This window comes from Fringilla coelebs (genome assembly GCF_963513975.1).
Source record: "Fringilla coelebs genome assembly, chromosome: Z".
Classification (NCBI taxonomy): Eukaryota; Metazoa; Chordata; class Aves; order Passeriformes; family Fringillidae; genus Fringilla; species Fringilla coelebs.
The window spans coordinates 27,905,183-28,047,699 of NC_140031.1; the positions used below are offsets into that span (position 1 = coordinate 27,905,183).

General features: G+C 41.7%; 6 protein-coding genes across 6 annotated transcripts; 4 read left to right on the forward strand and 2 right to left on the reverse strand.

Moving 5' to 3' along the window:
- Positions 1 to 16,686: 16,686 nt before the first annotated feature.
- SLC1A1 (solute carrier family 1 member 1) lies at positions 16,687 to 65,569 on the forward strand (the record flags this gene model as incomplete). Its single annotated transcript, XM_084224808.1, has 12 exons — positions 16,687 to 16,777; positions 30,376 to 30,516; positions 47,447 to 47,539; positions 49,151 to 49,265; positions 50,909 to 50,951; positions 52,633 to 52,740; positions 54,029 to 54,213; positions 56,192 to 56,299; positions 60,964 to 61,086; positions 61,599 to 61,793; positions 62,296 to 62,430; positions 65,323 to 65,569. The coding sequence occupies 12 exons, from the start codon at positions 16,687 to 16,689 to the stop codon at positions 65,567 to 65,569; spliced, it is 1,584 nt and encodes a 527-aa protein (XP_084080934.1).
- Positions 65,570 to 86,631: 21,062 nt separating this feature from the next.
- Positions 86,632 to 89,405, forward strand: LOC311165187 (butyrophilin subfamily 1 member A1-like). Its single transcript, XM_084224990.1, has 3 exons — positions 86,632 to 86,754; positions 87,781 to 87,883; positions 88,205 to 89,405. Exons 2-3 carry the CDS (start codon positions 87,808 to 87,810, stop codon positions 88,714 to 88,716), a joined length of 588 nt encoding a protein of 195 aa, XP_084081116.1. The 5' UTR covers positions 86,632 to 86,754; positions 87,781 to 87,807; the 3' UTR covers positions 88,717 to 89,405.
- Positions 89,406 to 89,473: 68 nt separating this feature from the next.
- On the reverse strand, positions 89,474 to 92,524 carry LOC311165111 (C-type lectin domain family 2 member B-like; the record flags this gene model as incomplete). The annotated part of the gene is made up of 5 exons (XM_084224858.1): positions 89,474 to 89,687; positions 90,134 to 90,240; positions 90,592 to 90,764; positions 91,442 to 91,540; positions 92,467 to 92,524. 5 exons carry the CDS (start codon positions 92,522 to 92,524, stop codon positions 89,474 to 89,476), a joined length of 651 nt encoding a protein of 216 aa, XP_084080984.1.
- A 2,446-nt stretch (positions 92,525 to 94,970) lies between these two features.
- On the forward strand, positions 94,971 to 97,711 carry LOC311164999 (killer cell lectin-like receptor subfamily G member 1; the record flags this gene model as incomplete). Its single annotated transcript, XM_084224706.1, is given in 7 exon segments — positions 94,971 to 95,040; positions 95,704 to 95,802; positions 96,119 to 96,139; positions 96,142 to 96,234; positions 96,665 to 96,819; positions 97,047 to 97,153; positions 97,543 to 97,711. Coding segments are annotated over 7 exon segments (714 nt in total).
- A 13,046-nt stretch (positions 97,712 to 110,757) lies between these two features.
- CDC37L1 (cell division cycle 37 like 1, HSP90 cochaperone) lies at positions 110,758 to 119,523 on the forward strand. Its single transcript, XM_084224981.1, has 7 exons — positions 110,758 to 110,927; positions 112,225 to 112,506; positions 114,879 to 114,969; positions 116,882 to 116,997; positions 117,282 to 117,404; positions 118,177 to 118,332; positions 119,274 to 119,523. Exons 1-7 carry the CDS (start codon positions 110,823 to 110,825, stop codon positions 119,373 to 119,375), a joined length of 975 nt encoding a protein of 324 aa, XP_084081107.1. The 5' UTR covers positions 110,758 to 110,822; the 3' UTR covers positions 119,376 to 119,523.
- A 3,610-nt stretch (positions 119,524 to 123,133) lies between these two features.
- On the reverse strand, positions 123,134 to 133,874 carry AK3 (adenylate kinase 3). The gene is made up of 5 exons (XM_084224637.1): positions 133,598 to 133,874; positions 129,260 to 129,379; positions 126,171 to 126,343; positions 124,415 to 124,533; positions 123,134 to 123,482 (listed from the first exon to the last, which is right to left on the reverse strand). The coding sequence occupies exons 1-5, from the start codon at positions 133,743 to 133,745 to the stop codon at positions 123,359 to 123,361; spliced, it is 684 nt and encodes a 227-aa protein (XP_084080763.1). The 5' UTR covers positions 133,746 to 133,874; the 3' UTR covers positions 123,134 to 123,358.
- Between the last annotated feature and the right edge of the window lie 8,643 nt (positions 133,875 to 142,517).

Sequence of the window (142,517 nt, forward strand, 5' to 3'; positions counted from 1 at the left end):
TGTTTCAATTGTCATTCCTTTGCCTTATATGCTCAGAGCCTGAATTCGTCCCTGGATAAGCTTGCTGCATTTTATCTTGTTTGTAAGGTATCCAATCCATGATACCAGCTGTTTAATGGTGTCCTATGAGAGGATTTGGATTAATGGATTTCTGTCTGCATCCTAGTTACTTGTTAAACACTGCTTATAAGTACATTTCTTCCATAGCACAAGAATTCCTCACTAGATCGCAGCATTCAAAAAAAAAAAAAAAAAAAGAGGTTAATTGTAATTTTCTCATAGTTAATTGAGAGTTTAAATATTTTGGTTCCTTCAGTAGCATGTGACCAGAAATGTATTTATTGTTTCCTTCCATTATCTTTCTTTTAAAATACCTCATGCTTTTGCTTCATGCAGTTATGCTTTTACTGTCACTCTTCACTGAGTAAAAAGCCATCTGGATGCCCAGAGAGTGGTGGTAAATGAAGTTAAGTTCTCTTGATGTCCAGTAGGATTCTCCAGGGCTCAGTACTGGGGCCAGTTCTGTTTTATGCTCTTCATAGATGAAGGATTGAGTGCACCCTCAGTCAGTTTGCAGATGACACCAAGCTGGGTGGGAGTCCTGGTCTGCTGGGGGGCAGGAAGGCTCCATGGAGGGATCTGGGCAGGCTGGATCATGGGCCAAGGCCAGTGGTGTGAGGTTCAGCAAAGCCCAGTACCAGGTCCTGCCCTTGGGTCACAGCAACCCCAGGCAGTGCCACAGGCTGGGGCAGAGTGGCTGCAAAGCTGCCCACAGGGAAAGGAGCTGGGGGTGCTGGTGACAGCAGCTGAACATGAGCCAGCAGTGCCCAGGTGGCCAAGAGGGCCAATGGCAATCTTCCTTTTCAATAAAAAGTTCCCTTTCTCCACAGCAAGCATTTGATATAATCAGAAAATGGCGCATATTACAGTTCATTTATATTAAGAGGATGCATGAGGAAAACTCTCAAAATCTTCTTTCGTGATTGCTCCTTTCCCTTTCTTTTCCCAACATCTCCACCAAATAATGCTGTCCACTTTCTATAAAATCTCTCGGTGTTATTCTGTATTCTATGTCCAAGAGAAAACATAATACACTTTGATTAAAGACAGCTCTGGTAATCATAACCTACTATGGTAATCATTACACCTCTTTCACCCTTGTTTGGAGTGTTGTTGACTTCTCTAAGTAATGAATAGCAAGTCTTTGATTTTTTTTCAAACAAATAAAACTGTTCAGTAGAAGTGTACTCAGGAGCTCATGATACCTTTTCTTCTTATCTACTGACAAAAAAGAGACACAGTAATATAAAAACGTAGATGTGGAGTCTTTTCACAGAATTACAGAACCACACAATGAACTAGGTTCATTTTGAGATAATCAAGTCCTACCTGTAACATAACACCTCCTCATCAACTAAACCATAGCACTGAGTGCCACATCCAGTCTTTATAGTTGTTATAGTCTTTTGAATAAACCATGAGAGGGAATTGGTGAGTAAGCTGGAAAAAAACAACAAAGTCCTTTTCACTGCTTTTCTAAGGTTGTGCTTACTCATGCTGATTGCAAGCACATAAAATTTGCCCTTTTTTTAGGAACATCATCTAGAATCCATGGAAGTTTGAAGCACAATAGCTTCCCACCTGCTCATAATGTACACCTTACCCTGTGCATATTGATCATGGCCTCTGGGCACATCTTCAGTACCACCCTTCCCTAACAGAATTTCAAGCAAAAATTCAGGGCAGTATACGATAACTTGCACTTACCTGAAAAATAGCCAGTTTAGACTGAACCTGATGTTTACTCACTGTGTGGAGGAATGTGGGAAGGAAAATCTGAATGAGTCAGAAGGGTTTTTTTCTTTTAGGTGTGCACTGTATATTTCTACAAAGAGATCTATTTCTGAAATCTGGGAACATTCCTATACATGGAAAATATGGAAGAATGTTTCTTACTAATGGTATATAGATTGTGTAATGAGTTCATTTGAAATATCTACAGATTATAGACACAGTAATGACTTCACAGTTAATGTCAGCCTGATTGCCAAGTCTTGTAAGAAGGTTGACAGTTCATATATCTGATAAGAGTAAGATGACTGACTCATTAGTCACAACATAATTTCCTCTCACTTGTCCACCTTTTCCAAGTCTGGAGCAAAATCAGATGCCATTTTCAAGTACTTGTAAATTAAACCACAGATAATTCATGGTCAGATTATCTCTCTTTCCAAAACAATGTGGATCAAAAATGAATTAGAAGGGGCAAGAAAGCACCATTTTGTGAAAATAAACTCCTCCGTAACTCAATTTGTAATGTTTGTCTGTAATGTTCCTGCCTTGCCAAATGCAAGATATCCAATATCACCTTAAATAAATTTAGACATAGCTTATAATATAGATGAATGTTCAAGATCTCTCCTGTGTCTCCCTGAATAAAGAATTTTGCACTGTGTTATTGAAGCTTTCTAGACCTTTGGAAAGTGTCTCACTCAGGCACAAAAGGAGAGCAGAACAACAGTAATAGTACAGCATAATCCAACTTGCTGAAGTCAGAGACTTCAAAGGTCCTTGACATAATTAAGAGTAGGGCTACCTTGTCTCTAAAACATTTGGATGAAAATATCTCCTTTTAAAGGTGAATGCTTCAGCAATTAATTCTTAGAACAGCATTAGTATTACAACTGCTTGTGTAAGCTCTGTTGCAATGCAGCGAGGTGAAGCGAGTGCTTGATGATAAAAGGACACTTCCACTGGGCACAAAGAGAGAGTATGACAGACAAATACATCATGCTTAGCCTGCAGATCCAAGTGCAAAAAGTAAAGCATGCTGGAAAACTACCCCACATGCAAATAAAAACAACAAATAAAAGCACAATTGATAGGCATGGGTGGATGAAATGAGAAAAATACAGCATTAAAGATGATCCTCACTGCTTTCAGAAATGGATCAAGACATCATAATCAGGCTAACATTTCCAAAGTTTGATGTGGAGCATCCATCTGATACTTAAGCTGAGTTTTCAAAGTGCTGAAGATAAGGAAGTCAAAGGCAAACATAGCTTGACAAAAACCAAATCAATCTACTTACTGCTGAGAGCACAAAACTGAAGGAATTTTGAACTATTTCCAGTTGGGTGCCTATTTTCCAACTACTTACAATTCCAAGAAACTGAATTATTAGAGTCCCATTCAGCAATAAGGTGTCTGTTAAATGATATGGAGTAAGCAATCAGAAGTCACCTTATTTTAACATGACAGCTCCTAAAAAAGGATGATACAAATCTCATGCTTGCACAAAAGCATTGAAATTATTTTACTAACTATTGGATTATTTTTATTCAGCAAAATAGATTATATAAGCGAAGTGATTTTAGGGAGATAGCAAGAAATAAATTAATGTATCAAAACCTAACTATTTAAGGACTATTTTTGCTGTTGTTATAGTGATTTTTTGTCCAGACTTAAATTTGAACAAAAAAAAAAAAGGCCTAATGTACACATACATTATTCTATTCTATTCTATTCTAGTCTAGTCTAGTCTAGTCTAGTCTAGTCTAGTCTAGTCTATTCTGTAGGATTCAGGAAAACTTCAAACAACAGACTTTCAGCATCAAGTCACAGCTAAAGTGACATACAGTGGTCATTGGAAAAACTCTTCAAACTATGAATTGTAAACCACATTACCAAAAAATTGCTTCTAGAGGATAATTTACTTGTTGGCTTGGTTGTTTGTTTGGGGTTTTGTTCAAACTGAGAAAAAAAATGCAAAAAAGAAAAAGAAACTAAAAGAAAAATAACAAAGAAGAAAAGTGTGACTGCTTACTCTGTTCAGTACATGTTACATTAGAAAAAGTTCTTGCAAACAGCAAAGTTAGGGTAATTTCACTATAGAGATATTCAGAATTTAACTGATCCCTTCAGTTAAGCATATGCAATCTCATCACTAGTGGTGTTCCCTAGAAAACAGTGTTGGGCCTGGTCCTGTTTACTAACTTTATCAGTGATCTGGATGAGAGGCTCTAGTCTACCATTAGCAAATTCATGGATGGTACCAAGCTGGGTGGGAGTGCTGATCTGCTGGGGGGCAGGAAGGCTCCATGGAGGGATCTGGGCAGGCTGGATCATGGGCCAAGGCCAGTGGTGTGAGGTTCAGCAAAGCCCAGTACCAGGTCCTGCCCTTGGGTCACAGCAACCCCAGGCAGTGCCACAGGCTGGGGCAGAGTGGCTGCAAAGCTGCCCACAGGGAAAGGAGCTGGGGGTGCTGGTGACAGCAGCTGAACATGAGCCAGCAGTGCCCAGGTGGGCAAGAAGGGCAATGGCATCCTGGTCTGTACCAGCAACAGTGTGGCCAGCAGGAGCAGGGCAGGGATTTTTCCTCAGTATTTGGCACTGGTGAAGCCACACCTTGAATCCTATGTTCACTTCTGGGCCCCTCAATTTGGGAAGGACATTGGAATGGTGAAAAAAGTCCATAGAAGAGCAGTGAAATTGGTGAGGAGTCTCAAATCCTTGTTCTGTAAGGAGTGCCTGAGGGAGCTGAGATCACTTAGCTTGGAGAGGAGGAGTATCAGGGGTGACTTTATTACTCTCTACAACTCCGTGAAAGGAGGTTGTAGCCAGGTGGAAGGCAGCCTTTTCTCCTAGGCAGATATGAATATTAGAACAGGACATAGTCTTAAGCTTCTGAAAGGGACATTAGGAGGCATTTCTTCACATAAAGGGTGATAGACATTGGAATGGGCTACCCAGGGACACGGAGGTTTCACTGTCCCTGGGGATGGTTAAGGAAAGAAATGTGGCACTCAGTGACATGGTCTGGTTGACAAGGTAGTATTTAGCCATAGGCTGGACTGGATGATCTCAAATATTTTTTGCCAAATTAGCTGATTCTGTGATGCTGTATTTCTCAGCACATACACTCAGAAATCACATGTTCTGAGATTTTGTGCCTTGATCTGTCCAGGTTGAATTCTTTGCTTTTCCTGCAACTCATGAAGACATGCCATGCTATTAGAGCTGAAAACTGAGTGACAAACACACAATTTTACTGGGCAAATATCTCCCTGTATGTATCATCTTACCTTCCTGTAAAGGCACCATAACAAGCTGGTAGAAAGGATTGTCAGCCCCAAATTATCCACATACTCTTTCACCTCAAAGGAAGAAATTTTTAGTTGGTTATTTTCAACACACAGACTCTACATAAAAAAAAATCTTACATTAGTCATTGGCTTGGGATGGTGTCACATTAAAGTTAACTACTGCTGACTTTTACATTCACAAAATTTGAGACTAGGAAAATCAGCACTACAACAGACTCTATCTCTGCTATTATATTTTCGTTTTCAATGTAGAATGTACTTTCATTTTCAAGAAAGCATATGGTCGTAATTTGAAAGCAACAGAATTTAAATATAACCAGAATTTCTTTAGACTACAGATGACACAAATGGAATACCCCACAGACACATTAGATGAAAAGAAGTAACCCACTGTCAATTGACACTGTGAAGATTATACAACATGATTTCTGTGTTGTGACTTCTGCTTTGACAAAGAACATGTTTGACTCCTTCCTACTGGTTGATTGCATGAGAACAACCATATTCATCTCTTTGTATGGTCTCCAGATAGAGAGAACCTGGGGAGCTAGAGACATCTCTGGAAATTCAAAAGTGGACCTACAACTGAATCTACTACCTTGAAATACAATATTCTGCTACACATTTGACCCCAGGTCCTCTCTGTTCCTTAGCAGGTGAAAAGAGGACACAAGCAAGGGGATGAGTATACACAGGCACTCATCCATCTGAATTTATGTCCAGATTGCTTCTTGAATACTTTCTGCTGCTGCCATAGCAGAAAGTATTCAAGAAGCTTCTGCAGGCTCCTGATACTGACCAGCAGTGTGGGGTCATTTCCATGAAGTCCTTTTGCTAGCACAGCACAAAGTAACCTGCCCACTTGTTAAAATACTTTCATATTTCATCAGTCAAAAACCTTACCATGCAAATCTGCTGTACTGCAGTTAAGTCCTGATGCATAGAGGGACTTTATGTCCTTTTGGATGACAAAGAGTTTCCACAGCTACTTCTCAGGAGATTTTGCCTCTCCAAAGGCAATTTTCAGAAAGATTTGTTTGTTCTTATCCGACATTTCCATCAGAACAGTGAAATTATGCTTAAACTGCCCTGCAGAAACTTAATTATAAAACTTGCTAGAAGCATAGGTTGAAGTTCTGCTTACCGCTGGTGACCACAAGTTTCTAAAAATACATTTTAAAACCTAAAAAAAAAAAAAAGAAAAAAAATTTTAAAAATAAAGTTTAAAAAAGGGCGCTTTCTCATGGTTTTAATTCTATTTCCTACCATGCAGTTTACTGATCTCCAGCTAAACAATTTCTAAGAAACTAATTACCATGAAGACTGAAGCAAAGCCTCAAGTCTTCTCCTTTGGCTACTGCAGTTAATTAACTAGAAGTGCTTATCTCCTCTAACTGTTGCCTTACCAGTAACAGTCACACCCCTGGTGATAAGTAAGAATCCTAAGGCCTAAGAACTCTGTCATGGGTACAGGGACAAGAGGATGGAGCTTTCAGTGCTATGTATTCCATTTCACCCACATCACCGCTGGAGAGGTGCGGCCTCGACAGGAAAACACTACGGACACAAACAGAAGTGGCACCATCTTTAGCTAGGGCACATGGAAGGGTGTGTGCCAGACCAGAGCTCGGACTGCACTGCCACTCGGCACCAGGATAGAGCTGGCATCACAACTGTTGTAGCCATGGGAGCCAGCATGCTGGAGCTGCTAGCTGCCACTCTGCAGCTGCCACCGCTGTTGTGGAGAGAGAGCGCCTGCACCTGCACCACTGCTGCTGCTGGGGTGGCACAGAGAGAGAAAGAGCCTGCACCCCTACTGCTGCCACCACCAGGGCGAGTGTCTCTGCACCACAGCTCCTTATCTGGAAAAAGTAGCTTTCCAGATTTTGTTTTGTCCCCGTTTTCCATTGTTTCTGGGCTGGGGAGAAGGAGGTTGAGCCACAGGAGCCTCCCTGGCATGCTGCCTCTGTTTTGCTGGGTGCCAGGTGGTGATGGTCTCTCTTTTGCCTGTGTTTAGAGATTGTGCTGATTGGTGCCCAGGCAGATGTTCAGTGAATACCCTTTTGTGGGTAAAACTCCTCTCTCCCCCTTTTGTACGCTCTTTGTTAGTAATATTTTTGTGATTATTGTGACTGTTTCAGTAAGTTGTGATTCCAGTTTATAATCTCCCCATTATCAGAAGGGGCAGGGAGAAAAGGGGGCAGCTACAATGGGTTTAAAACTTCTCACCTGGGTTTTAAACCAGCACAAACTGAGGCACTGAAAGGCATAAATAGGACTAAATTAGTCAACAGTTAGAAAAGATGACACTAAGAATGACAGTAAGTGCTGTGTCTCCTATGAACTACTATCAGCAATATCCTTCACATGATATATTGAAATAATGACCATATTACTGTTTAAACTGCTTGCATAATTTGCACTAAAATATTGTTTCTTGTATACTAACAGCTGTTTATGAGATTTACTTACCACACTGGCTGAGCATGCACCTGGCTCCTCTGCACTACACTGCTTTCATTTCCCCTCCTTGTTCCCAGCAAGCTTTTTCTACAGTTAATGCACTGAGACAGATGCTTGGCTGTCTAAGGCTTTCCTACAACCATGAAAATTTGGCCTATGACTTCCCATGCAGTTTGAACTAAAGCTCAAAGGCTAAGCTTCAAGTCGCAAAATAAGATTGTCTCCAAATCACGGGCATTTTTATAACATCAGCTTTTTTCTTGCAGCTAAAAATTTTGGCATACATTTCATTGCAGTTCAGGAAGGGCTGTAATTTATCAGCCAGCACTTCATCTATGTTTGTGGAGACATGGTAACCATGGTGTTTTCCCTATTCCTCCTGGGTTAATATACCCTTTGACAACTTTCATTCCCCAGCCCTTGCAGAAATTCCCCCTCAGAAGAAATTTAAAAGCATGCAGAAAGGATACACAGAATGAAAGCTCCAAGGGTCAGGTGGATTTTGAGATAAACCTGATGAGATACAGCTGCAGATCCTCAGGAAATTGATGGAGGAAGTGGCTAAGCTCTGTATCATATTTGAGAAGCTGTGGCAATCCACAGATTGGTAAAGCAGAAATATAATCCCCATTTTTTAAAAGGGAAATAAGGTACACCCAGGGAACTATAAGCCTATCAATCTCATCTCAGTGCCTGACAAGGTCATGTAGCATATCCTTCTGGAATGGAGGTACAGGGAGGTGCACATGGTGACAGCCAGCATGGCTTCACTAAGGACAAATTTTGCCTAACAAATTTGGAGGTCTTCTATGAAGGATTATAGCATTGATGGATGAGGGAGGAACAATTGACATAATTTACCTGGACTTTTACAAAACATTTGACACGGTCACACATGACATCCTTGTCTCTAAACTGGAGAGACACAAATTTGGTGGGTGGAACACTATGTGGATAAGGAATTGGTTGGGTAGTAGCCCTCAGAGAGTTGTGGGAACAGCTTGATGTCCAAGTGGAAACCGTGATGAGTGGTGTTCCTCAGGGTACCAGTGCTATATAGTGTCCATGGCAGTGGCACAGACAGTGGAAGCACCCTCAGCAAGTTTGCTGATGACACCAGTCTGTGGGTGGCCAATGCGCTGGAGGGTAGGGATGCTATCCAGAGGGACCCGGACAGGCTGGAGAGGTGGGCCTGTGCAAAACTCTGGAAGTTCAACAAGGTGAAATACAAGTGCCTGCCTTGGTGCTGGGTCATCCCAAACATGGATACAGGCTGAGTAATGAATGGATGGAGAGCTGCCCTGAGGACAAGGGCTGTTGTTTGATAAGAAGCTTGACATGACCTCGCAAAGTGAGCTTGCAGCCCAGAAAGCTAACCATGCATGTCCTGGGCTGCAGCACAAGAAGTGTGACAAGTAGGTTAAGGCAGGTAATCTTGCCCCTCTATTCCACTCTTGTGAGACCCAGCCTATAGTACTGCATCCAGCTCTGGGGTTCCCAACATAAGGACATGGACCTGTTGAAGTGAGTGGGCACAATGGTGACGAGGGGACTGGAGCACCTCTTTTATGAAGACATGCTGAGACATGCTGAGACAGTTTGAATTTTCCAGCCTGGAAAAGGCTCAAGGAAAACCTTCTAGCAGCCTAACAGCATCTACAAGGGATCTACAAAAAAGCCAGAGAAGGAGTTTTTACAAGGGAATGTGGTGAAAGAACAAGGGCAAATGGTTGAAGAGACTAGATTTAGAATCATAGAAGGGTTTTGCTTGGCAGGAAGCTTAAAGATCATCGAATTCCAATTCCCCTGTCATGGACAGGAAAATCTTCCAGTGGACTGGGTCATTCAGAACTTCATCAGCCTGGAGCTGAACAGCTCAAGGCATGGTGCATCAAGTGTTTCTCTAGACAACCTGTTCCAGTGTCTTCCCACCCTCACAGTAAAGAACCCTAATGTCTAATATAAACCTACTCTCTTGAGGTTTGAAGCCATTCGCCTTGTCCTGCCACTACATGCTCTTGTAAAATGTCTGTCTGCATCTTTCTTGTAGGGTCCCCTCAAGTACTGGAAAGAAGGCTAAGTATCAGATAAAATGAGATTTTAAAATATTTTAAAAGATGAGTTCTTTCCTTGAGCCATTTACAGTGCATTACAATTGTATTTTTCCTTTTTTTTTTTTCACATTCTTTTGAAGTAGAATCCTGGTTCACAATTAGATGTTTTTATTCTAATGTGCGCAGGCAACTAAAAAAGCTGAGGCTTAGACACTGACCATGCTGAAGCACCAAATCTTGTGATAAAACACCTCAGAACAAATTGAGAATACAATGATTGTTTAGTTCTGCCTAGAAAAGATGCCAAGGGCACTGAGCATTTTCAAGCTCTTGAAATGTCCCAGAAGGTCAAATCGTATGCCTATAATTCATTTTTGAGTTGCATAGCAAATAATTCTGAATGCCTTTCTCAACATTGCTCTTCAGATCTTTGGCTATCTAAGTTAACATATTACCTCAAACTTGCTGAACATTTTCTAAATTAGTGTTCACCCACTCATCCATTTCAATGCGCTACCAAGAGATTTGAGTCCCAAAATAATTTTGTCATTTGCTATCATTATCTTCTATCCAGAAAACGTTCTGCTTCATTACATCTTCATTAAAATAAATCTCCAAATGCAGTGTGGGTGAACAGTGTCCTTCAATTTCATTTATGTCATTTGTGAAGACTGGTAAAAAGCAACTGCCTGCTAGAATCAATAATTTTATAATTACATATGTATTAGTGTGGCTACTTGTAACATATATCACATAATGAGGCATCCTGCAGAGTTGGTGGAGCAGCAGTAGATTATAATTTTTGCTTTGTTCACCATCACCTTGTATTAATACATACGTACTTTATGTAGCATGGAGGTTAAATGATGTTACTCCAATATGGCAAGAAAATATCATCATCTTCATTTTGGGAACAAATTATTGTTATGCCAATAAAGTGGTATTTGTTCAACATAGTCTTATCTCTTAATTTTTCAAGATGAAGAATTTTTCAAGATCTCTTAATTTTTCAAGATGATTGCCACTACAGTAAAGATCCAGCCTTTTCACATGGGCCTAGAGGTCAGATACTGGTGCTGTTGTGAGATAACTCTTCTTCTGAGATGGAATTGCCTTGTACATCTTGGTGTGCCAAAGAACAATATATCCTGTGCAACACCCAATATCAAGTCACACCTGAAAACAATAATGCCTGGTCCACAGCTCAAAAATCTTGGAAATATATATCAGGTCTAGTTCAAATTCCTTTTAGTCATTTGCCTTAAGGAGAGTTCATTTCTGAGTCAGCAGGTGAAAAGGTATTACAGAAATCAGAAGTGAAAAGGTAAGCCTCCACTCCAGATAGTAGATCTATTTGTCTTCTCTACAAAGATTTAAAAGTTGGTTACTAAATAATTTTGCCCATGAAGACATCATCCTTCAACACATACCTCATCCCTACCATGCTGATATTCTCTGACAGACATTTTTAAATGCTTTGCAGAAACTCAGACTTTTTTACTCTTTGTGCAAATTTAATTAGTTTTTTATTACTACCAGGACTCCTTCGTACATGAGGCTAAAGAAGGGTGTTGTGAGAAATATGTGTTCTTCATACTTATCCTTGTTTATACTTACCCATTTCATTTAATTAGGAAGGAAAACTATTTGCAGTCATATTGGTCTAGCATTTTTCATGGACTCTTAAGTGGCTGAATCTTTAAGAAAATGAAGAACCATTTTAAAAATCATTACCACAGTATGCACCTGGATTTACACAGCTGCTGGTTCATGATCACTTCACAGATATGCCATCATTCTTTCTAGGCAAATAAGAAAGTTGGGACTTTGTAAAACGCGTCTGCCTGTAATGATTTTCAGAGCTTGGCTTTCCTTCAGCCTTCTGTTAATAGTACATAACTACCAGTTAAATCTCAATCTGTGAAACACATTTGATGCCACCTTCCCACTCTGCTTGCCTACTTTCTTACAACATAAAATGCCTGCAGCCAGGAGAACGTATAAGCACAGTATGAAATATTTACACTACTTGAAACAAGAAAAAAATAATCACACTTTCTCACTGATAGAAATTCTTCCAAGAAAGACATGGACACAACATCTTCTAAATTTCATTAAAATAAGTGACAATATACACAGTATTTTTACTGAGGCAAGGAATGAATTTGCTAAAAAACCCAGAAGTGATCTAGAATATAGACTTCCACATCCAAGGTTTTAAAAGCTTAACAGGTAAACCATTATCAAGGAATTCTAATACTTTTTCATCATTATTCTTTTCTGTTAGTTTGACACACATGAATTTTGCTACCAACAGTGAAAAATAGCTAATAAAAGAACATTTAGTTACCAAAACTGGGGTTTGGTAGCAAAAAAAAGGTATTAGAGAGCTATAAAATAGCAAACAAAAATCCCTTCTGCAGCTTTTGTCTTCTTCCCAGTTGTGGTCCCACTGACTCCAACAATAAAAATCCCATTGATCTAGCACAGTATTTCATTTAATAAAGGGAAAAAAAAAAAAAAAAACAAAAAAACCCCGACACCCACGAACACCGTCCCAAAACAAGCAAAGAAAAATAAAACCCAAACAAACAAAAACCCCTCCCAGTGTTGTCTCTTTGTTAATTTTAGCTCAAATCCAGACCTTTTTATCTACTGTTAATGTATTTTAACACATAATTCAACAATTCTGAAAAAGCTCATTAAGAACTTGAAGAAAGAATGAAGGATGACTAATTTGATAAGGTTTAAGGTGTCTTTGGTAAGAGTAGAAAAACAGGCATAAACAGAAGATAAAGCACCTACTGGTAATATCCTGGAAGTTCTAAGTGGTTAGGTGGATCCCTCTGTGCATTCAGAATCAGCTACTGAAATAGAAATACATAGGACTTTAAAATTACAAGAATGGGCTGGATTAATGAAATATACCAATAAAGGTTAAAACTGATAGTTTAAAACTACACTGGATTAGACAGCAACTGTGAAAGAAAAGACATTGCTGCAATTAAACCAGTATCATGGCCCCAGATATAAAATCAGCACCCCATGAGCTCTGCCCTTGAGGATGATCAGTGCATCTGTCAAGTAAAGCTCAGTGGAGGAATTTCTTTCCTATAATATATTTTTTCTTATCACATATGCTACATTATATAGCATATATGATAAGAAACTTTCTGACATCTGACCTCAAATTTTGTGATAGTATAAACTTTGAGGTCAGATGTCAGGAGGCACATGTTCCAGGCTACAAGGAAAAAACTGCGATTTTGGATGCTTGGTAACACTAAAGTATTTACAGAGATAAGACACATAAGATCTTTGAGCATTTTGTTCCACATGAGTTGGCACTTCACTGAACTTAGAAATGCTACAATTTTTATTGCATTTATTTCTCATTAAGACAAGAGATATTAGACAGGAACTGATCAGTTTGTGTTTTCAAATTTTGCATATACTCGTGGCTTTATGTTATTAAAAAACTATTGCAAAGTTCCTATCTGGTGGACTGGCCTCACATTAAAAAAGCAAATTTAAAACCATCATGTACTCTACCCATATTTTATGTAGATTATTAACACACTTTTTTTGAAATCTTTTTAATCCTGTTGTTTTATCAAAGCATTTTAAAAAACACAATACTCAAAATTTCCTTAATTCCCTCTTGATGCAGTCTCTTTTATACGCTCACCATAAACTACAAGAAAAAGGCACTTCATTAGTTTTCTATGGAACAAATCAACTCTCTCCAAAACCTATACAAATCATTAATAAGCTAACCAATGCAGAAAAAGTTGAACAACTAAATAAGTAAAACTGAAATGATTTTTTTTTTCCTTTCTCAACAAGAATCACTGAAGAACTTTTTTAAGATGTATGAAAGAGCGAGCTTCCACTTGCTGCACTCTGCTCTGCACTGCACTGAACTGTACATGCTCTAGTAGGACTTCTCTGCATCTCCCAGCACTGAAACACTTATATGCCTCAAAATCTTGAAAATATTCCTACTCTGGTCTTAAGGAATTCACTTAAAATGTAGTTGAGACAGTTCAACAGATTGGAAGTTATTGTTGAGACATGGCTGTGTAAGTATTAGATCACCATGTGGTAATAATTTGTCAATAGAATGGTTATTTTATGTCTTAATGTACGTGTCTAATTCTACAACAAAATAATCTGAATTATTTTAGCCTTCAGGGAAAAAAAAAACCAAACATGGTCAATGTATGTCATTGTTTCCCAGGACAGTGTTCACATTTTCAAGACTGATCCCTCTGTATGTTTCATTAACATTATAAAAAACTAATCACAAAAAATTAAAGCATTTTTTCATGCATACAATCTTAACCATGATCTACTCTGACAACTTTGTAACAGTGATCAATATAGCTCCAAAATATATTCTTATAATCTTTACAGACAGAGTGTATTGACATTTTTTTCACAAATGCATTCTATTCATTTCATAATGATTCCACGAGGTCTCAAAATCAGACAAAAAGAAAAAAATGTTTTAAATAGAATGTAGATTAATGTTTGCTCAGTAATTGCACTTAGTAGGTGTATAAGCAGGCAGTCTCGCAAAGTGTTATGTCTTTTAGTCTTTTCGTATACGTTAACTAATTTTTAGAATAATTTCAACATTTCAAGGGTGATCCATGGGCTTGGGCTACATTTCTTTTCCATTTTATTAGGATACTTTTTTTGTGACATTGGGTTTTTTAATTTACAGAAACTGCCAGCTTGACTCTACATCCGGGATCAAAGCCAATGTCCATCATTCTGTAATAGGAAAATTAAATTTAGAACAGCTTGCTCATCAGGATGTTTAAAACATCCCTATTTCACAGGCTTAATTTTTTTAACACCCTTCTTTAATTTTCAGTGGGTGTTGTGTTATCAACTTTGCGGGTTTGGGTGGGGTTTTTTTTGTTTTTGGTTTTTTGAGGGTTTTTTTGAGGTCAAGGCTGTGGAATTACTTTTAATGAAATTTAAAAAATAAAAAAAATTATTAAGAAAAAAAGCCTAGAATTTTGGCATGCTTTTTTCCTTAAATATTTTTAGGGACAAAACACTAGCAGAAAATAATAGAACATTGTACTGTAACAGGAAACAAAAGGAATACAGAGGTCCTCAATATTATTCAATATATATTGTCTTGCTGTTGCAGAACACAAAAATAGTATCTGTCTCTAGCCTTCACAAGTTGTAAAGCATAATTGTATTATGCTTTTTCTAAGGTTGTGCAACTCCTTTAAGGTATTTCAAGCTTGAGGAAGAAATATATCAGCTAAAATCACATTGTTTTGTACCTGTAGAAGGGCATTTTTATTTATTTATTTAAGAATGCTGTGGGTAGTTCTAGGTCTACCAAGAAGGTACTATGAAATCATTAATGAAAAAAGGATACTTAATGTTTTAGTATTAAGAGAAATACAAAACCTTAATAGAGAAAAAAGCAAATTCTAACCTTATTTTAGCTGGTCTTCAGGAACTGAATTGGAATCATTTCCCCTTGCTCACCAAAACAGCTCAAAAGAGAAGTAGAGTAAGTTGTAAGAAGGGGTATGTGAGAAGGTGAGTAGAGAGAAAATTAAAGGAAGGCCCAAATTCTGAAGATGTCTTGCAAATCATTTTGTTCTACTATCATACTATCTAGAGAGGCACCAATTCACCACCTGCTAAGGCAGATCAGACATTTGACTTACTGAAAGCAACATCTGAGCCTCCAAGTATATATGAGAGGAAATAATAATTTTTAAAAATTATACGCTGTGGCAATGAGATCCAAAGTCAGAGCTCTTCTGCACAAGGTATGCCTGATCTTGCCCATCCTGAAACCCAGTGTGCCTTTTTCTTCTTTCATTCCACTCATACTTCGTGACATTTCCGTACCAAAGTTTAGGCATAGTCATTTGTTTCTTACCATAGTCATTTGTTTCTTACCATTCTTTGCATTAATTATTTTTGTTTTGCTTTATTGTAGCTTGTAATGTAGTAGTGTGCCAGCCTTCCTTTTAAGGGGTCTGACAACTTTTATGACTTAATTAAACTAATATATTTATTCATCTGTTTCCTTTCCACCACTGGGCTACCTCTCATTTTTTTAAATTAAATTCTCCTGATGACAGATTGCAAACAAATTACTGCAGTTGTTCTAACATCTAAAAAATATGGACAATTTTAGGTATGTCTATATGAATTTTTGCATCTAGGTCCGGGTTTTAATACTTGAGATTGATGACAGCTCTTGCTTCTCATCCAGGTGGATTTCAGTACTCTTACCTGATTTAAGGTACATACTTGTCTCCTTCTCCAGGCTGTCACACAGCAGAGCGATTCATGTGAGGAGCAGACATGACAAGCTTTCAATTGCAGTTTTTGCTGATCTCCTTCAGGCCTTAGTTACACAGTTATTATAGATAGAAATAGGTAAACCTCAGTAGTGTATGATTAGAAATGGAAGATATCAAGTGCAATTAAATAAGATAAAATAAACTTTCATTCTGCTCTCTCCTTCATGTCCTTCAGCAAGACAATGGCAGATTTTGGCGGGGCTTGGCTGTTTTTTGCATTTGCCATTGAGCTACAGGTTTGTCAACCAAAATTAGCACGTTTATAGACATATTGAAAACCATACACCAACAGGGAACTGGGTCCAAATAATATATATGCTTTAATCATCCTTATGGTGGGGAGGGAGACGAGACCATCGCCAGTGAGATGTACAAGCAATAAACGCTTCTTGGCTATTTCGGTATGTAAGCCTACCAGGGTCAAATCCCGGGGGGGAAATCTGACAAGACAATTGTGTACCCGCAGTCCCCAGTATTCTCAGCAGGAGCTGGGTGTGCTGGCCGGCAGGTGGGCCGGCCGAGCGAGGGGCGGCCGGGGGGCCGGGCTCTCCGGTTGCCAGGTGAAGCGCAACGTCTCCGCCTCCCCGCGGTAAGCGCGCAGCCCCGCGGAGCGCACGCAGGCGGCTCGGCTCCGCTCGGCTCGGCCCGGCCCGGCTCGGCTCGGCTCGGCTCCGCGCAACACGCACCGCACCAGCTCCACCGACCTCCGCCATGGCGAAGGCTGTCAAGAAGGGATTTTTCTGCCCGACCTTCGTGAGGAAGAACTGGCTGCTGCTGAGCACGGTGGCCGCCGTGCTGGCGGGTGAGCGCGGGGGCAGGCAGGGAGCGGGGCGCCGCCGCCCCCCGCCCGGCCTTGCCGGCACGGTACGGCCTTGCCGGGCGCAGGGGTGGCGCGGCGCCCGACCGGGGACCGCGGCGGGGCGAGGGGTGCTGCGCGACGGCAGGGCAGGGCCGGGCGGCGCGGGGCCGTGCTAACGACCCACCCGAAAGGCAGGCGAGGGCGGCCGGCTGCTCTTCCCCGGCATCGCCGCGGCCGTGGGGAACATCCCCGCAGTGTCGACGTGCCGCGGCGGTCGGGCGAGAGCGGGGCTGGCCGCGGGGGGACGCGGCGTTCTCAGCCCCGGGTCGGCAGCGGGGGCCCGGGGCCCTCCTGGCCGGGCCGGCTCCTGCGCGCGTCCCGCCGGCCCGTGTGGCAAAGGTCGGTGATCGGCGGGGTGAGACCGCCGTGTGGAGAAGCGCACGGGCGCCGGGGGCTGTGAGCCCTCCGTGCTGCGGGTCCCCACGGCGGGCTGTGCCCCGGGTGGCCTCTGCAGCTCTTGGGGGGGACGCGGCCCCTGCCTAGTGCTGGTCTGCAGGTGGTAGCCCCGCCGAGGGAGGCTGTTGGGCCGGAGAGCGGTGGAGGTGGCTTTGTGGAGCTTCTGGTGGCCCAAGCGAGCGGTGCGTCTGGAAGAGTTAGGCAATGCCGCCCAGCTTTTGGGGAGGTTTTCGGGGGTAAAGTGTCTGGCAATGCCATTCGGCTTTCTGAGAGGTTTTCAGGGCCATCATTGTAAAGACAGCAGGAGTTATTGCCTTTACGTTACCAAGTTTCTGAAGGAAAAACGAGTTGAACGCCATCTTATTAAGGATAAGTGGGCAAAGAGGGCAAAGAAAATGCATCATGTTACTTAGATGAAGAGGGTTTTCCATAGGGCATAATTTTGGCCCTATTTATTTCATTTTCTCCTTGTTATTATTTGGAAAGCCTTGTTCACATTTTTCTCCTGTAGAGAAGTGGTGCTATAAATACTTCCTTAACTTGCTGTCTGAGTCTCTTTCAGATGACTTTTCTGCTAATTTGAATTTTGGCTCGACCACGCCTATTTCAGTGCAAATTTGTTGAGAAGAGAATTATTATTTTGGAATTCCTCCCAGTTATTTATAAGCTGTAATCAGAACAGTGCTTACATATACGTGCGTGTTTTCCACAGTACATTCAGTGTTTGAAAGATCTCTGGATTTTTCTCACGTTGTTCAAAAATATATTTGTGAGTTTTGCATACCAAGTGCTAAGGGCCTTGCTTTGAAAATCTGACTGTACAACTGGAGGAGTGCATTTATGTGTCTGTGTTTGCATGTGTACAATTGCTTTTTCATATAGTCCTGTTAGGTGTTCTTCCAGGAGTTGGCGTACTTACTTCCGATTTACAGAAGTGGTTAAGAAATACTCCCCTCTTATTATCTTCAGTGTCTGTAGTTAGAATTGAAGATTTTGATGTGATTCTACAGGTGCAACATTCTGAAATTAAATTTCTCTGAGAGCCACAGTGTGTGACAATGCAGGAGCTGTGGGAACAATTGACCCCAATTCCCCTAATACCCAATAGGAATTCCCAGTAAGAAGACAGGCTCCCAACACCTGCTATGTCCTTCAACTTCTCTGCCTGCTACACTGTAATTAACAGTCCATAACTCAGGGGAGCTCTGTAATACTGTCAAAGAGAATCTTCATAGTAATTCTGTGAGCCTTGGACCAAATTACCTTTCCAAGGAACTGTGTATCTGCAGCATTTCCAGTATTTCTCAAAGGTGAAGGTACACAAGAAGAACAGTGAAACCCGTGTAAAGATGGAGTTAAATGATATATCATCACTTTACTATAGCATGAGTAAAGTTTGTAATTTACCTAGAGTCCACAAACCCTTCATAATTAAATTTACATATTCATTCTTTTTAATACATCCTGGGAAATTGGTCTGAGGTTTGTTAATCTAGTTTGTTTGGAAGAACAATTTAGCATTTATGAGCAGAAGAGTGGCATATCATTTTGAAAGAAGAAAAAAGACTTTTCAGAAGTGTATGGAAATAATAAATGCATCAAGCTGTGAAAATATGCTGTGAAAGCTGTCCAACTGTCTTGCAAAGTACCTGATATTCCTATACTATCATAAGGAATCATGATTTTTGCTCATCATCCTCAGAGCCATGTTCAGCATCTAACTGAAGTATGGCTATCTTTGCTAGTACCCTTACTCAGTTGAAAATTTTTCCTGATTACTTGTGTGAAACTCTGAAAAGAGACAGAAACGCCTCAGATTTCCAAACAGTACTTCCTTCAGGTACTGGAAAAGACCTCCAGACCTCCAGAGTATTATTATCTTAAGCATTCAACCTTTTTCCTGTCCTTTCCCTTTTCAAAAATATCAGAATTTCTTTCGTAGAATTTCTTTCGTAGCAGTGGGGGAGGGGGGGGGGGTGTAATTTAAAATCTGTACACAAAATATCTGGAGTGTCATGTCTTTTGGGTGAAAACACCTGAATGCATATTCAAAGAAAACAAAATTTGAGGCTCAAGTGGTTATTTTCCTTGCCTTAGTAGAGAGTCAGCTTTAGGTCACCAAGCTGAAGTGAAGAGATGTGTAACCAGGAGAGCAGCGGCCTCGCACAAATACCTGCAAAAGCAGGTGTTTCTTGCATCTTTTGTTCTACTGGCCTTACTGAGCCCAAAGCAACTGAGCTAACAAAAGTAGTTTACAAGTCAATTTGCTTCAAATGCTTCTTCAGCCCATTTTATAGAAAGTTACATTGTTTCCAGATTATACAAGCAAGACAAAATAAACTGGAAATATCCCTGAAAATTACTCACCCTGAAACAGGTGTCCAAAGGGCGATTACATACGGAGAGTTTAAGTCACACTTCACAGGTTTCTCATAGACTATTTCTTATTTGTCATCACTTTGTCTCCAAAAGGTCACTGCTGCAACGCAGACAAACCAGTCATGAAAGTAAAAGGCTGATTATGTGTAAATACTTGCTCATTAGTCTGTATGTCATAGCCTGATAGCCTGTAATATTGTGCAGTTCTTCATCAGAACAGCTTTTTTCTTACCATGGAAATTAAAGTGTGAGTGATTTGTGTACTTATGATCCAAGGCACTAAGTTGCAGAAGTATGCTATACTAGAGCCAAGATCATTTTACGTTCTCAGAAATTATACGCAAGTTACAATTTTTTTATATACTGGTAATTTTGAAATCTATTAGCTTTTTTTTTTTTTTTTTCGGTAGCAGCTTTGTATCTGGGAAAGATTATTCTGAGGGATTCAATTCACCTAAATTTGCAAATACTTTTGTTTTTTTAAATCACTGTATGGGGTGTCTGTCACTTCCTAAACATATTCAGAACTTAAGATACCTCTGAGCCTGTCTGTGACTTGGGATTGGGCTTTTCTCAACAGCACACGTTGGGGACACTGAAATTGTTCAGGTTTCCATGTGGACATGTGAGAAATGCAATATTGAGATTGATAAAGAAGGAGGAAGCTAATGGCACCAGAGACTGTGAATGTCAGGTGTCCTTTCTTCAGCCCTTTGTTCAACAGGGGTGTGCCAGTGCAGTCTCAGTGAGAGGCAGCAATAAACCCTTTTTTGTTCTGCCATTACCTTCCTCCATCGTTCTCCTCTTCACATGTGTACATGGTCCTTGCGCTGTACACCTCAAAACACCACGAAAAAGGAACCTTCGTGCCTTGCCGGAAGCCGGGTGGGCGGCGCAGGGGCGGCGGGAGCTGTCCGAGGTGGCTAAGGGAGAGCCGGGACCGGGCGGCCAGAGAACGCGCAAAAACGCGAGCTGCAGCAAGCAGTGATGTAAGGCAGGGATGGGGTAAAAGGGAGAGCGGGGATCAGGTATTGAGGCTGGAGCATGCCTAAACACCTGACTTTTCCACCTCTGGAGTGAATTTATTCAGTCTCTGCAGGATCAGATGCTTTGCTTGTGCAGTTGCATTGTTGAAAGATTCAGGCGGGTATCAGACCTCCTTTTCTTCCTGCATTTGAGAATGAGATTAAAATATGCATGGTTCCTGTTGTAACACCAGCATTGCAGAAACTTTGAGTGTTGTGACTAAAATGATTTACCAGGATTTGGTAAGTGCACTAGCCACTGAATCTTCTCGTTTGTGTTTTATGATACCCCCTAGCAGTTTTATGCCTTTATTCTCTATAATGTTAATGGAAGTTATTATTTTATATTATAATATTAAGTAGTAATATCTCACTTTAAGAGTATTTCTTTGTTTCTAGACAAGTCAGGTCCATTCACACCTGCCAAATGAAGGGCTGTGCTCCCTCTGTAATCAGACACAAGGGGACTTGACAGCTGATTTTCATAGCAGTAATTCTGCATTACTGGAAGCCCACCAGTGCATTCATACAAGAATGAATGTCTCATAGGGTGAAGACAACAACAGAACATTTAGTAACCTATCACTCTGTTGATGACCTTTCCCTATGCAGAAGGCCACCTGAATCCAGGGAGCTCACCCTGTTCCTGAGGGTTTTTTGCAGATGTTGGCTACAGCATCTAAACCCCAAAAACCTATTAATTCTCTGACACTTAAGTTGCTTCTGTCTCTAGCAAATGCAATTTAAATAGCAAAAGCCAGTCTTGATATGAAGTAAAGTTTCACCATTTTCCATTTCACCCTCCTTGTACCCATATCAAAAAGTGGCTTCTTAGCTTAGTTTAGGCTGTCTTCAGTACTGTTTCTTGCTTATACAATACAGTGGTAAGGTTCCAAACAATGAAGCAGATTTATAGTCTCTTGAAATACACTAGCAAAATTGCAAGAAAGAAGTTCTTAGGGAATAAGTGGAATATAATAAAACAAAAGAATTATTGCTTTGTTTCTGACAAGTATAGATGTTAGACAAGCATTCAATTTCTTTCCTGAATTCTGAAGCATAGCATTTTATTAATTTGGAATTTATAAAAAATGAAAACCAGATATCTTGAATCAACTGTGGAAATCAGTCAACTGATCATCAATATGAATCTACATGGAAATTTAACAGAAAACTGTTTTCTTCTTGCTGTGCCTCCAAACAGCATAGATGATACTTGTGACTTTCTATGCCTCTCTAGACAGTGATGATTCTTATATCTGCGTTTCTCTGTAACACTTGCGAACAGTTTAATAGAGGATGGGATCTCTTCAGAAATGTATGAAACACAGCCATTCTGAGAAAATGTCTGAATTTAATTTTAACTATGGAAAGTAAAATGCAGAATGACAAATAATTTCATCTGGGAGTTTCACATGCCATGAGGATCAAAAATGCTCTAAGTCAGGAAGTCAGACAATGAAAGAATTCAAGCATAATTGAAGTTAAGCATGATGCCTCTTTTGAACTGTTTTGAAACCCATCTTTTATTTCTTCCTCTGGCATGTAAATTTTCCAATTTTATTGTTTGTTTTAACACAGTCTGTGGGTTTTACTTTATGCAAGTGAAGTGAAACTATCACTAGAGCTGAATTTTTAAATCTTTGGAAAGGGTGAGCCTAATGTCAATTTACAGTCTGCAACGTCCCCAAACTACCAAAGTCTACAGGTATTATTTTTACATTTGAACCAAGAACACCAATATTAGTATCAAAAAAATATTTACTATGTCCAATTTCCCAATATTATTTAAGGGAAGATGTAATTGCAAAAATTGCAATGTAATTGCAAAAATTTCTTTTCTTTTATATTTACATTTTAAAAACAAAGCATAAAGACACTTTCCTTTTATATACCCCACCAAAAAAGATAATGTTCAGGTTGAGACTACTCACAAACAACAGTTGCGCTGCTTGGAAGTTTAGGGGTTTTTTTCTACAAATGCTCCATAGGAGTTGTGCTTATAGTCCCACAATATTGTCTTGTGCAGTGAAAACACATCTGTATCACATCTGAAGATCAGGGTATTGGAGTTTGCGTTTCAAATTTTGTGTCCCTTTCATGCTTTTGGAATGGCGAACAACCTGGCCTTGCTTAATCTGAGCTAATTTTCTGGGTCATATATCTGTTTTCTCAATGCTTTGAAGTCTTCATTAGTTTCAGAATAACAATGTTACTGCATGTTGCTATCTCTCTGTCTTTAGTGTCCATGAAATTGCCTTTCTATCTGCTTATCTCGGTCACAATCATTCCATTGCTCTTCCAGCAAGGGGAGAGAACTAGAACAGAATGTCCTGTTTACTGTCCTTTTCTCTCATGAAAGAAGCAATAACAATGGTTAGAATTTGGCAGATATTTCCAGTTAATAGCCTTTCACCTTTCTTATACCGCTTCCAACCATTTCGTTTCTTGTGTGAAAATGCATTTCTCCTGATGTGCTCTACTGAGCTAATATCTCTAAGGCTATCCATGTACAAAAGTGCTTATAGAGCTTTGGGATAGCAAGCAAAACATTGTGGAAAGAGAACAGAAAATCAGTGCGGTTTTACAAGGAAGGGTGAGAAATTATTGGTTTTTTGTTTGTGGCATTGTAATGGTGCCTATGGTACTGTGTATCAGGCGATATAAGCAAAACATTAGATGCTACAACTGGGAGACATGAGTTTCTGAAATGATTGAGAAAAGAGGTCTAAACAAAAGCACTGCTTTATAAATTGTAATGCATTGGGAGACATTGTGGAAGCACTAAGACCTATACATGTCTGGATGACTGCGTAATTAAAGAAGGCTCACATATCATAGATGGATGAGATGAAGTAGGGTAATGGTTTTAGAAGTGATATATGAAAGGGATCAGAAGGAAAGTCTGCAAAAGAAGAAAGATGAGTTCCTGTTGTCGGGTTACCTTTCAATTTTACTGTAAAGTACAGGAATAGAGAGATAGAAGGATACCCCCTGGGTTATTGTATCTAGCCTCTGCTGCTTTGGGTTGCACCATTGTAGATAAAATTCTGTTACATGCCATGCTTCATCTTAAAGCTGGATAGGATGTTTGATGATGTACATGCTCCTAGGAAGCTGTATTCTTCAATCTGATGGTTCAAAGCCTTACAATTTCCACTATAAATGTATTGTTTCACTGTGCATCCAATAATTAAAATATTACTCCATCACCAGTATTCAACCATTTATCTATATTCCTACCTCACTCATCCATGGTGGACAAACTAAACTCTTTCATCTTGTCTCAAAAGGTAGGCTCTTCATTTTTTAAATTATCATATAGTGCTCTTTCATATGTGTTTGACACTGATTTTGCTTTTCCCGAAACCTTAATGAGTTTCACAGAGTATTTCCCAACAGAACAAGTACTTTCACCAGGACACATCCTAATTCATGAAGAAATGCTGGTTGCATAGCTGCTGGGACAGAACTGTAATTTTTCCCAGATTGTTTAGTTTGTTACATGGCCTTGCCTATAAAATAAATAAATTTGTTATGTTAAGGTTGTAATCACACTACTTCACAAACATAGTAAGTCAAGTTATGGAAAACTGTGAAAGAAAAAAAATCTTATCTCTGGTACAACTTAGTTTATTTTTTAGCGGTAGATTCTGTACAAGAGTTCTAGCCAGATGAGTCACAGTCAAAAGGTTTTTTTTTCTTCCTTCACCTGCATATTTTTTTCTTGGCTTTCTCTGAAGGAATTTTCATCCACACATGGAAAATATTTGAAAGATATGTACAGGTGGAATTCATCTACACTCTGTTTGGATAAAGGAGAGAAAATCCAGAGACATTTTTAAATAATTGAGCTGGTTAGCCCTCTGCATGTTTGGAGGGAGTACTGGTTCAGATTCAGCAGCACTGTGATCGCACAGTCACTGGAAAATAGCCACTATTTCCTTTTTCCTGGCTGAGTGAACTAACTGCTCTTAGTTTGACTAAGGATGAGGTGTGCCATGTGCAGGGCTGCATAGCAGAGAGGCTGCTCTGTGTTAGTGGTGACTGCTACAGGCTGCCCTATGTTATCAGCCCTGTTCCAGTCTCCTGCAGCACAGAAAGTAGCAGGAGTTATGTGGGTTTGCTGTTTGCGGTAGCCTTCAAACCTGCTGTGAGTAAAGGCAGTACAACCACACTGGAGAAGCTGATATTTCCCCCCCTGGCCAGCATTCCACCTTGCCTTCATTCCTGAAGGTCCATCACAGGGAGTCACTGTCCTGAACTTTTCTCACTCTGCAGTCAGATGACAATATGTTACTTGTGTGAAGGAGTTTACAACCACTGCACCCCCAACAGGATAATGAGAGAGCATCAGGGGGTCTCACCAGAGGACAAGCCATTCTCTTATGCATTGCAACTAAATATTCTTCAGTAAACCAAGAACTGATATGGAAACTCTCTTCTAGATTTCTAAGAGAACTTTTCTTATGTTTTTGTAAGCAAGCTGGTAGTCTGGCTACCACAAGCAACCATAGAGTTAAGATTAGTTACCATGTAATTATACCCCTGAAACTTTTATACCTTAGTGGTTGCCTGCAGTTTTTCCAAGAATCCTCTTATTTCAATCAACATCAGTGTGTTTATTGGAAGGTAGAGTGTAAAACAGTAAAATATGTAACATTAGAAAGTATTAAAAATAATGCAAAAAGAGCTGAAATATTATGTTTATAAGCCTTTGTAATATGTTCTTCCACACTCTCTCCTTTACTGTTCTGTAGTTGGCACTGTATTTCTTTGCATTAAGAGACAGCAGTGATAAGAGAAACTCTATGGAGAGAGCAGACAAAATTGGTTTATAAAATATTACTAAAGGACTGAGAATGTATCATACTGTAAAACTCCTTCCTGCCTATGCTGCAGTTTGATATGTTTATATTGAATATTTTGTATTGTGTTTGAAATCAAATCAGTGAACTTTGTTTGCTAGCCTTTTCAGTTCCATGAATCATCTGCTGTGAGGTTAATCCAGTTAAGACTCACTAAAATGATAGAAGTAATTGTTTTAGTCTGTCACGTCTGTGCAGCATATAATGTGAAATTATGAAAAGGTTAATCACTTAGTTAATAGCACAATAGATATTGCTACAGTACAATTAAATAATACCAGGTTTGAACAATGTGACTTTTTTTGTTCTTTCAGTGCTGAGTCAAAGCAAAATTCCTGTAATTCCCACACTGTCTATCAGCATCAGCCAGGGTCACTAATTCTGCTTCAGTGAGACGTTTCCATATTATGAAATTTTAAGAAAACAGGAAAAATAAATACCACAGCTTTTTTTTCAGAGCGCTACATGTGCTACAGAACAGATAATTTTACAAAACAGAATATTAGTTTTACAAAAAATATATGCTGGATTCCTTTTCTCATTGCCTTTATGGTTCACTCCTAAGGATCATTCACATGATAAAGTCAGTGGGAAGCGAAGGTGATATGCTGTTTCTTCAGTGTCATGCTCACTGATGGAGAACTCCCTGTCAATAGAAACTGTGCATCCCAAACCAGTGTTCTCATCCATGAATGTAAATAGCATGAGGGAGTCCCACCTGTTAGAGAACTTTTTTTTTTTCCTGTTTTATATTCTCTTTCAGTGAGAAAAAGAAGCAGGCATGTTTATATGTAGACTCAGGTTATCTGTTTCTAAATTGTGAGTTGTTCTACCTCTTTACCCTCTACCTTGTGAGGGTAAAGAAAGTCAAGGGGCATGCTATCTTACCATATTCTTACCAGGGATGTAATCAGGTTCTGAAGAGCAACTAACCCACAATAGTAATGATGTAAAGCAAATAAGTACAGTTATGTCATATTGCATATCCTGAACAGATTCAGATACTCAGGGTTTCTGAGTTTTCAAATTCAAAGTCTGTATTTTGTTGACCTCACAAAAAAGGGCTCAGGGTTTAGCTATTGCTTTCTGAAAAATTGTAAATGGTCTCCATGTTGAGCTGCCTGGGGGCTTCTGAATTGCCAGCACATTTTTACAAGTTTACAATAGCTGTAGGACAATCTATGACACACCCCATGTGTGCTAATATAACTGAGCATGGAGATTATGCCAATGTTTTGAACAGAGTGTGTGTAGGTTTTTTACTCATTTCTAAATCTGTGTCGTGAACTGCAGGAAGGTACTTAAAGAAAAATGTAGTAGCCCTATAATCGTTCCCATACAAAGATAGATAACATATCAGAACAAGCAATATGCAAAAAAACACTCCAGATGAAGATCAGATTGCAATAAGTTACTGTTCACCAGATACCCAGATGTCACAGAAAATATTTTGCAGTTAGACAGAAACCTCAACATAATGGTCTACCAAGACACATTTTACCTAATTTCAGTGGTGGGCTCACTGAACATACATACACAGGCAGGACTGGTTCTGCCACCTTGTTACACACAGCCATCGTCTCCTAGGTTCTGTAAAGCCTCAGGCTTGGCAGATGTAATGGATCTAGTGCTACATAAAGTAGAGCCAGTTGCAGGTGCTAGATAACCCCTTGCAGCACTTTCTGCTGCCTTTTTTCTGGGCAACACAATGAAAAATGGCTCATCCTATAGAGAGGAAACATGCATTCCCTCTGGCTTTTTAAGCTAGGACTCCCTGAAAGTTGGGTGCCAATGGGTTTCATTTGGTGTGCTTATATTCAGTGATTTTGTTCTGCTTTGTTTTTCTTGTTCTTCTCATCCTCATCCCTCACTTGCTTTGTCTGTATTTGCACCTTTTCTTTCAAGGATTTTCTGTCTCTTACCAAGCCTATAAAAAGCCTTATGTGCTACCTGGGAGAATTGTAGCAAGGAGTTAGGGCTTGTGAGAATTGTCATGTCCCCTTCATTATGCTTGTAATCTCAGGGACCCAGACTGCACCTTTCACTTGCTGCTTGGGAGAGGAAATGTAGACGCCATGCTATACAGCATGTGCTGTACTATGCACAGTTACAAGGATATATTTTCCTTAAAAATTTAAATTAAAGATATGGGATTGTACCATTTATTCCACCATCATTCTTCACATCTGCCCAATACTGCAGAAATGTGGAGCTTGAGCAGAATGTGTCATTGAGCTGAAAGCAAAGGATTGGTCTTGTGGTAAAAATTGTGACCTAACTTAGCTATGTGGACAAGAAAGAAAAACAAAAAGAAGAGATGGAAAAGAAATAAAACCAATTTATCATGGATGAGAAGAAAGATGGAGTAGTTGAAACTCCTTCAGGAAAGATGAAGAGGGCGAGTAGGAAAAAAGATGTTGTGCTCTTCAAAAAGTAGAAGCAAATTATTCCATAAATTAAAAAACAATAAAAAATTAAAATAAGAATAAAAATAAAAAATAAGAAGGAAGGACTCCTATTATATAGAAGCAGCTTTGAAGACTATAGTGTATTTTAAGGTTGTTAAAAGTAATTGTTGATTTTAATTTTAGAAATAATGGAGTTATCAGTAGCATTCATCTAGAGAAATTGAGATTTTTATAACATTTTGTCTCTACTTAGGGCTGCTATAATCAAAGTGATGTTAAAAGCAGTGGTTACCCTGTGAAATGTGTTTATGCTGAACCACACTTCTTTTTGTCTGTTACAATTCCCAGAAGAAATTTCCAAGTTAAACTTGGTTATTGAGATAAGGATCAAAAAGTTCTACACATGTTGATTTCCTGTACAACAGCAAGTTTATTCTGTTGAATTTCTAATCTTCTCTTGTTACTGTTACAAAATAAAATTTCTTAATTTTCCATTATATATATTCAAGCAGCATATGAGAGATGCTAACTGCAGTTAAAAAGTAGCTGCATTTTGCTGTAGTTTGGCATACTACACAAGTTAATATGGGTATAAGTGTGCTGTCTGGTAAAGAAATTGCATGAATAAGGAATTGAGAGCAATAATGTAATGTCAAGAGATTGTTGAAACCCTGTTCTCGGCTATTGTCATTAGATAAATAATATCCTCAATTAAAAAAAAAAAAATCAAACAGAACTGGTATAAGTATATAGATGGAACATCTTAAGGAAACCGTGCTATAATTTTGAGAGCATGTGGGAAGTTTTTGTAGTGAAATCTAAAGAAGTGGAAAACAGAACCCTCAAGAATTAAAACAAGGGTGAATCTTTCTACCTGTTAGCAATCCTGCTGAATATACAATGATCAGAATTCCATCTAGTCAAATATGACAGTCATATAGAATGAAAGCCAGATGGTTAGAACATGTCCTCGTCATACCTGCTGAAAGTAAAGTGGCATTACAAGACTGAATGCGGTTCAGTCTTGCTGCAATTTTAGCAAATGTCTACCCTAAGTTACATGACTTGTCTGAAGACATGGAAATTACCTGTATGGTTAGATTCAGCTATTTACTCTAGTGCTTTCAGGATCAAAGCCTTAGCAACTAACTTCAATTCATGTAACCATTTTACAAATGGAATCTTATCTTGCGTGGGCTTATCTAAAAGTGCAGAGTAAATATTTTCAACCCATCTAATTCAGTCCCTAGATGAGAAATAGATATCGTTGTGTCTTATCATTCTTTAATCAAGGTTATTTGCATAATACTGCAAATATCTTCAAGGCTGTTAAGATTGAAGATTGCTCCAAGGAATTCAAACTGTCTGTATTCACTGGCAGAGATTACACCTTGATCAGAAATCTTAATAGTTGACTAGAGCAGCTCATTTTCTTGGAAGGTAATCTGGTTAATTTTCCATCTTTATTAACAGGAAAGACTTGGTTTTTAATCTGTTTTAATTTTCATTTAGCTTGATTTTGATGATGAAGAGTTCTGACTTGTTCTTTCATTGGATCTAGTTAGAAATTGGATCTCTTGATCTCTTTTCATTCAGGACTGAAGCATTACCAAGCTTCTATATGAAACAACACTTCTAGACAGTTCTAGTGCTTTTTAGACACTGATCAACACATTTCCTGTAACAGTAATTTTAATTTGAAAATCGTGTTGGAATGGAAAATAAAGCTATTGCCTGTCAAACTGAAGAATTTTGGCCCATGATTTTTTTTCTTTTGGTAGATCTCTTATCTGTGGTTTGTCTCAGAAGTGGGAACTATCTGATAATTCATATAATCCAAAGATAAGAGAATGTGTAAAGGTTCCTTGGCTCAATCACTGATTGAATTTAAAGTCTGGTATTTGTGGGCTGGTTGTGTTGTGAAATGATTGGGAAGTGAGCAGAGTGTATTTTTGTTGTTCTGTTTCCTGGAAGTTATTAAATTAATTTAGTGATTACAGTCACACTCTTTCCTAATTATGTAGAGCAGCAATTACTGAAAGTATTGCTGCTGGGTAGGCTTATTTTCACCAAAAGAAATCATCTGAAGTATTTATATCACCATCTCTCTTTAGTGTTTGGTAGTGTTTATATAGTCTATTGATTTTTTTAATGCCATTTATGAGTCTTCTAGAACTAGTGAAAGTGGGTAAAAAGTCAGTCCTGGACCAGACTGATAATCAGAGTACCTAATCAGGTTTTTCCCAAGACATACCTAAAGACATCCAGCTTCAGAATTATGTGTTATTACTTTGCTTATCATTAGAAAAGGAAATATCTGACCTTACCTGATTTAGAAGTTGTACCATAGTTGTGAAAATGTGTTTATTTCTTGCTCTTTTTATTCTGCTATTTTTTCTCGTTGTCTCACATGTTTCTATTATAAACTACATCTAATTTGTGTAACATTTTTATGTCCCTTTTAGGTGTTGGGATTGGTGTGCTGGTACGGGAATATGGCAATCTGTCTAAGTTGGATAAAGTCTACATTGCATTTCCTGGGGAATTGCTGATGAGAATGCTCAAACTCATCATTCTGCCATTAATCATATCAAGTATGATCACAGGTATGATTGAAAATGTACTGTTAGCTCGTGGGACTATCATTATGGGTTAGCTTTCTTTCTAAAGGAAATAACCCCTAAAAACAACTTGATGGAACTCTATACTGAGAAACAGAGATTTCATACCTTTAGATTAAATTATTTCTTTATATAATGAGAATGAGAAAAGATTTTGAATAATTAGCACTATTATCTATGACATTATATAGACCTGTGAGCTGATACCTTTGCAAATCTATAGATTCTTTTATCTCTCTCTCCCTATTTTCAGAAGTGGGTCAAGCACATTGCAAGCCGAAAGCTGAAACTGCATATTTTGAAGTAGAGTTAACTGTTATAAGCAGTCTCATGATGCCATTTCACAAGCAAGGGAGAGCTGATCTCATTGCCTTTTGTCACAAAAAGAGTATACTTCCTTGGTCTCAGCAAACTTCCCTGAGCTACCTTGCATGAGCTCTAGCATTCACTGAACCCTTCTGCGAGTCCACTTGTACTTCCCCAAAACTGAAAATGCCTTTGAACCAAGTGAGTGCTTGGGAGACTGTGTGGCCAGGAAGACAAGAGGGAAGCAAAGCTTCCTTCTTCTGGGAAAAGCAAGCAAGCTGTTGGCTGGAACCCTTCCCTAAATGCTAGAATTTGCTAACAGTTCAGCCACAGAGAAAACTTTGGAAAGATTTGGTGGAGAAAGCCCAAAGCAAGGAGACAGAACTGAACATCAAATAGCCTTTCCTTAGAAATAACTTCCTTCAAAAAAGGGAAAGCCAAGTAAACTTCTCTTTAAGTCTTTACTGAGTATGCAAGGATTGTGACTATTTTCTTTTAGCTTCTTGCAGTGAATCAAGACACATTGGTCCCTTTTCATCTCCACAAAACCTCTGTTTTGACAACATATTCACATCTAGATATTCATATCTGTAATGCAGAGTGAGAGGAACCCAGTGTTAGAATTGAAATGGAGAATTTCAAGAGCTGCAAAATCCAGAATGGAAAGCTGCCAGAGGTAGAGTGAGAAATGATGTCACAAAATAGTCAAGGGATAGGTCCAAAGGAATGAAGGAAGGTTAAACAATTGTTAGTGTGTAAAGGTGAGGAGAACCTTAGTCTGTGTCAGGCAATCCAGGAAAAGCTGCCAAGATAAGACTAAGACATTTCTTTTTTTGAGCAAGGTTTTATTTATGAGGGAAGTTGGGCTCATGTTTTCAGAAATAAATTGGATCATTAGAATAATCATGAAATTAATTATTTTTTAAATCTATCTGTCCAGCACTTACAGGTAAAACAAGAATCATTCTGTTAAAAAACATTGTGCTTATTTAATGTATAATGTTCCAATATGAGTAAACTGCACTTGTAACTACTAACACAAGCTTGGATTTTACAGATTGCAGATTACAGACAAATACAGAAATGACTGTATAATTGGATATGCCAAGGTCAGAATCAGAGCATCTCATGGTAAGAATGAGATGCGCTGATTCTGACCTTGGCATATCCAATTTCCTTAGCATGTAAGGGCGTATTTTTTCTACACTTCTATATTAGAATTTTAGACAAGGGAAAGGAAACAAGATAGATAAAAGCAGAAGCTACTTCGATAGAGTATATAGGGCTTTGCAAATGAGCCACAAATGTCTGCGCATGATGCTATTCCCCCTTATCCATCCTCAGGATGTTGATGAGATATTGCCTCTTTTAAAATAGGTATGTTAACCTTCCAAGCATCAGAAATGCACATTTGAATTGAACAAGTAAACCTGTGAATGATTACAAAGCATACTAGTAATTTTTCTTCTTTTACACAGAGTCATATATAATGATTGAGGTTGGAAGGGATCTCTTGAAACTATCTAATACAATGCCCATGCAGGGTGTCATGGTTTGATACTGGCTAAACACCAGACAGCCAGAAAAGTCATTCACTCACCTTCTTCTATTGCAGTTGGGCAGAGGAGAGGGAAAAAAATAAATAATGAAGGGCTCATGAGTTAAGGACTGGGAGAAAAATACTCTAAGGGCAAACCAAGTTCAAATTTTAAGGTATAAGATAAATTTATTATTAACAGAGTCAGAGGAGGATAACAAGAAGTAAAATAAGCCTTTTAAACACCTTTTTTCCTTCTCAGCCCCTCCCTCCTTCCCACTGACAGTGCAGGAAGACAGGGCGTGGGGGTTCTGGTCAGTTCATCACCTGAGATTTTCTGTTCGCTCAGGGAGAGGAGCCTTTTCTCTGCCTTGCCGTGGGATCCCTCCCACGGGCAAACAGTCTTACCAAAACTGCTGTGGCGTGGGTCACTCGTCCGCAGGCTGCAGTCCTCTAAGGACAGGCTGCTCTCGTTGGAAGCGAGGGCCCTCTCTCTCTGTCTCTGGAAGCGGGGCCCTCCCTCTCTATTCGGGTCTCCCATGGATCACAGCCCCTTCCAGCATCCACCCACTCCAGCGGGAGCCCCTTTTCCATGGGCTGCGAGGGAATCTCTGCATCTCCCATGGACTTCATGCATTACAGGGGGACAGTTTGTTTCACCACAGTCCTCATCTCACATCTGACACTTGGAGCACCTCCTTCCCCTCAAGGCATCACTGACCTTGATGCCACCGTATTGTTTTCTCTCACGTGTCCTCACTTCCTCCTCTTCTCTGATTAGAAGAAAAACTGCTCTGTGTAGGTACAGTCGGCAACAAGTGCTACCAAACCAGAGATTCCTGCGGGATCCCACAGTGCTGAGAGGCTGAGGTCTGGGTTCCGCTCGTTGTGTTTCCGCTGCCGGCCAGGTGACCCCCCCACCATGGCACGGGCGGTGACGGCTGCCACGGCGCTGGCACTGTTTAACGTCTCCCTTCAGGAGGGGTCTGGGAAGGGAAAGCCACCACGCCCTCTGTCCTTCTGCCCACGGCGTGGCTGGCTGGGGGTGGCCAGGCAGGCAAGGCCCGCCGTGGGCCACGTCGAGATGGCGGCGGCTACGGCTCATCGCCACCGCTGGAAAAAACCGCGCACGTGCTGGTTTGCTTTTCTTCTTAAATGTGTCATCACAGAGGTGTTACCAGCCTCTCTAATTGTGCCAGCAGCATGTCCATCTTCAGAGCCATCAGAGATTGTCACTGTCGGGCATGGTGGAAGCTTTAGCAGCTTCTCACAGAAGCCACTTCTGTGGCCCTCCCCTGTTACCTAAAAATCCAGGCTGTGTCAAGCAGTGTCTTCATGTTCAGATTAAATCTCATGGTATTGTCTCAAGTCTTGTTTCTGGGCACCACTGCTAAGAGCCTGGCTCTGTACTCACTCCCACCCATCAGCAATTTATACACATGACTAAGGTCACTCTGAGCATTCTCCTCTCCAGACTGAACAGTCCCTGCTCTCCCAGCTGTCCTCATGTGTGAGATGCTCCAAAACCCTCATCATAGTTGTGGCCCTTTGCTGGACTAAGTCCAGTAAGTCCATCCCCTTCTTTTGCTGGGGAACCCAGAACTAGACCCAGTACTCCAGGTGCGGCCTCACAGGTGTTGTGTTTAGAGAGGTCACCTCCCTCCACATGCTGAAAGTGCTTGTCATAGTATTGCCCAGGAGTCTGTTGGCCAGCTTTGCTGTGGGATCTTACTGTCTCGTGGTCAGCTTGTTGTCTGCCAGGACTCCCACATCCTTCTCTGCAGAGCTGTTCCAGTCAGCCTCCAGCATGCACTGGTTCCCTGCAATATTCCTGCCCAAATGTAGAGCTCTGCATTTTTGTTTGGTTGAACTCCACAAGATTTCTCTCTAGACAAATCGCCAGCCCATGCAGGTACCTTTGAGTGACCATATAACCATCTCATACATCAGCCACTGCTCCCAATTTTGTCTTGGTGATTCATGCACAAAACTGTTACCTGTAACCAAAATCTAGTATTTTGGCATGACATAAATTTACAAAAAGCATCAAAACTTCCTAGACGCCTTTGGACTCAGCATCACAGTCTAGTTAGAGTTATGTACCAAATGAGCTATTGTAATTGTCTCTGATGCACACACTTAACCTTCAGCAAAGGCACAATAACATGACAATGTTTTTGTCTCACAGTGAGCTATTTGCATCCCCTTAACTTGTAAACTAAAAAGACATTAATTCTGAACCAGCTGAAGTATTGTTGCTGCTTTAACTACAGTAGCTTTGAATATATTGTAGCCCCAAGTGCTGTAGCATCCCATGAACTCTCCCCTTGGTCAATCCCCAAGCCCTCAGCCCTGGAAACATGAACTACTTACCATAGAGTCATCACTCCAAAAGGGAAAAAACGGTCTCCCCCAAGGACTTGGTGTCATGACTTCCTCTGGTTTCTCCTCCCCCTGTCACTGGTTTGGTACCCCTGGTGGCCATCCCCCTACCCCTGGTGGTCAGGCCCCCCTGCCTACCCCTTAGCTCCACCCCCCACCCCTTCCCCTAGATAAGCTGCCTGCTCCACGTGGCTCGTGCACTTTCTTCGGGTTTGTCCTTCGGCGTGGTGTTACTCTGCTGGATTAAAACCTTGCAAATGAGCCTTTCTTGCCTCCATCACTGAGCCAGTTGTGGTGAGTGTTGAGTGGAGGTTTGACTGCATTGCCTGAATGTTAACTCAGCCTGCATTTTGACAGGAGAGGCTTGCTGGGGACAAGAGATAGGCAACAGCACCTACCACTTTAACACATGCATTTTTAAAGTGCCACTGAGGATGTGAACAGATACACAGGTCCAACAGCTGTGATCGTCAGATACAGGCCCTATAGGCGTCTGTGTAATAACACATATTCCAAGGACATGGACATCCTCAGAACACGTCTGGTCCCACCAAAGACAACCAGCCAGCATGCAGATTGTGGTGCTTTCCTTGCATATACTACATTTAATCAAGAATTATGAGGTTTCTTTGGAGGAAAATGCTTTTGGGTCTCATTCTAGAAAAGGCACCGCCAAATGCAGAAATACGTGGCCTTGCCACTAACAGTAAGGCGAACAGTGAGCTGTCTTGTTTACAGTCATAGCTAAAGACAAATCCTGGATCTTCCATAAATTTTTAATTCCCCTCTTTGTTTGCTTCTTTACAGTAATTTTTGGAAGTGTGAATTTTGCTTTTGATCTGAAAATTCAGAATTTCAAAGAGGTCATGTGGTCTAACTTGACTTTAGTAATAAGGTTTTTGACAATCTCCTATAACATCCCCACAGAACAACTGAAAAAATACTGGTTAAAGAATTACACAGTGAGGCAAATTGAAACCTGTCTGAATGGACAGACCCAGAAGGTTGCAATCACAGCACAAGTCCGGTTAGAGACAAGTCAGTAGTGATGTACCCCAGGATTCAATATTGGGGCCAATCCTGTTTAACATTTTATCAATGACTGATGATGGAGCTGAGTGCTTCTTCAGCAAGCTCACAGGCTTGTTCAGTGTGCAGAAGAGAAGGTTACAGGGTGGCCTTGTTCTAGCTTTCCAACACTTGATGTAACCTACAAGAGAGCTGGAAGGGGTCTTTTTACAAGGGCATCTAGTGCTGAGACAAAAGTCAATGGCTTTAAACTGAAAACAAGTAGGTTTAGATTAGATTAGATTAGATAGTGAAAAGAAATTCTTTACTCTGAGGTTTGTGAGGCACTTTTCAGGAACAGATTAACCCATGAAAGATGTGTTTGCCCCATCCCCAGAATTGTCTAAAGTCATGTTGGATGGAGCTCTTAGCAACCTGTCTAGTGAAAGGTGTCGCTGCCCTTGGGAGATGTGTTGGAACTAGAGGATCTTTAAGGTCCCTTCCAACCCAAACCATTCTATGATACAAAATATGTCACCAAGAAATTTTTGAAAATGCAGTCTGTGGTTTTCTTTTTTAGGATTATAATGTCTTTAAAGGTAATGTTACGTCCTGAAAAGAATCAGCTTATGCTTTAGAGATGGGGACAAATCCCATGATCAGATCCCAGTCCATTTGTACATAATGATATAAATCTAGCCACAGCAAAGAGAGTGGACACTGGAATCACTCCTTGAGATTTCATGATTTTCTGCAAAATTTGAAGTAATTTTATTATGTTGGAATAAATTCCATCTTAGTAAAAAAAACCCTCACTGATTTCCTCAGTTAAATCAGGAACATGCGTCTTTCTTCTCCTTGGAGCTTTAATTAGAGCAGAAAACCCCTTACCTCTATTTTCAGATTCAAAAGGTAAAATCCTCCCTCTGAAGAGATAGAAGGCTTTGTAAAATGTGGTTTTCATTCACAAACGCAGCTTCTCTTAGCATAAGAGATGAAAAGCATTGTTTACGTATTATTTAGCATACAAGTTGCAATTTGTGGAATTTTTCCACTAACCTGCCTAGAAGCATAACTGTAGCCTAGTAGAAAACTGACATAAGCGCTAAGCATCTATTTGTTTTGAAAATCCTGGTTAGTAGAACCTTGCTTTGGGGGTGGAATAGTCTGAGTAGTACTCCAAGTCAGAGCCAAATTTTAATTTTTCTCTTCTTCTCATAATAATTTTAATGGATTCAAGTATAAACTTATTTACTCTTACCCAAAAGTCTACCCCTGATAATTTGGTTCAATATATAGGCTCTTTTGTCTACCCATGAGATTTCTATACTTCAAATTAGTCAATAGCATACTAATGCATCATTCATGTCAAGAAATTATTTGTATTTTCTGTCTCCTGATGTAGTGACATGGGAAAATTGAAAATGAAAATCAAAAGCCTAGGGTGTTACTCAAGATCATGGCTATGATGTCAGAACTACAGCTGTACTGAGTGTAATGCTCCACACCCCAAATATACTTTTTTTGAAGTAATTCTCTAAAAGAAGAAATATTAGACAAATACAAAAATGTGTTATTTTTAGGTGTCCTGTAGAGAGAAAGAATTGAGAGAAATCTCTTGTGCGCTTCATGGGAGTTTTGACACTTAAATTGTTTTGGGAGTACTTATGACATATAAAGTATCTTTGAAAGTCTTAGAAATTCACAGCTGTAATTTCATTCTGAGAATGAAAATCCCCTGGAGTTGTGCAGTGTATTTCATTAAGCGTGCATGCTGAACAGATTAGTCCTCTTTAATCACTTTAGCTTTCTTTTTCATGAAGTGAGATTCACACATTATGCAACAGCAGGAAATGTTTGCAATCTGTTTTCTGTCAGGATCGCAGTAGAACTTAGGTTGGAGACAATTGTCAAGTTTCCTGAACAGTTGTTCCCTTGTACTTGGGTACAAGCTGACACTTACGTGCCTAGTCTGAAGTTTACCAATCCACATGAAGTGTCTGGCCTTATTTCCTACACCTAAGTTCCGTGTTAGTAGCTAGTGTCAGCAGATCTGGATCTTAATGCAACATCCCCAGACATCCAGATACTATGAGAATACCATGGGTCTGCTTCCCATCTCTTTTCAATTGGCCCTTCTCAGATGGGGTTATATCATGCTGCCTGCCACATTGATTTTCAAACTGTAAGCTGTGGATCTTGATGTGGAGGTCTTTCTTAAGGGCTAGAAAGTGTTCTGTCAAAAAAATTCACATCACATATGTCATAAATGACCTTTTCTTTGTGATGTTTCTAGAGTTATCCATAAATGCCAGAAATTTTAGCTTTGTGTTAAAAGATGTGGCATATAGCACAGCAGGTCCATGTCTCAGATATCAATATTAATGACATGATTTTATCAGCTGTTCAACATCTGTTTCAACTTCGGCAATAATCTGTGCCTCATTTCTTATCTTTCCTCCCTGACAAAATATTAATAAAGCTTTTTTGTATGTTTCTGACCTCCCCTGCACTTTTAGCCTTCACAGACAACTTCAAAGAGACTAGAACAGATGCATGGGAGTTTCCTGAATTGTGAATTTTTGCAAGCTCAGCTATGGGGAACACCAAAATTTCTTAAAGCCATTGGTGAGGCATTTGCAGATACATGGCGTACTTCAGGAACAATGGAAAAAAAGACAGTATCAATTACCTCTCTCAGGGCAGCTGTAAGTTAGCTATAAATACAATGTCTCCTGAGCTGTGGATCTGGCAAAACTATAAAGCTTCTATGGCTATAGAAATAAACTTCTGCTTTACTCCAGGGCCTGCTTTGACTACTGGTCCACTGCAGTCTGAAGCATCATGCCAGTTCCATTTTTCCCAACACTAAATATACACTCTTACTTGCACTTACTACTAATAGTACTAAGGCAGTGATTTCACCACAAATCTGCCTCAGCAGTTTCTATTTCTACAAGTCCAAGAAGCACAGCTATTGGGAGATGCTCCATTACTTACATCCTTAGGCATCCTTAACAGGCCCTGTACATCACCATCACAGTCCTTGGGAAATTACTGGTCCAGCTCAACATACTCAGGGACTGTTTTCTGAAATACCTGCATGTTCTTTATATGCTTTGCTGTTTCTGAAGCCAAAAGAGCTGTCAAGAAAATCAGATCCATTGTATAGTGTTAGTAAATCAGTTAACTGGGCTCAGACAGGAGACTCCCTCTTCCTTTTTTATCATTTATTGTGTGAAGGTCAGAAAACATTACAGTACTGTTAATGAGTTCTGCCTTCAGCTGTATTGAGGGATGTTGGAACTTCTGTACCTTCTGTCTATGTGCAGTCATTGAAGCAGGCAGGATGGCAGAGTCAAGGGTTATAAATGGACAGGACTTTGTGCCCCTCTTCTTCAGATTACTTCTGTCAGGTCATCTGCTCCTTTCCCATCTGTATCAGTTGACCTTATACAAGTGACACAGCCCCTACATTATTTAAAGTTTTAAATTAAAGTAATAAAACTTTGAAGTGCACTTCTGGTTCATGGAGCATGATTACCACCAGCTCTCAAGGGCAAACAGCTCCAACAGAACAGCCATTTTGTGGCACCAGCTGTCATTGCTTCCTGTCCTAGTCGTATCACTGTGGGTACTGCAGGTGGTATCACTGTGGATGGATCTAAAGTCAGTTGATGTCTTCTGCTGTTCTCATGTGGAGCTCAGGACATACACAACTGTTCCACTAGATAAACCAGATTTCATTCACCTTTTTCACTCCATTTCCCTGTGAGCAGATATCACAATTGATTAAAAATGTATCCTGTTAAAGGGCTTTTTTAATAGCATGGAGTTAAACCTTGTCCACCTATACATTTTGCCACCAATAATTTTGAGGGAATTCAAGTACTTTCAATACTACAGTTTTCTGTACACACTCCATACATGTATCACCAGCAACAGTGCAGGGACCATATTTCTGCTGCACCCTTGAACTGAATCTGATTTCTGTAATGAATCTTGTTAGCCTGTCCACCTGTCCATCTTGGCACATAGATGTGTCATCTTCCTTCTTTTCCAGTTCTTATATTCCAACCAAGGAACATCATCTCTCCTGAAAAGGCTTTAACTTCAGATTATATAACCTCTAAGAGCTTTCTAGAGAAAATATTAAAATGTTCCTAGAAGTGATGAATAGGAGGCAGTACTAATACCCTCTTTCTCCACATGTCTCCAATAAGCTCTGTAGGGAAAGATCATAATACCACAATTATGCCAACTGCCAAGAAGACAGCACAACAGTCCTTAGCAAACTGATATTTGGGTCAGAAATTCCCTCTGTTTTATAATTATTTTAATCCTTTCATTGCTGTAAACTGTTCATCTCCCATTCTACCCTATCTGGCATTTAGAAAGGTTCATTACAATTACTTTTTCAACCTCGTCCTAAATGATCCAAGACATCTCTCAGTATTTGGACTGTTGTGACTATTGTTATATTCCACATTTTAGTCTCTTTGTTGGGGTTTTTTCAATGCCTCTCCAAAGTTAAGAGACCAATATTTGGCATGTTAATCCAAGTATCAATAGATCAAGTAATTAGAAATTGAGAATTTTCTGACTTGAATTTTTTGGTGATATTTAAATAGCACAGATGCTTAGGCATTAACTGCATACATCTATCTCTCTTTCCCACTCTCTCCCTAACACTGCCCCCCTGTCATGTGCTAGTTTTTCTCATTTCATTTGTAAGACGTTCTTTTGTTGCACTGATACAACATACTAGTGGAATAACAATCAATTGTTCTAAAGAAGAGCAATTAATGAAATTTCTATCAAGTCAATTGAAAAGGTAATTGCTACAAGCTGCCATAGAAATCCTTTTCCTTTACAGTAAGTAGCAATGACATTTAATAGACAGGATCACTTCTGTTATAGAAGAATTGACAAATAGGAATGGAAGACTTCTAGTAAAAACACTAAAGACAGTAGATCATGAAAAATCTCATCTGAGAGACTGCAAATCACTGTGTGTTTGGGTTTTCCATTTGCCATAGCTTTTTCATTACCTGATCTTCTCAGCCAACATCTGATTTGGAACTGTCCTCCTAATGAGACATAGCTAAAAAGGTCATTCAGTTATCTGGGGAAAGACTAGTTGCAAAAGATCCTTCCAAGCCCCACGACACAGTAAACATGAGGAAAAAATAAAATTATGAGGTGCATGTCAAGCGAAAGATGTTTGAGAATGATCTACCGGCAATAATAATCTGAGTCCTTTGTCTCAGATGAACAGTAGATAGTACATCGTGCTGTCTGAAGTCCTGTGTGTGGGTGGTATTTCAGTAGACAGTTGTGAATTACTTACTTGGTCCTAAAAGTCTTGTTCAAACACAAGTAACATGGTATTACATTTCCCAGAGTGTTCCACAGAGCATCAGAAAAAAAAAGGAAAAGATTCACCATTCAGTTCTTGGAAAAGCAACAGAAAATGCTGTTAAACTTGTCCGGAAACTGAAATTTCAGGGAGAATATGAAGAAAATTACATTTCAGGAGATTATTGACAGTCAGGGCAAACTTGACAGTCAGGGCTTAACTACAACATCATGCAAATTAAAGGGCAAAATGGGAGAGAAAGGGCTCAGAGTCTGAAATGGGAAGAGGGAAAAATCATAGTTGACTCAAAAATGTCTTCAGTAAAGTATAGGCTCTGAATTCACCACAGTGATTCCCTCACTGCACTTTTTTTCCAAATTCTATACAGAAGGATTTTCCCTTCAAAAAGTGAGCATAGACCAAGGACAAAAGGAAATACTAGGTCAAGAACAAAGGACAGAGAACAACTGGCTTTGGAATCCTTTCTTTCCAGAAGCCCTGAGAAAAACATCCTTCTGAATTTATGTTTGAACTGTCCCAGGTTTATAGGACAGCAGAAAGTGAAAAAGAGTGGAGTGAAAAAGAAATTTTTTCCTGGAGTGAAAAAGAAATTTTCTTGTTTGTGTCTATAACCCAACTATTAAATAATGACAAAATTTACATAGAAATACTATGAAATCTAGTCTTACATCTGTGAGATGCCTTCCTTTCCGGGCAGGAGCTGATTAAAGTGGTATAGCTCATGGAACAAGAATGCAAATTTGAATTCTCTTAGATACTTAGAAGAATAAGAAAATAAGCAATAAGTTTGCTATACGCTGCTTGTGCAAGCAATAATCTTGCTCAGCACTGGAGCTAGAATTTGGTGTTCACTCTTCAGATTAAAAGCATGTCAGTCTTCTGAAGGTAAAGGCCAAACACTGTTTTAGTATTGATAGTGTTTCCTATTGCAAGTAGATGGCAACTAATTCAAAACTTTCACTTGCGTCTGAGAAAGATTATTTTTATGGCCTGACCACCAGCCTTGTGATGACCAGTGAATTAAATGAGAACTCTCAGTAGAGAGTGTCAGCACTCTTTTAGGTTTTTTTTTCCTTAGTACTTTAAAAGAATAAATATTATCTTTTTGCAACAACTAATAACATAGTTCACCCCAGCAATAAAATGGCATTACTTCTTTTATATACAACATTGTGGTCCCCTTAGAAGGATTGCCTATTGAGATTCTCTGTATGCATTTTAAGAGTTGCCTATGGTTTTCTATTTTTTTATGTCTTATGCAACATTCTGTAAAAACTTTTTGCTCTCCTGGATGCTCACCAATCATATCATTTCTATGATGTAGTGACTACATATTGCAGCCAGAAGAGCCAAAATGGACATGAGGAAATAAAGTGTGAACACCTGGAAGAAGTTGAGAATTATTCTGTGATTTTTCTAGTAACCTCAGAAGTTCCTCAATTAGTCAGTAAGGCTGCTGGCAGTTTGGAGCAGTTTCAGAACTGTTGTGCCTTTGAGTCAGCACCATGATCATAGCTGAGAAGGTATAAAAGCCATACAGTTCTATTCTTCAGGAACTTTTGTTGCTATATTTTTGTTACAATTGGGAATTAGTTAGGGAATTAGATATCAGAACCCTGAGAAAATTGTGTGCAGTTTATATGCACCATATTTGAGTCGGTTTTCGACAGAATTGAATTAGCTTCTAAAACTAATAGAGAAACATACCAGTAGTGTGAACTTGGAAGGATCTTGAGCCAGACTCTTCCTTCAGGCCCTGGGCCACTTAAGGAGAACAGTTGTCAGTGCTAGAAGCTGGCTAAGTGGCGTTGAGAAAACTCACATCTTGATCCTCAAGTGTAGCTGTGCTGCAAAAGAAGTTAAACAGCCTAGCCTTTTATGGATTACACATCATGATCAATGTGTTGTGCAGAGAAAGTGATGACCCTGTCAGCTTACACCATTCTTTGGAAGTTTGAGAGCAGCTAAGAACTACTGCAAGAGATTAACTTGATGATGGCACTGAAATTTGTAGAGCAGCAATAAAAAATGCCAGGGGGTTTAGGTATGATTATTTCTGTTGAACAGAGTCAACCACTGCACCAAATTTATGATTAAATCACTTATAATGTACTGAAAAAGAGCACCTGGAAGCATAAATCTGTGTGTACAGTTGCATGTATTCCAATCTGTAGAATGTTATGACAAATTCTAAGGATGTAGGTGTTATCCCCTAGGGAACTATGAGGATGATACCTACTGGAAGTCAGAAGATCCCTGTGATTGTTTCCAGTACTTCACAGAACCCATTTTACTCCCAGATCTCACAGGACCACAGCCCTGGTCTCACAAGAGCATTGTGAACAACTCTGAAATTACAGTGCTATGCGTCAAACCAAAGCCATTTGGCCATTTGTACATATGCATTTTTACAGGCCTCTAAAGTTCAGTGGCTACTGGTAAAAAATTCTGGAACATCATGTTTCATATTTAAACTTAGTTTTATTTAAATGAGACTATTCCCTTAGGTAGCTTTATCCAGTAGTATTTCAGGGAAGTAGTTTAAAACATGTACAATTTTTAAAAATTGTTGCAGTGCAGCATTTCACTTTGGAAGGGTTTTGAGGTCCTTGCAGAAGAAACAATAGAAGGGAGAGACTTGATTTCACTGATATTTTTTGCATTGTATTCTTTTGCAAGTATATGTGATACAAAATAGAGAAAACTGGGCAAAAAAAAAGAAGAGTACTAAGAGCTTCAAGTTGGAGACTGTAACATCAAAAACATGGGAGGTGAATTGCAGAAGACTAGACAATTGATTCCAAAATTTGACTTCAGTCATTAAAACCTTAACTCTGTTCTGCTAAAATCATAGGGACAGAGAGGTAGATAGATTTACAGATTTTAACATCAGTTGGTGTATTTCATGATGGTCTCAATTAAGCCTTTTTGTATCATAGCCACAGAATTGTATTTTGTGCTTCAGTGGCTACAGCTGAATTAGGAAATGTTTTATAGGAAAATTTAAGGGACTAATCAACAATAACTGCAGTTTTGAAATGCCATGGGATGGAGGAGAATCTATCATGCCAGTTCAAACTCTATACAGTATTACGAGTTTATTTGTTCAAACATCTTTAAACTTGAGGGTAGATTGAGGGAAGAAAGAACAAATCCATTCGTTCTAAAAGTTTAGTGGTAATCCAAAGTAGATAACCAAACCTAATTACACTGCTTTTGTGATCTAATTTAGAATGCCACTGAAGACTTTCTTTTTGAAGCAGTGTATGTGCCATCTTAGTTTGAGGAATTAGTGTTCTTCTGAACTGAAATTGGTGTTGTGTAGTAGTTTAGTACTACTGACTTTGTAGTTAGTAGAGTTTTAGTGCTTTGTTCACTGCATCTTCTATTAACTCTTTCAGTTCCAAAGAAACTGTAAAGCCATGATGTAACTACAAAGAGAATCTTAATTTTCAGTTATCTTGAGAAAAAGGCTAATACCTATCAATTATGTTATCAATTGCTCAATCATGACACTAGGGCATGTCTGGATAGAAGTTCAGATTATATAGCATGTTTTCTTATGTGTAACAAGGTAACATCAAAAAAAAAGGAGTTTAGCAGTATACATCACCCAATGCAAACCTGTGTCTGTGGCACTTGTAGCAAATGCTATTTCAGTTTGTAAATGGAAGTATCATTCTGAATGCAGGTTTCAGAGTACAGCAGCTTTCAAAAAATACAAACCCCACACCTATCATCCCCAGACCATAGTTGTACTTAATCAGCCATGTCTGTCTGAATAGTTTGTGTGGTTTCATGGTTACCAGCAAAGCAGCATCAACATGACAATGGAAGGATAGGCTGGATCCTAGCACAGCTTGCTCACTAACAGGATCATTACCCAGTTTAAAAAGGCAGGGGCAAAGTTTACCCTTTATTATACCTCTGTAACTCTACTGAGCATAACAGTTTGCAAAGGGATTTCATTTGGAGCCAGAAGAATTCCTGTCGCAGGAATCTCCTTTCATATTTACTGTAGGATATTTACAACTGACTACTCCAGGGAAATACCCTTGCATGATTATTAGGCTCTTAACTAAGTCAACAAGACTGTCATGCAAAAAAAAAAAAAAAAAAAAAAAAGCACAAGTTTTAGACTAAAATTCTAAAATTCCATTATTTCCAAGTTTTGGAACTTTTCGTTAAAAGTTACAGAACAAGGGCAACACCTGTTTGCTCTCTTTAAAAAAAAAAAAGGTGAATTCTTCCAAGTTAATTTATCAGGTGCAGAAGTTTCAACATTGACAGCCTTTGAAAATAGGCTTGTCCCCAGAAAGCATTTGTTATTATTGGTGTGAATTGACTCATTCAGGTAACCAGGGGAAGCACCAAGTGACAGCTGAAACACAAAGAGTAGATTTATTTCATTACCTCACCAACAATGCCAGTTGGCTGAGGCACATGGAGACAGAGATCCATTAGGCTTGGCTCATCCTAGCAGCCAGTGCGGGGGAAGTGCTTGTGGCCTCCTCACTGTAACAGAAGGCTTCCTGCATATCTGTGAGAGTGTCTTATCTCTCCATAGGAATTCCACTTCTCAAAACAGGCACAGGCTGAACAACACTAGGCATAATAAACGGAGTTTTTCCACACTGACATTTTTAGCATTCCCAGCTGCAAGGTCACTTTGGTCTAAACTATTTCCCTCCTCCTCCCCAGATTTTCCAGTTTTAACCTTTTCCTCCCAAAACTACCCATTCTCAAGAGTTCTTGCTGCCATGATTTCCACAGCTGAGCCCACAGCAATGGATAAGTCCTCCCTTCTACCTTTTTTCCCCCCAGTTCCCAAGGTGAGAAATAGAAATCAAGGCCCAGATTCTGTGTTCATTCTGTTATTCATCCCTCAAACAATATCCTTACTGCTAACAGTTTCCTGTAATAGCTGTGACATTGCTTTCCTCTGCATTAATCTGTATTCCTTTGCCATATGAATAGTTCATTGATTATCCTTATTTGCTTTACAAGTGAGAGAATCTTTGCATTATGATTTCTGTATATATGTGTAGTTCTTGTGCACTCAGTCTTATGATACACTATGCCATGGAAGACCCCAAGATAATCAGATTATGAAATAAAATAACCTTCATTCTTCCCTCTGAGTATTGTTTGCACTTTGAATAACAATTAACAGAACTAGTAAGACATTATATGAGTATTCTAGGCACAAGTTGTCAGTGCTGTTAATATACCTTCTGTATGAGACATCAACACATGGTTAAACTGTGCTTGCTAAGATCCTTTTTGAGCTCAAAGATCAGTAAGTTACATGTATGTCAGATCTCTTGATTTTTCTTCCTTCAATTTGAAACTATTTTTCCCTACAAAATCACACTTCTCTGAGGCTAAATATCCTCCTCGTAGTTTAGCTTTTGTATGCAATGGAATCCAGCCAGTCTTTGATAAACTAACTCAATAAACATACAAGTATTAATGGATCACAAATGTATAATGAAGAGATAGCAGTGAATTATTAACTAATGTTGTTATAAACAGACAAGTTTTGGAGTCAAAATGCTCACTTTGCCCTAGTTACTGATTTTACACATACAACTTTTAAAAATCTTTTAAACAATTAATAAATACTTCATGAGAAGTTTCATCTAGTATTGTTGCCAGAAGCTAAGTTGACCTGAGTATAATACCTGTCTCAGCACTTTCTCTACCTTCATTAGTAAATCCGCTACCTGTTTTTGACAATGACATATACAGGTGGAGAAGTGTGGACCACCCAAACTTGAGAAAAAGCTTTAGTCAAAAATTTAAAAACAGTAAACCTGTTAATGAAGACAAACTGACCAGAAATCATCCTTACTTGTCTGATGAGCCTTTGAGCCTGGGATAACAGGCCTGAGCAACTGCCTGCACATGGCTTTTAGCTTTAAAGCCAAAATGTTACAGATCTGGAAAAAGTGAAGCTATGAGTTAAGTGAATAAAGAAATAAATTGTCACATACTCTTATAAACCAAAGAAATCTAATTAATCTCCAACATCAAGGAATCAAGAAAGCTCAATTGTCTTTGTCCTAGAAAAAAAAGGGGGGGCAGGGGGAAACAGATTTCTGCAAAGAAGCAGAAGCAAATCTGTTGGTCAGCTACAGATATTTTTCAGAAGTACAAATGTCAAGTATTTAGAAACATTTTGAATAAGGAAAAATTTTCTGCATAGAAGTAAGAGACAATAATTACTTCTCTCTACAAAAATGACAACATTCTTATAAGATTGGCTTTTATTGGTTTGTTTCTGTGTCTGTTTTTTGCAGGTGTTGCTGCCTTGGATTCCAACATTTCTGGGAAGATTGGTTTGCGAGCAGTTGTATATTATTTCTGCACAACAGTCATTGCTGTAATATTAGGTAATCTGAGATTTTGTAACTTTTTAAATCATCAGCATTGCCTAATTACAAATGTACTGCACTGTGGCATTACTAATTTCCCAAGACAGCATGTGGAGATGAGATGGGTAATCATACCAGACAACCTAACATTACCTGTAGTCAGATACAGAGGAGCTAGTCCTGCTGTCCATGGTTGAGCTGTGTTCATATCCAGTGTGAAGCCACAGGCAATTTCACCATATATTTCAGCTCAGGGAAGATTAGGAGCTGTCTGCTGAGGTAAAAAATGACCAGCAGTGAGAAAGTTGAATGACTGTCAAAGGCCAACCTTAAATACAAAGTGAATTTTCTCCATAGCAAAACTGATAGACTGTTCCTGATTCTCAGATTGGAAAATATGTGGTGTGTCACACCTGAAAGAATGACAGAAAATACTGGTTCCCTTGTCATCTTGTTTATTTCCTTAAAGGTTTTTTTCCCCTCTGTCACTGCCAGGCTCCAATCCTACATCTCCGATATTCTCATCTCCTCTTACAGGAAGTTCATTCCTGACAAGCAACATTGACATGTTCTGTGTTTGCTTAAAGAAACATCCTCATCCCGCCTTCTTAAATAAGAAACAAAATAAAACAATCTATCTTATATGTCTGGGTAATTTCTGTGAATACATAAGAAGGAATATTATGAAAAGACTAATATTAGTATGTATCTAACTTTGAAATTTTCCCAACTTTGGGTGACATGTTAAACCAGATAATCTCCTTGCTATTTTAACTTGTTCCATGGCATTATGGCATTACTTGTTTCACAATGCAGACCTATGCAAGTACAGTACTGCTTTTATTCATTAGAAAGACTTGTTCCTGCCAGAAAGACTTGATCCTGCCGGTTGAAGGGTCATCTAAATAGCTCTTCTCCTTTCTCCTTTCTTTCTCCTTTTACTGAAATTTAGTAGTTGCATTTGCTTTGGCTTTCTTTGGACTTGTATAAGAAAAAAAAAAAAAGAGAAAAAATATTGGAAATATTTGGAGAATTTGGAGAATAACAGTAGTAAAAATGCTTAAAATGGAGCCATTAAAGTAAATGAAAAATTTGTCATTGATTTCAGTATTTACAAGATCAAATCTAGTATTTCTTAATCTACAATTTTTTCATTTCTTTCTTTTTCTGAAGCCTTCTCTTACATAACTATATTGCTACCTAACTTTGATGAAACACCCTGTGACTCTGGGGTGCACCCTTCTATTCATATCTGAAAGCTAGTAACAAGAAGAGGTACGTAAAGGAAATGGGAAATAGCAATTAAATATATTCACTCTGCAAAAGTTGCCGCATACTCATCTGAAGCCCAGCTAAAGTAATTTACCTTCTTGGTGAGCAGTAGTGATGTAGTATGATACATACGAAAACAAAGCTAAAGTGATGAAGTCTAGGGGCGAAGCTGCAACTAGCTCCTGTACTAGGGGAACCCACACACCTGCAGACTTTTCTGCACATATCAGAAGAAGCACCCAGGGAAAGTGTTTATTGAGTTGAGTTCACAAAGAGTTTGGCTACACAGGATATACTGAGGAAGAATGCACCAATGCCTCTGCTTGCACTGTGAGCTCTTTGCTTTTCCTTCTGCAGGGATTATCCTTGTTGTGACCATTAAACCTGGAGTGACTCAAAAAGCAAGTGATATTGACAGAATGGGCAGTTCCCCAGAAGTCAATACTGTTGATGCCTTGATGGATCTGATCAGGTGAGATTTTAATTTTTAGTTTCCATATCCCCTTTGCAGAAGTTCAAACAAACACAAAGTTGTGATACATAATACAATAAAATGCCTTATGATACTGTTTGGGTGAATAAGGGTAGTATTTCAACAAATTAGACATTTTAAAATTTACTCAAAGCAGTTTGTTTAAAAAATTTTCTTTACACCATAGACTTGAGCTAATAAATCAGTGATGAAAAATCCCTCCTTTACAGAAATTGACATGTAAGATTCATCTATTATGAGGAAATTATCCATAAAGGATTGGTGGATTACTGGTGATTACTGATTGGCACCTTCTGTGTCATCCAGCATAGACAACTGGCTGAAATTGCAGAGCTGTGGTTCCTCTCCTCAAGGCAGCATGCAGAGTAACAGATGCAGTATGCAAAGATTTCCAGGGGTTCCACAATCAAGAAGTTTGCTGCATAGCCAGTATCTAAGGCAACTGTATAATGTGTCTTTTCCCATTAGCATCGTGGACAATGATAGATATTTTAAAGTGGTTAGAAGAAGGAAACCTGTAGAAAAGACTGCAGAAGACAGGTGCATGTTTTCAGAGCTACTTGTGTATAAGGGATTTGAAGAAAAATAACACAAATAAAGGCTGCATTTCAAATAGAGGCTAGAGGCTAAATGGTATCTTCAAAAATATTTCTGTTGTTTTTTTTTTCTTCTGGTGTCTTTAGTTTCTATTCTGGGTCACTATTCCTGCCCACTATTTTGTCTTTGTAGAATTTTTACTTAATCTGTCATGTAAGAATCAGCTGCCACATATCTAGTAGTTTAGAGGTTTGCTATAGATTATAGCTCAACTTCTTGCAAAGAAGTTGAAGACTGTAAATTAGCAGTTAAAAGATCTGAAATTATCTTTGAAACGAATTAAAATTGCTTACATATTTGTATTCAAAAATATGGATAAAAATAATAGATGTAAGATTCAAAACCAGACAGTCTTGTAAAGATGAAGTAAAAACCCACACTTGCAGAAACTGATTTTGCTTTTGAATAGATTTTGCTTTTAAAACTTGAAAACCAAAGGCAGGAGTTTGTGAAAGATCATTAGGGGAAGATTGATTAATTTCTGAATTCAAAACTACAATAGAGTAACAATAGAGTTACCAAATAATCTTATTCTTACAGTTCAGCCTTTGTAAGAGGTTTTTTATTTTTCTTTTCTGCCTATATTTGACATACTTTATAAAGATGGTGTGTCCTGTATTCCTTATACAAGTCAAGAAGATAATGTAGCAGGGATAAAATGCACTGCATTTAGTAGCTTACCAAAAGAAATGTCAAATACTAAAAAATAAGCCCAAAAGTTCAACAAGTGCAAGCAGGAAAACAGTAATTGGGACTCTTAAACCCTAAATTTCTTTGGAAAAAAAATCCATCTATCTATCTATCTATCTATCTATCTATCTATCTATCTATCTATCTATCTATCTATCTATTTATCTATCTATCTATCTACCTGTCTATATCTGGTGATGCTAAATACACTTCTTTCTGACAAAATAAACAAAACATGATCTCTTTTTAAGCATCAAATTTTATAATTTTGTTTATAGCAAGCAACTTTTCCTTAGTATGCTGTAGTATTGAAATGCTTCTATGCTTGTTAACAGGAATATGTTCCCAGAGAACCTTGTTCAGGCCTGTTTCCAACAGGTAAGTTTGAACATCCCTCTTTAGTTTTCACTGTTAACCACAAATTATTTTCTTAATTCTTTTAATTCTTAAAAAAAAAGTAGTCAGGCAAGACTTATTTCTGAGAAGTCCGTGAATATCTTCATCTCCTATAAAAAGGTAGGGGTTTAAGGCATCTTGGTTCCATTTCCATTATGATAAACACTCTGCTATCAGCTATAAAGTCCCGATGCAGAAACCAAGAGCGTGTAAGATAAGATGTTTCCTTTTGGGACAACAAGAGTTAGAAGAACCATCTTATGAGGATTAGTTTCCTTGTTCTTAAGATCCCTCTGTATCTGATAAAGTCTATGTAAATTAGCCCTCACCCTGAAGTGTCTCACATCTACTATCCAGTGCCAGACCAAATCCTTTGAAGGAAAAGGATAACTAATAGTCTATTTGAGACATCTTTCAGGAAAAGTGAGTGTTGCAAGATGAAAGAGGAAACTTCTGTCTGTATATTAGACTTATCAGTTAACCTTCCCCAGAAATTTATATCAGAAATTTTTATGCTGCTGTGCACAACTCACTTTATAAAACTTCTCAATGTAGTTTTTGTCATCATTACTGGCCACCCCGGTAAGGGGACAGGCAGGCTCTTTTAGAAATCCTTGACAAAATGCTGGTGGCATTAAACTGTAGTTAGTATTAAAGTCTTGTTTTCTTAATAGATTATGATTAGTATAGCACAGAATTTACAATCAGAATAACACAGGATTTCTATGAGCAGAATCAGTGAAGAACAGTTTTATAATAACACCATTTAACTTGTTTTCTAATCACCTGGAGCCACTGCATATTTTGTCAAATCTTAATACTTCATTTGCTGTATCAATATAACAACCAAAATCTAGGCTTGAAAAACATATTAAAGAATGCAGGTTGGTCACTCAGTCCTCAGAGGAAGCAGACAATGATGGAGGCATCCCTGACCACCAGGTCTCACTGTCCTGCAGCAATTGTGGTCCAAGTTACTCACTAGGACTTGTACCTGCTTGGTTTTACCAACCGTGTACTTGCTGCTGTTACAGTTGCCTGTTCTGTGACTGCATCATCAACACCACTCATCTGGCTGGGTGCCTGGAACATTTAAGACAAATAAGGAGAGGAGTAGCCAGCCTAGTGCCAGGAATCTGTAGGCTAGTAGGGAGTGGAAAAGTCTGTTCGGTTTGTCTGCTTGGTGCACAGAACCTTGAAGAACAACGGGAAAGGGAAATATGTAACCCATTTGACCACTAAGAATGGCTGTTTGCCTAGTATAGTGGCATTAGTTTTGCCAACCATATCACCAAGTGCCTCTCCTGGCATGGCTGTCAGCAATTCTCTCCAGACTGTTTGTTCCAGCAAAAAAATTCTTGCCATTGTCAGGAGCTCTAGCTCATGCCCCACAAGACTGCAGCACATCCATGGGGTATCCAAGATCCTGGGGAGCAGAATTCATAGCATATTATTTGTGAGCCTCTTGTTTCATCTACAGCTTCTGAGGTACAGAGGCCTGATGGCTCACATGAATTGGGAAATAAAGTCTTTGTCTATGTTTGCTACCTTCAGCTTCAATTTGATAATTTTTCTCTTATTTTTACTGGACCTTTGTCTATTCTTCAGTTTTCTCATTTTCCTAAGTAAGTTCTTCTGGATTTTTTTTTTTAAACTTTTCCAGTATAAAACCAAACGTGAAAAAGTTAAACCTACAATTCCTGCGGCTAAAAGTAGCTCCATGTTTCGAGAGGAGCCCACTACAACGGCTACAACAGCAAAGGCTTCAGAGGTACGACCTTTTATCCTTTCATTCCTTCATAATATATGAAGTAGGATGAAAGAACATAGACTAAATTTAGTTTATTTCATGTGGTTAGTGATGAAGAAATGATTGGAAATAGCGCATAGATGGATTTTAGCAAGAGCACAGAAGTAAATTGATAAATTCTTAGAGGTCCTTCCAGTAGGTTTAAGAATATCAGAGGATCCCATGGGTAATTGACCAGTCCAAAGAAAATAGATGAAGATTGATTACATTTATCTGCTTATGAATTATCAATTTTCTGAGAAATTCAACACTCACTGTGAAAAGACTAGATGTATATCACCTTGAGATGTTTGAGTAGAAATGGCTGTAATTTTAAGCACTAAAAAATAAAATTAGTTGAAAATAATAATAAATATTTTTTAATGGAAAACAAAACAATATAAAGCATTTGTTAATTAATAGTTTTTATTCTGAAAAAAAATCTACAGAGACAAAAGTGAAGAAGAGATTTAAGAAGCCCTTCATTAGAGGTGTGGAAAGCTTATGGGTGTTAATGGTGTATAAAGTCTAGACTTATTCTGGAGGAGAAGGAGAAAGGAATTCAACAGAATGTGAACATAGAACTATAAAGAATACCAAATCAATATACATTTTATTATACTCCTTCCAAATTTAATCGTAAAGTAATAATAGCATGGGAACATGAGCTATATGAAGAGCCATTAATTAAATCCTGAACCAGAATGTAGTGAAGAATTGCCCCTACATTCAGGCTGCACAGAAGAATGTATGAATACCTCTTTAGTAGGATTTTTATGTTATGTGCACACAATTGTCCTATAAATTATGCAATTACACTAGTGTCCCAGTTGTTAGGCAGTAGTGAATTTATCTTAGATCCAGATACAAATCTTTGAGTTGATCAGAAACAAATGCAAGGTTTCTGTGTTTTGCTTTCCAGTGGGGATTAAATCTTGAGTGTAGAGGAGTAAATCTTGAAATGACTGATACTCAGACCTTGCCATACCACGTGTCAGAAGTCTATAGAAAGGACAACACAGTTAAGGGGCGCTTTACTCCCTGATTAGGTTTGGTCAGATTCATGCATGGCTTTAAAATACAAAGTGTTCAAGTTCAGTTTAGTGTATTCCTGAACTTTCCCACTTGGCAATTTCAGAAAGCCAGTAGAGTGGCTGGGAAAAAGCTTCATGTCTTTCAAAAAAACCTAAGTGTATTTTCGTTTTAGAACTCTTCAAAGAAAATTCATTATTTTCAGATAGTATTTTTTTCTCTTGATTCCAATTTATAGAACAAAACCCAAGAATATAAAATTGTGGGGATGTATTCCAACGGCATCAATGCGATGGGGTTGATTGTCTTTTGCCTTGTTTTTGGAGCGGTTATTGGGAAAATGGGAGAGAAAGGACAAGTGCTGATGGATTTCTTCAATGCACTGAATGAAGCTACAATGAGAATAGTTCAGATAATTATGTGGTAAGTTCAAGGATATAGTAGCATTTTCCAACAACTTCTTTAAGTGGATTTTGTCACTGAAGCAGTAAGAGCAGATTCAGACCTCACATTTGCTTCTGCATAGTGCTTTACAGAAAGCAGCTTTCAAAGAAAGATTGGTAAAATTTTTCCTTTTCTACAGAATTTGATCCTTTTGAGGAAACTGAAGACAGAGTTTCTTAATATATACTAAAGGAGCAGCATTCCTATTGGTTGTTAAGAAACCTGAATTTTTTTAGACATTCTTGCTAGATGTTTATAAAAAACTAGTGCACTAGTCATTTGAGGCCTCTTTTGAGTATAAGCATTACCACTCATATGCCCTTCTGAGTCTTGAACATTATTCCCTGACAGACATTATGTTCATAGGATGGTTGTATTGGATCTAAGTTCCTTTAGAAATCTGAATGAATATGCCAGCCACAGCACAGAGAAAAATTCAAAATGGTATGCAAAATACAACTTAATATCATTTACCTCCTCCTAATAGGTTTTGTGAGACTACATTCTCATAATAGTCTCAGACAAGGAAAACAAATTTAAAATACATAAACTCATCTGATAGTGTTTGGTTGGACTTCAAAGCTATTAATAGAATTTTGTCTGTGCAAATCATAATTACAGGATCAGGACTATAAATACACACAATTCCAGAGTTGGTCCTACATGTGGAGTGCCTTGTGCCACTTATTACAATACTCTGCTCATGTGCACATTTCATACCAGTACCATGTCAGATCTGACCCTTCCATGGGTTTTTCTTACATCCCAGCATACTGAGATGTCTATAAAACAGCAAACCTGTCCAGTCTTTGCACAATTCTTACTTTCTTAAAGAAAGGTAAATTAATTTCTGCAGCTGGTCCTGTGCTAAGCAGTAGTTTAGTCCCAGGCTAAGTTAGATCCCTGTGAGATAGGCTGCCTCACTCTGCTGAAAATTACTGACAACGAGACTCGAGACTTAGCATATGCCATACAAGAATTTACTTATAAATTGATTATCCATTTTCTTGCATGTACCAAAAAGTCACAGGCTACAGGCTCCCTGAGTTTCTACAGATGTGGGAGCTGTTGTTTGAAACAAGATAGAGTTTTCTGCTGAAAGTATGAGGAATTAGTACTTTTTTCATCATGTTCAGTGCTTAGAGGAACTAGGTATCCCTCCTTTCTACAGGGGTAAGATACAATTTTGTTTATAAGCTAGCACACATACATTTTATAAAACAATTTCTATTTTAAAATGGATACATTTGATATATTCACAAATTTATTTCTAGAATAATTTATACTGCTCAAAGCTCTGGAGTAATAACTTGTCTCTGTGATGCCTGCTCTGTGGAACCAGAAAAAAATGCAGTGGAGCTGGCACTAATTCCTGATATTTCCCTTGAATTTTCTGTAGGCAGTAGCCTATGCAGCTGTTCAGATCCATGAGGCATGACCTTGTGCAGGTTTATTTTTTTCTGTTCAGGTGACACAGATACAGCCCCCAGTGCTGCAAGGCTGCTTCTGTAACTACTGGAGACCTTTCCCATCTATGTGTGATTACACACTAGACACACAGTGGTCTCAACTCTGCAAACTTCCACCCCCAGGGAGCCTGTGGCTATACATGAACATTTGCTGTGACAGGGTATATACCCATACCCCTTCCTGACTTCTGTGTAGTCTTTGTATTCTGTGACACCAAGTTATACACTACTAGCTAGACTACATGTATAGTTACATTTACTTTTATTTTCTAGTCTTTTTTCACCACCTCTGTTGTAACCTTGCTGCAAATGAATAAAGTGCAGTGTATAACCTAATTTGAGAAAAAAAATATGTTGTTGTGGAATAGGATATCAAAACATATTTTTTTATCTGTCTAAATAAATTATTCTGGGAGAGAAATTATTTCATGGTGAGCATGCAGTATTTCTGAGAATGCATTTTTGATAGCTTTATTTTTGCTTTCTAGGTATATGCCAATTGGTATCGTGTTTTTAATTGCTGGGAAGATAATACAAGTTGAGGACTGGGAAATCTTTCGTAAATTGGGTCTTTATATGGCTACAGTAATAAGTGGGTATGTAATTTCCTGAAGATGTATGCAGTTTTGGAATTCAGTTGATTACTACTCAATTATCTACCACATCCAGTCTTCTAGGTCAGAGACAAAAATTCTCATCAGTGAAAATTATGTGAGGATATGTGAGGATGGATTGAATCCACATTTTGCTGGATGCATTTTCTGTTTTAAAAAGTCACTGTCTTGCATTCTAAAAAAAACCAAAACCCAAAAGCAAATTCCTTTCTTGTATTCACTGTTTCCTCTTCACAGCTTGTGCTGAAGAAAATATTGTTGTATTAAAGGTGAGGTTATGAATTATGTCTTATTGGGGCTTGCCAGCCTATCAAACTTATACAAAAATACGTGGATTATGTTGGGAACCTCCATGGTCTTTTTAGGCACAAGCTGTTGCAGCACAGACCAAACTCCCTGCTGAATACAGATGCATAGTAAGAGCAGTGCACAATAAAGGATGCCAAAGAGACTGATTCCTTCCCTGCCCAGTACTGAGCAGACAGCTGACATCAAGAGAAGCCCTGGGGGTTGCACTGTCTGAGAATTCCTCCTCCAAGGTTAGGGTAGATGGGGAGGCTGCAGAAAGAGAAGTTGCAATTTGAATAACATAGCCAAGCATCAGAACTTTTTTTCTATTCTTTTTTCTTAGCAGTTGTCTATGTAGAACAGTCTGAGTGGAGGAGGTTGCACCCACACAATGTAGAGCCTTTCAGCAGTGGAACTTTAGAATAATTTAACTGCTCCAAATGATAGGTTATAATACCAGATTATTATATATCTCTGAAGGCTATCCTACAAAAGACTCTTTTGTCAGATAAATGGATATTACAGTCTAATAAGATAAATGCGCTTAAATTTCTATTTCCAATTCAGTGAAGCATAGCCTTCTAGGCAGGCTTGGTCTATTGCCTTAGCATCCACTCCTATAATTCCTTCAGTATACTAAGGATTTATATATGTTTTGTCTAGAGGCTAGGTCCAAAATTGTTCAAAAGTTTCTTTCCCTACATTTTATGCTATTCTTCAAATGTCAATCACACACTTTCTGACAGCCAAGCAAAGAGAATGGTAATATATTATTATTAAATGCAAACTACTTTATAAATAGTCAAGAAGGATCTCTGGCATTTTCACATTAATCTGTGCTAGATCAGCACGTTTATTTCAAAGTTGTTGTTTTGTTTTATTCATAAGCCAGTATGTTTGGACTAGCTGTTTGAAAATCAGAGATAAAATTTCTTTCTAAATAAGAATTACTGCTCCAGAAATAGCACTGATTAATGACTTTTTCAAATTTTTTACAGAGATGAGTGCAAGTTATGTTTATCTAATGCATTATGCAGTTTTTTGTGAGTATTTCTTTGCACTTGGAAAATAAGTCAGATTTTTACAGGTTCCAAAAGCTGATATTTACCAAGAGAAGGTAAATCAAGATTCTAATATTTTCTATACAAGCTAGATAGAAATCATTGACAGAATGACAGTGTATTACTTCTGCAGGTTTTCTCTGTCATTAACTCCAGTTAATTCAGAGGAGGAATATGTTGAATGGATTACTACTGCCTTTTGACTTCATTTTTACATCAGATAGCAAGTTTTAATTTTAGATGTGATAGCAAGTTTTATGACTATTTACCTATCAGTTACTGATTACAGGTTACTATTTGTACTGTGACAAGGCAGGTCTTCCTAAGATGTGTGTGAAGACACAGTGCCTTCTCCAAAGCACTTTGATTGCAAAGTAAACTTCCACTGCATAGCCTCCTGTTTACCTTGTAACCATTAGTTTGGCAAGCACAACAATTTTAAGTGGAACCCCAGGTGCCATCAGAAACATTAGAGAGCATATTTGCATCCTTGGAGAGAAAAATTCTCTGTTCCTCCAAATATGGCCATTTTCCCTGTCGGGTGCTCAGGTAGATCTCTGCAGCATTTCTGCCTCCTGCAGAGCAGCCTCCCATGAGTGCTGCTCAAGGCGTTGTGGATAATGGCAGCGTATTCTCTGCAAAACTGACCATCAGGGAGAGCATGTAATAATCAGATCACAGGAGCAGATAGGAGCACATACACACAAGGCTATAGGCTGCAGGGGAAAGGTGCTTGCTCTACATTTTTCAGCCTGCAAGAACACCCTTTTTTTCTTACCTCTCAGGAAAAAGGAGATATGTTGCTCTTTCTTTGGGTTTCTTAAAAACTGCTGTTCCCACCATCATTTTGGTTTTCATTCTTATGTGTTAGATCCTGTCTGCAGTGCATTCTGTTCACTGGTGTCTTCTGTAACTGCTTATCATCCTCTCCTTAAGCTTGAACCTGAAAATAACGGGTTATCTTAAACGTTTCATGTATTCCTTATCAAAATATTGTCCTATCCTCTGCTTTCTTTCCTTTGACCTCCCTAGCCAGCTCACCTTCTTCCCAACTTAATTATTCATGATCTTCGTAGCCTCAGCCCTACCACGACTCATCCACCATTGTCTGAAGCTCATCTCAGTCTCTCTGTCTCATTCAGGTCACCTTATAAGGGAACAGACTTCCCCCAGTGTCTTTGGTGCAATTTGCCACTAAGTATCTCAGGTCTCTCACGATTAATGGTTGCAGAGTCAGGATGAGGGCATATTAGAAGTTACTAGCTTAAGTGCCAGAGGAAACTCAGGCTGAAGTGGGAAAAAAAAAAAAAAAAAAAAAAAAAAGAAAAAAAAAGCTGCAGGAAGTAGACTCTTCTTACCTGTGCCTTTGTCTCTTCTGAATGCAGCAAGGAAGCTACATCCCTGTAAGAGATATTCCTATATGGAATAGCAGCTTGGGATTCTGAGGGACATGATTCTTCCTAACTTAAAAATGAATGCTATTAGAATTTCTATTTTCAATTGCTGATTATGATTTTGGTATTAAAAAATTCTGCTGCTTGCTGATAATTGTATTTTATGAACAAAAATAAATAGTACTTAAAATTTGTTTCAGGAAACCAGTAGTAGCAAAGCAGACACACAAAAATATTTTTAATAATGTCATGTTCATGCTGCTACTAAAAAGGTGCAAATCTAAATTTTTCAAATAACTAAGTCAGTATGCTTTTAGACTTAGACATACTTGAAATGCATACTCTCATTAACATTTTATTAAGACAGCAAATGGCACCCATACGACTTTATTTTTTTCCTATATTCAGATTTTTCTCAGGCATGTCACAAACCTAGCAATTTATACAATGATGCCTTGTGGTTGTGCATGCATAAATTGCTAGATTTCTTTCTAGAGTTATTTACAAAACTTTATCAAGACGTGTTGCATGCTATTATTTACATTCCACCAAATATGTCAAATGATTCTACAATTCTACAATATGTTCCCATACAGAATGAAAACCAATGCCTGTTCCTTTTAAAAAGATACTTTTTCAAGGAAACAAATGTGTAGGTTTTGTGGATGATTTTTTATGCCATTGTGGGTTTCTGTACTGTGACTACTGGTCTCTTAATTGTCTGGTTTTGGCAGAACAAATGGTACCATGATTTATTGCTATCTTTATCAGCTGCTCTGAAACCATAAAGCATTATTACAAGACAGGAATGTGCACATGAACATTTTGTGAGGACAGAATAAAAATTCCAAGGTCATACGTGACAACAGTTTTGGGATTTATGTTTCCAGGCTATGTGATAACTTTTTTTCATGAAAAGCAGATGTGCTATAATTGCAACCTTTGAACATCAGGAATATTCACAGACACTTCAAATACATTTCATTTCAAACGTACTTACAGCAGTCAGTTTACCTTTTATCTTAATGTCTACAAGCTCTGCATCATGTGCATTCAGGATTACTGCACAGTGTTCAAAAGTGATGCATAAATTGAGGGATGATTTTGTCCCTGAGATCTCTACAAATGCCCAAGCAAATACATCTGAGCTGCTAAAGTCAAGAGAGTGAGTTGATCTTCTATGAGTAAACCCATCTAATATTAAAAATTAATAGTTTCAAAATATAGTATTTCAGCATCTTACAACATTAAAAATGCTTAGGCTACATATGTCTCATTTAAACAGTCTCAAATACCTCACCACATTTTAAGTTTAGACCTGAGCTTAACACAGTTTTCCCCAAAGCAGATATAGATTTTTTCTAAAGGTCCATATTTGAAGATTCTGCAGAAAGATATGCATTTCAGTTGTCCCTAACTGGAAAGCATATTTACCTTTATTTCTAAAACATGTTCTGTAATAAGGGCAGACAAACTGAGAATAATAATTTGACTTGGTTTTTTGATTTGTCTCTGGTTCACATTGTAAGGATTTGGGAGAAAAAGAGAAGTGTTTTAGTGTTATTTCAAATCACATTCTGCACATCAGGTTAAATATTATGTATTAGTTTAGGCTTCTCATTTTTATCAGTTGAAAATTTTTTCAAGTCAGTGCTTGCTCAGCTTAGGAGAGACAATTCATATATGGTCTCTCTCCTTTCCAAAAGGAAGCGTAGAACAGCATTAGTCTGCTTTTTGTTAATGTGGCATTCTCTCTAAATTTTGCACCTAGGTGTCACTAAAGCCACCTTTAGTGTTTCATAACTATATTTGAGGACAGAGCTGGGTACCTGTTATCACCATCTTAGCAAAGAAAGACAATGAGATGGATCTATTTGTTTAACTAGTTGATTTTATTTTGCAGACTTGCAATCCATTCCAGTATAGTTCTGCCGCTTATCTACTTAATAATAGTAAGGAAAAATCCTTTCCGGTTTGCCATGGGGATGGCTCAGGCACTTCTTACAGCCCTTATGATCTCTTCCAGGTAAACAAAAAAAAACAACTTTTCTGTAATGTTCCTAGTAGTAATTGCATGGTCTGTGCTCTGATTTTATTGCTACTTTTTTAAAAGCCCTGGTATAGCTGGACAGTTCTCAGTCCCCTGGAGGCTGAAATACTGTTTTCATCATTACTTCTGCTGTACCCAAAGGACACTACAGAGTGCGTTAGCCTTGCACCAAATGAGAGTCTGCCTCTCCCTTTGCCATTCAGTTCATTAGCTGCAGACTTGACAGCATTTAAGCTGTTGAACATTTTTTGTGACTACGTATACCATGGCAATTTACCATGTAATTCTGAGAACAACTAACACTTAGCTATTTCTTCCAATAATTAGAAGGTATAACAAAAGTTGCTTTGCTTTCATGGTGCAGCCTTCCTTCCTGCCTTAGATCTCCTTTTGAGTCATAAAGCAGATCATGCTCTGAGCCAAAGGAAACATAATAGAAATGGTGTGTTGTTGCTTTCACTTATTTTATGTGTTTCATTATGTGCCAGTTCAGCAACTTTACCTGTCACCTTCCGCTGTGCAGAAGAAAAAAACATGGTTGACAAAAGAATCACAAGGTTTGTTCTTCCAGTTGGAGCTACCATCAACATGGATGGCACTGCTCTTTATGAAGCAGTAGCAGCCATATTTATTGCACAGCTGAATGACTTGGAACTGGATATTGGCCAAATAGTTACCATTAGGTAAGACTAAAGCCATCACATGCATTTTGTGGGAAGTGAGCTTTTTTGTGAATGGTACATTAACTTTGGATACCCCATGGGAAAGTTTAAACTATCATCCACAGCACAAGAAATAACAAATATTCTCATTTCTTGATCCAAGGCCTAGCCAGTGCAAGTTGATGGGGAGGTAGGATGGCTCAGGATGTGAAGCTGGTAAACAGCACTGTTATGAAAATTGCCATCATTCTTCCCCTGCAAACACTTGCAAACCAACACAGCCTTTGATCCATCCAGTTTGCTTGCTAGACATGTGTTGCCTGTTATTCTCCAGTGTAACCATAAGATTACATCAGAACATGGCTTGTCCTATAAGCTTGATACCAGACTTTGAGTAAATACTATTCAAGAGGAAAACTGAAACATTTAGGCTTGTTTCTTGCAGTGAAATTAAACTATTTGTACCAGAAAACAGAGTAACATGTATTCTGAATGCCTTTTCTGGGTTTTATTTGGGATTTAGCGTCACAGCTACGGCAGCCAGCATCGGGGCTGCAGGCGTGCCCCAAGCCGGACTTGTTACCATGGTGATTGTGCTAAGTGCCATTGGCCTGCCTGCTGAGGATGTTACTCTGATCATTGCAGTTGACTGGCTTCTGTAAGTTTAAGGCACCTCATATTTAATGTTTTTTCCTTTTTCCTTTTCCCTATCTTTTTTTTTAATGTTTCCATAAGTTGCCTAGAATTGTCTGTGTCTGAGAAAGAAAGCAATAAAATCATTTAGTTGCAGAAAATGGACAAAGATTATTCTTGTGGCCAGGCTTGTTCAGAATTGAATGCAGTAATGTCTTTGATTGTGAGATAAGTTCTGCATGGGATGGCAGTGAATAACATCATATTCAGAGATACTTTCTGCCTTAAAGTAGTGGTGACATCACTAATAAATCATGAGCATCATCCTCAAGACAGACAAATTTGATAGTACCAAGAAATGTCTCCAGAGTGTCAGAGATGCCACCACATTATGCTAAACACACACATCATTCATAAATATCAAATGTAGCCAAAAGCTGCAAAGCACATGATATCCATAAACTGGCAGTGGAGCACAACATGAACAAAGTAAAACTCACCCTGGATTCCATATGGACACATATAACAGGTTGTACACAGATCTGTGCTGCCAGCACTACTTTGCTAGGCCTGCTCTTCACTGAGAGTCCTGGCCCAGCCCTCGATCCACAAGCACACATCTAAATTTCTAAAGTGATTCTTATGCCTAATCCAAACCATATCAGAGCACTTCAAAACCTCTCAGTCACATTCATCTGCTCTTTCTGGAGAGAAGCCTTTTCACCAGAAATCTTTTCTGTTCAAGTTACACCAGTATGTATCTCTGCTACTTTTGCAAAAGCCCAAAGAATCACAGAGTGTATTCTGGAGGTCAAATGGCTATCAATACTCAGTTTTATCCCATGATATACAGGGTAACAGGATTCACAAGTTAACAAGTATAACTTCAGTTCTTTTGCCTCCTAAACTGTGTGGTTTAGTGGTCAGCCCAAGGTCTTTTTCACCTGTAGTTTGCATGGATGACATTTCACTGGTATCAATCCAGTGATCTTAATAATTTCATAATACTTGCATATCTTCTTCAGGTTTATTTACACTCGAGATAAATGCCTTGCTGTTCCTCCTCTGGGCTTTCCAATCATTTTCTTGAAGGATTTCTCATGGCAACCTATGTATTTCACAGATATATGTAATTTATTTGATTATATTAGTCAATTTGGCAAAGAGAGAGAAATGCCAGTCTCCAGAAAATCAGGGCTGTTGTATGGATCCAAGAATCAATTCAATTTATGTATAAGCATAATTTCTCCAAAGGAAACAGTTCCATCCCCAACTACATTCTCCCAGTCAGATGTGTGCAACAGGGTCTAATAGTTTTGTTTGCTGTGCTCCACAGTAATTTTGTTTTCTCCAGCTCTCTTCTATTCCTAGTGGGCATTTAATGTTTTTAAGGATAGTGCAGATCAGTACAAACTACTGGCTCAGAGTAGGTATCTAAAGAGTCTAAGAACACACAAATGAATAATTCCTTTATCCAAAGTATTTGTCCAGCCTCCTGCAAATTGCAGAACAGAGAGTTCCTGAGTTAGAAGTGATTTTTGTCTTCTTCTATGAATGCCTCATTGTTTTGGGACCCATGTTTCCACAAGTTCTAGGGAGATAAATTCCACATCCTAATGATGCAGAGATATAATTGAATTTTGTTTGTTTTCATCTGCACCCTAATAATTTCATTTGATGCCCTCTATTTACCTTATGGGAGTGAGAGAGAAAGAGAACAATACCCTATTTCTTAGAGCAGTCATGACTTTATGGATCTGATCTTTACTCCACTTTAGAAGTCCGTAGCTTTTGTGAGTTTTAGGCACAATATTTGTACATGGAAGGTACTTGTTTCACCATGAAACATAAAAATAATTCAAGATGTTTCTGGTTATATTTAAGGCATTTTTCAGACTAAGATGTGTTTTGCTGTGTAAATTAAATTAAATAGAATAGTGCTATAACAGATGAGTTTCCAGTGCTGTTGATTTCCTCACTTGTCTCACTGATCCTACTAGAATCTTTACTGCTCTCTCTTCCTTTTCCTACCATGTATTTTTGTTGTACATGGAAAACTTTTTTAGCACTAGAATTCAGAAATATTGTGAAGTATTGTAAGTATATCCACTTTAATGTCTCTGCACAGAAAGAGAAATTTGTTCTGCCAGAGAGCCTTTGTAGTGCTCTGTAGCTGAAAAGAAAAACAGGAAAGCATGGCCTTCCGCTCTTCATACCATACTTCCACATCAGTTTTCAAACTGTGTTATGTTGCAAGGGTTTGTTGTTCCTCTGCCAAGTAGAAGCAGGTTTTTAAGGCCTGCATCTCACATTTCTGTCTGGAGAAAAATCAATTATGCAGGAGTATCATATTCCTTTAAGTGACTTTTTTAGTATAGGTTTGTCCTTCAGCCCTTTAACAAAGAGAAGCTAGCAGAAGACAGGCTTTTCCCTTTTCCAGGTTTGAGCCAGAATACTAGACATACTGCTGGACTAGGTGCTCTTCTGGCTGAGGACATGACTGTTAAAATGCCAAAAGGCACAATGCAGACTCTGGTGCTGCACCCCACAGTCTATCATTACAAAAGGAAACCAGCTTTGTAGCATACTTCAGGGGGCTAAGAGGTGATCCTTCCAACATTTTGTACGGCTATGCCACAGCAGTGGAATTACTGCTCTAACAGACAAGTGACATAACTTGCAGTTTTGCATGTCCTCTATAAAATAATTTCTCATGAAAATTACTCCAGGTTTCTTCAAATACCTGTGGGTAAAATTCTGATTCTTGTTTTAAAAGACTATTTTCTTTTAATTGAATAATTACCTAAATCTGGACTGGGAAGAAAACAGTGCTGCATGAGCTATATAGTATCTTACTTTTACTAAAAGGATTTTCTATCAACTGAATGGTTTGTCTGACAACTTTTTTGTTCCATAGGGATCGATTCAGAACAATGGTGAATGTCTTGGGAGACGCCTTTGGTACAGGAGTAGTGGAGAAGCTCTCAAAAAAGGAGCTGGAGCAGATGGATGTCACCTCTGAAGTCAACATAGTCAATCCTTTTGCCTTGGAAACAGGAGTACTTGATAATGATGAAAGACAGGCCAAGAAATCTTACATCAATGGAGGCTTTGCTATAGATAGATCTGATACCATATCCTTCACACAGACATCCCAGTTCTAAAGCCAGTAGCTTTCAAATAAAACAGGAGCACTAAGCATGGCCATATGCAATATCTCAAAAAGCTTAAAGGAAATTGAGAATTAATTAGATCTCACTTACATCTGATTTACCACACAGACTCCTTTTGCCCCTTCTCATCATCTCCCTCAACAGTTCGAACTCACTATTGTTAGTCCTTACTGATAGGCTGAAGAAAAAGACAGTTGTAAAATACTTTTTTTTTTTTTTTTTGAGAATATTTACTATTCCTGAGGCTGTGAAATGCCTCTCTGGAATCAGCATGCTTATAAATGGGTCATTAGCTGGGACAGCCAAATGTGTTTTACTCAGGAGTAGCACAGCATTTTACACGTTACCACATCACAAAATACCTGTATGAAATCCCTTTTTACATCCTTGCCTTCTAAACAGGTTGCACTGTAACTTGATAATTTGCCAAAATGCTAATTTCTGCAGCTGAGGGGATACTACTTGCATGATTCAGGAAAAAACAGACCAGAAGGGCCTTGAAATAAGTACATTTTACTGTGAATAGAGTTTAGTTTTTATTCAATTGTGAAATAATTAGTCACTGAAAGAGGTCCAGTATTTATGTAGCTAAGTTTCCTCATACCTTTCGTGTGACTGCCAGATGCTGATATTGGCCTTCAGATGTGAAAGAGATTGCTCTGATCTTGCTCTTCTGACACTTGACGAGCTTTTGTAAAGTGATATTTTACCTGTTTAGGTCAACTTTAATGGCCTCCTCATACATTTCCATCAGAAACAGAATCTCATTTTCTATTGTCCGCTTATGATTTTAACAAAATATTAGTCTGCCCAAAAGTAAGAAGAGGTCATGAAGACAAAAATGCAGAGTGCAAATGCTAAATGTTTCTTCCTTGTAATAAAAACAGACAGATATATATACACATATATCAAGAATATAGGAATGAGACCTTTCTAATAGAAAGAAGCTGCTTTCACTAAACTCCTTACACAGACTGGTTGGGGTTTTTTGGCTCTTTGGTTTAGTTTGTCAGTTGAACATGCAAGTTTATAGCTGCAACACCACTATAGTGCCAACCTGTCAGCTAAACTGTATCTTGTAAACCATTTCTGGACCTAGAAAATCATGTCCTCAGGTGGCTTGCTGTAAGATAAGAAGCGCCAAGAACTTCCTCATTAAAAATCTCCATTTTCTATAACATTTTCTACAAGATTTCCATGGTGCAAAAATCACTCTCTCAAGGGAGGAGTTGCTGTAACAAATTTTTTTTCTGCCTTGCACATTGAAGTAGTTAGCTATTTTATATATAAATTAAACTGAAATTCATATATAGTTATTTCTTTGTGAATAAGCTCGTGGTAAGCATAAAATCACATTAATTCGCTAACAAAAAACCCTCCAAGTACCTGCAGTGTTATATACTCGATTCAGTCCTACACTTTTGTATTTAGACAGACCAGAAGTGTGCCAAAGAGAACTGATTAAGAAGAAAATATTAACTGTAGATTTTGATAAATTGCACCTTAAATTAATGAGACATAATACTGTATTTAAATTTAACATCATAAACTATATGAAAAAGTTAATCTAAGTATTGGTAAATTTATACAATATAAAGAAAATGTACAGATTGAGTTAATCAATCTTTTACCTTTGCAGAAATAGTATGAGACAGTCTTTATTTGTGCAGCTTTGCTTATGGGAGGAAAAAGCCTACCAGTTTCCATGACTAGCCTATAATCTCTGCCTAGACTTTAACCAGCTTTTTGAGTCACCCTTTAATGATCACCTTATTATTTAGTCACCCTGTTAATGATGTACTGTGAAAAGTGTTCCTAATGTGTTATAAATAAATAATTTCTCTCTTTACTCTTGTTTTAGCCTACTATCTTCTACTTAAGAGTTCCTTTAGCTATAACAAGAAAACCAAAGCCCATCGAATTCAGGATTTATGTTATTATTTTTATTAGTGATTTAGCTGTAGTTTTGGCAAGAATTACTCTCTTCCTCCAAGAAAATAGATGCTTAAGAGCAGAGTGCTGAGATTGCAAGAAACCCCTCTAACTACAGATAACCTGGATTCAAAGTATGCTGTTCTTAAACACAGGCTAAGCAGGTGATTGTTTACCTATAACTTATTTATTTGGCTTAGATTCAACTGAGCAGGTGTTGATGGTATTGTTTTGCCATCTAGTCATCTACTACATCTATGACCAAGAGACCGAAGCATATGCTGAAGATCCTCTTAAGTCCAAGGATGCTTTTCTTGACACAGTATTGCAAGTATGTACCTTCTATATATGTGGAAACACCCTGCTTGAGTAGCATCTCCTCTTTTCCATAGTCTCCTGGTCTGGAAGATTTGGAGAGTGGTGAAGAATCACTGTTAGATCTGGAGATTTACACCATGTTCTTGTAGGGGTTTTGGGGCTGCAGAAGCTTATCACAAGATTGGACTCTGCATTTTGAATAGTGTTTGTGACTTTAATTTAATTTTACCTGGAGAACCACATAGCCATCCCTGCCGAAATACCCAGGGACTTTTAGTTGACTCTTAACTCTAAACAAAGAAAGCACTTGCACATAAACATACACAGGTCTGTTAACACATACAGGTCAGCTGCATCAGATCCACAAGATCTAAAATTGCATAAAAACCACCATGACATATGCAGTTCACTTGTTCTTGAATATTCTCTGATTCAAACAGAAACTGACCAGTGATGCATAGGCAGGCAGGAGGCAGCCAGTGGACCCCCGTGCTGGGACACCACGGGATCTGCGCCCTCATCCTGTCATCACCACACAAACCTCTTCTGCATCACTTGACCCTCACAGGGTCAAGGTCTTCAAGGTGCCTTGTGACCCATGAGAACCCGTAGCCTGGTGACCTGCCCCAGACCCATGGGGACCCTTAGCCCCATCTCAGGGTACTGCTCCTAGCTGCAGACCTCCAGTGGAGATGGGCACTTCCCGGGGACAAGGACCTCTGGGCGCCGGTATAGGATCCTGTGAGGTCAGGGACCTTCAGATTCTCAGAGGACATGCCATTTGAGGGTCATGGGCAGGTGACATCCGCACACTGAAGTGGCCCTGTTCCCAGCTCCTGGGCCTCTACTCCCCCAAAATGAACCTGCTGTATCAGGGTCAGGGCCAGGGAGTTAGAATCACTAACAAGTTTTTCACCAGAGAACCGGTGACTTATTTAAAATTGGAGCTGTAAATGGTGGTTGTGTCAAAGCAGATCTTAGGCACAGCTGCATTCCCACTGCATGTCACCAGTGGCACAGGGACTGGTGGGAGCTCTGGGACTGCGTGTACTGGAAGCACTAGGATGGGGGAACTGGGCTGGCCATGCTAGGTAGGACGTGCTTGCTGGCAGCCTGGGAGGGCATTCTCATTGCATGTTCTCAGTGGGCACTGGTAGCACTGAAATGGGCTATACTGGAAGTCCTAGTGTAGGAGTACTGGCAGCACTGGGCTGAGGGTACTGGGACCACTGGGCCATACTGGGATGAGAGGCACTGGGGGCAATAGGAGCAGTGTGTTTTGGGGTGTGGTTTAGCACCTAGATGTGCTAGGGCAGGCATTTTGGGGGAGTATTTGTGGTCCATGGTGGATATTTGTGGGCTATGGAGACTGGTTTTGAGGACTGTTTTGGGGGCCTAAGGGTCATTGGGCAAAGGCTGCCCCTCAGAGCGCCTGTTCCCCTCCATGTCTGTGCAGTGGAGGTGAAGGTGGTTTTGGAGTTCAGTGTGATGCTGGAGTGGGAGTCCCCTCAGGATAACAGCAACTCCAAGGGCACCCACTACACTGTGCAGAAGGTGATGGGGAAACCCCCACCCACTGCCCCCCAAGAGCCGCCCCTCAGAACCCCCAAATGATGCCTGGGTCCTCTTCTGGTTGTGAGGGGACAGCCTGGATGCTAGTGTTCCACTTCTGGCCTTGGGGGGAACCGCAGACACAGGAATCTCCCCCTAGTTGCAGGGGGTCTCCCAGACGCCTGCATCCCATCCTGGTCCTGGGGGGCCATCTGGGCATCTGGGTCCTATCCGGAGACCATCTGAGAGAAGGTACACCAATATCTGGATCTCTTTGGGAAGCTGCCCCGGTACATGTCCCCTCCTGGTTGTGGTGGGCACCCCAGACACCTGGGAGTTTTGTGTTTTGTGTCCTCTGTCTCTGAGAGCCCTAAGAGGGAGCAGGTGTGTACAAAATCACCTCTCTTTGCTTGCCCCACATCCAGCTGCCTGGGTCTTTCTGGGATTTCGAGACTGACCAGGGGGTCCCTAACTCAGGCCATGTGTCCGTGTGTGTGTGTGTGTCTGTGAAGCACTCGAGTTCCAGCACAACCCTTGCTCGGCCCCATGGCTCGAAGCACCGTGGCAGCTGAATCGCTGCCCTCAACTGCGCTGTACGGGGGCAGCCCGAGGGGGGGCGACACTTGGGGGAGCGGAGGGAGTTGGGCACTCCCAATGCTGTCTCTCCCAGCCCAGGGTGGAATGCAGATGGAGATCAAGGGGAGCAAGGGAATGCGGGGGCTCCTAACCATATGTTCCCCAGTCCAAGGTAGGGCGGCTGAAGAACAAGGGGGCCATCAGGGAGGACCCCTTCAGCCAGGGGTCCCTGGCCCCCCGCAGCTGCAAACATGGGACTCGATGATCTGTAAGAAGTCCCTTCCGATCCGGCCCCTTCCAGGACTCCGCGACAGCCGGCTGCCAGGGCCAGGCGTTACCTGGCAACGAGAGACACCACAAACGCCGGCACCCGCGAGCGGGGCTCAGGAACGCAGAGGAAGAAGAGGAAGGAGGGTGCTGGCTGCCCACATTCGTAGCTGCAGCTTCCTTCCGAGCACGGAGGAAGGACAGGTGCTGTGTTTTCGGGCAGGGCAGCAGCCATGGCCCCAATCAGCCTGTTCCAGCTGCTGGATGAAGCCATCGGGACGCCAGAAGTCAACGTCAACTTGGAGGCGCTCCGCAGACTGCTGAGGGCCATGCTGGAACACCTGAGCCTGCTGGGTCTGCAGGACGTCGTCCCCCAGGAGGGGGCCCAGGAAGCCGCGCCAGCCCCGGGGCAGAGCCATCCCGCCCGATCACGCCCCGGCCCGCAGCAGGAGGAAGGCAGGACCGGCACCGAGGCTTCGGCATGGGACACAGGGCAGCCCTCCCAGCCGCCGGGGGAGGAGGAGCTGCAGGGGACCAGGAGCGGCTCTCCTGTCACCTCGGGGGCTGACGACATGGGACAGATGGAGAAGACTGAAGCCAAAGACAGTGGCATCTCCAAGGTAGAGGCTTTTCCCACCCCCCTGGCTGCTCCCCCCAAGACGCCTCTGGGGTCTGTGCCCTTATACCAAGGTTTAGTTGAAGCCCAAGTTCCGAGCAGCATGTTGACTTTCATTGTGGGAAAGGGAGGGAGATTTGGAGAGAAAATCTGGGGCTGAAACACTGCTCTGGGTGCTCTGGGTCCTTCCCAGTTGGGTGTCTTCCTGCTGCCCCAGGATGTGCCATAGGCTCCCCAGGGCAGGAGTGGGAGTGTCTGGGGAGCTGCTTGCCTGAGGCTCACCCTCACCACCTGTGTCTCTCAGGAGTCCCACAGGGAGATGGCTGGGATTAAGGCTATGCAGTTCAACATGGGAAAGGAAATCCAGAGGATCAAGGAGGCACTTGGCGAGGTGAGCTGCCACCATCAGCATGTTGCAGGTGTGAGACAGCAGCCAGTGACCTCTCCGTGCATCGGAGGTTCGGCTGCATCCAGACGTGGCAGATGAATGGAGGGTGCAACACACAGTGCCCAGCTATCTGGCTGTGCCTCACAGACCATGGTGCAGGCAAAGATCCTGCAGGTCCCCAGGGACCTCCCCTGATGTTCATCCCCCTACCCCCCTCTCCTAGACCACGGATCTCTGCAATGATCTCTGTAAGGAGATCAATGAGATGAAGGCCACACAGTCCCGCATGGGAGAAGGCATCCGGATGATCCAGGGAGCACCTGGCCAGGTGAGCTGCTGCATTTAGGAGGGAATTGGGCCCTCCCTGCCTCCCTGCCTCCCAAGACCTTGCCCTGCCAGCCCAGCCCTGTGTCCGTGGGTGTCACCCACTGTGAAGGTCATTGGGAAGGAAGAGTGGGAAGGGTGTCCTGTGAGGGAAGTGTGGAAACTCAGCCTTGCCCACTAGGAGACCCCACCTCTGCCTGCAAATCAACCTGGTAGTAGAGGTCACTGTCCGCCTCAGCCAAAGGGTTGCTGAGGCACTCTGAACTAAACAGCCCTGAAAAAAAGGGAAAATGGGGAAGGAAAGAAGGTAAAGACCTACCAGTACTTGCCAGCCACAGCCCACCCAGGGTCTCTCTGGCTTGGGTGCAAGCCCAGCTGTGGATGCTCCCGGGTCCTGACTGCAGTGCCTCTTCTCACTCCACTCCAGGGGAACCTCCAGGATGCTACTGGCCAGCCACTGGTCCTCCACGACCAGCCTGTCCTTGCCAGGCCCCACACTTCGGACATGGACAAGCTGGGGCAGAGCCATGGCACGCAGAGCACCCCTGGGATGCAGACAGGGACCCCCAGTGCCCAAAGTGGCACCACTGTGACACAGCCTGGTTTCCAAGCAGACCTTCCAGCTATGGAGAGCATCCTCAGAGACCTATCTGAGCTCCAGGGCCAGATGTCCTCCCTGCAGGACCTGGCTAGAGAGCTGCAGGGTGAGAAGGAGAAGGTAAGCCCATCGCAGTCCCTAAGGGGGCTGCAAGAATGCCAGGGGTAGTTGGCAGGGAGGAGGCAGGCAAAGGAGACCATGGGGTCCATTGTCCTGACTCTGCCACTATCACCCTTCCCAGATCCGACAGCTGCAGAATGCCCTCGGAAAGCTGGGTGTGACTGTGGCTGACTGCGAAGTGGGTGGCACCAACGAGGTCCCCCTAGAGCTGGAGTAAGAGGATGGGGAGAGGATTTTGTATCCTATGGGGCTGCTGGGGAGCTGGGAGGTATGGAGGGTAGCAAGCCCCAAGGAGCAGGAGGTTTGGGGAGCAAAGCTCACCTCCCAAGTGACCTTGTGGAGGCTCAGCCTGCCTGTGCCCTCATCTCCTTGGCTAGGCCTGCACTGCAGCAGATTAAGCAGGAGCAGAAGGAGCTGAGACAGGATATTGCCAAGGCCACACTGAAGCAGGCAGTTACAGCTGATCAGCTTCAGGAGCAGGTGAGGTTTGAAGGCAACACTCCAACTGTTGTCTTGAATGGCAGGCTGCTCCTTGTGGGGTTCCTGGCCGCATTCCCTGCCTGGTCAGGGCCATCTGGGCACCAGGTTCTGCCGGCTGCATCCATTCTATCTCACAATCTATTCCATCTCCCCTTTCTGCAGCTGGATGAGTTAAGGACAATGATGGGGACTGGGACGCAGCAGCAGGGAGAGTCACGCTCGGACAACAAGCTTGTGAGGAAGCTCCTACACCGCTGTGAAAGGCTCCAGCAGCAGGTGGACTCCCTGGTGCCACAGCAGGCGCAGAGGTCACTGCAAGAGAAGATCCAGGTGGGCAGCTGGCAACGTGGAGGGGGGGCTTGGGAGGCTGTATCAGGACCCTTTGTCTGTGCTCACTGTAATGTAGAGCAGCCCCTTGCCAACTCCCAGCTTTGTTTGAACAGGTTAGCAGTATGGCAGGAAATTAAAGCCTTGATACAAATGTCCGGCTGGCACTGAGTGCTCATGGCCAAGTAACTCAGATCTTTCCTTGAGGGCAGCCAGATACCCCTTGCATGACACTATCTTGTCATCTTTCTCCCTGGAGCAGGATGAGGAGCTGCTAAAGAGCATCCAGGCCACTGTTGTGCGGGTGGAAGGGGACTGCGAGCAGCTCGGCTACGTCACGGGGAGCCTCCGGGATGACCATCGCCAGCATCAGAAAGATATCGAGGTTGGCTGGACCCCCACAGGGTCAAAGTATCCCCCAGGCACACCAAGGCTGGTCTGATCACACAGAGGTCTGATCCCCTGCCCACCTGCTCGCAAGCCCTTTCTTGGTTCAAATGGCCTTTTCCAAAGAGCAGGGAGCACTAGCTGGCCACAGAACACAGCTCTGACCCTGCTGTGGTGTCATGAGATGCTTTTTGTATTGGAAGGCTCTGTTCCGGTCCCTGGAGGGTCTCGAGAAGAAAGCAGACAAGGAGGACCTGCTGCTGCTGGTATGGTCTTGAGAGGTCCATCTTCAGCCCAAGGGATCTTGGGCAGGGTGACAAATGCACTTTGTCCTTTGGGCATGCAGTGGCAAACCGGCCTGGATGGGGAAGGGGGAGGGTGTGAGTACTTCCAGGCAGGCTGCAGATCCCTTGCCAGGTCCCTCTGTCTATCTCTTTAAGTCCCTTTGACCCCATGGGGATGATGGGGTAAGCAGGCCACACAGCCCTGAAAAAGGCACGAAGGCCTCACAGGGCTGTTTCTGCCTCTGTCCCCAACACGTGCTGGCCCTGCCTCTTGTACCTGTGCCCTGTCCCCACCGCTCTCCTGCCTTTCCTCCCTGCTAGAAAGTGGACAAAGCTGCCTTGGGCAGCAAAGTCAGCTGCGCCCATTTTGATGAAACCGTGGAGCGTCTGGAGGACAGGATGCGGGAGTTGCTGAGACAGGTGTTAGGTCAGGAGCAGCGCTGGCAGGAGGCCCAGCAGCGGTTCAGTGATACCCTGGACTCCAAGGTGAGGGGTGCCTTATCCTCATGGTACAAAACTGGCTCCTTGAGGGCTTTGCAGCCTGAGGCAGCCTCCCTCTGAGGTTCCCCCTCTGCTGGCTTTTCCCTGCCGACTACCATGTTCCATCCTGGAACAGCTGGTTAAGGGTGTGCATCTGTCCACAGCTGGATCGCGTGGAGCTTGGGCCTTTCCAGAAGCAGCTAGAGGATACCTGGGCAAAGACAATTAAGGATCTCAAGGATGAGTTGACAGTAGAGGTTGATGACGCTGCTGGAATTAAGCAGTGAGTGCAGTGGGATGGTACTGGCTTTGGCAACAGCACTGGCCCCATTCCTTCCTGTATGGTACCCTGGCATCAGAACAACATAGCCAACAAACCACAGGGATGCTGAAAAAGCAGCGACACCTTCTTCACCCATCAGTATCAGGTTCCCCACATCAAAGGAGGCCCAAGAATGGGCATCTGCAAAACGGAGCTGTGCAAACCAGAACTGGGATGTGTGTGCAGAGGTTCAAGGATGGAGAACAGAGGGTTGTTTGCCTGGGCAAGGGTGCCATACATGCCTCAGTCTAGACCTGCCCACCTTGGCAAGATGCAGGGGAGTTGTGAGCACTGACAAGGCAATGACACCAGGGGAAGAGCTGGTTTGGATGGCCGTGTGGGTGTCTGCACCCTTCCCCTCATATCCCTGCCTGCTCTGGGCAGCTGTGGGCCACAGCCACAGTTCAGCAGTTACAGCGCTGCCAAGACAAGCTTATCTCCTTGTCCTCTTCAGTGGGAAGAAAACCAGGCTCAACATGCCACTGCTCCCCCTGCAAACATTGAGGCTCCCTGCAGCAATGTGCCTGGCACCTGTTATTGCCTGTGAGCTGCTGGCTGTGTGCACTGCAGCTCTCAGGAGCTCACCCAGCCCTTTCTCCCTTAGGCAGCTGCTGGTCCCTTTCAAGTGCCTGTCCTGTGACCGTCAGCTCAACGTGCAGGTGCCTGGCACGTGAGTAGCACCCGGCACCGGTATATTGGGGGCTGCGTGGGTGGGACAGGGGATGGGTGCTGGTGATGCCCTGCTGTCTCAGGCACAGGGGTTAGACTCTGTTGAGGCGTCTGGAGGGCCTGCCTCTGCTGAGCCCCCTCTGAAGCCATGTCTTTCAGATGTGGAGTGTTCCCTCCAGGAACACCTCCCTGAGGGCAGCAGGCAGAGTGGTGCTGTGGGGTACAAGTCTATGGGTTTTGGTACTCTGCCCCAAGCTGGGGTGGCTTATTTGTCCCTTGTCACCCACCCATGGCTCCTGCCCTCTCCAGGCACATTGACACACTGCCGCTGATTCCATCGCTGCCCTGCGGCCACACTGCACACCCCTCTACCAGCGCCACAGGGGAGCAAGCACAACAGCACGGTCACAGGTAGGGGTCATGGGGACCCATCACTGGCCTCTGGTATGCTGGATAGTCCTGCCTTGGCAAGGGAGATCTCTGCCCTGAATGGGGGGCAGTGGGGGCCAGGGGGCCTGGGCAGGGTAGGGGAGCAGAGGGGGCCACAGAGGGTCAGCTGTACTTGCCCCAGGTGTCTGGGCTTTTAGAGCCCCTACTGCAATGCTCAGGCCCTGGTCTCAGTGGCACTGAAGCCACATGTTATCAGTTGTATCTGACCTCAGGCTTGGAGGGGACTCAGCACAGTGGGACACGCATGGGTTTCCTGCAGCAGTTGTAGGGGAGTCAGCAGGGACATATGTCATTAGGGAGCACCCTCTACCCCCCTCTCTGGCACAGTGGGATGAAGCTCAGGGTACCATGGTGCTGGACAATGAGCATCTCCATGCTCCATCCCTCAGGAAGCTGGCCAGTAAGTTCCTCAAGTCGCAGAGCTGCAAGGGTCACGACACATCCAGTGCACCACCAAAGGATGTCCTACAGATTTCCAAAAAGGTAGGGATGGTGAAGGGAAGAACATCCGGGAGGAACAAGGCTGGAAGAGAGATGCTGAGCATCTGGAAACCACCCTACCTCAGTTTCCTCAAGGAGAGATGGGTTGGGAGTGTTGCTTGGGGATGCTGAATTGAGCCCCACATTGCAGCCAGCCGTTCTCTCCTTCCCAGCCTGGCGTGACTGAGCTGCTGAGCACAGATGACTCCATGGATCAGGGCCAGGAGCACGGGCCTGAGGTGGCAAAGAGGGCAGAGGATAATCTGGGTATGGCTTGTCAGGACACCAGTGCTGGGGGGAGAGAGCACCAGCTATTTGCTGGTGATGGGTGAGCAGGGCTCTGTCTGCACACCTGGACAGGGGCAGGGAGGGTGTGGGGTCTGAGGCAGGCTGAGGAGGGGTGGAAGCAGGATGGAGGGGGGTGACTGGCGGATGGGACAACTGGTCCTTGGGTGTGTTCAAGATGGAGTGCAGTGTGGAGATGGCCCTGACCAGTGTGGGAAAACAGCCCATATGCTGGAGGGCAGGGGCCAGTACCCTGTCCCTGAGGGTCTCTGGCCATGCAGATGCCCCTGGGCTTCAAGGCACTTACCTCTGTTCTTCATCCCCAGGCCCCACCACCTTAGCAGAGGACCAGCCAGCTCCAGATGTCGAAGACTGATCCCGGGCACTGCAGCGTTTGCTGCAAATATGGTCCCCCCGGGATGGAACCAGTAGCCAGGCAGCTGGCTGTGACTGGATGCTCGGAGTCCTGCATGAAATAAAGGACCAGGACAGCTGCCCAAAGGGATTTCTTTTCAAGTTAATAAAAATATTTTAATTCTAAGGAAGACTGATTTCAAAACTAACCCCTCGCTTCAGAGCTGCCACCCTAAAGCTGGAGAGGTGCCACAGGGAAGGGCAAAGTTTTGGTGAGCACAGGAGAAGGAGAGTTTGGGGTGAGGCCCCAGACTGGATCATGTGGGTATGTGGGGGGCGTCCCTGAGCCAGGTGGAGGTTCTGGGGTTGCACCAACCCATAGGCTGTGGAGGTGCAAAAGGTGTAGCCCCCCACCCATGCTGCTGGTGCCCCTGAGCTGAGCTTTGGCAAGGCTGCAGCAGCGCCACACATCTTGGGGGAACATGAGATGAGCCCAAGCAGCACTGCTCCCTCTCCTGCATCGGGCTCAGGCAGGGTTTAATATCATCATCATCCATGATTTACACTGAGTGAGGAGTGAGCTGGTGCACCTCCTCGTGGCCTGGAAACCGGACTGCACCTTCCAGACTCCTCCCAGGACACTGCATTTACAGCATCAACCTGGTCTCCACAGGGGGCTTGGACCTGCTTTGAACCATCCTCCTGCTTCCTGGCACCATTATTTTATGGCCAGTCACATCAACCACTGCTGGTCAAACAGAAGAGCCAGTATAAAGAAGTTCATTCTTCCCCTGAGCTGGCTGTTGAGGACAGACAGATGAGAGTGGTGAAACCTGGTCCTGACCCAGCAAAAGTGTGCAGGGGGAGGTGAGGGTCAAGGAGGGCCCACCTCATTGTGGGTATGTCACCCAGCCCTGATCTGCAACACTGCATGTCATCTGTGTGCCTCAGAGCTCCCTGGCCTCCCTGGGTCCCCAGCCAGTCACCAAAGGTCCCTTTCCCCCTAAGTCCTCAATCCCCCATCCTAGGTGTCTTTGTTCTCACAGATCAATTTCTCCCAGAATATCCTCACCTCTGGCTGTCCCCATGCCCTGGAGGGTCCCCCAGAGGGGCAGCACTGCAGTGTGGCTCAAATCCACCTTGTTTAAGACACCAGTCCCAGGTTATGAGTGACACAATAAATCACTGAGCTAAACCAGTTTATTTAAAGACAAAGTTCTTTTTTTTGGAGTTTGGTGAGTTTTTGTGTGGATTTGGGTGAGCAGCAAAGCACTGCTGGCTCACCATAGCTCCGGGGGAAGTTCCTCTATGTGGAAATTCAGGTCTGAAGCACAGGTCCATACGGAGTGACTATTTTACAAAACAGAAAACAAAACTTTAAAATTACCCAAAATTCAGATCTCTTTTGCTCAACCCAGCTATCAGCTCTATTCCTACTGCTGAGGCCCTAAAATGCACTATAGTGTTTCATCCTATGTTTATAAAGGCCCCTTTTGGCTTAAACCCTCAGATGTAGCTTTTTGGAGGGGATTTTGAGCAATGAAGGGACTTGGAGGAAGAAACATCCTGCTTTGCTTCGTTCTGGGGAGAAAAAGCCTCTTCTCAGAGCAGGAGGAATTATAAAGTGGAAAAAATTAAATGAAATTATGAAATTTTATCCCAACAAACTGGGTAAGAAGAGGGGAAAAGGCCACTGGAGGGGGGAACACTGCAAACTGGTGACACATGAAAAGCTCAAGCCTTCCCTCCCCCACAAGCAGCATATAGGTTAATTCTGGAAGGGTTTAGGGATATTATTGGAGCTGTTTCTTCCCCATGTCCACAGCTAGTGCTGAAAACAGCAAGTCCTATTTCCACTTAAGAGGAGACAGTCTTCTCAAAAACAAAGGGTTTGGGGGTTTATCAACCCCCAACGAAATCAAAGGGGTTGGGGAGCACTTTTTCCTCAAGGCAGCAGTACAGAGGCCACCTTTTCTTTAATAAGTTCCTCCCTAATTTGGGGATTTCTTCCCTGTGGGCATTGTTTCGAGGTGGAAAATCCCCATCTCCCACTGTGCTAGCTGGTCCCTTGGGGAGAAGGCCCAAAATGGAGCAAACATACCCAAAACCAGAGAATTAAAAACACAGAACCACCCCGGTTCCCTGGAGCTGTATTCTCTGCCTTCTGGATGCAACAAGTTGCTGATTTTAAAAATTGCTTTTTGATCTCCATTTTTATAAGCACCCATCAACACCAACAAATTATTAACAGTTGATAAAAGGCTGAACAGTTGTAAACCCATCCCCAAATCCACCTCTTTCCACTTACATGGATCTCAGTGAGGAGCAGGAGAAGATTAACACCCCCATGATTGGGGAGGGCCTGCATTCCTCACTCAGGTTTGCCCCTCCATGCCTGCTGCACTTCCCTTGGATGCACAGTTCCTACTTGGTCTGACCCCGAGGTGCTAGTGGAAGAGGAGCAGGATGGAGAGAAGCAGGAGGCAATGGCTTAAACTCCCCCCAGGAATGTTCATCCTCAAGCCCCAAATCCCCACAAAATGCATCTTGGGCTCCAACTTTGTGGAAAAAACTTTGACTCCTGTGGGGGAAAAAACCCCTTCAGCTACTCCCCACAGCCTCTTTCATGGGCTGGTATGAGGTGTGCCTGTCACTCAGGAAGGTTTTGGGGTCCATGTGGGAAGGCTGCAAGTGCATCTGCTGGCTCTGCTCAAGGAGTGGGGGCTGTGCACCCTCCACACCCAAACATCTGCCCTCCCACCTTGTGACAGGATGCTGTTGAGCTGCCCTTGAGCAAAAAGAGGCTGATTTCTTCTCCACCCCAATGCCAGAGAGCCAGCGGTGGCATTACTGAGTTACACAAAAAGGCTGGGGTTTCTGTTGTTTATTTTTTGTATGGACTTTCAAATTAAATATCCATAAAGCTTTTCAGATGAAAAGTGGATGGAGTGTTGGAAACTCATCTGTTGGAGCAGGATGCTCCAGGATGCAGCAGGATGAACAACAAAGTTCTTTGCTTTACACATCACTGGACCTTGTGTTTCAAGGAAAGACCCACCTCACCATGAGCCAAACAGGGAAAAAATAATTATACAACTAAGCAGGGCTGTAATGTGGGTTTAGCTGTGATCTGTGTTTTATCAGGGTCCTTGTCTAAAATTCAGGTCCCAAAGATAAAAGTTGCTGCCTTGTCTGGTAGTTTCTCCTCTTCCTCAGACTGAGGTGAAGAGTGCATGTGGATACAATGCATGTAGAGGCAATTCTGGCAGCAAAGGAGTGACTGGGACTCCAAGAGGCAGAGACCTGCCCAGTCCTGTCTGGGCTTGCTGATAACAGCACTTTATTACATGGTTAAACCCTAACAACAAGCTTCTGCTGCTTCAAGATACTGGTTCATTTAGTTTTATTCCCCTTCTATTCACTTGTAGGCAGGGAAATGGGGGATGAAATTCTGTCTGTGGCCTCTCCCCCTGCTTACATCCTGGCAGTGAATAGAAAGCCTGTAAAAGGCCCAATCCTGTGTGATCCTCAGAGACATGAAACATGGTTTTAACCCACTTCCCCTAAATTCTCTACAAATTCTAAGCAGAAAAGTTTCCACTTGCAAATCCTTATTATGAGACATCTAGCAGCACCAGCAAAGCCCATTTCTTCCTCAAGATGAGTTTTTAAAAATCCTTTAGGGACATTCTCCCTGCTTTTCTGGTCCATGCTTTCACTGACAAACAGCTGAGGAACTAAAAATACCTCTGTTCTCCCAGTGAGAAGCAAAAGAACGAAATATGATTGTTAAATTAGATATTATAAGGAAAATTAAATGGGGCAGGGGGGGGCAGGGAGTGGGGCTATTTGCTGTTGAGTGCAGTGCTTGTTGGGGTGGTGGAAGTGGGAAGTTCATTGTGGATTTTTGGGGAATTCAGGGACAGAGAGTGAGCAAAACTGGCCCCTTGCCCAGCCAGAGCAGTGGCCAGAGTCATTCACCTGCTAAAGTGGATGGGGGAAAGGCAAAGGCTTCAGTCTGACCATCAGCATCACAGAAACCCACCCGCCCTCCACGGTGGGGTGGGCACAAGGCTCGTGCAGGCGGTGCAGACAAGGACTCCGCGGCAGTGACAGAAGAGAGCGAGGGGACGTTGGTGCTGCCTGTGGCACAGATCCTGCACCGGCACAGATCCTGCACCGGCACAGATCCTGCACCGGCACTGGGGCCAGCTCCTGCACAGCAGCCACCACACTGGCCAGCTGCTGGCTGGGGCAGAAGCCACTGACGCCTTGTGAAAGCTGACCTAGAACAGAGGCCAGAAGGAGTTAAAGAATAAAGTAGGAATTTATTAAAAGGCCTCAATGGATACAACTTGGGCAGCACAAGAGCCCAGCCAGGGCTACATCCCAGATGAACCCCAAAAGAGTCACAAAATCATGAGGTCTCTCACTTTTACAAGTTCTGGTTCATTAGCATATTGGAGTTAATTGTGCAATTATAGCTTTAGGTTTGGAAATCCCATCTTTCTTTTCTTCTCTTCTCTTCAGTCCACCATTGTTTATGCTCTTGCGTCTGAGATTTGGATCAGCTGTCCTTGGTCCCCAGATAGAGAAGGAATTGTTTGGTCCACCTACTCTGTGAAGAGAGCTTACTATCCCTTAATGTGAAGCTCAGAACTACACACTAAAGTAGTAACAGAACCCGAAAAATATAAAAGCTAAAACCCGAGGCATCACCACCGCGCGGGAATGGCACCCGGCACTGCAGGCAGGGAGCGCCGCCCGCCGCGCACCGCGACAGGCAGCGCCGGCAGAAATTGTGGCCGCAGCTCAGGACCATGACAGGATCCTGGAAGAAATCCAAGCAGACAGCGCAGGTGGTTTCCTCCTGGAGGTATCTGATGGCGTTTCCCGCGGCCGTGGTTGTTTGCCGGACGCACTCGGGGCGGCGCGCACGGGAAGCGCGCTGGCCCGGGCGCTCCCGGAGGCGGCGGCGGGCCGGGACGCTGGGCCGGCGTCCGGACCCTCCCCAGCAAAGGCAGCCCCGGGCGGGCCCGACATTCCCACAGCCTCAGTCACGGAACAGCCCCTCGGGCCGGTGCCAGCGGTGATTGACGGACAGAAGCGAACGCAGGCAGCGGCAGCTGGGGCCTAGCGGGGGCGAGTTATTTACAAGGCGAATTCTCACCCCTCCGGCTGCACCGGGGGAAGCAGAGTGAGGCCAGAAGGGGGCTCCAGGAGACAAGGATTAAAGCAGGAATGTGGCTAGTGAGCAGGGCTCCCTAGAGCTCACCAGCTTGGAGCTGCAGGGTTAAAGTGAGATAAAGACTCACCGTTGCGTGTATTTTAACTACAATAACGTTAACGGGAGTTTCAATATACTATGTCTCATTTTAATATAAGACATATATATGTTTAAATATAACTGCAAATTTTATTATAGAGCTATAAAGAAAATAAGAAACACAAAATGTTTAAAATACTAATCAGGAATTATAGTTATGAATAAGGTAGATAAAACAATAAAAGAGGTTCGATGTTCCCAAACAGTTGTAAAATCCGCTCTGCCCCAAAACTGATCAGTTTTGGCTTTCTCACGGGGAAAAAAAAAATAGGGAGAAATTATGAGGAAAAAAAATGCACTCGTAAGTTCCAAAATAACGCCGTTTATAGCCTCTTCCTGGAGCGCTGGGGGCGCATGGAAAACTCCTCATTGTTTGATCTCGGCCAGCGGCGCTGTGCGGTCCCGCCACTGACTCCTCGAGATGTGCAGCGGGACAGGGCGGGACTGCGAAACCGAACCCAAACAAAGCCGAAGATGGGTGTCTCGGGGGCAAAAAAAGAGAAAGGGACCAAAATAAAACAAAAACAAACAAAAACCCCACCAAAAAAAAAAAAAAAAAACCCTAACAACAACAACAAAACCCCACAACTCTTCTTTCTCTCTCTCTTTTTTTTTTTTTTAATTATACTTCCTTCTAAGAAACGCCTGGAAGATTACTTAACAGCAGACCAACCTAATGCTTGGTTAATTCTTAATTATTTCAGGCACTTACTGTTCTTTTCGAAGGAGCATCTCAGCCTACATAAGGATTATGCAGCAACAAGAGAAGTCGGGGCTATGCTTGGTATAAATATTTTCCCAGGAATTTTCCCGCCGGGGTGCGGCGGCGGTGAAAGGGCTACACGAAGGGGGCGGGCGAGGCGAGGCGGCGAAAAAAAGCTGCCCCTCGGGGTGGCCGCTGCCTTGGGTGGCGGTGGCGGAGCGGTGTGGCGTGAGCTGCCCCTCGCGGTGGGCGCTGCCCCCCGTCCCAAAGAGATGCGCCGCGGAACGGGTGAGGCGGCGATACCGGAGCCGAACCGAGCCGTGCCGGTGCCGGAGTCACCAGGAAAGCCGCCCCGAGGGCGAGACGGCGCCACAGGAGGCGCACGGAGCGGGTGGTGCTGGGCGAGCCGCCCTGGTCGCTGCCCCGGCTCCGGGAACTGCCCCGCGGTACGGGCGGGGCAGAGGGGCCGCAGCGAGGGGGGGCGAGATGTGAAGGGAATGTATAGAGCGGAATATAAAATAAACAGAACTGAGGAGCCGCAGCAGGGGATGGCCACTGAGGGAGGGCTGCGCCGCGGGACGGGGTAGGCGCGGTCCCGCGGGAGTCGCCGCTTATCGTGAGAGGGCAGGCGAGTGACGACGGGCAGAGCCGCGGCAGCCGCTCTCAGCGGCGGGGCGGAGCGGGACGTGCTGCTCTCCGTCAAGGCCGTATAGTTTAGGCCCAGGGACAGGTCCGCCACTCCGCACGCGAGAACTGGGACCCGTGTATGCTCCTCACTCGCCTGCTCCCTTCTCCCTGGCCCAGCGGAACCAAAAAAACCCTTAAAATCTATGCATACGCACACGCGCGCGCACACACACACACACACACACAAACGCACACGCGCATGCACAAAAGGAAAATCGGGGGTGGTTTTTTGGGGTTTTTTTTGGTTTTTTTTTTTTTCTTTAAATCATGATCCACATGGTGAGCAGCAACACAGAATTGGTTACTAATTACAGCAGCTGGGAGGGAGCTTTTCATAAAACCACTTGTCTCCCTAGGAGTATGGGCAGCGCCTAGGATGAGGACGCACAGGTGGCATCTTGCAGAGTTCATCTACTGTGTCCACGTCCTGCATCTCCTGGCAATGACCTCCTGACAGCTACTAGCCAGCTCCTGGCCTCAGCAGGGCTCTCTGGCCTCATCCTGCTCCTGACCCCACTGCACACTTTTTCTCTCTGCCAAAAGCTGTGGGAGAGGAGTCATGACAGTCTCCAGCATCATCTTTGCTGTGGGGAGACCCACTGGGGGATCCACGTCTGGGAGGTGGGAAGGAGGTGGGGAGTGAGCAGGTGCAGAGCCTGCTGCTGCCCTTCCCTTGGACAAGCTCCTCTTCCTCCTGAAATGCCTCTGAATTCTCCCCAGATAACTAAATTATCCCAAAATGCAACTGAATTCCTCCCAAAATAACTCTGAATTCCTTCCCCCAATATAGCCAAATATCTGAATTTTCAGAATATATCTGAATATCTGAATTACCCCAAATACCTCTGCATTCTCCCCAAAGCCTCCAAATTCTCCTAAAATATCCAATTTCTATTCAAATACCTCTGAACTTCTCCAGGGCCTCCCACAGAACATCGCTTTGGTGGCAGCAGGAGCTCAGGCTCTTCTCCAGCTCCTTGAGGAGCCCCGAGGGGAGGTGGAGCCTCATTTCACTCAAACTGGGAAAAGAAATTCCAGGGACAGATGTTATGTGGTGGATGTAGCAGCCAAGCACCTCTCCGCAGCTGGAGTGATAGGCACGTGAAGCAACCAGTTGCCACATATCTGCTTAGGATGCTCCCAACATCCTAAAAGGAAAAGGGGAGAAAAAAGGGAGTTCAAGACCTCATAGGCAGCAGTTTGGGACAGCTTTCGGCTAATAAAGGCACTCACCTGGGGCAAGCACCTGGCCTCCAGCTGCCCGATGGGTCTGTGGAGCTGTGCAACCCCCTCGGCCACCCGCAATGATTTTTCAGCGTGAGTAGCTGCGAAGTGTCGTCCAGCTGAGCCAGCCGCCCCAGCGGTGTGCTCCCGCTCCGCCAGCCGCCGGCGCGGCCGCTCACACTCAGCCTCAGTGCGGCGCCGCTCGGCTTCACTTAATCTGCTGGAGGAGATTAGAAACCCACCTGCAGCCCCCAGACCCGAATTTTCAAAAGTGCTTCTGCTGTAGCCAGGGAGGCTGTAACACTGGGGCAGGGCCGGGGATGGAGCTAATTAGGGACTGTACGGTAATTACGCCCTTCACCCCACGGTTCTCCTTGTCCCTCCCCTGTTGCCATTCCTCGCTATATTCTGTCCAAAACCAATCCAGGCCCTGAGAAGCAGAGGGGAGTGTAAAATCCATGTTAACAAATGTCCCTTTATGACTCAGTCTGGGATGAAAATGAGCAGCACCATGGCATTGATTTAAAGTGTGCATAGTAAGCAACTGCACATGGAGGTGGTGCTTGCCAAACCTGCCCAGGATCTGCATGAACCACTCCAGCTGGATGTAGGGCTTTGCAGGGCACCAGGATGCTTCTTGGATATGATCCCCTGTGTTCCTTCAAGAGGGGCTTGGGGAAAAATAAATGCCCAAAGACTCATTCAGACTGCTGAAGAACAGAGGGGACCCCCTGTACCAGGTAGTCCTGGTGTCTCTTCTCTTCATTCACTCTCCAGTCCAGAAATTCTGCCAACACCTTCCTTAGGGATTGCAGGTGAGACTGGATTTTCTCCCGAATACACCAAAAAAAAAAAAAAACAACAAACAAAAAACCCCACCAAAACCAAACAAAAACAATAACAACAAAACCAACAAAACAACCCACAAGTGAAGCTTGTTTGTACAATCCTGCCTTCAAAATCTTACATAATTCGGAGGAGGAAAGCAAATAATCCCCCTAAAAGCCCCCTCACTGGCTTCCCTGGAAAGCAGGGATCCACTCATTTTGTATTTTTCCCAGAACTAGGAGCAGGCACTAGAGCTTTGCTTTCCCAAGAAGAAATTAAAATATTTTCACTTTGCACCTTTTTTTCCACAGGGAGAGAGAGGGGGAAGGCCTGATGGGTCATGGGAAGGTGATCTCACCTCAGAGGTCTCATCTGGTCTCCAAAAGTCCTCATGACCACAGCCTGTGGTAGCTCACCCATTGCCTCCTGAGGAGTTTCTGTCTCTTCAGCACCAAGAGATGAAGCTCTGGCCAGTGTCAGCACAGGGGTTTTGTGTGGCTGCTGTGGCCATGCTGCCCTCCAGGCAAGGAGAAAGAAGTGCTGGGGGTTGGCCGTGGCACGGGGTGAAGCTGCCTGCCCTTGAACTGGGTGTTCCCTGGGTGTTCCTGTGCTCAGTTCCCGGCACAAGCTGCCCCAGCTGGAAAAGCAAATGTCATCACCCACATGTAGTCTTTAAACAAATTTTGTATGCACAAGTTTGTCTTATTTCCAGGCATTGCTGTCACACTCCTCACCTGGAAGCTGCTCCCAGCTTTGCTTTGTTCACCTCCATCACGTGTAAGGGGCCAGAGTCAGATTTGGGGAACTACGTGGGCAAAATCCAACTGATTTTTCCTTTGTAGTGCCGTGCAATAATGGGGTTTTTTGCAGTGCTTTAATTGTCCTCCCTTCCCTCCCCAGTGCCTGTGTTGAGAAAATACATGGCCGTGAAATGAGGGGGAAAGGGGCAATCAGATGGTGCAGGTGTCCAAGCACGTCATGGCCCCATCTGCAGGCAAGAGATTGGAGGGCTCCTCCCTTCTTGGCTGATAAAAGCTGGCAGAGGCTGAGACAGGACTGAGCTTTGGCTGAGCCTGTGCCAGAGAGAGGAAGAAAAAAATCCCAAGAGGAAAAAACGCAGTGGAGAAGCAGACAGTGGAAGAAAACCATCTGGAGGAACCTGAACACAGCACCAGCGACAGCAAGGAAAACACCAAGAAGGTTTGAGTAAGGGGGAAAATCCTAGTGCTGATAAGGGGGTTACATCACCCTGATGTCTGGGGGAAAAGGGGGATTTTGAGCCCCCTCCCCACCCCATGAACTCAAGAAGGGAAATGATTTACCCTTGCTTTGGTCTCAAACCCTTGTTTTGGATTTAAAGGTATTTTGCAGTGGAGGGTCATGATGATTATTTACTTCTTCCTGTAACAACCCAGCCAGGGAATTTGGGTGAGAAACAGCATGGCTCCTGATTTTATCTCCATTTGGATGATTTTCCCACCTTTTTCTCACTTTTACTCATCACCGTGCTGCTTTAATCCCCTTATCTGCAGATTTACTGAGGAAAACGCATGGAAAAGAAGCAACCTGTTTGTTTTCCACTGTCACAGCATGGTTTATTCAATCATTTCGGGGCTGTATTACTCATGCCCAGGGCCCCTTAGCATGGGCAATCCCTTGTTTGCATGCAAAACCCCACACTGACTTCCAGAGGATGAATTTGAGGCCATTTGGTGCCAGCTCTTATCTCCCCCATACACATTTTCTCCAAGGTCAATAGCAAACAACTTCTCCTCTCACGAGATTTCTCTGGATGTGAGAGGTGAATGTGGCTTATCTCAATTTTAGGGACTTTCCTCGCTCAAATAAACTTTGTCAGATTTGACTGATGAATGGTGGAGGCAGAGATGGATTTAAGATGGATAGATTCAGCCTTCAGCCAGCATGAGGAATGGAGATTTGGGGGTATAATAATATCTATAATGGAGATGGGTTCATTACATGTGCTACTCATGTTCCCTTCATAGTCATTAGGGAATTAATTGATTTAATCCATCTCCAAAGGTCTTCTCATAGATGAACCAAGCTCTGTTGCAACTGTTGAAGAAAAAAGAATGCTATTTTCTTTAAGTACTTTGATTAAATGTTGTGGTTAAACACATTTTTTTCCTTAGGGGCAGAAGCTGAGATAGCGATGAAGGATAATAATTGGATTTTATCCTTTCTTTCCTTGTTCTGTGTCTCCAGTCGGGAAGAGAGGACTCTGAAAGTGCAATGGCTTTCTTCCTCAAACCACGACCATGCACATGGGATCTTGCCCTGGACTACCACACTGCCAAGCAGTTTGAAGGTAATCAGAGGCAGCTAGAAAGGAGCAAAGTACCCATTCCTTGTGTTTTCTGAGCTTGGATGTTCCATGGGGTTGGATATTCTCCGGCTCTACCTTCTGTCTCCCTAGGGCCTCCATCTCCAACCTCCACCTCTTTGCTCTTCCATCTCCAGCCTCAACTGGATATATATCTTCCATCTCCAACTTCCACCTCTGCACATTTACATCTCCAGCCTTTCCTCTCCCTTTCTCTTTGAAAAGTCGCCAGTGAAGGCATTTTGGGTGTGCGTGTTCTCCAGGCTTGAATTTGGCTTCTGATCCATTGTCCGTTTCGCCTTTCAGTGGATGTCACCCTGGATCCAGCCACAGTGGGTCCAGAGGTGATCCTCTCGGAGGACCTCAAAGAAGCCACCTGGGGCAGACCTCGGTGCCGGCGGCCGGCGGGTCCGGGCCGGTTCGACACCGACCCGTGCATGCTGGGCAGCGAGGGCTTCACCTCGGGCCGGCACTACTGGGAGGTGGAGGCCAATGGGCGCTTCTGGGCCGTGGGGGTGGCCCGGGAGTCAGTGCAGAGGAAAGGCCGGGTCCTCTTCAAGCCCAACACTGAAATCTGGGGCTTGCAGAAGTACGATGAGCTCTGCGTGGCCCTCACAGCTCCATCCAACACCTCTGTCCCGCTCCTCAATGGGGAGATTGGGGTCTACCTGGACTATGAGGTGGGACAGGTCTCTTTCTACGCTGTCAGCAGCCGCCAACGCATCTTCACTTTTCCTGTGGCCTCCTTCAGTGGGGAGAGGGTCTTCCCCTACTTTTGCGTTCTCCTCTCAACCATTAAATTGTCCCCCAAGGGCTGATGCCCTGGAAGGATCCTGCCGAAAGCTGGTTGCATCGCAGTGGCTGGAAATGCTGGTTGATGCTCCTCAACTCTTATTTTCTAAGTCTTGGAGTCATTTCTAACTGAGTTCACTGTCCTTCATCTTAGATATCTGTTTTGGGTTGTGCCCAGGGAGTTTTGGGTCTGAGCTCAGCACGGCTCATCTCAAGTTGTTAAATTCATGCAAAGCTCGTTAACAGGAGCTGGACTTCCCTGAGCTTGTTTTGAGCTAAAAGCTTCATTTTTTCTCCCAAATACAGCTTCCTCTGGAGGTTCCTTTTGCTGACCTCAGTGCTGGGCTTCCAGCACAAATTAAAAATCTTGGTTTTTGCAGACTTTTTTTTAACACCAGAAACTATTCCTCATATTAAAACTGATTTTGTTATCACAAGGATGTGCTCACATCCACTGCCCCCACTCTTATCCTCTGCTGTTCCCCATGCTTGAGATGTATTTCCAAGTACTTAGCATGTAGATATGCTCCAGATAGAATAAATTTCTTTTTCTCTAAGAAGTAGAAGGCATCTGCATTTGGGCCATCGCCAAGTTGCCCCAAACCCAAAAAGAGCCCCCAGAGCTGCCCTGCCCCCCCCCCCAACCCCCAGATTCTGAAGAACTATCTCATGTAGATCCCCAAAGGCTGCCTTGTCCCAGAAACACCTTGTTGGCCCCTGGAAACCCCAATAAACCCTTGCCCAAGGATTTCAAAATCTTTTTGAGATTTTTCTTTCATGTGCCTATGGTGCACCAGAAATCTGGGAGTGAGAAGGCCTCCCTGCAGCACCCAAGGAGCTGACACAGAGGTTTGGAGGCCGTCTCATCCTGTTACCCTTGCCTGAGCTCTGCAGCTCATGTTTGTTACAAATCCAGCTCCTCTCAGTGCTGCAGTGGGAGGAGCTGAGCCCATTGTCATCCAGGTAAGCACAGAGCCCACCACCACGGATCTGAAACCTGGAAGTACAGAAAACATAGCCCATTTCAGATGGAGCAGCAGGAAAAAGGAGAGAAGTCACACATAGGCTTCCCTCAGCTTCAGTTCTCAGGCCTCCTCATGGGCACCAACATGCCAAAATACGTATACATATTCCTTTTATGGGAATAGAACTAATTCAATATCAATATGCCAACACTGACACTGATCTATTTCTAATACGAAACCCAAAGCTTTGCAAGAGAGAAACAAACTTAGAATAAAAAATCCAAACTTAGAATTTTCTCACCAAATGCATAATTTAGGTCAAAAGGGAAAATAAAGACCAGTTCCAGATGCAATGTTGCCCTTCCCAAACATTGTCCCATTGCTACCTCTGGATGTACCTCAAGCACAAGAAGAAAAGCCCATTTTGCAGCTGAGGAAACATCAATCAACAACTTAATAATGAAAAACATGGACTCACAGGCGAGATAGAGGTGAGTGGTTCACCCATTGCCATGGCTGCTCCTCATCCTCCCGCAGAAGGCCAATCCAATGCTCTGAGATGCCTTTGTATCTCATCACAAAGCTCTGAAAGAGAGGAAAAGGAAAGATTTTTACCTTCTTCCAATCAAAACCCTCAATTTTACCAGTTGCTCTTGCTGCTTTAGGGCTTCTTTGGGACTTGAACATTTCAATCTGCTACCAAAAAGTGTCATTTAGAAACAGGGGTTTATCCCTACAGTCCTTGCAGCAGTTGGCTTTGGTGAGGAATTTGAAGAGATCCAGGATGACACACCCTCAAGGCCTTTTCCCCAAATTCTCCTCCCAGATCTTCAAAAAATATCCTGGAAGAGCAGTCAAAGAAACCAATAGGTTTCAAATACAGTGTTGTTTTTGGGCTTTTTCCCCCATGCCAAGCAGGTCCTTACGTCTCCTTACCAAGTCCTCCGTGCTGTCCAGCATGGCCAAGGAAGCACCAAGTGCCGAGCAGTTCTCCTGGCTGGATGTCCAGTTCCCCTCAGCCTCAGAAAAATAGTAGCATTTTCCTCTGTACCTGATCCAGTCAAAGGGGCACTGAAGGCAAGGCTGGGCATGAGGCTGAAAAGCTTGCACTGTCATTAGAAATACAAAAATGTTAAGGAGCAGCACCTTCCCCTTCCTCTCTGGGGTGGGGAGATCATCCTCCACCCCATGGCTTCTGAAAATCTTGCATCTGCCTCAACTGTCAGCAAAGAGAAAAATTAAGATACCAGGAGAGATCCTGTGAGAAAATAAGCTCAAATCATGGCCCAGCTTGTGATGAATAGAGGTGCTGCACCTTCAAAGAAGGAAACAAGGTGGTAGACTTCAAAAAACCACATTTTAAAGCAGAGTTTCAGAGTAGTCCTATCCCTAAACCCGCCCTTGGGTGTTGCTCTCTGTCATTAATGCAAAAGTAGTGAAAATGAAAAGAAAAAAAGTCCTCTTATTCCTGCAGACTTTTTGACTTGGTGGGACTCATGCCAGCACCTCCAGGTCCCTTCTTCTCTGTAAACAATACTTCAGTGTGACTGCACTCCTGACTTCCTGTTGATTTTCTAAGGGTTTCTAGATTACATCAGCTCCCACACCATGGGGATGGGTTTGTTCTTCTGTAGAAAGACTGCTCTGAAACGTCCTTCTCCCAGAGAGAACAGCAGCTTGGGTGGGCTTTGTCTTCCCCAGCAACATGGAAATAAATCTGTCACAAATGCAACAACCCAAAATATCTCAGAGACATTACCTGTGAGACTAAAACTTTGACATTCACCTGCAAAAGCGATGGCTGTGATGAAGAGAGCTGTGAAAAGCACTGCCAGCACCACCTGGCAGGTGACACGTGCCTCTGGCTTCATCTCCACGCTGTGACCTGCAGGAGAACAGACCTTCAGTGCCTCTGGGAGGGCTGCCAGGGCAGCAGCAAGCATGCCAAGGTGATGGGGGGATGATCAGCGGCTGGTCTCGTGCCAGTGCCAGTGGACTCGGTGTCATTTTGGGTGAGAAACACCAAATATTCTTCTTCACATGGAACAAAAGTAGCAATTTTTTATTTATGGGTACTCTTCGGGAACAGTTTCCTCCCCAGCTCCAGATGCAAACTCATGAAATGTACCATAATGAAAAATTTGCTTTAATTTCTGGGATTTACCTCATAATTAAAGTTCAGTGGAGTTTTTTTCGCCACCTAAAGTAAGACACTTTGGGTCATGGTGCCTCCATTTCTGTATCTTGTGATCCAGAATACCCACTTTCCCTTCACTATGAGCAAAGAAGAATCTCTTTCCTAGGGCTTTTATACAAAAATCTTAGTGTTTTCATCTAGTAGGACTTCCCTCATTTTTGTTTAAGCTTTTTCCCTTTTCATTCCCATCATATGAACCAAATGTCATGGGAAAAACCCTCCTCTCCCCTCTTCCTCCTGGAAAAAATATTAGAAAGGAAGTCAGAAGCCAAATATGCCAAATACTAAAAAAAAAAAAAAAAAAAAAGCTATATTAAAAAAATTTTAAATCAACAAATGAAAAATCACCCAAAAAATGGAATATTTGTGGGGGAAAAATATGCCTAAAAGAATGAGTTACTCAAGAGCCTCAGGAAAGTTTAATGCTAAATTAGAATAACCCATCATGTCTGAAATTACTGTGTTTAGAGCAAAAAATTTTCCCTCAAGGGAAGTGCCAGAAAAAGCTTTTTCCCCCCTACAACCTTACTTCAGCTGGGTTTGGTTCTCAATTACAGAAGTATAAACATAAAACCCAAACCCAGTGACCCTACAGTTCATTAGCCTACAGTTACCTGCCCTCTTGTTCCTTTCCACGCCCAGAAATCCGGAATAAACTCTTATTTCCTCCATTTTCAGGGTTCCACCTCTACAGGTGCTCTTGCCTCACCTGCCAAGCAAAGTTTCATCTATCAGAAATGTCACAAAGGCTCTCCATGCTCAATTAAAATTTTCTCACAATTTAAAATTCTCTCCCTGCACCATATTTAAACTTTTCTCCCCACCTGAAGTTTTCCCACACAATTAAAATCTTGTCCCTGCAATTAAAATTTCATCTCCCCCTAATTAGTTTTATCTGCCTAATTATACTTTTCTCTCCTCAGTTAAAATTTTCTCCCTGTATGCCAAGTTTTCTCCCCATAATCACACTTTCATCCCAAATTAGTTTTCTCCACCAATTAAAATCTTAAAAATTAAAATTAAAGTCTCCTCCTTTTCTGCTGTAATTAAATTTTCCTCCCTGTAAAATTTTCACCTCATTAAACTTTATCCCCCAGTCACTACCTTCTCCCCTCAATTAATATCCTCTTTTCAGTTAATATTTTCTCTCCAAAATCAGGGTTTTCTCTACTAAATTAAAGTTTTCTCTCCTAAATTAAAGTTTTCTCCTCCCATTTAAAATAATTTTCCCCTATTAAAATCCCCTTAATTAAAATTTTCTCCTGTAATTAAAAACTTCTGCCTGCAATTGAAATTCTCTCTTCCAGTCAAAATTTAAGACCACCTCCCCTCAGTCCCCAGGCCCATCCCAAACCCTGTCACCTGTGTCTGCTCTGTGAGAACAAGCCCAGTGCTGAGGCACAACCCGCTCCTGTGAAGAGAAACAAAGTATTTTAAAAAGAATGTTGTTTTGGTTTATTTTATTGCGTTCTTAGGGATTTTCCTGTGCCTCCTCAAGGGCAATGAAGAAGGGGCTGCCTGCCCAGGGCCACCTGCCCACCCAGAGAACCATGGGTTCCCCTCCAGCTCCACCCAGCAACACTTCACCTTCTTTTCCAGCATTTACGGAATTTTTTCTCAGCTAGGGAGATGGACAGTCCAAAAATGCTTTTTTTAGTGTGCAGTTGGAGGAAACACTGCTGGAGATCACTCTGTTCCAGGATGTCAGGGCACCCCAGAACAGCCTTCAGGGATTCTACAAGGGAGAAGTAGAGTTCCCTTCAGCCCATTTTATAAGGTTTTTTACTATAAAATTTTTTTTTTTAAAAAGTGTTCTTGCAATTAAGCTACCCAGCTGCAGGTTTTACCCTAAAACCTGGTTTATTTTGTATTTTTTAGGGGTTTTTTGTAATCACTGGTCACACACCATTGGAGCATCTGACTCTGCAGAGGGCAGGAAGGCTGGCTGATAGCAGCTCACCACAAAAACTTTTTGTGACAAAGAAAAGGCCGAGGGGGGGGGAAAGAAACTAAAAATAAACATGAGACAATAAAAAATAAAAATGAAAAGTACATAAACACAAATTTAAAATAAAATTTTTTTTAACTTTAACAAAAAACTTAAAAATCATTTCAAAATAAAAAAACACAGTGCTTTTCCTATTGGGACCTTCAGGTTTATCCTTTTATTTATCCTGTTTCTGGCTGCTGATAGGTATTGGGGCAAATTTCTGCATTTTACTTGCTTTTTTTTTTTGGGTGTCCGAGAAAAAACCATCATTTTTACCTCTGTAAAAAGGTGCTGCATTGGGATATTGTGGCACTGATTAAAACCTGGGATTAACACCAAAAAACCTTAAGAAAAGGGAGGGGAAAAGGTTACTGTAGGCTGGAAATTGGTGATTGTTCCATGCAGCAGTCAGAGTCCCAAACCTGGAGGAAACATAGGTCTAGATGGTGTAAAATGATACACCATTCGGGAGTGGGAGGATGGGTTGGGCTTGCAGGTGAAAAAGTCAAAATCATTAGCAGCCAGCAGGAAATCCAAATTCTTACCTCGTCCTGGGCAGGAGCTAGGCAACCCTTGACCACATTGGATCTCTTTGTCCTAGGATAAAACAGAGGCCAAATATTATGTCAAAACCAGCAGAATATGTCACATGGAGCAAAAGGCATTTCAAGTCACTCCCAGCCCATATATTGGGGAAGAAACACCAAATGTCACCTGTCTCCTCCCCACCTGCCTGTGGTCACACTGATCCACCTCCTCACAGTCAAAACCCTTATTTAAAGCCTTTTTGAAATGATTATTTATTAACTCTGCTTCCACAGATGTCTAACCCAACTACCAAACTCACAGATGTTTCTACACCTCCAGGTGTTCCTGGCTGCAGGACACCCTTTCCCTCTTCACCAACTTCCATTCACAAGGGAAGGGTGTAGAATACATACCTACATACCTACATACATACCTATAGACATACATATGTACATATGTACAAACTAAAAAGCAGATAAAAGCCCCAGCCAGCTCCATTTCCTGGAGCCAGATGCAGGTGTGAGTGCGTTGTTCACAAGGCAAGGGGTTGTCCCAGGACAGTGTCACTCTTGGGCTGCTTCTGGGACCTTCTGAGCAACCATGGCTGGGGAAATAGTTTATGCTGATTTAAGGCATCCTGGGGACAGTTCTTCTGCTGAAAAGCATCGTGGTAAGTCCTATTTTGGGGAGAAACTGTTTGTTTCAAATTTTGGGAAAATTTTTGGATTTGTTTATTTTTAGGTTTGCTTGCTTGCTTCATCTCCATGTTGAGGTTTCCAAGATCATGGAGAACATTGCTGTGGGTTAAATGTCTTCCAAGGTAGCATCCTGGCTTGAAAAGAGGGGGAATAAGAGAAAAGAAGGGATGGGAGAGGAATTTTGCTTCCAGATATCTGGGGGGCAAAATGGGTGCCAAGAAACCCAACATGAGCCAGCACACCTGGATGGGAAGGAAAGCTGCTGAGATCCTGTCTGGAATCCTGGTGGAGATGAGAGCTGGAGTGACCCTTGTCTCACCAACTTCCAGCTCTACCAGGAGCTCTAAATTAAGCCAATTTCAGATGGTTTTCCATCCCCCAAGATCCATCACTGGGTGCCCAAGGATGCTTCTGAGGCTCCTGCAGGCCCCTCCTCCACCTGAGAAACCACCCTCACCCTAGACCACATCAGTGGGGATTTACTTCTTTGGAGGAAGCAAAGAAGCTGTAAACTTCTGCTCAAACTCACCAGCTTGTCAGAAGGGCTTTTTTTCCCCCTCCAAATCCCCAGTTTTCTCATATTTCATTTTTTAAAGCAAAATGTGCCTCTTTAAAGCAAAAGGTGCCTCTTTCAGCACCCGCCTTCTGTCCACGGTGGCACAGGCTCCTTCTCATAGCTGGGGGGCTGGGGCAGCTCATCCTGCTGGTCCTGGTGGTGGTGCTGAGTGTGCAGGGTGAGTAACCAGCTCTTATCTACATCTCACACTGCAGTGAGCAGCCAGGGAGGGGAAATTGGGGTTTATTTCAGCATTTCAGTCTTTGGAGGGGACAAGCTTGTCCTGTAGAGATGTGACACCACCAATCAAGAACAAGCCCATTCTGAGTAAACCTGGATTATACCCATAGCTCTCAAACAAGGCTGAAGAATACAAGCCATGTTTTTCAGGCTGGCTTAAGCAACTGTATAAGAAAATGAAACCCAGTTTTGTGGGGTTTGTGGTTTTTATCCTCAAATGGCTGAAGTTTCTCACCCTGGATTACTGCTCCAAGTTTTTCAGGGCTCCCCACAGCCAGCGTTCCACAGCTAGGCAGTGGGATCCAGGAAAGGAGCCTGTTTTCTTCCCTGGTGCGGTATTTCTGCAAGTCCCAAGGGAACAACCCCACAGGTATTGCCCCTTCCCATCTGACTCTGCTGGGAGATGTTCAGGTGAGACTTTTGTGGGGGTCTTCTACTGCAAGGAGAAAGGCCCTTGGGGTTGTGAGACCACAAGAGTTATTTGGCAAAGGGGGCCTTGCAAAGAAGAATCCTCTTTTCCATGCAATTTTTGCTGACCCCTCCTCCATGGAGAAGAAGCATCAGCCCTAGGGAGGAGATTCCTTGCCACTACACCTCCACTGCTCACAAGGCCAATAATGTCACCCAGCCTCAGTAACCTTCCTTCTCTCAGTAGCTGGTAAAACCACATCAATGTGAAAAACCCAGCAATGGGAAAGAGCTGGGGTGTGGGAAGGGGAGTCCCTCAGTACCTTCAGCTGGTGGCTGGGGAATAACCTGACAACCCTTCGGAGTGTCTCATGGCTTTTTCTCCTCTTCAGCCTATGCTGGCTGCAAACTGTCTCCCCAGGACTGGCAGCTCCATGGGGAAAGATGTTACTGGCTTTCTGAGGAATTGGGAAACTGGACTCAAGGCATGGAAAGCTGTGAGAACCAGGACTCCCAGCTGGTGGTGCTCCAGGACAAGAAAGAAAAGGTAAATGGGGAGAGGAAGGCTTAAAAAGGACACAAAACTCCTGATTTTTAGGTGAGCAGGGAGAAAAAAGAGCCTATCAACAGGAGGGTTTGGGGAAGCATTCAAAGTATGGGGGAAATTCATGTCTCATGAATTTGGGAGTCAGATTTACTCTGTGTATTTGATTGCCATGAAACCCTCCAGAGACAGATTTTGGGAGCAACTGGTCACTTCTATTTTTCCAAGAGCACATCAAGACTGTTACAGGCAAGAGCCCACCACCAGTGTGGATTGAATTAAGGTCACATCAGAAGGTGTGGAGATGGGTAGACAACACACCTTTCAATCCCAGAATGTAAGTGCATCCACAGTCTGTTGGTGTAAACAGTAGCTTTGCTCCATTCCAGACCCAATTCATGCCCTGACCCATCTCTCCAAGATGTTGGAGTTTATGCAAGAGTGTCATATTCCCCCCAGCAAAGTTCTGTAGAACAAAGGTTGGGGAACTGTACCAAGAACAGTAACCCCATAGCTCCCACTAGACTCATGCTTTCCATGCTCCACACATGCTCCTTGCAGATCTTACTGCAGGTACAGCAACTCTCCTCAAATCTGGTCACCCTCCAGAAAGAGTGCACGGTGAGACAGTGCAGGAAAAGGCCAGAACAACCCCACCCCACCTCTCCTTTTCTGCAAGATTTGGAGAGTTTCTTCCTCTTCAGCAATACAATTTTTGTTTTACAGGCTTGGCACTTCTCGGCAAGAGATGGATGAAAGGTGTGGGACACTGAGAGCCAAGGACTTTGAAGTTAAAAGATGTGATGCTGAACACAAGTGGGTTTGCAAAAAAAAGCCTTTCCTGCTCTGCTCTGTGGCAGCAAAAGATGGAGAGAAAAGCGATGCCTCCATCTGACAAACATGGACCCCAAAATGCCCATCCCACAGGACACTTGCTGTCAATATTTGGGGTGAAACAGCCCCATCCTCACAGTTACAGCTTTGTAGGAGATTTCAGGGTTCACAAATTCTCTTACCATGAGGATCAAGACTAGTTTTGGGGCACAGATGAACCCCTGAGCTGGAGGATCAGAAAGGCCTATGCCTCAGGCACAGTGTTGATAGAGCTGTGGCATCAATAAAAGCTTATCAAACTGGTTTGCTTCAATTTATTGAAATAACACAGGCAAGAGCATGGGTGGCACATCATGCAAAGTTCATGTATAAACATTGCAAATTTCAACTCCAAAAAGCTTTTGTGAGTGACAGATATTACCTGTATGCATCTCTCCAAGCACAGCTGAGAGTGTCAGCACACTGATGCAGGCAGCTGGGTGGATGCAGGCAGCTGGGTTTTGCTCAAGTTTTGAGGATCTGGAGGGGTTTGTTTTTCTTCTGAGTTGTTGTTGACATTGTTTTAGGCTTATTTGTTGCTGTTGTTTTGGAGAGGTTTTTTCTGGTTTGGTTTTTGTTTATTTGTTTATTTTTGAGGGTTTTTTGATTGTGGGTTGGGGTTTTATTTGGTTGGTTTTGTTGTTTTTACCAAATTCCCTCCCCACCCTTATTTTGATCTCCTTCAAATGGCAGAGAAATCTGCAAGAGGCAGGGAAACTTCCTCAGCTCCGGATGGGGAGGGGAGATTTGGTTGATATTCAAGAATCACCTCCTACAAGATCAAAAAGCTCCATCACAACAAGTAGGAAATGAAAGGCAGCTGGAGACTGGAACAACTATGTTGTTCCTAACTGAACTCAAAAGAAAACACACACAGCAGTGAAAGCTGGGACAGATTATGCAGGAGGAGTACAGAGCTGCTGTGATAGCACCAGGAAAGCCAGGGCCAGCCTGGAGTTGAGTCTAGCAACATTTCTGCACATGAAGGGGAACAAAAGAGAGTTCTATGTGTAGTTGTAGCAAATAGCAAAAGGAATAAAAGGACAGCTAGAGAAAATGTAAACTCTTCCTGGATAGGGTAGAGATGCTGATAACAAAGAACATGGAAAAGTCTGAGATATTCAATACCTTCTTTGCCTGAAATGTCATGGCAACTGGGAAAGATTCCCGAAGAGTGGAGGAAAGAAAATGTTACTTCTATCTTCAAGAATGGCAATGTGAAACATCAAGGGTACTACAGACAGAGCTGCTTCACCACAATCTCTGGGAAGATAAACGAGCAACAAATCCTAGAAGCCATTTATCCCAACAGGTGAAGCACAACATGGTAGTCAGGAATAGTCAACATGGATTTACGAAGAGGAAGCCATGCTTGACTAACCTGATAACTTTCCACAATGCGGATGATGTAACTGTTCTGGTGGATGATGGGAGAACAGTGGAAATTGTTTACCTCAACTTCAGTAAGACTTGTGACACTGGCTTCCCTAACAGACTCACAGAACAGCTGGCAAAATACAGGTTAAATAAGCATACAATGAGGTGGATTAAAACAGCCTATCTGCCAGGCCCAGAGCAGTTGTGATCACTGGTTTAGAGGCAAGTCATTAGTGGCATATCCAAGGGGTCAGTGTTGGGACCAGCACTGTTAAACATCTTCACCAATAACCACAAGCACATCTTTCAGCAAGTACACAGTACACAACTAGACAGACTAGCTGATCTATAAGGTGATTGTAGATCAGAGATAAGGTAAGATTCAGAGGGTCTTGGACCAGCAGAAAAAGGATGTCTGAGAGAAATCTTTTAAAGGTCAACAAGGATGAATGCAGAGGTCTGCATTTGGGGAGGAATAAGACATAGCACTTTTACGTGCTGTGGCCTGGCTGACTAAGGAACAGCCCTGCAGAAAAGGATTTGAGGACTTTGGTGAACAACAAGCTGACCATGAGATAGTGATGCAAGCTGATAGCGAAGGCAGCCAACAGCCTCCTAGGCCACATAGGAAGGGAACTGAAAGCAACGTGAAAGGAGGTGGTCTTTTGTCTCTACTCATCACTAAAGCCACACATGGAGCGCTGTGTCCAGCTATGAGCTCCCCAATACAAAAACAAGATAGACTTACTGGACAGTGAAGGACTACAAAGATGACTAGGGGATGGGAACATCTTCCATATGAGGAAAGCCTCAAAGAGCTGAGACCACTCAGCCTGGAGAAGACAGGCTTGGAGGTGTCTTATCCATATGTTCAAATACCTGAGGGGTTGGAATGAAGAGTACAATGCCAGGCTCTTTTCATTGGTGCTCAGAGGCAAGAGGCAATGGGCACAAATTGAAAACCATGGAATTCCATCTTAACACAAGAAAACACTGTTCTACTGTGAGGTTGGTCAAACACATTGCCCAGAAAGGTTAAGACATGCAACGAGCAACTGGGCATGATCTTGAGCAACAAGTTCTAGCTGACACTGTGTGAGCAAGGGGGTTGGTTTCATGAAATGTTTTCCAATAGAAACAATTCTGTTATTCTGAGATTGTGTGGTTGTCTGTGACTATCTAATGGGAGGATATAGCGAAGATTAATCCAGGTTAATCCATTTTTTTCAGAGATACTTAGTGGAAGAGCAAGAATAAATGGTGTAACTTTCAATTAGATGGAGGGAAAACTTTTTTTACCATGGTGATGGTCAGCCCAGAGTGGCTATGAATTCTCTGTCCTTGGAAATATTCAAAACTCAATCACAAAAGGCCTCAAGCAGTTTACTCTAACTGCACCTGCTGTAAGGGGAGTTTGGACTTAGTGGCTTCTAGAAGTCCATTTCAAGCTGAAGGATTTCATGATTCTCCATGGCTGGATTTAAGAATGTAACTCATAACAGCTCAACATATTTGTGGTAGCACTTAAAATACACATGACTCTTAAATATAGGGCTGGTAAAACAGGCATACTGAGGAATACAGGACCAGGACCTAGGCAAAGCCAAGTTACTCTAGCTAGCTATCATTTTAGATTGGAAATACTGATCACCTGAGATATGTTCCTTTCTATATATATATTTATCAGGTAAATAGTCAGAAGAACACTGTCCTAGTAATTTTTAGTGCTTTGAAACATTCAGACGGAACACCCCACTGGCTAAACTCAAAGGCTTACAGATGAAACCTCAGAAACCCTTTCCACTAACTTCAATGACTAAAAAAAGAATTTGATTGATCCAATAGAACCAGGGGGACTGACAAACACTGCCATACCACCAGGTGCCTCAGCCTAACTGGCCTGCCAGTAAGTGCAAACAGGCCCAGAGATTTCAGAAGGAAGCAGAAGGCCTGGCTCAAAAACATGAAAAAGCCTGCTCATTAAATCCTTACCAAATATTGAAGTGTACAGATTGGCTTATGTCCAAAATAAAAGGAGAAAGTTAAAAAGAAAAAAATACTTTTAGTGTATCTAAATGTGTCTTTTGAATTTGATATTCGGAAATATTGTTTCCTTTCCTAAGTATTCCTGACTCATTAACCTGAATTTTCACCAGAAATTTGTCTATGATATCTAGATACAAATGCAATAGTAAAAGTAGACTCAAATAGACTCTGTAATAGGTTGTAAAAATTGTAACCAGATCTTCATCCTTACCATAAATGCTTACCTAATTTTTCCTTCTGTACTGAAGTGGAAGCTCTCCAATAGTTGTCTTTGGGCAGAACTCTTATTTTTTGCTATTCCTTTGATAATAACTGTTAATCACTGCATATGCATCACTCTTATAATCAGAACACTTCAAGACCTCCATTGAAACTGCATAAACAGAAGTGACTAAAGGAGGCACTTTAGCTAAAGAAGCCTTACAGCAAATTCACCAGCACATAACAGTGGCAAATGAGTCTTCCTATGAAAAGCAGCACTTTGATTTTAGTCTGCTCTCTTAATTGGTATAAACTGTACCAGAAGGGGAACACGATGCACAAGGCCAGCATGTTCCAAACATGCTTGAGGCACTGACCCAGACACTTGGTAGTGACTTTGACACCTCCTAACAAAGCCAGTATTGTGAAGAAAGGGAAGAAGAAACCCTTGATTTACAAAAAATATACAGTTCTTTAATGTGTAAGTAGCGACTCCTTTTTTTTTTTTGTACAGCGGTGGACTAGCTTAACCCAAAGGACACTTTCTAAAGTGATGTGAAAAAGAAATTCAGATTTACTTTTCAAGGCAAGTAATGCCATGAAAAATACTGTAAAGACACTAATGATGCCTGACACCAACAACAGCTGTTCACTCATCTTAGACTTTGAATTGTGCATTTCTAGAAGTTCCTCTCTTTCTTCTACAAGAATGACAGGGAAATCATGGTACAGTACCTTCAAACTTCAAAATGCATAGAGGATAAAATAAAAGCAGTAGTGATAAAGAAGAAATAAGATATGGAAGGAAATATAATGACATATTAGTAATTTGAGTGCAGCATGTGGCTGGCCCAGACCCAGACACAGAAATGAGGTGATGCTGTCATTTCTCCTTCTGGATCTAAGCTAGTTTGAGGGAACACCTAAACCACCTGTTCCTTCTTTGTCTTCATCAGGTTCTTAAGGAATAAGTTAAAGAATTGTACAAGGTAATGTTTAGTGAACCCGGGCATATATTTTTAAATTTCTATTCCAAATGTATGGAAAGTATTCCTGTATTAGGCAGAAATTTGTAACAGTTAGATTTTTTTTATGTCTAGTATTTCTATACTTGCAATTTATACATAATACCTGATTTTGTGATGTGAAATAATGCCATTACTAGTTTGTAGAGTAAGCAGAAGAACCTTCTGAATGAATCAGAGCAAAACTGAGTCCACAGGAAAGATGACCTTCCCTGTTCAAAGCTATTGTATGCTGAAATACACTCATATTAATAAAACTGAAGTCAGTTTCATTGCTTCTTTTGCATACTCTAATCCATAATGTAGTGAGAATTATGAAAATGTGATTATTCTAGGCTGCTGTTGCTTCTTCTGGAAACAATGAACCCTAGAAAGAATAGGCAGTGGGAGGCCTTACAAAAATGAAAAAATAAAAGACCCTCAAGAGAAGAGTGAGAACAGGCAAAGTGAAAAAAAACAAGGCATGTACATGAGATGAAAAAGATAGAAATCTGGCATCCCCAAAGGCCACTGGTACAAAGAATCTTGAAAATCTTAAGTGACTGGACCTTTCACACCATCTGTGGATGAAGGTATATAGCTAAACATAATGTTTTGTTATTAGTTCTTCTATCAGCCTACAGTGTGTGACTAACAAATTTAGTTGTTAGGAAGGCCCATACTTGGTACATTCTCTCAGCCCTTCTATATTCAAAAGTGCGCAGGAGCATTCCCCTCTGCTCAAGAGGATCAAAGAAATAGTCAATCTCTTGCCCACACAAAACTGCCACTACCACTCCAGACCTTCCTTCTTCAGACAGGTATGATAAGCACTAGTTTCAGGCAACTTACTGGAAAACAAGAAGAAACTGTCATCACTAATTCTCTATCCATACCACAACAGGCAGGAGTCAGTTTGCATTCTGGGAACAGAAAGTCTCCTGTATCCCTTCATAATATACACAGTCATCCCCTACTGAAAGAAGAAAGAGACGCCTATTGCAGGATTGTTATATGGAATTACCATTGCTGTGCAATGAAAACTTCATAAATTTACAAATGTGAATGAATGAGTGAATGTTCTTGACAGAATGCTGCTCGTCTCATGCATAGTGAGGCTTTCAGAAGCAGGTGGTAGTTGGAACGTTAGTGGGCCTAGGAAGTGTGGTACAGGAATGGCACATATTTGGCAGGATTAAGAATTGTTCGATGTTGGAAATGTTTAAGACACCAGCTACTTTTCAGCATACTGTCCTTCTCTGTTGTCAGGGAACATTTCAGTTTGCATTCCTGAGAGCCACAGCAAAAAAAAACCACAAAGAAATACAGCAAGCCCAAACCATTTGGTCCTGTATTTGTATATAGGAAAGAACACAACAACATCAGGGTTTTTCTGCCTGCTTGACTAAAAGAATAACTATTTCTCCATAAAATGGCTTATTCAATGTATTCCCAGAGGTACTTTGCTGCAGCTGATTACTTTGTTTTCTGAACGGGAAATGAAGAGGGTAAGAGGTTGGGAAACCATTTATGTTTGCACTGGTTTTGGAAGATTTGGTTTAGCAGAGCAGTCCTGGAGTTTGATGCTGTCATTAACTTTCAAAGCATTAAAGAGAAGTCAAAGTATGTTGGGGATGGACACAACTACAAGACTTGAAGGCAGACTACTTATTTAGGTTGTAGAGAATGTCCAGAGCTGTGATAGAGGATGTCGTGCTAGTGCATATTTTATAAAATATGTATAAGGAATGTGTTTATACACAGATTACCAAATCTTGATCTTGATTTCTTGGTGTTTTCAGTATAATTAGAAGCTGTCTCACACACGGAAAAGAATTAAATATTCTAATCCACCTACTGGAGGAATAAAATAAAAAATTTTGATATGAAATTACAACACAAATGTTTGTTCAGCAAATGTGTCATCATAAAGTAGTGTTGAAAGACAATCACCATCATTTTTAAAATGTATTTCCAAATTACATATTGAACAAAATACATTAAAATGTGTTTTCTAAATTACATAATGAACATTATGCAATTTGGCCAACAAACCATACAGCATGCAAGCATTGTCCTACAAACTGAGAGTGTAAGTATCCATGTATTACAAGCAAAAAGGTGATGCTAGTCTCTCAAGGACAAGGCACAACACTCAACAACTTTGGCTTTGCTGAAAGCATGGCATTATCACTACACAAACCTTAATCAAATGGGGGACCAGTGAAACTGCATGGGAGTACAGCTCAAAGGATAGCACTGCAGGGGCAGATAATAAAAGTTGCACTGATTAACTGACTTGACTTACACATATGTTTTATAACATAAAGCATGTGAGGGACTCTGCATATGCAGATGGGAAGAAGTAAGGTACCCCAGATTACCATGACCAGATGTGATGTGCCTGGGATTGTACATACTTGGATGAGGAAGATGAATTGTCCTGGGTTACCATGGCAAAGTCTTGTAAAGCCCTACACCACACTTGTCTTTAGTTCTTTTCTTCCTCCAGAAGCCTATTAACTGTGTTCTGATAAAAGGAGGTCAGTGCTGCTCCATACAGGCGGCACAGCCAAAGAAAATACTCTCATAAGCTCTCAGCACAAGAGGCAAGCTATATGGCACACTGTCAAGTATCCGGCTTAGAAACTATAGCAGGGGTTTTGCCTTCCTGAGGTGTGACACTAAGATGGCCACAATGGATATTCTGCTAAAAAAGCTGCTGCTACCTTCACTTGGACAGGTTCTGTGTCTTTACAGAAGCGGGGATATGTTCACTTCTAACTAGAGGACAAACAAACTCTGCAAACCCTGTTACAAGGCTGAAAATTTTCCGTAGAAGTTAATAATGAGACTGCCATGTTTGATCATATTCAAAGTTTCATCTTATTTAGTCACAGTGCTTTTCTGTCTTTCTAATGGATCACAGCTTTACAACAACTAAGAAAAATTTTTTTGAGCTTTTGACACTCTGAAAAGAAGGCAACACTAAGTTTTGCCATATGAGGTCTGACTTGTGCTGTACTAAGGACATAGGAGACACTGGTTCCTCTTGTAAGGAATATACTTTGCTTTTGTCAGTATTTTTTAAATTTAAAAAGTTGAAAGATAGTATATCCCACATAACAATAAGTAAGCCAAATCTCAAAGCTGCATAATTTTTCAGAGCCAAACAACAAGAAGAATGAACACAGATGACATTTGATGGATGAAGGATATGTCAGTACTATGCAGAATAAAGAATGGATATTCTAAAGGGCCAGAATATGCTGATGATATTATTAAATCCTTTGGCATTACTTAAAAGAGTCTCATCCCTTTTAGAGGTATTACTGATCATCTTTTCTCTCCTGACACACGGAAAAAATATGCTATGCCCAGGGGACAAACAAGCTTTATACACTACACCTAGTTATCCGACAGCATGATACCCACAAAGCTTGCATGAAAGTAATCATACCAAAAAATGAGCACTCTCTGTACCAAGCCAGATCACCCTCTTTTTTTCCCTTGTTTAGGCTTTTATGCGGCGATAATAATAGATTCTCTCAATTTAGTCTTTGCATCCTTCTCCAGTATCCCTAATGTTTTTGAACCAGGAATATTATCACAAATTACCCTTTAATATATCAGCAACTCTTCAAAGCATAAAGCAAAAAGGAAAGATTACTATCTCAAGCAAAATATCTTGAAAAATAAATACCAAATGTACAAGAAATATTTGTTACATGGGGAACATAGAGTATATTTTTAATTTGCTGTAACAGAATATTAACCAATTTCAGTAAATAGCCTGCAGTTTTAGAACACACATGAATACTCCATAATCACTGACCTCAACAATAGCACTCATCTGCCACCCCATGTCCATTTGCCTTTTTCCCATTTTACAAGAACACACACAAGAATATGAAACCTGAAGATGACTATCAAATAAGATGAACATTTTTGTGTTCTGGTTGAATGCAACCAGAAAACTAGACTGCTATCAGAAACAAGAAAATTAGGATAAAGAAACTAAAGCATCATGACTGATCCTAACAAATCATTCAAATCAGAAAAGATTTTTTTTCCTACTCAAGTGTGTACCCACAATATACAAGAAACTACGGAGTAGAAAGAAATACCAGTGAAGGAGGTCCTTAAATTTATAAGGGAGAGAAAGCTAGGGGGCATGACATAAAACTAACACTAGTATCCTTAGTATCCTGATACTAATATCCTTTACAGTATCAAATCAGTTAGCATATGGAAAAATATTTACTTCCCTGTTACCTGAAGATACAAGATGAGTTAATTCAAATTTTATTACATTAAGTGAGAGATGAAAAATAAAATATAGCAGTGAGGCTGGATGATAGACTAGATTTACTATTTACACCTGAGACTGTAAACAAAAGCTACCTATACAGAAAGGAATGGAGGAAGAACAGCAAAGGAATGAGAAGAGTGGATAAATTATAGATGAGAAAGGAGATAGATGCAGAGCTACTTTTTACTTTGGTTACTTAAGTTTTTGTTCTAATATTATTATCATTATTACTAGAATAGATACATGCATAAAAGTAGTATCAGGACAGTCTCTGTGATTGACACCTGATGGATTTACAATCCATCAGGACAATGGGACAGTTAGTGGCTTCTGCTTGAGCTTCTATTGATTTTACATAAATGGCTTGCTCCAGAAGGACAAAAACTTGAAACCCTTTTAAAACAAAGGAATTCCAAGTGAATTAAAGGTAAGGGATGAGAAAATTTTAACAAAACATGCACTTCTGTAGGTATGACTGACTATTGAAAGTTTACTAGCAATGGCAAAACAGAATGTAGACAGGCCATTGTTATAAATAAGTTTTTTTCTCTCCCACATCCCCTACAGGCAATAGATTTTGGCTTTTAAAAGACTGCCTAACCATTAAATGTGACATGACTTGTCACAGACTTCAAAACGTAAAATTGCTGATAGAAAAATAAAAAGCACAGTGTCAGGTTAGGCTAGTGTGTCTGACTAGGTGTCAGAACACAGCCTGTCCTAAGAATGGAAAAAATGATGCAATTGATTTGAGGGGAGCTTGCTTATAAAGGCTGACATTCAAATGGCTCAAATAAGTGCAACATAAAGGGGGACCAACATGTACCAGGTCATGTACTCTGGGACGACAGTCAGAGAAACGGACTCATTATGTGAATACATGGATCTTCTTTTTCAATTTTAATTATCACCTATTCAAATATCATACTTACTTTCTGCATTTTGCTTTCTGCAGCAGGATCTAAAGCACCTTCAAAAATCTTTGGGAAAACAGTAAGAAGCAAATAAATTAATTCAACACTCATTAAACAAACCAGCAGTCACAGGAACACTTTAAAACCTATTCAAAATAGTTCTTGTATTTTTGCCAAGCCGCCACTAAGCAAATAACTTAGCTAATATTATATATTACTGTGTACTTTATGATGTGATTTACATTTTTAAAGTAATGCAATGTTTTGGAAAAAACAAAGCTGAAATTTTATATTCATTCATATAGGCATCAACTTCAGAACAGCCTGTAATTTGTAGGGGAAAAACATCAGGTTTACAGTACCCTGAGTGCAATTCTTTGAACTGTAAACCAGAAGAACCACAAGTACAATTAGGAAAAATATGTTTGGAAAACGCTTGAATTCTTGGCCAATCCTATAGGACACATCCCAAATTAATAGATTAAAAGCTGTAACTTTAAACACCCTAAAGGACAGTGATTTTTCACAGAGATTACGGGCAAATGAGAAAACGTAAGGAAGTTTTCCTTTATGTTTCTGTGTATTATGTAAAGTGTGTTTGAATATCTTATAAAAACAAAATCAGTTGTCACTTGTGAAATACCTTTTAAGAAACAAATTCAAATGCATTTGTCTGCCTTTAGCTCCTGTCTATTTTCTTACAATGAATAATGTCTTATTCAAATACTCTTTGCACACTCTGGAGTGAAATTCTGACTCCTTTGAAGTAAATTGGACTTTTACTACTGATTTCATTTGGGCATAAATGTTGGACATTCTACCTATTTGGAGAAGATACATTCAGCTGCATTCCTTTTGTTTTATTAATATTTGCTACTCTTTTTTTTTTTTTTTTTAAGCAGCAGTGTCCTTCTTCAAATGACAGCAGTGTTTTTAGACAATATTTTAGCAATAGTCTTTTTTAAAGAGGCCTGACCTAAGCAACGTTTTCTTCAAGAAAATGTGCTACTTCACTGTTTGTCAACACCTACTAATGAAGGTGACAGGCACAAAAAACCCTAATGTGTGGTAAGACAGATGAACTTCTGTAACAAGAACTATGTAATGTGAATTACTTTACTCTTAGCGTTAAGTAAACATATAGGAAACTACTCTTTGGAAGTGGGTTATATTTCCTACTTCTGGTCATAACAAGGCTGTGGGGTTTTATTGCAAAGACTCATGTGTTCAGAGTTGCGTTTACCTTGAGACAGGCCTTAATGACAATAATGCTTTAGTTACCATGTGTAGTTTTCCACATGTGCCAAGGACAACCAGAAGGGAAAGGAAAAGCACTCATGCTACTCAAAGAAAAGCCTCTTGAGAGCCTTATGTAAAAAATTTTAGAGAAACACACACAGGTAGTAAGAGTTATTTGAAAAAACAATCAAGAAGAGTTTGGATCAAATAGATAAGATATATACTGTTCCTCTAAACTTCTTGTATGCCTGTTTTGCAAATGGCTTAAACATGAGCTTGCTTGTCAGTAGACACAGGCATGCTATCTTACACCATTTTTTAGAAAGTAATCTTCAAACACAACATAAACATACACTAAGGTACAGGAAAAACACCAAGACTCCTCTTATCATCAGTTCCAGGTGTTTGAGTGACAAGTAAAAGGGCATTAAAACCACTTGTTCATAATTTATTTAGATATTCATTTACATCATATGTCTTCTATACAGACAGAAATCGTAACAGATGGTAGCCATATTATAATTAGGGTGTCATATTGATCTCAGATCCATCATATCTGAATCAAAATAGCTTAATTTACCCTCATTTAGACTGTTGCTATTACTCATATTAGGTAAGAACTGTCCATGTAGGAGATGACCTCTCATTACCACTTATGTCAGCATACCAGATCATAAAATCTTAAAGAAATGTGAAGTTCCATTTGAGGAATGGGCCCAATAATGCATCTTATTATGTTGAGATACATGTGAAACAAGAATAACTTACTGCTTGTAAAGAGAAATAAGATGACACCTGAATTACATCTCATACAAGACTTGAGTTTCTATCCCAAAACATGCAACAAACCAAAGACACCTTTTCAAAGCACACCTTATGAGACAAGAGAGGAGTAACAGGAAGACATTCATTCTGCCTTTTGTATTGATCCAACATGCACAAACTGAGAAATATGTTGGTTTCTCAGCCAGAAACACACCAGGAAATGTAACCTTACAAAAGAAAAGGATACTTTCACATGAAACTCCTTGGTCTAGTCTTAGGCATGTGCACCAGTCCAAGTCTGCAGGACCCTATCTCAGAACAGACTCAGTGCCCCTTGGTTTTATTACTGATAACCTCAAAATGCCAGGTTAAGAGTTTTCATTGGGAGTTCTCTCATTTTGTATTTTTGGCTTTGTCCTGTGTAACAGGGATTAAATTTAATAGGCCTTAGCATTACACAGAAACACTTGATTACAAGAAAATGATTGAGTAAAAACCTCTTTTTTCCTTCTATCTGATGAGAACTGTTGTGAGCGACATACTAGTATTATCCCTTTAGCCACAGCAGTAATCCCTTTGTTACATAAACAACACACAGCAACAGGTCCCCTACCTTCCCATTTAATCTGAAGTTTTCCTGGCATACTTTTCTTGCAGACTTTACACCCGAGACCCCTAAAGAATCAGTCAGCGCCTCCTGTTTGGAGGAAGAGCTAAATAGCCAATCCATGGGTAAAAATTAGGGCTACAACGAGGGCACATTTTAATCATTACGGGGGTGCTATCACAAAGATAAGGCCTCATTATATGCTAACTTCCATTGCCAAGCTATGACAACACCCTAGACAGCACCCCAGGAGCTCTCAGGACTGAAAGATCTTACACACACACACAGACACACGCGCGGTAGTTTGCCAGCGCCGTGCGGCAGCCTGCAGGAAGGCGAGCAGCCTTCCAGCGGCTCGGGAAAGGCAGGGTCAGGGAAAGGCATAGGGACAGCTGACGGTACAGGACAGGGGCAGCGGCAGGGTCAGAGACAGCGACGAGATCAGGGACAAGGGCGGGCACACGACACAGGCCCCGCCAACCGCAAGGGCGGGGGGCCCACCCACCGGCACGCCCGCCTCGCTGCCTCCATTGCCGCCCCTGAGGCGCGCCCGCCACTCGCTCCTCCCGACGCGCCGAGGGCGGGCGCTCCCGGCCGCGCTCCGATCGGCGGAAGTGTCGCTACCCCAGTTCCGGCGAACGGGTCGCGCCGCCGGCACGGCACCGGGCATGGCGCTGTGGCTGCCGCGCTCCCGGGACGGCGGCGCCCCGGAGGAGGAGGACGAGGAGCGGACACAGGCTGCTGCCTTCCGCCAGCGCTTGCCGGAGGTGCAGGTACGCCCGTGCCCCGGCCCCGCCGCCCCGGCCCGTCGCCCCGCGTCTGGCGCCCGGGGACGCGGTGTGGGCCGGTGCCGGGCGGCGCGGCCCGCGGAGGGGCGGCGGTGGGAGCGGGGTCACCGTGTCGGGACGGGGCCGTGCGGGAGCGCCCGCCGGGGCTCCGAGGGCCGGCAGGGACAGGTGGGGTCTGACGGGCCGCGCTAGGTAACAGCTCCACCGCGGGCAGGCGATGCCGAGGGAGCTGGGTTGGAGTTAGCCCAGCGTCCCCGTGCCCAAGGAGCAGATAGATAGGCGGTGTGTTCCTCTGTTGGCCAGGGCGAGGCGGCGATTTATAAACGCGCTGTAAGGAATTCTGTGTGGTCTCGCAAGCAGCTGCCATTACGTTACTTTTCCAAAGGTGGAATTTTCTTCTCGTTACTGCAGAAATAAAAATATTGTAATTCTCAAACAAAGTTGGGACAATAAGTTTGATTTGCTTGAGTTAAAGTTTCCTTCAGATAGTTTTTCACAAATTGTCCTTCGTGTGCCCCTGCCAGAGGCTATCAGCACTGCAGATTTCATAACGTGGCAGTGGAAGGCTGAGGAACTAATGCATATGGATGCATTTTTTCTTCACTCTTGGTGGGAAAGGCTTGGCATATTACTGAGTGGGAATTCTGAGCAGACACCTGGAAATAATATAAATAGCGTTGCTTAAGATGTCCCTTTTCTCTCCGAGCTATGAGTGGTGACATCCTCAACAGATCTGACCTAAAGGAGCATGTGTTTGTGCTGGGCCTTGGCTGCTTTATAACTTAAATACCACTTCTTCTGTCAGTTCAAGAGAAGATGTTGGCCATTTGTTTGGGTAGTAATACTGAAATGCAGGCAGCAGCACTTACTTTACTGTTGTGATCTGATGTCATGAGCCCAATAGTTTCTTATCAGAAGTGTATATTCAGAGTAGTCTCTCACTTGGCTGCTGCTAATGTTCCAGCCCTAAGACAGCCAGAGGGATTTCAGCTGCGTCAAAAGTATTTTTGCAGTCTGGAGACTATTACTGATAGCATCACATGATCCATGATTTTGCAAATACACTTAATAAACATAGGGTGACTTGAATTGGAGATCTCTTTCTAGAAGACTTAGCTGTACATTGCCATGCTTTATCACTTCTGCTGTTATAATGCTGCATATCTAAGGTGCCTTCCAGGTGCATTATTATTAGCTTTGGGATTTAGGACAGTCTGCTACTATAGAAACTGTAAATCAACAATTTTCTCTCCATAAATAGCATGTCTGATTTTCCTCACAGACATACAACCAAGGGATTGAATTAGCCTGCCAAAAAGAAAGAGAGTTTGTGAAGCACTCTGTAGAATGCACATGGAACCTAGCAGAAGCCCAGCAAAAATTTGGTAGTTTAGCACTGCATAATTCAGAATCCTGTGATCAGGAATCCGCTCAAGCAAGGACTGAAGCTGCCGAGTTGAGATGGAGAGAGGAAGAGTGGAGAAGAAAAGAAGAAGCACTAAACCAGAGGGAACGACAGAATCTATGGAACACAGATCCTGTTAGTAAAGAAGTTTTTAATAAGGTATGGCCTGTATCATTGTGCATGGAAGCAAGTGCTAGCCTCTTTTGTTTATTCCAGTTGTTACTAGTCTCTGAGTGTATTCTGTGTCTTGTGCAGCACAAAAACACAATATGTCACTCACCTCTGTGCCCGGAAAGGTCATGGAATAGACCTTTCTAGGAGCTGTGCTCAGGCACATGTAGGACAGGGAGGTAGTTCAGGACATTCTGCACCAAGGTAGTTCAGGACATAGCTGCACCAAGGGCAGGTCCTGCCAGACCAGTTTAGTGGTGTTATCAGTGACCTATGACAAGGTGACAGCATCAGTGAAGGGTTACAGATGTCATTTATCTGGACTTCTGCAAAGCCTCATATGTGGTCTCCTACTGCGTCCTTCTCTCTTAAACTGGAGAGAGATGGATTTGATGAGTGAACTGTTAAATGAATAAGAAAGTGGTTGGTTGGTTGGTTGGTTGGTTGGTTGGTTGGTTGGTTGGTTGGTTGGTGGCATGCAAAGGGTAGTCATCAATGGCTCAGAGTCTGAATGGATGCCAGGGGCCAGTGGTGTCCTTCAGGGGTCTGTACTGGGACCGGGGTTATTTAATGTCTTCATTAAATTAAACAGATAGATTGAGGACACTCTCAGCAAGTTTGCAGATGATGTCAAGCTGAGTGGTGCAGTTATCAGACCTGAAGAAAGCCTTCCAGAGGACCCGAACACAGTGGAGAAGTGGGTCCATGGGGATCTAGTGTGTTTTAACAAGGCCAAGTGCAGTGTGCTGCACCTTGGTCGGGGCAACTCCTGGTACCAGCACAGGCTGGGGATGAACAGACCAGTACAGCCCTGCTGAGAAGGGCTTGGGGTGCTGGTGGGTGAGAGGCTGGACCTGACCCAGCCATGGGCACTCACAGCCCAGAGAGCCACACATGTCCTGGGCTGCATCCAGAGCAGTGTGGGCAGCAGGGCAGGGAGGGGATTCTGCCCCTCTGCTCTGCTGAGACCCACATGTAAAGTAATGCACCCACTTCTGGGGTCCCCAGTACAAGAAGGAATCCTGTTGGAACTGCTCCAGAGAAGCACTACAGAGCTGATCAGAGGGCTGGAGCACCTTTCCTCTGAGGAAAGGCTGGGAGAGCTGGGGTTCTTCAGCTTGAAGAAGAGGAGGCTCCGCAGAGCCCTAATTTACCTTCATGTGACCCTAACTTACCTTCATGGTCCTTAAAAGGGCCAGAAAGATGGAGAAAAACATTTTTTTATCACAGCCTGTGCTGACAGGAGAAGAGGGAATGGCTTTAAACTGAAAGATGATAGCTTTAGATTGGATGTAAGGAAGACATTTTTTTTTATTAGGTTATCAACACACTGGAACAGGTTGCCCAGGGATGCTGTAAAAACCCAATCCCTAGAAGCAACAGAGGTCACATTGGAGTGGTCTTGGAGCAGCCTAATCCAGTGGTAGATGTTCTTGCCTGGGCAGGGAGGGCTGAAGCTCTGTGGTCTTTAAATGTCCCATCCAACCCACAATATGAAACTGTTAGTTTGTTTCTAATACTGTCTACCGTAATACAAATTATTTAGCATTAACTTTTTTAATATATAGTAGGATCTTATCTTTGATTTCACAATTTAATTTCAACAGCTATCAATGCCCTTTACTGAGCCCTAAAGTCACAAGCCAGACACAGTCAGGTGAAAAATGTGGTCAACTTTTTATGAAGGGTCCCTTCAGGTCCACAACACACCGAAATACAGGCTGAAAAATGTGCCGAAGGTGCACATGTGGCATAGAGCAACTACAGTTTTGTAAGTGTAGCAAATTAGCATAATTGACAAGAATGCCCAATTAGAAATACAGATTTTGAGGTAATTCCCCCTCTTGGTTCAACTATCTTCTGAAGCCCCCATTTCTCTCTAGTTCTTTATGGGAGAGTGTTGTCATTGGTCTCAGAAGAAACTAGATGAGGATTGAGCTTTTAGGAATGTGTTTTGTCTTTCTTGCTAACCGAGTAGGTAAAATTCTAGCTATGAATCTATATAGTTATACAATAATAGGCTACAGAGCTACAAATAGACATGAAGAATATATAAAAGCAAAAATCAGTTTGGCATCACTATCACATCTCCTAATTTGTCCTGATCCAGACTGCAATATACATGATTCTCATGACTAACAAATCAGTAAGTTCCTATATGAAAACAGAAGTTTTTCAGAGACTATAAGGAAAATGAAGTTTTATTTCTAGGTAAGACACTTTTTGAAAAAAAACCTCCTCAACTCTGAAACTAGAACATAGTCATTTAAATAGTAACATATTAAAGTATAATAACTCCTTTATATCACTAAACAGTATGTGTGGAGTTTATGTCATAGTACAATCTTTCTCTTCCTCAGAGTTTTATTAATCAGAAAAGGAAAGAAATTGAAGATGAGGCTGTGTCTGAGCCACTTATGCAAAAACATGAACAAAAGATTAGACACTTCGGTGAGTCTGTTTTTCCAACATCTTGTGGTTCCTGCAGAATTTGTTTTGCTCCTTCTTGTACAGAATGAATGCTAATAAATGAAAGACCTAAATGACAGACTGTTCAGTTTTATTTTATCAGGACTCCAGGGACATTCCACACCAGTGGGAAAAGGCAGGAACATTACTAGACATATAAGTCATGTATATAAAAGTGCATGGGTCATCCATGGCTCTCTCCTTTTTTAAAGGAGATTAAGTTAAATTTTTTATTAAATGATTTTCTGACATCTGTTAATCTATAAGGGTAATGGCTGATTAAATGGACATGTTTGTTAACAGCTACAGTGAGAATATGTATGCTCAGAATTGTGTGTTTAAAACTATACTTATTTATCCACTAGGTGTCACTTTAGCTCTGTTGTAATTGTTAAACCCAATTGAGCACACATCTGATCTTGTAACATAATCTAAAATTTTTATGGTTCTCTGAAGTGCTTGCCATTCAGGCTGGTTTCACACTATAGTATAGTATAGCCATATTTGGAATTCTGGAACAATCAGGAATAAGACTAGATTGGCAGAATTCAGTTGCTCTTACAAAGTTGTTTTTACTAATTTTTTTGGCTTCTGAGGGGCTTTGAGCCCTGTTAGCCTTAGCAAGCCTTTCAAGTATCAAGTTAAGATACTTTAGAGAACCTGCGCCTATTACTGCTATTTGCATACTTTTGACAGTGCTGTGCCTTAACTTGATACTGTTCAGAGTAATGATATTGGAATTAGAAAACATCTCTCCTGCTATGCATTTCAGCGGGTAAAAAAAGAAGAGGCTGCCTTGTAGGCTTCCTAGCTAGAGTTGGGTAAAATTACTCTTTGTCTAGATTCAAATTAGATTGTTAAAGAATCAATCTTATTACAGAAAGTAATTTTTTTAGTACTTCCTGAGTTCAAAGCCATGTTATTTTAATTTGTGATACATAAGTCCATTGTAGAAAGCCACAGTATATTAGTCCTTTCTGAAGTCACTTGTTCCATGCTAGCTGCTGCCAAGGAGCAATGTGGATCCTGCTTCTGGATCTTCTTCTGGCTTCAAAGCAATGAAGAAATTACATAGAATAACTTGAAAACAGTCAAAAGAAATACAAGCTGTTGCTTTCACTTTCAGCATTTGTTTGCTAGAATTAAGATAATTCAATGGTAATGACCTGAGATAATCTTTAGCCCAGTTATGTGCTGATAGATGGGTGAAGCTGTATATCTGGTATCTGTTGCCAATAGTGACTGTCAGAGATACTTGAAGGGCAACTTTAAGAAGTGCTATGAATATTGAGTTCTGATTTTTACATTCAGCTTGTTACCTGAAGGTAGTGCCATGATACCATCATTCAAAGAAGTTCTGATTAACTTCTTAGTACTGGTGTGGGTTTGTTTTTTGAGATCAAGCTATTTGTATAATTAATTTGAATTCTCTAAAAATCTAGCAAACTATATGTTAGAAGCACTTTAATTTTTGACAGATTACAGGTTCTGTTCTTTGCATTTTTATTTGCAAACATGTAGAGGATTTGTTTTTGTTAGAATCACTTAATATAAATCTCTGTTCATAAACTTTTTAAGCTATTTGGTGTTGTAACTAATGGATATCTACACCTCTTTGTTAGCTTGTGAGAACTGATTAAAAATATCAGCATTACTAGAAGTGCATGACTGTTATAATCTACTTTCAGTATCTTCAAAGACTAATTATGCCTTCTAGTAATGCTCTTTCAGCATTCATTAGGTGTATAAATTCCCAAATTTAGCTGCATGCTGTTATTCTGAGGTTAGTAAATTGCCAAGTTGTTATGTATACTTGGTATCAATGCAGGTCATTTCCTTGCTGCATTAAATCATTTATCTGTTTAGAATATCTTAACTGTGTTTCTCTTATTAGGCATGCTGAGCAGATGGGATGATAGTCAAAGGTTTTTGTCTGATCACCCATACCTTGTATGTGAAGAAACATCTAGGTATCTCATGTTGTGGTGTTTTCATCTAGAAGCTGAACAGGTATGAAGATGTTTAAATCTTTGGAAGCACACATTTCCCCATTTGCACAGTAGAAAGGTGACCAACTTCGTTAACTGTTTAACTGTTCTTCCAGCTCTCTTTACTTTATTGATAGTGTATTGTCACATTTATGTCTAGTTATAGCTAATTATGAGTCCTTCTGTAAGCATCGGTTCACATCTGCTTAGGAACTGGAACAAAAGGAAATTCTGCTGAATTTTAGAAATATAATCTCAGGAAACTTCTTTAAAACAGAACGTTAACTTTTTTTTCCTTTTTATCAGAAAAGAGCTCTGATGGAGCAAGTAGCACACCAAGCAGTTGTAATGCAGTTTATTATAGAAATTGCCAGAAGCTGCAATGTGGATCCAAGAGGATGTTTTCGTCTCTTTTTCCAAAAAGCCAAAGTAAGTCAGTTTAGGTAATAATGTGAGAAACTCTTGATAGAAGTGTTTTAGAGAGGATTTCTTCCCAACCATGTGAGGCTAAATAAATTTTTGACTGATTCAGGCTTATGGGAAAGTGTTTTGTTAGCATTAGGCAAACAGTTATACAAACACCAACTGATCTTAAACTGGTCTGACTATTGACTAATTACACATTGTTTTCAAAGTTTAGTTACATGTTGTCACAACTTTTCCATCTCATCTGCCCCTTATAGTGAGGCAGCTATATAAAGAGTGTCCCTTTCTCATGACTGAAATGGGGCAATACAGAGCTTTGTAGGGAAAAGGTGGGAAAACTGAAACTGTGATTTGCTATAGACTGTATTCAGTTGTTCAAGACTCTAATGGATCTTAATATTGCCTAAACGACTGTAGTTAAAATGTGAGTTAGTTTGTGCTTTACTTTTGACCAAAGGGCTTCAACAAGCACCTGTTGTAACAATACCTTCTGAGTTGGAATAAATTACAGGCTAAAATTAGATTCAGTTTTACATGTTCTCAGATAAATCAGCTACTTTACTTATGCATATAAATGCTACAGATTGTCTTAAAAACAAATCTACATGAAACATAACTTTAAATTGACTGATATTATTCCTGAGTTGTTCACAGTTGTTATTTCCCAAAAGGTATAGCATATCATTGTTGCATGGATTTTTTTCAGCACTGTGTCAGCTTACAATTCAAAAGTAAATCTGGCTAAAGAACAAATACTTCATTTTTCTTTTTGCAGACAGGAGAAGGCTACTTTGAGGCCTTTAAAAGTGAACTTGAGGCATTCAAGGCGAGAGTGAGAATCTGGTCACAATCACATGGCTTTCAAACTATGTTACTCCATGATCTCAATGTCAGTTCTGGTTGTGTGGGAGAGTGGACATCGTTTTTACAGGTAGGTTTATTTCCAAAATTTAATTTAATTAATGCAGGATTAGGTCCTGCCTAGAGACGCTGTATCTTTGTGAGATATAAAGAGAATTATTTCTTGAATTGCTAGTGCTTGGGATATATAATGCAGTGTTATTAAATCACAAGGCATTTATGGGCTTTCTTTTTACTTGCTGGAATTCACAGCATTAGCATAAAGTCAAAAGTATGTTTGTTCATTCCCTTTACATTTCATGCCTAAAATAAACACTGCATGATAAAACTGATCAGATCCTATAACTGTATTCCCAGTCATCACCACAAGCAGTGTAAAATCATGGGATCCATCAAGTAAGTTACAGAATCACAGAATGGTTTGAGTTGGAGCAGTCCTAAAGATCATCTAGTTCCAAACTCCCTGCCATGGCACAGACACCTTTCATAGGCCAGAGAGCCCCATCCAGCCTGGCCTTGAACACTGTCAGGGATCCCACAACTTCTCTGGGCAAGTCAAGTCTAAGGAAAGTCTCCCTTTGTGATTAAAGGGAGACACAAAAAACACTTAGGTGTTTTTTACAGTTCCAGTTATGGCCACATTCTGGAATGAAGAAACAACTTAAAAGATGGTCAAAAATTATGTATTAGGAAAGGAGTCACAATTGAAAGTACTTGTTTGAAATAATTTAAGTACCTCTCAGAGGTAGATCAAACAGCTGAATTTTATATAAATGTGCAGTTAGGGGCTAGAAATACTAAGACCAAATACAAGCTATGCTAGCAAATTTTAAAAATTCTTGACACAGTGACATATTACTGGTTGATGATGTTTTCAGACCTTACTTCCTTTCCATTGTAAATTTGTCTCATCATAAGATGGACAATGCAAACAATCTTTTTTTCTCTCTGTTTCTCCCTCCGTCTATACAATTACGAAGCATTAAGCTGTCAGTTTTTCATTTGTTGCAGAACACAGGAGATCTACATGGTTCCATAAACACAGATGTCTGCAGTTTCAACTCTGTGATACAAAGAGATGAAGAAGAATCTAAAATGATGGACACATTATAGTACTTTTAAGACTGAGGCCAAGTACTCTTTTATTTCCCTTTTTTTTTCCCCCAAAGAAACAAACATGGCTATTTTCTTGACACTTATTTTTCTGGGTACTGCACTTTATTTTTCGTGTCAGATTTTTGTTGTTTTTATTTGATTTGGGGGGGAGGGATGGGACTTTGAAGGGTGGGTAATTAAGAAAAAACTTTTAATATTGTTTGAAATGTGCTGCTAGGTTTTTAGTTGTCCTTGAAGAGCAGGGTTCTTATATTGCCGAATGTGAAACTGGATGTGTTTTCTGCTACTAACCTTGCCTTTCATGACTTTAGAAATTAAACATCTGCACAAATACAATGTTTACAAGAAGCAGCAGATTCTTGGTAGAATCTGCTATTGTCTTACTACAGATGTGGATATGTTTTACTCTGAATATTGGAGATTGCAACTGTATTCATGCTACCTTGCTGACAGTATAAGCTCTCGAATTTGGTTATCACTAATAGCAATAAATCAGTATCTGGTATCAGTATTTCTGATCTGAATGGATTAGATTAAAACACTGGCTTTCTACCTCTACTAAGGGGATTTAAATGTTATATTGTACTTTCATTAAACATAACTTGGTTTAATCCTAAAACATAAGCAACACTTGTCTAAAATTGAGTGCTGGTTTGTATGATTTCTGGGAGTCTGCTTCTGTTCTTGTTCATCAGGCTAACGTCAGATTATTTTTTTAAAACCAAGTCTTGTTATCGTTGAAGTAATTGATGAAGGGAACTTGTACAAGGGTTAGGCTAAGACCTCAGTTTAAACAAAAAACTTTTGTTACAAGTCACATAGGGTGAGGTGTCATGCACTGTTCAAAAGTTATTTCATATGCTATTCAACCAAAGTGGGTTTCTGACATTGTCAATTCAAACATTAAGTGGAAAAGCATTAGAAGTTTAAGAAGCTGGAAATCCCAATAGATTTTCTAGACAACAGAACCTTGCACAGAACCTTGCACTCTAGAAGTCTGCTGTGCTTTTCTCACTTGCGGCTATTACAGCAGGTCTGTCTATAAAAATGTGTATTTTATTGGAAGACTAGCAAAGACAGCTTATGCTGGTAATGGTATCTATACATATACTTCATCCATTACTGAATTGTCCTGATTTTATGTAGGTTTGGAAGGCATATTGATTTCAAAAGTTCAGTGGTCATAGCCTACCTCCAGTTTTTAGTTCATGCAGAATAACCACAGGCAGTGCCACAAGCTGAAGCAGAGTGGCTGGAAAGCTGCCCACAGGAAAAGGACCTGGGGATGTTGGGGACAGTGACTGAATGTGAACCCAGGTGGCCAAGAAGGCCAGTGGCATCCTGGCCTGCCTGTACCGGCAACAGTGGGGCCAGCAGGAGCAGGGTAGCAGGGTAGGGATTGTCCTCCTGTACTCAGCACTGGTGAGGCCACACCTCAGATCCTGTGTTCGGTTTCAGGCCCTTTACTTCAGGAAGGACATGGAGCTGCTGGAGCATGTCTGGGGAGAGAGGCAGTGGGGCTGGTGAAGCAGTGGAGCACGAGTCCTGTGAGGAGCAGCTGATTGAGTTGGGGTTATTCAGGCTGGAGAAAAGGAGGCTCAGGGACACATTATCACTCTCTACAGCTGCCTGAAAGGAGGGTATAGCTGGGTGGGGTTTGGCCTCTTCTCCCAGCTAAGAAGTAACAGGACGAGAGGAAATGGCCTCAAGCTGTGCCCAGGGCAGTTCAGGTTGGACATCAGGAGGACTCCCTTCACTGAAAGGATTGCCAGGCATTGCATGGAAGTGTTGGAGTCACCGTCCCTGGAAGTGTTTAAGAAATGACTGGACATGGCACCTAGTGCTGTGAGTCATTTGGCAGGGTGATGACAGTCAGAAGTTGAACTTAAATGATTTTGGAAGTTTTTTCCAACCTTAATGATTCTGTGAAATAGAATCCAGTAATTTTCAGTTTTGCTTACAGCCAAGATATGAAAAGTCTAAGTCTGCAGAATACACTAGAGTATTAGTACCAATGCAATAGTAAATACACTCATAGAAGTAGCTTTCCATATGACTTCTGCTCCCTAGCCTTCTTTTGCAAACAGACTGAAGATTAAAGAGCAAGGAGCAGTTCTGTCCCACATGCAGATTTGAGATAAAAAATACAAGTTTCTACTGCATCTGGTTAAACTTGACAGATACTCCAGGAAAGGGTAAGTAAACACTGCCTCCTCCTTAATAATTAGTTAAATATTAAGGGAAACTCAAAGGAAAACAAGTAACTTTAGGTTGTTTTTTAACTGAATGTTGTATGCAAGGGTAGTAAAGGCAATATAGCACAGTGACTTGCTACCCTTAGCAGTGGAGCTATTGATCCAACAACACAGTAGAAATTATTTTTTAAGTTTCCAAGGGGGTAAAACTGGATGGTCCAGAAATAAGTGTCAAATTAAAAGGAGATCCCCTTCCCCTTCTGCTTCACTGAAATTTATGTATGCTGGTGAAAAAAAATTGACTTTTTTATTGAAATCAAAATGTAAGAATACAAGCAGCTAATCAGGGTTTCTCACTCTAATATGTGGGCATTTCCTCAAGAGGACAGTACAAGTGGTCTACCTTCTTGGCAAGCTTTCTTTAAATGAAAGGAAAACTGATTGTACAGGCAGCTGCTGTTTATATTGTTCATTTATAGTACAGGGAAAACTTCACAAATTCTACAATTACTATCTCTTTTTAGACTCTGATGTGTCTCAATACTCATAGTGCTAAAACTGTATGTGCAGATGCAGTCCAAGGTATGGCAACACACCTGCTCTGTAGCTGTTTACAGTCACTGCTAAAGGAGATTGGAACCTGCATTACTAGGACACAGCTACTTCAGACATTACCTAGACAGAGTTGTTTGTTCCTCAGATTTTGCTGACTCTTGAAACTTCCTCTCTGATGAGCATTAAAAAAGGGCTGGGAGGATTCACTGAAAAACAGCAGTGTCTGCAGTCCCTGGACTGTTAAAAACTGTGGACTGTGGCAGTTTGTATTTCCAGTTATCTAGTGAATTAACACAAGAGCTAGTCAGAGACAAGAACCTCCTGAAAACCAGTCCAGTTGCTACAATAAAAATTGCTACAGTAATATGCCGAAGTTAATATTTTGACTACTGGAAATCGTGTCACTGGCATCAGTGAGCACTTGTTTTCAAAAGATAGTAGAAAAGACATTCACTGGTCAAGATCATCTAGCTATCTAGCTACAGATTGACCAGATTACACAATCTGTTCAGTATCTTTTTACTGATAAAGTCTTGCAGGGTCACACAAAGACAGAGGCTTTACCAAATGTGTTACACATCATTGAAACTCCATTTCCCATGCCTGCAAAACAGTTGCTCTGAGGGCAAAATAAGAAGCATAATACTTGCTTAGATAATTTGCCCTGCTACTAAGTGTTATTTATGGTGAGCAAAATGAAGTCACATCTGTGTAAGCAAATAAGAAGCTAACCTTTCCATAACAGTTTCCGTACACCCGTGCTCTGGTCTGAAATGACTCTTTGCAGACCAGTGGTCATTGTTCTTCACAGCTTCTGGCTAGCTCCAGCTAGACACAGGTTCAAGGAATGTGCTTGCATGTTCTTATCATTGCTTCATTTACTTATTGGGTAAATCAGTCAATGTGCTTTCTAACTAAGCTGTATTCTGAAATGTGTTTCCTTCATCAATCAGTATTGCAAATGTGTTTTCCAAATAAGAAACACAAGAGTACTGGCTTTTGTTAAAGACAGTTACTGTATTTTTTAAATTAGGTATATTTAATATTAAAAAAATACAGCATTGTAGAGGTAACCACAGGCAACAAAATTTTAACCATAGTGTAAGTTAAGGACAGCGTTGGACTTAAATTATTGATGAGTCTGGTAGACTACTTTGACAAATCCTTGATTGCAGAATCTCATGTCATTGGGAGTGAGCTATGACAGATGAGCAGAAGTTTGACCCATTTTCACCTGGGGTTGGCAGCATCTTTCTGGCTTACATCTGGCAACTTAGTTTGAAGGAAAGCATAGATATCTGGCCAGATCTTATTGGTTTCTGTTCCAGAGAAGGATTTCAATAAGCCTTTTTTCCTAAGGAAGAAAAATAAGAAAGCATTACAGATGTCAAATTGTTTAATTTTTCTAAAATCTCCACCTCACTAGAAGATTACCCCCGTAGGAGTGTGAAAATATGCATGTGATGTAACACCAAGAAAGCTGTAGCATTGGAAATGCAGGCTGGACATTGATTTCTGCTCAACAGTCCTGGAAGAATACAGGGAAGGGTGGTGAATGTGGAAATACAGAAAGGACAATCATTGATGTTGTCAGAGTCTAATTTCTTTGTCTGGGCAAGGTAAGACGAGAGCTCTACATGGTGACCTACTACATATCTATATATTAGCAGTATGATGCCTGCAGCTTTACTTTAAGAGAAATATTGTGTATAATTTTGACTCTTAAAAGAACTAGTAATTTATTTTCACAACGCAAATGACAATTCTGAATTAGCTACTTATTCGAAAAGAGTCTTGCTAGCTGGGTCCAGTCACAGTCCTGTTCTTAGAACAGCCACATTTAAATCCTCATTAACAGTTTCTCTATTTGTGTATTGCTTCTTGACCCCTTGCACTTATTAGAAGAGTTTCTACTTACACATCCAGGAAACAAAATATTGTAAATTCTTGCAAAAAAAAAAAAAAGAACTGTTACCTCACCCACCAGAGCTGTTGTTGCTCATAGCAGTATTATGATGTATTGAATAATGCATAGCATTCTTTATGAAGTTAAATGTGGCTGACTGCAGTGACAGGCTATTTCGCCACACAGGTTCCAGAAGTTCTCATGCAACCCTGAAAAGTCAAACTGGGTTGATTTCTGACTGAGTTCATGGAAGCTACACAGCTATTCACACCACATTCACTGTTGTGATATAATATATTCTGTAGCAGAGAGATCTGTTCCTCGTTATCCTGATGCACAGTAAGATTTTGGAATGTGGAAGAACAGATTTTACTACTTACCGATAATATTCTAGGACAGGTTTGGTTTGTGCTTCATAAGCCTGAAGCCTCTTGCTGACAGTCTCTGGCTTGTCATCATCACGCTGAACAAGGGGCTCGCCAGTAATGTCGTCAATGCCCTAATCATAGTTAAAAGCAAATACCAGAGTATACTTCTTACTTCCCTTTAAGCATGCTTTATGCAATTTTCTATTTAAATTATGATCAATTTCCACTAAATCAGGGTGTAGATTTCTGCTTATAAAGAGAGGCTGCTGCCTGTGTTCTTGTCTGGAATGTAAGTTGTTCACTTGACAGTAAAAGTCTGTCAGTTAAAAATATTTTCTCAGTATTGCCAATGAATCATAGTAATTTGACTAATTTTTCCTCTGGAACATTCATAGAATATGGGGAATATGAAGACAAAACCTTCATGTGCAAGGGAAAACAATACTGTTGGAAATACATTCCTGAATAACAGGAAATAAGAAACCAATTGGACCTTCATTTGACAATACTAAAATGGGCAAAAGAGTTAATGGCCCTTTGATTTTAAGTTGCAAAATGGAAGAGTTATCATTAAACAACAACTGTACAAAAAATAGCATAAGAGTTAGCTGAAGCTTTCCCCACAGAGGTAGGGACTTAATGTGTGAATGTTCCTACTAAGTAAGCATTTTGCAGGTCTGTTAAGATAATAGAGACAACCATATTTCACCTGTTTAGCTCTATTCCATGTTTGCAATTTAAGTACTGCAGTCCACTGTGTTGTGGTAAGTCTGCTAATTAGTGAAAGGTAAGACAGATCCTAAATAGCAAAGCTCTGGCAGCTGAAGCCTACTCTGGTAAGTCTGAGAATTCTCTGTTCCATCTTGCCTGTGCTCTTTGCAATTGAAAATAACCATGATTTTAAACACCTTGTTTCAAACAAAGCAATGGCAATATTTTCAGTTGCTCAATTCCAGTGCTTGCCTGGTATTTCAAGCTGGCCTCTTTTCCTGTAACACTGAAATCCAAAAACCTACAGGGCCTGCTGTACTTCTGATGTAAATTAATAGAGCTTCCAGGTGAAATGTGATGCCACAACAGCTAAGTTACTTAGAGTTGAGGATGAAATACAGTTTTAGCTGAGTTGCACTAAAGCAAATTGTTCTTGAAAAAATTTAAGGTAACAATGTACAGTCTTTATCTTCAAGCTCCTCTTTAGGATATCTCAACTCATAAAAATCTGTTGAAAAGCTTCCCTGACTTGAAAGTTTCTACATCCAGTTTTGCAGTATAGCAGCTCTTCCCTTGAAAATACCCATCCTGGTTAAATATAAACACAGGGAAAGCATTAGGTGGATTCCTCTGACTGGTGGTTTGGTGTTTCCTATATATAAAGCATGACTCCTCTGGAGAAGGGAAAGAAATCTACAATTTGGACTGTACAGGCTGCAAAGAGGCTAAGACTATGCCCAGATCCTGTGCCAGTGTGCAAGGCAGACAGTATTCCAAATCAGTAAACAGCTTTAACAAGTGCTTACAAAACACCATGATGTTCTGCTCTGCAGGGGACAAAAATGTTGTCCAACACCTTGAGGTTCTGCCAGGTCACTAACATACCCTTATACCAGGACGGTGTTACTAGAAAGATTCTGTGCTCCCAAGAAATGAGATGAGCCTTTTTGTTCTGAGTTGCTGTGTTTTGAAACACATTATGCAAACAATATTTTATTGCAGCTAGCAAACGCAATGCAGTACTTATTTAGTGCCAACACCAATGCATATTGCTTACCTGCACTTTGGGAGGACTGAATTCAAGATTGTAGACTCTGCCACTGGCAGGGTGGATCCAGCGTGCTGTAAGCCGACACTTTATGGTCTCAAATGGCACGTCTAGGTCAATCACAGTGTCTATGTGACATTCTTTATCAAGGGCTTCTGCCTGAGCAACTGTTCTAGGGAAACCTTTTTAAAGGAAACAACTTCATAAAATTCTGAAAGCAGAGTTATAGCAAAAATTTTACCTGGATTGAGTCATTAAAGAAATAATTGTTACACAGAAAAAAACCCAAAAAACCAAAAAACAAACAAACAAAAAAACCACAAACAAACAAACAAACAAAAACCACCAAAAAAACCAAGAAGCACTGTGATGTTCTATAAAGATGTAAGACACATCAGATTTTCCAATATCTTTCAGTGTCTCATGGCATTTTAACTTTTAAATGTCTCCCAGTTTTTATTTCTTCATTTCAGCTAATCATTTTCCCAAAAATGCAACAAATAAGTGCAAAAAGACCCCATATTCATATATATACCACCTACCACTACACTGAATTAAAACACTGTATACACATTTGGAATAATAAAAGCTCCAGTGAAAAGTTTCCCTTAGAACCTAGAAACATTTGTGAAATATCTTACTTTCACAGTTGTGTAAGTCTGGCTTAAGGTGGTGGCAATTACAAACCTATTTTATTCAGTTGCAGTAAGCTAAATCTATTTACCAGAGGATTACAGGATTTCTAAGGTTTCCAAAAGTTTTAGTGTATCCAACTGCCCTCAGATATGATGACTGTGAGAACACTCAGACTGATCAGGAGCCTGTCTCTTCACTTCAAAGATGCTGCATTTTGCCCCATGAACTCTGTGGCTCCCTATTCTATGTCTTAAACTATTAGATAATCTAGTGGAACTTAGGAGGGGTGCAGTGGGAACAAAGAACAAGAAAGCAAACATCTCTACAAAGAATTTGAAATGAAAAATTGAGCACAAGACCTTCAGTGGTCAAAGCTACTGCAGAACATGCTATTGCATCCTATATTCACTGGAACAGCTCCTCTCCTCAAAAAGCTCTAGAATAATCTCATTTTCTTCAGTAGCTAGTAATTTGCTTCATACTGTACAAGTAAACTTCTTCATAAAGGCAAATACCGATAGGCACAAACTTAAGAAACTCTTACATAATGTTGATCTGTCCATGCATGAGTAAGGAAAAACATTACAAAAAGACAGGGTTGATTAACTCAGACCGAGTTCTTGCTTGTGCATTATGTCTCTTGCACCTGGCTTGCATCAGTCATGAGCTGCCCTCATCCTATCTCTTACATATTCACATTATCTCATGAAAATGCTTCTAAATGGCAAGAGCAGAGGAAGAGCCAGGTCTTCAATCTTCAACACTGCTGTTGAACACTGTTCAAGAGCTGCTGTTCTTTCTTACTATTAGCAGCCACCATGGTTCTAAGTTAAGCAGCTGGAAAGTGAGTTTGCTTGGGACCAAGTAATGAAAAAATTCCTCAACAAATTGAAGTAGCTTTAGGAAAGCATTTCATTGAAATTGAACTGACATTTTCTACATAGTGTTCTCTCTATACAGAAAAAGACTGCAAGAGGTGATGAAGGTGAAGATTCCAGGAACACAGAGAAAAGTGCTCTAGATTATACAGCACATAAATCTAAATGGATTATACCCACAGACACATACAACTCAGATTGCTACATCTGCTATGACTCTAGAAGCCATCACCCTATTGTAAGGCAGTAAAGGGGTGTTTGGCTAAGTGAACATGCAAGCGGTTCAGCAACTCTGGTTTGAGCTAACTGACCAATCTCTTTGTTCTGCATTGCAGTTACCAAACTTCAGATTTTGGGTTAACCTATTTCAACGGAACAGTGTTGTTCCTGTGAAGCCCATTAGGCCAGAGCTATCCCTTGAGTAATTCACTGGGTCTCATTATAAATGCTGATGCAGACAAAATTTCTGCTGCAAAAGTTTAAAGGCAGGAGCACATTAACATGCAGCAGAAATTAATTTATTCTCTCATGATCTTAACACAATCCTCCTGCTGAGAGCTGCCAGTGGGCACAGCTATACTGCTACACATCCAGATCCACAAGACTGGAGCTGTGTGTACATGGGACCTGAAACTAAAGGGAAAAAACCCAGTATCTGCTGTTCTTTGCTTTATGGTTTACGTTTCATTGTACTGTGGGAATAAAACCTTTCTCTCAGGAAGGAACCCAGCTGTGACTAAAGCCACCAGAACATATCACTGTACATAGGAGCAACTAATTATAACTATAATAAAGCACTCAGGGGCAGAGGCCACTATGGATTTTTCACTCCCTCTAAATAGAAAACCACACCAATAACTTTTCTGTTTTATCTACTGAGACAGGTTGTGACTAGAGTCTGAAAAAAGCATGCATTCAGCCTAGACACTATTTTTGTGCTGGGCATCCAACTGTACTCCCATGGGCTGGAATAACAAGAGCCATCCACTTCATGAAGACAGCAGCAAATGTATTTTCTCTCTAGCAAGAATGCTGAAGCAATGCGCTTACACTGCAGAACTGCAAAACTGTTCACTCTGGAGAAAAGAACCAAACAGCAAATGAAGGAGACCTCTTAGGGCAATTGAGCAATAATTTTGATTACACTCCACACTACTGCAGTTCTTTTTTATACTTACCTTGTTACTGCATCACATTGCTACCTTGCCTTTTAAATAATTCCAAAGCCTCATCCTTCAAAAGTTTTCCATTCCCCAAGGGCTTTAATAAGAAAATACTTTTAAAAAGAAACTTTTCAATGCCTATTTTAATGAGGAAATACCACACGAATTATCATAACAAATACCAGAATTGCCAGTTTTGAAATTTTTGTGGAATGTTGAACTATCCTTTTTAACATGAGTTAAATATCCCTGTAATGTTCTGGGGGCGGGGTACACCCAAAGCATTTGTCAGCCAAAGAAACTGGGGCAGACTATCTGCTGAAAGTTTCACAATAAGCTGGCTACCAGCGACCAAAGCAGTCCCAAGTTTTCCAGAGCAATTTTCTCTCCACATATAGTGATATCCAACATGAAAACTTACCATCCAATAGCCAGTTGTACTGGTCTAGACCTTTTATCTCATTCAGCATTAGTTGTGTCATGATGTGATCTGGAATAAGCTTCCCTTGGTCAATGTAGGACTTGGCAAGGACTCCCACTTCTGCAAAAGTAAAAGTTGCATTACACTATCTCTGACCTCCAGCAAGTGAGAAAAAGCCCACAAGCCTGCAAAAAAAATTGTTTTGATCAGGATGATGGAGAAAAGTTGTAAACAAGACAGACAGCATGCTTACCAAAATTAAAAAATGTCCAGATAATCAACTAGGATCTGACCATACACACACGTATCAGATTAATTAGATCCACCTGTAGGGCAAAACACACTTCTATCCTCACACCCTCTGAATAAATTTACTAGTATGTATTTGAAATATGAAGTTCCAAAAACTAAAATGAGGAAAGATCATTAGCCAAGAGTCTTCAAAATAAAAAATAAAAAGGATACAAGTTTATTAAGATATCAGCCCTCAGACTTCCTGAAAAGAAAGTTTATTTTCTTAGCTTACTGTCTAGTTATTAACTTAGGCTTCATTACAAACACAAATGCCTTTGGCAGTCTGCAGTGGGACGCGCTTGCCACATATGTATTTTTATGATTACTAGAATGGCAAGAGGGTGTTTATGGATATTGTACATTATTTATGGGAGTACACAGACACCAGGATTTTCCCATGGAACTGACTAACCTTTAGTATCAGTCATTTATCCCACTGGCTCACTAAAATTCCACCCATGCATTGTCTTTCCAGCTATCACACTATGCTCCTACATGGCAGGCAGTAACATGCTATAGTTCACCCAAATCATGCATATAGCCAGGAAGAAATTCATTTGCCTAGGTTGTGTCCTAGGCACAATGTTTCCATTTCTTTCATTTATAAAACAATTGCCCAATTATGTTAAGTAACCCAGAATTGCAGCTAGACTGGTTTTATTGTGGGTCTGCAGAAGCCTTTACTTGGAACCAGTTAAGATCTAGTTACAGAAAACTAAAGAGAAAATGGGATGGACTGACATACCCACTTTCAGCAGAAAGCAATGATAAATGCCAGTCCCATCACTCAGTGCACGAAATGTGCAATAGGACAGAGGCCCTTCTTCCGATGAGGCAGCTGAAAAGCAGTACATGCCCTCAAATAGTGCAAATAGTATCTTTGGTGATGAGAAAAAAAAATAAAAAAGGAACAATTTTCCCTTACTGCCTGTTCACATCAGTAGTCAGGGTTTGAAAAGTAAAAAGACCATTTAGAAATAGGCACTGTGCACCTTTGCCAGATTTCAAAACATCCTCACTATATGGAAAAGAGTCAGACTGTGGTGCCTGAGTCCTCCAGCACATCACAAACTGGAAAGAAGGTGACTGTCTGTCTGTGTACAAAGTGTCTCTTCCCTACCTCCCTTCTTCATAACTTTTTTATTATTCTAGTGTGCTTTGAACCATGTACCCTGAAAAAGTGGGTGGGGAGAAGGAATAAATCATGTCTAGTTAGTTAAATGTGTACTTGATGCTTGGCTCTGCTACTGATTTATGTTGCAGCATTGCTCTAGCCGAAATGATCTAAAAATATTTGCAAGACAAGGTCCACAAGGAACGATTCTAACTTACCTTGGAAAGATTCAGGAGTTTTTGGCCCAGAAAGGTTTAGAATATGGGGAAACTATTATTAGAGCTTGAAAAATGCTGCCTTTTGCCCCCCTCTACAGAACTCAGGTAATTTAGAAAGTCATTATTACAGAGGGGAAAAATATAGGCAGAACCATACCCAAATAGTCATATATTAGGACAAAAACTTGATACACTAGCTTAGAGCTTTTTCTTTCCCCCCCTCTCCTGCTGTTGGGAGTGGGATTTCATGGGGTTTTGTAGGTTTTATTTAGTTCTGGGTTTTTTTAGGTTGGGTCTGAAACCACTAAAGACATGGCAATCTTCAGAATTACAGGTAACACAGGTTTCTTTCCTTTGTAGGTCATGACAGGTATCCATGTTCCATGGCTTTAGAAAGGATCAGCAGGTTCTAACCACATGACAGCAATCAAGCTCTAGCCATAACCAAACAATAATTACCTTAGCATTAGAGAAGTGGTCACAGACTCTCCACTGTCCAGAAGAACATGACAATAACTGCAGAATGATAAGGACACTCATCTTCAACAGGACTTTTCAACAATGTCCATTTTCACAAGACAGCATATAGAAAATTTGCACCATATAACTACTGTTAGCTATATCTAATTTTCCAAGGGCTTTAACTGCCCATCTTAGTGGAACTCATTTCCCAAAGAATTGGAAATTGCAGGACTCTTCTGTTGTCATCAAAACTCATGGATCTTTGCCTTGACTGAATTTGTCTAGGCTGTCTGAGTTGCTTCTCAATTGTTCTCCTATATTCCGTGTACTACCTCGTCCTCCTACCTCAGACTTCATCTCAGCACTCTGGGAACCATATCTGAAACTAATGACTGACTTTCAATGAAATTGCAGTAGAGTTTCATCTGGATTTACCAGTGAACGAGAAACTCTGTAGCAGATTCTGGTAAATTCTGCTGTAACTTATTTAGAGAAAACTTCACCTCGTAAGCTGTCCACTGACTTCTTTCTGTATATTCTGTATTTTAATGTGTCTGCTAAACTTCCATTTCACGTTTGCTCTCCTTCACAGTCCTTCATCTGCCCAACCCATCTAGAATTCTTTGCGTAATCACTTCTCTCTCCATCACTTCAGGCTCCCACCTCAATTCAAGTAATATGATATTTCCACTTGGAATTTCTTCTTCTCACACAACCTTTAGCATGATTCTGGTGCTCTATGGTCTTGCACAAAACCTAAAGTATTTAGTAAACATTATAAAACCTCAAAACACTTGGTAAAATAACCTTTCCTTTGTTTTCTTGGAATGGCTACCCACCATGTCTCACACTGAAAGTTCATAACAGAACAGTTTTGTGACCCTCTGTAAATAAAAATGTGTGATTGTGCAACCAAATAGAAATAGCATGAATCTGATCAGGTCTGTCTATGCAGGTGTGCTCCTACCAAATTCTTAACTTACAGTATCTACAACATCAACTATAGTAAAGTCAGTGTGGTATTGAAGTCATTATCCTTACTGAGTAAACAAAATTTGTATGAAGACAAATTTTGTCTTCAAAATTTGTGTGAAGACACAGGAATCTCAAACATGCTTATGAGTATTCCAAGACTAAGACTGCCAGTTACCTAGTCATAGTACTACAGTGATACTTACAAGTGAATGGAATATTCAACAGCTTGAAGTTGCTGGAAATAATAGTACCCTCACTTCACCACATGCAACCCTAAATGGTTCTGACAAGGTTTTTCACCCCACCATATAGAAAAGCAGATGTGGAAGTCAGGAGGGAACCTTCCATCCATCACTGCAAAAATTCACCAGAGAGAGGGACTGAGGTATCTCAACCGAGGCCAGAGGTCAAGCTAGAACTGTTCAGCAAGAATAATTTGTATATTTACCTAGTATAAGTAAGCATCACTGTATGTAAGCACAGACCATGCTGAAACCTAAGCATGATATGAACTCATAAGACAACAATAATTTTAAAAGCTATGCAGTTTGAAAATTTTGCACATTGTTTTTTTGTTGTTGTTGTTTTTAAAGCACCACTATGTTATGCCTGCCAGCTCAGGAATAGGCAATTTTGGAATGGCTGTTAACAATTCTAAGTACCCCTACTTGTAGCAATCAAATGAACATCCAAAAAAGTCTGATTGCCCCAAACCCCTCCTCTTGCCCTGCCTGTTAAAAGATGTGAATATTTTTCTCTTTTAAGATGCTTCCAGCTGGAGAAACCATGAGAATCTATCAGATCTATTAGAAACACATACAAAAAACACCGGGTGCTTACAAAAAGCACCCAAGACAAGGAAGCAATGAGGTGTAACAAAACAACAAAAACAGGGTAACCCCGTCCACTTTCACCAAGAGGCTGGCAAGTGACAGTATGGAGGACCCACGGCAGCAGACCTGAGGCCCGCTTCAGTGGCCTCTGCCCTCCAGGAGAGCTGTGTGAAGTCACCCAACCTCCGCCAGCGCGGGGGGCACGCGGAGGCGCGGAGCAGCTAACCCCATTAAAGAAGCACCCTCCCTTTTCGGAGGGGAAGGGAGGGAAGGAGCCGGGCTGGGGACAGGGATGTGTGTTGTGAGCGTGCGTCCCTTCCCGGAGCGGAGCTGTCAGGCGGAGCTCCCGCGGCGCTGTGTGGGGACCGTTCTCGCGGGACGGCCACAGCAAGAGGGGTCGGCGCTGCCGCGCGCACATCCCCACCCGCGTCCCCGTGCCCACCTGTCTTCCTCTGCATGTTCTCCCTCAGCAGGTCGCCGCTGGAGAGGTGCTTCACGCCGAAGTGCTTGATAATCCGAGAGGAGATGGTGCCTTTCCCGGAGCCCGGCGGCCCCATGATGACGGCGCGCAGCAGCGGCGACACCACCATGCTGCTCCCGCTGTCCCCGCTGCTCCTGCCGCGGGCGCGCAGGGGCGCGGCGGGATCACGGCAGGAGCGCCGCCTTCCCGGGGAGCGCCGCCTCACCCCGCCGGCCGGCCCGGGCCGGTCCTCGCAGGGTGCTGCAACGGCGGCTTCTCCGGCTGTCAATCAGGGGCAGGAAGGAAAGATCCTTTACGTAAGTGCGCGGGGGGCGGGAGGGAAAAATTAATAACGATAATAAAAAGATAAATGAAGGAAATTGCTCCTTAGAGCGTCGCACAGACCGCACTTAGGCATCACTGTTCAACCGGTTGGCCGTGACCAGCTTCCCTGCACCCCTCTGCCCAGGAGGCCCGTTTTGGCTGCTCCCTAAGCCGCCAGCCGCTGCCCCCCGTCAGACGCACAGAATCAAAGAGTCGTTTGGTTCGGAAAACACCTTAAAGGTCACCGAGCCCAGCAAGTAATCCAGCTCTGCCAGTCCATCGCTAAACCATGCCCCAAATGGACACAAACCCACCTTTTAAATATCCCCAGAAATGGTGACTCCACCACTTCCCTGAATTATCATGAGGATTTCCCAAACTGAACGGGGAAGTGGCTCCTTACCTAGCTGTCATCTAATGACTCCTTGGCTGCTGACACTGTCACTGACCTGCCCGGGCGCCCTGAGGCTGTGGCTGACTTTGCTGTGCTCCTTCACCCCCACGCAGCAGCCCTCCTCTTGCTGATCTCTCACAAATAAGCTCCCACTGTGTACCACCAGGCAGCTGCATTTTTAATGAGCTGTGCCTGAGTTTTGTTTATGACACTTGAATGTGAACAACTGCAGGTTGTCCTTGTTCTGAGTAGTGTTCTTCCAAACACCAAGATGTCCTTTCCCACAGATACGATTTGGTGATCCTCAGCTACATCAGAACACAATATTTTGGCCAAAACATTAGATTGTCCCGTTTCCTGAGTGTTAACAGTCATGTCCACAGCAGGAGAAGTGAGCCTTCCTGCTAAAGGTTCTGAAGATGCTGATGGATCTCAATCACTGTACCAGAAAGGTCACAGTGAAAAAGTGAGCAGAAAGCAAAGCTAGAGTCAAAACATCAATGAAGTTCAGCTTCCTGGTTTAAAACATTATTTCATTTCAATAGTTTTCCACTGAAACAAGTAAAGCCATAAGAAAATATTAAAATGACTGTTTGGTACTTTGAAACAGTAAAGAAATAGGAATATAGCTGCAAAACTCCCCAGTCAATAAAATTAATTGCCTTAATAATTAAGTAGGAAGACACTGGCTTAGCTGATAGATCTTACTACGAGCATAAGTCTCATTACCCTGAGAAATGTGAACCTTCACAAATGAACATGATAGTACCTCTGTTCCAGATTGTACTAGGACAGCAAGAGTTAAACATTCGGAGTTTAGCAGCATTCCCAAGGCAACACCTCAGTCTGCCAAAGCACCACAGTCTTACACAAAATTTGGCAGCAAAGGCCCTTTAAATGTTAGAAGCCACACTGCTCGTTTTAAGCTCCACACTTCAGAGACTTCTGAATGGCAGAAGTCTACAAAATGTGTTGCTAAATCTTCCTAAAGCAAATATATGGGAAAATGGAAGGTATTGTATGAAATATATATCCAGCAAATAACTAGACTTGTCAGAGAGACCATGAACTCTAATCTCCAATGCCACCATGGATAAAAAGCAGCAATAATTTATCTGCCTGTTAAAAAGGAACCCTGAAGTTCAGCCTCTCTACAGGCCTATTGAGCAGCTCAGAAATCCAGACAGGAATGCTAAGACAATCCCTTTGTTAAAGACTAGAAATCTCTCTGAACTTCATAACAGATTCACAAGGAAGGGGTGGAAAATAATAGAAAGGCACTTCTCCCACACACAGGTTCTTAGTAACCTATGGCCTTTGCAGAACAGAACTGGGTACTTAGATTACAGAAAACAGGTAGTAAAAGAAATTATTGCTCCCATTTCCTTGGCTATCTTTCCTGAAGTCCAAACTTCACCCTAGTAGTTTTGTGAGTAGTTGTGAAATACTCAGAGGTGGAAAAGGAAATAATGGAAGAAATGGGGTCAAGGGTTCACTAGTTTGTATACAGCCATTCTGTATTTAAAGACATGCAAGTGATTTTTTTGGCACCTCATTATGATGTTTGGAAAATGACATTTCATCATCTTCAGTCAGACTTAATTACTCACATCTTAACAGAGTAGTCAATGCTTATGTAATGTAACTTGCACTGTATTCTGATTAATCTTTTTCACACATGTAAGGTACAGGTATAAAATAAAAACTCTTGCTTAGTGAGTATAGAGGTATATATGGTGACTGACCAGTAATCAAAATCTTGTTTCAAACAAATCCAAATGTTCTTACTAATAATTAATCTTTCCTATTACTCTGCATTTTTTCAAGCATAAGAAATGCTTTGAAGAGGCTTTTTAAGCCTTAAACCGTCAAGAGAGTTTCTGTTAGGTGTGCTCCTTGGAGATCTGAGTCCTTTCTTCTGAGTTAGATACAGAATTCTGTTAAGACTGTTGGGTAACTACTTCACTTTGTATCAAAATGAAATGGTTGCTTGAATGAGGAAGAAGTCATAGTACCCTGACTGGCCGGACGTCACAGAATTTTTGTGCCTCATTTGGTGGAGGGGTGGACAATTTGATGGGTGTAAGTCTGACTGGAATAGCAGTGTAGTGCTTAGTGTTTTGTACCCTACCAAAAGCTGTTAATGAGCATGTTTTTCCAGGGCCTGTCATGGCACCTTGTTTTGTCTAGTGTCTGAGAATAACTGGAAGAGGAGAGAGAACACACCCTCATCAGTTTTGTGAGTAACACCAAACCATGTGGCCTGAGCACATGGGCTTAGGGGCAGGAGGTGGAGTTCTGCAAGAACAGATGGGGAAAGGGGCCAAGAAGGACACTGACAAAATTCAGCAAAGGCAGGTACAAAGTCCTGCATCCAGGACACTGTTTCCAACAGTGCAGGCTGGGGACTGACCAGCAAAGAAGAAACTCTGCTGGAGAAGACTGGGGAGAACCGGCCTACAGCCAGGTAAGCACCATCCAGCACATGCACACTAACATCCTGAGTCATATTAACGGGAGGGTAGCCACTACGTCAGGGAGAACAGTTATCCCTTTGTATTAGGCACTTCTTAGGCCACCTCTGTGTGCTGTGGCCAGTACTGGGGCCTCCAGTACAAAACAGGCATTGATCAGTTGGGGCAGGTTTAGCAGGAAGTGGCCAAGATGATGAGGGGATGGAGAAGAGACACTGCCACAGAGAGATGGAACCATGCTTGTTCAGACTGGAGACAAGAAGGGTTCAGGAGTAGCTAATAGCAGCCTTCCAGCACCCATGGGAAGGTTACTGGGAAGGCAGGGACTGGCTGCTCACTAGGAAGAGTGGCAGGACTCGGTAAGTCAGGCAGTGAAATCTAAGTATTAGAGTAGACTCAGCTCCTTGAGATTTTATGACACAACTGGATAAAGCTCTGAGCAACCCAGTTTCACCTTGCTTTGGTCCACAGATTGGGCTACAGATCTGGATTGCAACCTGGATAAGGCTGTGATGCTGTATTTTAACAAGATACCCTATTAATAATGTTTTTTAAAATAATGCATTACATACTTATCCAGTGAAGACTAATGTATATACACAACACAGCTGAAAATTATCCCTCAAAAAATATATACCATCAAGAACACTTGAGGAGGAGATTTTTTTTTATTAGATATAAGTTGAAATATATAGAATGAAATGTTGCTGTTGAACTGTTTCCTTTAAAGTAGCAAAGACATAACTCTTTACAAACCAAAAATGTAGAGCTGTGATTCTTTTAGGATTTAAATAGTGTTTTATTGCAAAGAGGGATATAACACTATCATTTTTGTAGTGTCACTCCTACTTTTATTAAAATGCCTAATGAATTATTCCCCCCAGATGGCTGAGTATAGCAAATTGACACTTATACATAGCATGGGTTGTTCCAAACTCTTAAGTTTCCTATGAAATGTGTATTCTTCAGACAGAAATTCATTGCCTGTACACCGAGCCTGTGTACACTCAAAACCTTATTTATGACAACGCTGAAACACACTTTATTTTTAAAGTGAAAAATCTATTAACGTAATTGAAACTCCAACAGTGTCATTCAAGAATTATTAATTATTACAGAAAGTTTATGCTAAATTACCATTATTAAGTTTTATTATTTATTATATACATAATTAATTGTTACACACACACTTCTTAGTTTTTCCCATTCTCCTGGTGTTGTGTTTACCTCTCTCCCCTTTTTGCCTAGGGCCCAAGGTCATGGTCTCACTCAGGTGAGGGTGGTGGGGTTATGGTGAGTCATCAGCATCTGGACTCCCTCACCAGGAAGAATGCCAGGCTTCTGTTGACAGTTTCGTCTTCATCCCTGCAGGGTTCATTTGGAGTTTTTTTGTACGCTTGCTAACACAATTTTACACCTTGCTTTTTCTTCACTAGTCTGTAGCTCTACATTACATCTGAGTTTTACTATATATAGTACCTTCCACATATATTAGATAGTTTCTTTGTCTTTTTTGCTGGAATTGTGTCCAGCTCCAGGTCTGCATCCAAGAAAAGAAAAAATAAATACAAGAAAAAATAAATTACCCATAGAAAACCTGTCAAAACTGCTCTCATAATTAAAGGAAGCAAACCAAAGCTGCAAGCAGATCAAAGAACATTCAGACAGTGCAAATCTGACTAGCTTCTGTTCTGATGCCTTGGAAACTCAGTACAAGGCTTATGTTCTGTTACGGGCAATGGCAATACTTTGTTGGAGTCACAAAAATAATCAAATACAGAATTTTAATTATTTGGAAAACATCTCTGTTGTCTCAGTGGTCCTTTTGAGCTGTATTTGGAGTTTGTAATTTTAGTCTTATAAAAAGCACTCATCACAGATTGTTTAGACATCCCTCAAAATAAACATAAATAGGAAAAGAAATTAAGTTGAAGTAAAAGAGAAGTTACATAGCTGCATTTCTGAGACTGTGTGAAAAGTCTTGGGAGGTATGTAAACTAACAGAAATTCAGAGAAAAGTGTTATCTTCTTGCATTCTTGGAAACCTCATACATTAGCAGAAGGCAGACCTTTTTTGGAAGTTTCTGTAATGACCTTTTCTGTATTATTTTCTCAAGTGATTAAACTATCAGGAGACTGTCATGTTCTCCAGCTACTGATTAAATGAAAATTAACATTTCCCTGAGTACTAAGGTAAGCCAGTAATAGCTTTACATTTTGAGGTTAAATTGTAACAGTTGCCCAGATCATGACATGTATATATCCCTGAGGTGCCACTCAGTCCCTCTGTGCCACCTCTTGGCAGTTGATAAAAATAATTTTCCTGACTCCAGAAATCCTTGAACTTCTAGCACAACAAGCTACTAGCATTCCCAGGGAAACAAAACCCCTCCTTTATGTCACTCGGTATTTTTATGACAGATAGAGTTTTCATTACAAGGATACTTACATTATACCAGCAGAATATGTATGCCAGTGATTTTTCACAGAAGTATCTTATTTCAGTTACTTGAGAAAATGAGAAAATTCTGACTGCCAATGGAATAATTTTTGGGGAAGACTGTTTTCTGTTTTGTTCTTCCAATTTTGTTTTCCCATGCCTTGACATAAAGCAGATACTTGCAAATTGTTAACAGATGATATCAAGTAATTGGAAGTCACAGAAGAAGGACAGGATGGACAGAACTAAAAATACATGTGTGGGAGCGCAGGGGAGTACACAAAGGAAGTGAAATGAACCACAGAAGAGAGCTCATTCAAAGCAGACGCAGTTGACATTTTTTATGGAAATCTAAGACACAGAGTTCAGACAATGCAGTGAAAAGTGTAGTCCTAGCAACAGCACCTGAAAGCTTTTCACACAGCTGTCTTCACAGAAGAAGACACTTGATTTCAGCGAGAGTGTTCATCCTCTATCACACGCCACATCCACAACCTCACAGCAAACTGTTATGTAACTACTACCCTGATATTCTGTCTAAAAGGCCTGTGAGTAAAGGAAATTAAAGAAGACAAAGTTGTTCCCTGAAAACAGGAAACAGTAAGTGCCAGATTTCTTCTCCATTGATCATGAAGTTTAACACTGTTCTGGAATTCCAAAATACCCTCCAAACTCTGAAACTCAAAGGAATTATGCAGTGACTTGACTGAGTTTAATTGTTTGTAAACAGGAAAACAAACCACTGATTTACCAAGAAAGTTTTTCAGAATTTTTTGTGAAGTTTGGACATAGATTTAATAGCTCTGAGAAATATGTATGTTCTTTACCTTACACTCAGTTTTCGCTTAGTTCTACTCAGCTCATAAGAGAAAAGAATTTCACCTGCCCAAGCCCCACCCTATTTTCTGCTATATTCTAGATCAGAGCTGCAACTGGCAACTAATTTCTTACACACAGAGAGCTACAATTCTTTGATTCCACAAAACTGTCCATGACAAAACTCTCTTTTTCTAAAAATACAGAGAAGTTCATCTGCACATGAACCATGAATAGCTCTAGATAGTTCTGCCCATATCTCAGAAATCTTGGGCACTGCATATGTGAACAAATGCTGTTTAACTGCTGTCACTTTTTGATCCTTATTTTCCACAAATTTCTCAACATGCTACCTTTAATAAAATTTCTTAGGCTTTATTTCTACACAGATGTGGTCTTTTGATTTAGATGTATAATTTTTCTGGGTTTGATTTTTTGCCTCAGCACCTGGGTCTGGGAAATCCACAGCATCTGTACAGTCTGTGTGGTAAATGGATTAAGTGGAGAAGAAATTTAGGATACTGGTATGTGAAAAATTGGACTTGACCATAAAGAGCAGTGTGTCCAGCTGGTCAAGGGGCATGACTGCCCTTTTCTACTCCACACTTGTGAGACCCCACCTGGATTTTTGCATCCAGCTGTGGAGTCCTCAGTTCAGGAAAGACAAGAGGACAGTCTTAAGCTGTGCCAGGGAACAGCTAGGTTGGATATTAGGAGGAATTTCTTCACAAAAAGGCTGACTGGGCATTGGAATGAGCTGCCCAGGGAGGTGGTGGAGTCACTGTCCCTGGAGGTTTTTAAGAAAAGACTGGATGTGGCACTTAGTGCTATGGTCAAGACAACAAGGTGATGTTTGGTCATAGGTTGGACTTGAAGATCTCACAGGTCTTTTCCATCCTAATCAATTCTGTGATTCTGACTCTGTGGTTCTGCAACATGGACCTGATTCAATCAGTCTAAATGTGGGCCACAAAAATTATTGGTGGGCTGGAACAATTTCTTCTTGAGGAAAGGCTGAAAGAGCTGAGATTGATCAGCCTGGAGAAGAGAGGGCCTTGGTAAGAGCTCATTGCCGTCTTTCAGTATTTAAGGGAGCTTATCAGAGAGACAGACAGAGAATTTTTACCAAGAAATAGTGACAGGACAAAGGGTAAGAGTTCTAAACTGAAAGAGGGTAGATTTACACTGGACATAAGGAAGAATTTTTCTACAGTGAAGGTGGTGAGGCACTGGCACAAGTTACTGACAGAAGTTGTGGATGCCCAATGGGGACCTGTAAGTGTTGAAGGTCACTTGGATGGGGCTTTTCACAACCTAGTCCATGGAAGGTGCCCCTGCCCATAGCATGAGGCTGACTAGATGATCTTTAAAGATCTCTTCCAATCTAAATCATTCTGCTTTTCTGTGATACAAAGCTTGCAGACCAGTGTATCAACACAACAAAAATCCTTATGCATGTTGATCACAAAAGTTAGCAAGCAGCTAATAATAGGTGGCTTAGTTCCTTCAGTTTCTGTAGAGTGTGCCTATCATGGCATTAAAAAAGAAGTTTTAGTCTCTGGAAAACAAATTAGTAAAATACAAAGTGTTATTATTTGTAAGGGAAATTGTCTGACTTTTGCTGTACAACTGTGCAAGGTGCTGTTAATTGTCCTGAGGGACAAGAGGCCTTACAGAGAGAGGGATGTGGATGGAGTGGAGCACTGAGCAATCACCAGTGAAAATGACAAGTCAAAATGCCAGATTCTGCACCTGGGCTAGACAAATGTCAGGCACGAGTCTAAACTGAGAGAGGAGCAGCTCTGGGGTTGGAGAGAGGGCTCTGGGGGTGCTGGTTGGCAGCAGGCTCTGTGGCAGCCAGCAGTGTGCCCTGGCAGCCACGAGGGCAGCAAACCCCATCCTGAGTGCAGCAAATGCCATCCTAGCTGCAGCAAACCCCATCTGGGTGCAGCAAACCCTGTCCTGACTGCAGCAAACCCCATCTGGGTGCAGCAAACCCTGTCCTGACTGCAGCAAACCACATCTGGGTACAGCAAACCTCATCCTGAGTGCAGCAAATGCCATCCTGGCTGCAGTAAACCCCATCCTGAGCAGAGCAAACCCCGTTCTGAGCGCAGCAAACCACATCTGGGTGCAGCAAACCCCATCTGGGTACAGCACACCCCATCCTGAGCGCAGCAAACCCCGTCCTGACTGCAGCAAACCTCATCTGGGTGCAACAAACCTTGTCCTGACTGCAGCAAACCCCATCTGGGTGCAGCAAACCCTGTCCTGACTGCAGCAAACCCCATCTGGGTACAGCAAACCCCATCCTGAGCACAGCAAACCCCATCCTGACTGCAGCAAACCCCATCTGGGTGCAGCAAACCCTGTCCTGACTGCAGCAAACCCCATCTGGGTACAGCAAACCCCATCCTGAGCACAGCAAACCCCGTCCTGACTGCAGCAAACCCC

What these genes read in the sequence shown, in the direction of transcription:
- LOC311165187 (XM_084224990.1), top strand. Translation starts at nt 87,808, where the DNA reads ATGGCTTTCTTCCTCAAACCACGACCATGCACATGGGATCTTGCCCTG. An exon ending in CACTGCCAAGCAGTTTGAAG is followed by an intron (nt 87,884 to 88,204) that starts GTAATCAGAGGC and finishes TTCGCCTTTCAG; the next exon opens with TGGATGTCACCCTGGATCCA.
- CDC37L1 (XM_084224981.1), top strand. Translation starts at nt 110,823, where the DNA reads ATGGCGCTGTGGCTGCCGCGCTCCCGGGACGGCGGCGCCCCGGAGGAG. An exon ending in TCTTTTTCCAAAAAGCCAAA is followed by an intron (nt 117,405 to 118,176) that starts GTAAGTCAGTTT and finishes TTCTTTTTGCAG; the next exon opens with ACAGGAGAAGGCTACTTTGA. An exon ending in AGTGGACATCGTTTTTACAG is followed by an intron (nt 118,333 to 119,273) that starts GTAGGTTTATTT and finishes CATTTGTTGCAG; the next exon opens with AACACAGGAGATCTACATGG.
- AK3 (XM_084224637.1), bottom strand. Translation starts at nt 133,745, where the DNA reads ATGGTGGTGTCGCCGCTGCTGCGCGCCGTCATCATGGGGCCGCCGGGC. An exon ending in GTACAACTGGCTATTGGATG is followed by an intron (nt 126,344 to 129,259) that starts GTAAGTTTTCAT and finishes TCCTTTAAAAAG; the next exon opens with GTTTCCCTAGAACAGTTGCT. An exon ending in TCAGTCCTCCCAAAGTGCAG is followed by an intron (nt 124,534 to 126,170) that starts GTAAGCAATATG and finishes AACTATGATTAG; the next exon opens with GGCATTGACGACATTACTGG.